This window comes from Rhinichthys klamathensis, unplaced genomic scaffold (assembly GCF_029890125.1).
Source record: "Rhinichthys klamathensis goyatoka isolate OS25496 unplaced genomic scaffold, OSU_Roscu_1.1 h1tg000087l_1, whole genome shotgun sequence".
In the NCBI taxonomy this organism is placed as follows: Eukaryota; Metazoa; Chordata; class Actinopteri; order Cypriniformes; family Leuciscidae; genus Rhinichthys; species Rhinichthys klamathensis.
This window is the reverse complement of record NW_026606627.1, coordinates 2,267,980-2,412,158: the sequence shown is the minus strand read 5'-3', so window position 1 is coordinate 2,412,158 and position 144,179 is coordinate 2,267,980. Positions and strand designations below refer to the sequence as shown.

The window sequence follows — 144,179 nt, the reverse complement described above, 5'->3', positions numbered from 1 at the left end:
TTGAACATGTTACCGTGCTCCCACTGAAGGGCTAACCTAGGGCTGTCAAAATTGCTCAAGAATGACGTTCGAATATTCCCTCTAAAGAAACCACATATATTCGAACTATCGATCTGGTTGCGCATTTTGTCAATGACGCGCATTACGTCAATAACAGGACAAATTAATACAAAGAGACTGTAACGGGGTTCGTTGTTATGGGAAGAAGGAGGCGGGAACCGGCGAACGTTCAATAATTTTAATAAATAAACAAATACAAAATGAAAGTAAAACCAGCAGCCCCTCACGGACGACTGCTGGCCACAGAAACAAAACACAACATAAAATAAGGCCTGTTCCTCTCTCTATCTTCACCGTCGTCGCTCCTCCTTTATGCCTCCGCTCCTCCGTGAGAGATGCGAGACCGGTGCGTCTCACAGGTGTCGCTCATTACCACTCACGCCACCGGCCTCGCGCCGCTCTCACGTCACTCGGCCTCGTCCTGCTCGCCACATACCCCCATCGCCCCTCGCAGGCCGGGGGGTACCCACGAGACTGCGCTCTACTCCTAAATATAGCAGGCTTCATTCAGTGATTGAAACAAATATTATTAACATTAATTGTAGTTTTACAGTATAACCGACATTGAACGCTCCGAGCGAGCTGTGGTAAACTGCTGCTATAATCAAGAGGTCCTCGCTGCAGCCTGTAGCACGATGACGTAGCTGGATGGTCCAATACGTATTGGATGGAGGTGTGTTTTGCTGACGTCATATACGCATGCGCACTAGTCAAGTCAAGTCAACTTCATTTATAGCGATTTTAACAATGTAGATTGTTTCAAAGCAGAGATAAACATATAATTTAAGGTAAATGAGATTGTTTTGGCTTTATAGCGGTTCTTAAATAATGTTTAAGAACCTGTGATAAACGCTGATGGCGTTCATATGCGCATTAAGAATTGATTCTATAGTTAGAGTAGGTGTAGAGAGAGTAGAGAGTTGGTGAACGATCGCACGTGCTTTGATCTTCCAAGAAGAATAAAGTAAGTTAAATATAAATGGTCACTTGAGTTTGGAAGCTCTTTTCCGGCACAGAATAAAACATTTAAAAATATATAATTGCGACTTTTTCCTCACAATTGCGAGTTTATTTAACGCAGTTCTGACAATTCTGAGAAATAAAGTCAGTTTGCAAGATGTAAAGTCTCAATTGCATGTTATAAAGTCAGAATTGCGTGAAATAAAGTCAGAATTGCGTGCTATAAAGTCAGATATCTGAATTTATAATAGGCCTACATAATTGGGAGTTTACGTCTCCCAATTCTGACATTTTTTCTCATAATTGTGACATAAACTCGCAATTGCGAATTATAAAGTCAAATTCTAAGGGAAAAAATGACTTATTTTTTTAACCTCAGAATAGTTTAATATCTCACAATTCTGACTTTAGGCTATAACACGCAATTGCGACTTATCATGCAATTCTGACTTTATATCTCCCAATTGGTATTATAAAGTCGAAATTCTGACTTTTTTCTCGCAATTCTGAATTTATAACACATAATTAAGATTTTATATCTATCAATTCTGACATATTTTCTTAGAATTGTGAGATATAAACTCGCAATTGCGAGTTATAAAGTCAAATTTTACCTCAGAATAGTTCTCTCACAATTCTGACTTTATAACACACAATTGCGACTTTATATCATGCAATTCTGACTTTAGCCTATATCTCCAATTTGCCCTCACCATTGGATGTGCAGTTGCCGCAGCACAGCCAATGAGTGAGCCAGACACTCACAGTGCTAGCTGTGCAACTGGAAAATGCGTTTTGCCACTCGCAAAGCAGACAGCCGCGCTTCTGATACCGCGGGCGTGTCCGGTCGGCGGATTGTGAATCGAAACTAGGAATCGAAATTTAAACTTTTGAACGATTCCGGGAAAATCGAAAAGCTAGTCCCGGTTCCAATCGATACTCGATACCCAAGCCTACCCCTAAGCCAGATGGATCTGGGATCTCAGAATCCGGGGCCGATGGACCCGGGACAGACGATGGGTCGGGATCGTCCTGACTGGAGTCCGGTGTCAGCTCGATACTAGAGAGACTGGATAATCCTGAGAAAGACATCAGCTCCAGATCTGGTGCCGACTCTGGGTCCAGGACAGATGAACCGGAGACCGATGATGGTTCTGGATCATCCGGATCGGCATTAACCGGCAGCTGGAGACTCGATATATCGGAGACCGACATCAGCTCTAAGAGCGATTCAACGGAGACAGACGATGTCGGTTCGGGATCATCCGGATCGCTCTCAGATGACAGATTGAGACTGGATACATCGCAGATCGACATCAGCTCTAAGAGGGATTCAAACGACAGCTCTGGATCATCCGGATCGGCATTAACCGGCAGCTCGACTCCAGATGGACACGGATCGACTGATGACGCCCAGTCAAACCCGGATAAATCCTGCTGGACATCCGTGGGATCGCAGGAGGGAAATGTGGACACTATATCGACCTCACTGCAGCCGAGGGTGGGAAGCTTTACAGCCTTCCCTATTCTCTGTAAGAAAGCACAGATGCCTTTCTTCTTCTTGCTTTTCTTTGGCTTTTCTAAAGAAAGGTAAAAACATTAACACAAGAAACCGTAAATACTGAGGCTTGACATCATGAAGAAAGAAGAACATGGGATGAAAAAGGTTTAGGTGAGAAAACAGTTAAAGATGTTCATCCCAATCATCCCAGCGCCAGATTACACACACACACACACACACACACACACACACACACACAGGCTTTCTTTTTCATTTCTCCCTTACAATCACAACAATTACAGCTATAAGTTACACAGTAGTATATTGATAACAGAATCTGTTGTAGTCAATGTTCACTTTTTCCAGTCAGATTTTTGTTTTTCTATGTATTTTTGCATAGTAAAATAAAACATGTAGCCTAGCTGTAGTATGCCCTTTTTTTACCAAGTAGTTTTGTCAGATAAATAACCTAAGCCAAATTTAGTTTTTTGATTTGAATATATATTTCTCATATTTTGAGGAAATAACCCCTCTGGACATCAGTTTTGGCCACTACTGTTCATGTAAAGACAAAAGCTAACGTTACTAACAATCACAGAACTAGCAGCAAAGAAAACGAACAAGCCGCATTTATGCAAGTTTTTTTTTCTAACTAAAAAGTTTTTTAGGATTATATTGTTTTAGATTAAATCCGTATATGAAAAAATTAACGTTACACTCTTTATTGTTATTACTACGGCTGTACTGTTACGGCTACCAATACAGTTTTCCTTTCTGCTTTTGACCGTTAGTTTGAGTCTCTCACCGGTCGGGATGTTCTCCTCTTGTTCGGAAGAAGCTGATGTTGGGTCGGTGGTGTTCCTTCCAGAGTCACTGAACATCAGATCAACATCTGTGTATTCAGAGTCACTGAACATCAGATCAACATCTGTGTATTCAGAGTCACTGAACATCAGATCAACATCTGCTGAATCTGGACTGCTGGTTCTGATCGCCACAGACTCCATCGCAGGAGAAGCGCGAGAACAAACTAACGTTACACCGCTGACAAACTCTCCGTGTGTTTGAGCGCGTGTAAATATACTAAATAGCTGTCAAACTTTCAGTATGTTTGTTCGTGTGAAGATATACTATATCGCTGTCAACCTTTCCGTGTGTTTGCGCTTTCAGAAGAAGAGTTTCTGCTCAGGTGATTCTCAGGTGAACTCTGTGTGAACTAAGTGACCGTTAGAGCGCGGATATTACTTTAGTCTCACATGTCTGTTGATATAATTTTAATATCATGCATTTAAGGCATGTTTGTTTGTTATTGGTGTGTTTGTGTTTTCTTCATTTTTATTTTTTTTCAAACATTTTTTAACATATTTTGGAACTATTTAGTAACTTTATATATATAGATAAACATGTTTAGCATGTTTATTTTTACATTCTCTCTTTTTGCATTTGTAATATTTTTTTGACCCCTTAACAGATCTTGTATCAATTAAGTAACTATAGATTTGATCAAAAGGAGCAGATTTTTTAAAATAACTATTTACATCAACTAAAACAAACTTGTTACTAACTAAAAATGTTAACATGTTCTTTATTTTTAATATTTTTTTGTATATATGTTGGAACTATTTAGTAACTTTATATATATAGATAAACATTTTAACATGTTTATTTTTACAGTCTCTCTTTTTGCATTTGTAATATTTTTTGACCCCTTAATAGATCTTGTATCAATTAAGTAACTATAGATTTGATAAAAAAGGGAAGGTATTTTAAAATAACTATTTACATCAACTAAAACAAACTTGTTACTAACTAGAAATGTTAACATGTTCTTCATTTTAAATTTTTTGTAACCATTTAGTAACTTTATATAAACATGTTTAACATGTTTATTTTTACGTTTTCTCTTTTTGCATTTGTAATATTGTTTTGACCCCTTAATAGATCTTGTATCAATTAAATAACTAGATTTGATAAAAAGGGCAGGTATTTTAAAATAACTATTTACATCAACTAAAACAAACTTGTGACAAACTAAAAATGTTAATTTTATCTGAAATTCAGTTTTTCTTAAGAATTATCCTCATGTCTGTTAATATAGTATAACTTTACAGATTTTTGGCCATTGTTCTTATTTACATTTTTATTTTTACAATCTTATGTAGGCCTATATTTAGGCCTAATTTTTTTTTTTTTTTTTTTTTTTTTACCACACAACAGATCTTGTATCAGTTTAGTAACTTTAGATTTGAGGAAAACAGGGCAGGTCTTGAAAAAGATCTACTCATATAACCATAATATTTACAGCATTAGCTTTCTACTCATTTTAGAGAATTCTGTTACAAACTCATCCATGTCCAGCTCATGTGTTATTGCTTTTTCATGAGCTAAAAGCACAAGTTTTTTTTTCCTCTCATGAAGCATTGTTCGGCGGAATGGTGTCAAAACTCTTGCCAGAGTAGAGAATGAGCTCTCACATGAAGCAGTTGAGACACCCAAGACCATAGCAGATACATACAATTTATGAAGACCTGCAAATGCATCTTTGTATTCCTGCAAGAGTTTGCAAACAGCAGAACATTCAGCATCAGATGGAAGTTTTTTGGACAGCATTGGTCTGGCAACAAGAATTTCATTCTGGAGTTCATTTTTTGCAACCCTGCAAGACTACAGAGAGGCTCAAGCAACTGGATTTCAAGAAATTTGTTAGATTTTGGCATTAAACCTGAGAGGGCTTGCATCAGCTGCAAATTCTTCGTGGAAAACCTGTTTTCTATCTCTGATACAGCTGTATCTAGTATGTTCAACATCAGTCGTCTTAGAGCTGCAGTGGCACATTCAGAACCTGACCCTTCTTGCCCTAAAGGTGAAAAAATGACAGAGTCACCATAGGAGGGATTCACAGTTCTTAGACGTTTTGGTGAGGGCTCAACAGTAGACATGTCAGCGCAGTACTGCTGAAATTCATTGTCATTTTCTCTGAGATTTTTCAGTGCACCAAGACATCCCTGCACAACTTCAGCTGCACTGCACAAATCAACATGGTGAGACTGTAGGATGCTATTTGCTGGTTTTAAAATGGTGAGAAGATGTATCAGAAATTTGCCAATTTAAAAAAAATGGCATCGCTTCAGCTGAGAGAGAAGCCCAGAGGCTTCTTTTGCAAGGTCAACTGATGCATTGTCATCATTGGAAACCTTAAAAAGAATGTTAAGAATTACTTCCTCATTATCCACAACACATTTTGTGACTTCATAATGACTTGTCCAGCGGATTTCGAACAGTCTCTTGAGATACGGGCAACTGTATCTCTGAAAGACAAAATGATGCCTGAAAAAAGAGTGCAGGGAGCCTGACAAGTCAAAGAATCTTTTGGCACAAGGTTCACTTTGAATCGCATGTATGACAGTGAGGTGAAGCTGGTGATTATAGCAGTGGATGTAGGGGATATGCCTGCCCAACCTTTGTTGTAATAAAGCCTGAACACCACCTCGCACCCCGCTCATCACTGATGCTCCATCATAACACTGGCTTATTATATTATCAGCACTGTATCCTGTTTCAGACAAGTGTTGTAATATTTCAGTAGTGATGTAATCTGCATCAAGCTGCTGGAGTTCTAACAAGCCAATGAGATGTTCCTCTGGCACACCATTGCACACAAAACGAATTATAACGGACAAATTTTCCGTGTTGCACCGATCCCTTGTGCCATCACTTTTTAAACAGAATGCAGCTGAATCAGCAGCGTCATATTTCTGTTTTATTTTTTTCAGAACCATGGATGCCAAAATTTCAATCACTTCATTCTGGATAGTTTTGGAAGTGTACTTTGCACTTTGTGGGATACCTGATGTAATGTCAGCGAGGTATTTATCTTTTTCCAACGTGTATTTAAACAACTTGGCAAAAAGCCCCGCAGCTATGCAATCTACTTCACTGTCACATGTTTCACAATCCCCGCGTAGTGGAAGCTCATTGACTGCTAAAAACTTCACAACACCTGCCATGCTTTTTATGTAATAGCGATTCTTTTCTATCTGTTGGGGGCCGAGCAAACATGCTACGGTCTCCCCCGACACTTGTCGGCGGCAAAACTCTGTCCATGAGGTCGAGGCTTGTGAATGAGTTTGACTGCACGCATGTTTTTGAAGACCGCGGTCACGTTCTAATACTGCTTTCCAGTTTCGAAAACCTGTCGAAACGAACGTGTCATTTTCAGAGAAAGCAACACCGAACACTCGACACGGAAAACAAAAGCATGCATCGCGATCTACAGAATATTCAAGCCACGGCCGTGACTGATACCAAGCGTCCGAAAAGCATCTCTCTCTCCCTCCAAAACGAGTTCGGGGGTACGATTTCAGAACCGGCTGGTAAGGATTTGCTCTGTTTAAATCATTTGGGACAGAATTGCTGCATCTTTGAGTGGGTATATTTGTGCTTTTGACACCAACAGAAGCTGCTGATGAACTCGACTCCATTTCTTCGACCTCATTGCCGCAAATGGATGAGGTGGATGTGTCCTGGAGACCTAAAGTGGTTTTCTTTTGTCCTTTCGGAACAAGAAATCTGTGCATGTTGTGTTTTATTAGGCTACTAGAGTGTGGTAATCAAGTTCACTAACGTTAATAGTTCTTCTAATAAAGTTCATTGGCTGTTATTGTCGTTATATTACTTCATAATTCAGCACGTCCGTTTACCTCAAAGGTTGCGAAGTGAATGAGCTAAGTCTGTCTCGGAGGGAAAAAAAGGAGGGGGTTGGGTAGAAAATAGAAAATAACGTATCTCGAGCTGAATTGAATATCGCACCAATTTTGTGATTGGCTGTTATGTGGTGTGGGGCCAGGGTGGGCCAAGCTTCTGATTGGGTGGGCCAGGCCCACCCTGGCCCCCCCGTGGAGCCGGGCCTGGCTCCAGCACTCATTATACAGCTACAGCACTCATTATACAGTTCTTAGACAGTATTTACATCTACACACATAAAAACATTACAAATGCATTCAAGCAGACAGAACTGTAGTAATTACATTTTTATTAGATTTCAAAATACATTTAAAAGATTTTATTTTAAAGTGTTATTATTTTAAAATAAACTTTCTAGAATGGTGTGCAAGGAAAAGGAAGACAAACTTGTTTATTGCGTTACTATTGAGACATTTGAAAGGAATCAGTGTTAATACAAGATACGTGGAATATTAGTGCAATGTGCCAATACAAATATTTTAGAACTAGAAAAATTCCATGTTTTGAAGGATGTATTTCATGTATTTCCATGTTTTGTCCATGCCTGAAGAAAACAATCACAACTTTAAAATTCCCTGATGTTTCCACGACAGTGAGGTAAACTAATCCACTAACAGTCTGACTACACAGCCATAATTAGCCATAATATATTTATTCCCTATTGAATAAGTGGGGTTACATGCAGCCTGTTCAAAAAGTTGCTAAATGTTGCAAAAAAATAGTTTTCTAGTCACTTTTTTGAAAAAGACAAAAATAATTAAAGAGTTCTGAAATACACAAAAGAAAAAAATTACTTTAATTTTGACTGACTGAGATTTCTGACTTTAGGACCCAGAGAAACAGCTCATCTGCTCCATATAGAGCTATAAGGCCTAGACAGTCATGAAATATCATGTTATATTATTTATTTTCCACAAGAGGTCGGCAAAGACTCCCAATGTAAGATATTTAGAGCTGAATTAAAGGGGCGGTATAATGCCCCCTTTAACAAGATGTAAAATAAGTCTCTGATGTCCCCAGAGTGTGTATGTGAAGTTTTAGCTCAAAATACCCCACAGATAATTTTTTACAGCATGTTAAAATTGTCCCTTGTTCAGGGTCAGTAAAAACATGTCGTTTCGTGAGTGTCCCTTTAAATGCAAATGAGCTGCTGCTCCCGGCACAGAGGGCGGAGCTTCAACAGCTCCTGTGTGTGTGTGTGTGTGTGTGTGTGTGTGTGTGTGTGTGTGTGTGTGTGTGTGTGTGTGTGTGTGTGTGTGTGTGTGTGTGTGTGTGTGTGTGTGTGAGTGTGTGAGTGTGTGAGTGAGAGTGTGAGAGTGTGAGAGTGTGTGTGTGTGAGAGAGAGAGAGAGAGAGAGAGAGAGAGAGAGAGAGAGAGAGAGAGAGAGAGAGAGAGAGAGAGAGAGAGAGAGAGAGAGAGAGAGAGAGAGACCTAACCCCAGCTGCTCCCGACGAGCTGGATGGCGCCTTGTATGCCTGACACCGCCGTATGAGTGAGTGAGTGAATGGGTGAATGTGAGGCAATATGTAAAGCGCTTTGGTGGCCATTAGGTCTGTGAAAGCGCTATATAAATGCAGTCCATTTACCATTTACCAAATTGCCTCCAAAACATTTCCAGAAAAAGTGTTCTTTAACGATGCTACCCCTGCAGATCTCTCAAAACCATGAGCAAACCATAAATCATTATTCCACTGTGATCTCCAGAATTTTGCATCATTAGCAGCAGAATGTGACTCTTGAAAAAGACGAAATCAGTTTTAAGTTGTTTCGCGAATAAGAATAAAGCTTTCCTAGCATTAAGTTAACCCCCTAGTATTAAGAGAAACAAGTGATAAAGACATAAAATTAGAACAAAACGAATAGTACAGAAAAACAAATTATCATCCAGTAACTTATATAATCAAGAACGTATATCGCTTGTCAGAGCGACATCACTTATAACAGTAACAAAAAAAAGCCTTTAAGTAAACAGCAACTTAAAGCATTACTGTAGTCTTTAGTCTAAAGGGAAAAGCCTTGAGAACCATCACGTGTTTGAGAAAAAAAAAAGAATATTAAAGACAAACGGATTGATGTCCTAATTTCTCCTTCACCGTGAATAAATGCACGAGCTCCCGTGAAAAAAGCTGTTTTCCCTGCATCCCGAGCCTGTTTCACCAATGGCCACAGCTTTGAGCGCCTCTGTTACGTCCCTTTTTTTTCGTTGACTAGGGAATAAGGAAATAACACTTATAAAAATGGTGTGTGTACCTCAAAGTGCAGGACAGAACAAGAAAAGAAAAGCGTACTCTCAGAACTCAGCTCAAAAGGATTTATTAATCCTCAGTGCCAAAGAAGAAACTAATATTTACCACATGTACAAACAATGAATAAGAACAATAACAGAATAACGACATTAAACACAAACAAAAACACAAGGTGGGAAGGCGAGCACGAGAGACGCCAAATCAAAGAAATCAATAAAACAAAACAAACTAGCTAAAGGTTAATTCAACTAAACTAACTACCAAACAAAAAAAATGTAGAAAAGAAAAATCTTCGGCGTCAAGACGCTCTAACTAAACTACACTAACTAAATAACAAAACTTACAAAGTGGGCACTCTCTTAAACTAGTGTGTCTAACATAATCCAAAACATCCTAAGTGCAAAGTGTATGTCGCGCGACCTACTAACCTGCTCTCTTCCCAGCTTTACACACTCCGTGTAAGCTGATCAGGCTGAACAGTATAATCTCAAAACACTATGCAACAATAAACAGAACTCGAATGTTAGACACAGAAAATCATTGACAACAAATCAAACAAGCGCAACAGACAAAAGTGAGCAAACAGCTGTCCGACATTGAAGTGATCACGGTATTTAACTGCAGTAGTGAGATGTGATTGGCGGAGGTGACCCGAAACGTCATCGTCCTTCATGAAGATTGACTGTAGATTGATCCAACGGACACCTGAAACACACACACCACAACAACAACAGACCCACATGTCCATATTGCAACACTTAACTACGTACGAGTACGTAACAGCCTCTCACGATCACCTTTTGAGAAGTCTTCCTTTTGAGAAGTCCATTAGCTTGGAGACAGGCAGAAGTCTTGGCCCGCTTCCAGATTTCATTTCTTATCACTCGCAATGTAAACTGAAGAATAATGGGTCGTGGACGGGAGTCAGCTGCGCTCTTCTTGCCCAGTCGATGTGCGATGTCAAACGTTTCCGAGAGCCGCCCTGAGTCTTCAGGTAAACCAGCTTTGCAGATCTTGATGGCCTGCAGACGCACATTTTCATCTTTATCTTCTCCAACACCATATATACCCTTAGATCCCATTGCCTGGAGTAAGATTCCATCTCATCCATTCGCTGTTCAAGCCTTTCGACTGGCTTTTCCAAGGCAAGCATGCGACCCTCCATCTTGCACATCTTATTCTCCATCTCTTTAATTTCAGCAAAAGCAGTGTCAACTTTCTTACTCAGCTCATCAATTCTCTCATTGTTGCCACTCACCAACTTTTCAATGCAATCAGACCTTTCATTGATAAGTTGGGAAAGTGTACCGATAACATCAGCATTGGAGGAAGCGGTCTTAACGGACTTCATTGTTTTCTTCTTCGCAGCAGGTGATTCGCTCGGGGTCGGAAACTCATCCATAACCATCTCCTCTAGGGGGACATTCCCTTCAGCACAGCTTTGACTGTAGTCGTGATCACAACACAACCAAGCTGCATGCTGTCGCTAGTGCTGTCTTTCGACGAATAATTTAAATGTCGGTTTCTTTTCTTCCCACCCATCCAAAGTGACGTTAAAACTCACTTAAGATGGTAAGCTAACAAAGCAAGCAATACTCTAAATCAAAAATTGTAGTCTCCAAAACTGAATTAGGCTAACATATTAGACTTTTGTGATGCAGAGCTCGACAAAAAGCGTCAGTTCAGGTGGCCATCTTGGTCCCGCCGTTCATTTGATCAGATGAGAGCAATGCTCCTCCCAACATCTCTTCTCATTGGTTAGTGGCGTGAACTCATAACGTCGATTCTAGCATGTTTTCATTTCCACTGTTCATCGCTGCACGGCGAGTACAGGCAAGCTACTCTTTTTTTGTTCTAATTTTATTTAAAAATTTTAATTCTGAAGTGGCATTTAGTGTGATGTTAAAATGAAGTGGTGTAAAAATAAGGTTGTGTAACTTTACTCACCATATCACACAAATAACTAGGGCAGCGTTTCCCAAAAGCATCATAGTCAAGTCAAGTCAAGTCACCTTTATTTATATAGCGCTTTTTACAATACAGATTGTATCAAAGCGCTTCACAGTGATAACATGAAAACAATATAACAAAGTTTGTTTCTAAAAGAAATTGCTTCAACGTCCACCTTAAGTAAGGCAGATCAATAATATTATTGAATATTAAATGTCCCCAACTAAGCAAGCCAAAAGCCAAGGCAACAGTGGCAAGGAACCAAAACTCCATCAGGTGACAGAATGGAGAAAAAAACCTTGGGAGAAACCAGACTCAGTCGGGGGGCCAGTTCTCCTCTGGCCAACGAAGGAACAGTGCATGATTCGGGCAGCATTACAAGTCAGATTGGATCGGAACATTTAGAGTATTTTTTGGAAGTCCAAGTATGCACGCCGGTCTTAAGACGAGTTGTTGAGGATCAGTGCCGTCCACCATAGAGAGTCCATATCGCCCGTGTTGAGTCGTCACTTCATAGGCTTTGTGATTGGAGCATCTGAAGTCTCCGTGAGAGGCTGGATACAAACTGGAGCTGACGAACGCCATTTTCTCGGGACTCGCGTCCCGAGATAACAGCAGAAAAGCAAAGGGAAAATAATTAGCGTAGCTGCTGTTCATAATGATGACTTCCATAACACAGGCGTAAATGACAAAACATGAAGACAGTGACTCTTGCGTCCCAAAATCACCCCCTCCGTCCCCCACTCAACTCAGCCCAGCTTACTGACCTCTACGTCCCTCCTGCTGCTGAGACCTAACCACAATCTCACAATCTCTCCGCAACCCAACCATACGCGCCAACCCGTTGACTAAGGCTGTCGAGCCCCACTGGTGCGTGAATAGGCAGTTTCAGTGGACAACTGTTCCGTATGGCATACTACCTACCGCAACACAATATCTGCCCAACCACCCGTCATTCACGCAATATACACAGGAACGTAATGACTGCAAATACTATGCAACCTATACAGATAACCTACAGTCTCTTCAAGTTTTATAGTATTAAATGCATTTGATCTGATTCAGCAGTATTATAAAAGGTAAGCATTATGTAAATGCTTGGCTAAAGAGATGCGTCTTTAATCTAGTTTTAAACTGGGACAGCGAGTCAGAGCCTCGAACAATATCAGGAAGGCTATTCCAGAGTTTAGGAGCTAAATGTGAGAACGCCCTCCCTCCTTTAGTGGACTTAGATATCCTAGTGTGGCAACCACAGGGACAAAGGACACTACATATATGTTGTATGTTTTAGTTTAGACTACGCCACCCTGGGAATTTCACCCAGAGAATATTATCCGCACACAGGTTCCTCACCAAAGACAGGAAACATGGAGACACAGGTATTTATACAAAATTACAAAAAGGAAGTTTATTATAAGTTATAACAAGACCCCATACACGAAAGACAAACCTCAAATACAACGTTCAAAAAAAGGAAGCTGCGGGCTTGGCAAGAGATGTGTATATTCCCCTCATACACACTACACACTCACTCTCACAGCACAAAGAGCCCCAGTGAAATGATCGGTCACGGCACACGTTGTAGACACCACCACCAAAGATAGGAGGGAAACAATCAATTTCCTAAGCCCAAAAGGCCACAGCTCCTAAAAACAAACACACTCTCTACACCACACACACACACACACACAACACACAAAAATAAGAGATTAATAAAAAAGGTCATACAAGCAAACAGGTGGATGACAAATACTCATCCACCTACAGGCCTTGACATTCAACCTTAATAGGCGGAATCCAAATGAAATAAACAATTATAGTAAACAAATTTTGAAAATAAACTTTACAAAAATCAATAAACAAGAAAACAAGTATTTTGTGTTATACATAAATCAACACTTCAAATGCATAAACAATATCAAAAAAATAAATCAATTCACAATATTATATTTACCAAGAAAGACAGTTTAAGGCATGAAAAATACAAAAGAAAGAAAACTCCCCCAAAAAAAGAGGGAAACCAAAATTACTCCAAAATAAGATATCAAATGGGAAAATATAACTTGAAATCCTACTGTGGGCAAAACATCCACTGAGGAAGTGTGTGGAAGCAGAAAATATGAAGATGTAACAGCACAGCAGTCTCAAAACATTGTATCAGCAGTATCAAATGGCCTAGGACAAAACAGCGGTGACACTGCACGAACTGTAGTTCTCCGTAGCTGCGAGGCCAGGCATAAAAGGACATACCCTCACTAGTTTAATGCAGTCGTCAATTACCCACCCAATCACGAACTGAAGTCCACAGACGCCCGCACAACAGCCATCTGAATGAAGCGCAAATGGGAAGTTGTCCGCCCAGAATGGTCACCGGCTCAGCCGCCTGCAGCAAAAAGCAACAGGCGAGAGTTTCCAAAAGACACGCTGGAAGTGGTCACAGCAGCGCGCAGCACGAAGCAAAAAGGCGAGCATTCACAGAAGACGCGCAAGGAGCCTAAATGCAAGCGCAGATTAATGACGTCACATACTTTAGAATGCGGACAAATGAGCTTTCAGCTCATTATGCCACAATCTACCCCACCCTTTTGCAACGTCGCCCCGACGTTGGACTCAACTCCAGGGTCTAAAGACAGAAACTGAACTAGAAACTGCTGCTGGTCGAATAGCTGACCCAGAACCTCCTACTGCCCTAGGAAGGTGATGAGGGTTAGAATGTTGTCCTGCAGTTGTTCGTCTTGGCCTCACCTGACCATTATCTGGTTCAGGGGGGTGTATAACCCCTGGTAAGATAGAGACCAAACTACCACCCCCTACTTCTACCGGTTCAGGATCAGACTCGCTTGGGACCACTAATGGCATTGCAGCAGTAGTGGATGACTCAACCAAAGCATGACCGTCTAAGGCTGGCCCATCTGCTTCTTGATGCTCCCTTGGGACCACATGCCAGCAATCCACCTCGTCTACCTCCTCATACACAGTCTCTAACAAGGTTGAAGACACCTCACTAGGACTCGACTCTACAGTTACTACCTGACTTCGTCCCTTTAACAGGGAGCGATGGACATGTTTGACCTGATCGGGTTCTTCCCGTGATGCAATAGAGTACACAGCACCGTTATCCTCGGGTGCTTTCACCACATAATAGACCACAGGACTCCATAAATCTTGGATTTTATGGCGTCCTCGTCTACCACACTCCTTCAAATACACCAGCTGGCCAACGGCCAATGGGACATCCCAAACATGCTGGTCATGGTTCACCTTTCGATGATCTGCCGCAAGCTTTAACCGTGCACGGGCCCCTTCAAAAGCAGCCTGTAGCCTTGCTTGATGCTCTACAATCCATTCATGCACGTCGCCAGGAACGACGTCCTGGACCCCTCCAAGCAGGAAATCCACCGGGAGCCGTGGCTCCTGCCCAAACATAAGAAAATATGGGGACTCACCGGTGGACTGGTGGGGAGTGGTATTGTAATAATACACCACTTGCGGGAGACAAGACGCCCAATCCCTCTTCCTTGAGGGAGGAAGGGTGCGCAACAGATTATGCAAAGTGCGATTAAATCGCTCGCATTGGCCATTACCTGCAGGATGGTAAGGCGTTGTGCGAGACTTCTTGATGTTGTACAATCTGCATAACTGCTGCACCAGGATAGACTCAAAGTTACGGCCCTGGTCGGAATGGATTCGACTGGGGACTCCCAACTTATAAAACCATTCCCCTACTAAGACCCTAGCAACGGTTTCAGCCCGCTGGTCTCGAGTTGGGACAGCCAATGTATATTTAGTGAACACATCGGTCATCACTAAAACATTCTCTATCCCTGTCTGAGATGCCTCCAAGACAGTGAAATCAATCGCTAGAATCTCATTAGGCCGAGATGCCAACAGATGGCCCATATGACTACGAGCAGCTGGTTGCGTGTCTTTGGCAACTTGACACCGCTCACAATCTCGACACCACTGGGCCACTTCTGCTGCCATACTCGGCCAATAGCAGCGCTGCCTCACCAGTTCGAGAGTGCGCTCTATCCCCTGATGTCCATGTTCCTGATGCAACAGGGTCAACACTTCACTGCGCAGAGAGGAAGGGAGAAGAATTTGAAGAATCTCCTCTCCTCCATCAGAACGAAAAACACGGCGGTACACTACACCTTCTCGATCTACCAACCTATTCCACTGGCGGAGTAAGACTCGTGCTGACTTGGAGAGCTCTCGGCGCTTCTCCCCATTGGGAAAGATCTTACCATCCCAAAACTCTAATACCTCACCAAGGACTCTGTCAGCATGCTGCTGGACTCTAATCTCTTTGGCAGAGTAACTCGGTAGAGCGGACATCACTGCCTGAAGAACGTGGGGACCTATTTCTCCCTGCCTCACAGAACCCAGCATCTCCTCTGGTACAATAGTCCCAGGAAGCGCATGATCCAACCCATGACAGCCAGGTGGACCCTGTCTTGAAAGAGCGTCAGCATTACGATTGCTTCGGCCGGACCTATACTTTATCTCAAAGTCAAATGAGGCAAGCTGTGCGGCCCACCTCTGCTCTGTAGCACCAAGCTTTGCAGAATTCAGGTGACTCAGGGGGTTGTTGTCAGTGTAAACTACACATTTCTGTCCCAACAAATATTCCCTGAATTTCTCTGTCATGGCCCACTTGAGCGCAACAAACTCCAGCTTCATGGAGCTATAATTTGACATGTTGCACTCAGTGGACCGTAGACTACGACTCGCATAAGCGATGGGTCGCACTCTGCCCCCCTGCTCCTGAGAGAGCACCGCTCCCAGTCCTTTATGGCTGGCATCTACTTCCAGAACAAAAGGTCGGGAGAAATCAGCATAAGCCAAGACCGGAGATGACGTAAGCCTATCTCTCAAGCCATCAAAGCTTTGTTGGCACTGCTCGGACCATGCCATGCCAAAGCGTTCAACCGTATGCTTCCTGGATTTGGACCCTGCAAATTCTGCCACTAACCGATGTAGAGGAGCAGCTAATTGAGCAAAGCCCTCCACAAAGCGACGATAATAACTTGCGAAACCCAAGAATGAACGCAATTCCTTAACCGTCTCTGGGCGGCGCCACTGGGCCACTGCCTCAACTTTACTGGGGTCGGTGGACACTCCCTCAGCCGAAATGACATGTCCTAGATATTTCACCTCTTTCTGGAAAAAGGAGCACTTCCCTAACCTAGCCTTTAACCCTTCAATCTCCAAACGATGTAAAACCACCTCTAGACGCATCAAATGTTGTGCCACTGATGATGAGAACACTACAATGTCATCAAGATATAGTAATAACGACTGGCACTACTGGTCTCCAAACAAGCGTTGCATTAATCGCTGGAAGGTACTGGGGGCATTGCAGAGCCCAAACGGCATACGATTGTACTCAAATAGGCCAAATGGGGTACAAAAGGCGGTCTTCGGCCGATCCCCCTCAGCTACCGGGACTTGGTTATATCCATTAGCCAAGTCCATGGTTGAGAACCAGCAGGCCCCTGACAAGGCATCTAAAGATTCCTCTATGCGAGGCAAGGGAAATGCATCTTTTCGGGTTTTGGCATTTAGTTGACGGTAATCTACGCACATGCGTAGAGTACCGTCCTTTTTCTTTACCAGGACTATCGGTGAAGCGTAGGGGCTACAGCTCTCTCGAATCACCCGTGCCTCAAGCAATTGGTTAATATGTGCTTTAACCACCTCGTACTCGGAGGGCGGGATCCGGCGATAACGCTGCCGAACTGGAACATCGTCCATGAGGGGAATATCGTGAGCCAACAAACCAGTACTTCCCAAATCCCCCTCATGGGCTGAAAATACCGACTGGTATCTATGAAGCAACGCCCTCACTTGACTTACCTCCTTCTCCGATAATCCTGGCAATTCTAGAACATTAATCTGTTCCTCCATAGTGAGAATCACCTGGGGATCAGGAGTCTGGACAGTGGCGACAACAGATCGAATCTCTGCCACATCTGGGGGCAGGCTGACCACAAGCACCTGATCCAAAGTTCCTAAAGGGCTACGGGGATAAAGCATGACATCGGAAATCCCAACGTTCACAACGGGCACATATGCAGTACCCCGGATTACCTGAATTAACGCAGGAGACGCCAATAATCCCGCAGGTAACCCCTGCTCGAGTGGCTCAAAGAGCACAGGAGAATCAGAATAGTGCTCAGAGCATGTGGCAGCGACAAATTTCACTGTGCCACCGGGTATACAGCAAGCCCGGTGGCCACGAACTCTGACCTTACCAGTCCGACCCTCTACAGGTTCAGTATTAACTTGACAGCAATACTGAAGTGCGTGAACCATCACGCTCGGAGCCTGGGTAACAAAAGGCACGCTAAACAATGCAGGGCCATGTTGACCAAAGAGCTCCTGGTAACATCGGCGCAAGACATTCATCCCCAATACACCGGGAACTTTGTCACCCATGCCGCCAGGAGGATCTCTGACCACCAGAACCCCACACTTAGGCACTAAGCACCCACAAAGCTCAATGTCTAACTCTACATAGCCAATATATGGAATCTCGAGCCCATTTGCTGCACGCAGCTGCAACCAATGACACATCTTAAGCGCTTCTTGTTCTCCTGGTGCAATATCTCTACGGAAACAGCTCTCTGTAATAGTGGACACCATTGAACCAGTGTCCACCAAACAGGGAACTGAAACCCCACCAAAGACGGCAACAAGATGGGGACAGGACGAAATTAGTAGAGGCATATTTTCAACGTGATTTAAGACCGAGCCCATTGACACCCCAACCGGACTGTGGCTCTGTAGCCCGGTGGGAACTAGTTTTCCGACTGTTGTGCTGGGCGGGGCTGTCTTCCCCCAGATACGGGTACTACCGCGGAGGGAGGCCAAGGGCGAGGAGGAACCCGGTCACCATCGCATTCTCGAGCGAAGTGACCAGCACGTTGACATCGTCTACATATTACAGGACCCCTGCGAGGGGAGGGCTTTTGCAAGGACGAACCCTGTAACTGGGCAAGCCCTTGAGTAAGCTGGCCCAACTGTTCCTGTTGAAGTTTTAACATCTCTTTTAACTCATCGAATTCCGATCTGGCCACCAAGCCACCACCCTCTAACCCAGAACGCCCCTGCATTCCATATTGGACACCATACGCTAACGGGAGGGACTGACTCCGAGCTCTCGCACCTCCCAACATCCCTTCCCTTTCCCACCTTATCGCTTCACTACGCACATGTAAAAAATTACAGGATGGCTCACGACGAACCAATTGTTTAAGCTCACGGCGCAATGCTGGGTCTAAAACGAATTCAACAAATTGGTCACGTAGCAAAACCCTTGCATTTGGCATCGCAGCCGGTGACTGTTGCTTCACCTTCTCCTGAAGGCCCATTAAGGCGAGGGAGAACTCCAACAAGGTCTCCCCCTCCTGTTGCCTACGGGAGAAGAAAGCTTCTTGTAGTGCTACATACGATAAGGAACAACCATACAGGTCCCGAAGTGCCACAATAATTTTATCAGGGTCTCCCTTTTCTACATCAGGACGATGCCTAATTTCCTCTCAAGCTTCCCCGTCTAAATGATCAAAGAGAAAAAAAGCTTTATCGGCCGTGGACAGACAACGGACCCGCATACAGGCCTGTGCTTCCTCAACCCACTCGTTAATACCTAATCCTGATTTACCACTAAACTTTGGGCACTTCCGGTCCCTGGGGACAAAAACAAACCTATCAACAGCTTCAGTGCCAGCACCGACCTCTGAAGGCCTAGTGGTTGCTGCATTACTACCCTGTGCATCGCTTATGGCACTTACTGAAGGTTGCTGTCCCTGTAGCCTTTCGTTCTCAGTCCTCAATTGGGCCACCAGGTCCCGCAGCTCCTGCAACTCAACATCCATATCTCACAATTTAAATAGAGAAAAGAATTGTGAATTAAATGGATAAACCTAAACGTAGGGATGTTAGAGAGAACAGTTTATGACACCGCTGTTTTGTCAAAAATGCATATGATCAAAAAAAACAAACAAAACAAATACCCATGTCTCCACAACCCCGTCAAAACAATAAGCAAGCCCTGCCGACTATACGCCAAATATGTGGCAACCACAGGGACAAAGGACACTACATATTTGTTGTATGTTTTAGTTTAGACTACGCCACCCTGGGAATTTCACCCAGAGAATATTATCCGCACACAGGTTCCTCACCAAAGACAGGAAACATGGAGACACAGGTATTTATACAAAATTACAAAAAGGAAGTTTATTATAAGTTATAACAAGACCCCATACACGAAAGACAAACCTCAAATACAACGTTCAAAAAAAAGGAAGCTGCGGCCTTGGCAAGAGATGTGTATATTCCCCTCATACACACTACACACTCACTCTCACAGCACAAAGAGCCCCAGTGAAATGATCGGTCACGGCACACGTTGTAGACACCACCACCAAAGATAGGAGGGAAACAATCAATTTCCTAAGCCCAAAAGGCCACAGCTCCTAAAAACAAACACACTCTCTACACCACACACACACACACACACAACACACAAAAATAAGAGATTAATAAAAAAGGTCATACAAGCAAACAGGTGGATGACAAATACTCATCCACCTACAGGCCTTGACATTCAACCTTAATAGGCGGAATCCAAATGAAATAAACAATTATAGTAAACAAATTTTGAAAATAAACTTTACAAAAATCAATAAACAAGAAAACAATTATTTTGTGTTATACATAAATCAACACTTCAAATGCATAAACAATATCAAAAAAATAAATCAATTCACAATATTATATTTACCAAGAAAGACAGTTTAAGGCATGAAAAATACAAAAGAAAGAAAACCCCCCCAAAAAAAGAGGGAAACCAAAATTACTCCAAAATAAGATATCAAATGGGAAAATATAACTTGAAATCCTACTGTGGGCAAAACATCCACTGAGGAAGTGTGTGGAAGCAGAAAATATGAAGATGTAACAGCACAGCAGTCTCAAAACATTGTATCAGCAGTATCAAATGGCCTAGGACAAAACAGCGGTGACACTGCACGAACTGTAGTTCTCCGTAGCTGCGAGGCCAGGCACAAAAGGACATACCCTCACTAGTTTAATGCAGTCGTCAATTACCCACCCAATCACGAACTGAAGTCCACAGACGACCGCACAACAGCCATCTGAATGAAGCGCAAATGGGAAGTTGTCCGCCCAGAATGGTCACCGGCTCAGCCGCGTGCAGCAAAAAGCAACAGGCGAGAGTTTCCAAAAGACACGCTGGAAGTGGTCACAGCAGCGCGCAGCACGAAGCAAAAAGGCGAGCATTCACAGAAGACGCGCAAGGAGCCTAAATGCAAGCGCAGATTAATGACGTCACATACTTTAGAATGCGGACAAATGAGCTTTCAGCTCATTATGCCACACTAGGAATGACTAGAAGCCTCGAATTTAGTGATCTTAAAGAACGCGATGGATTGTAGGGCGATAGAAGGTCCATTAAATACACAGGAGCTAAACCATTTAGGGCTTTATAGGTCAGTAATAGTACTTTGTAATTGATACGGAACTTGATAGGTAACCAGTGTAGAGATGATAAAATTGGTGTTATATGATCATATTTTCTTGACCTAGTAAGAACTCTAGCGGCTGCATTTTGCACTAACTGTAGCTTGTTTATTGAGGATGCAGGACAACCGGCTAATAAAACATTACAGTAATCTAGTCTCGAGGTCATGAATGCATGAACTAACTTTTCTGCATCGGAAACAGATAGCATGTTACGTAATTTAGCAATGTTTCTAAGATGGAAAAAGGCTGTTCTTGTAACATATGAAATATGATTTTCGAAAGACAAGTTGTGGTCTAGTATAACTCCCAGGTCTTTTACCGTAGAGGATAAAGTAACAGGACATCCTTCTATATTAAAGTTGTATTGTAAGTGGTTTTGTGGATAGTTTTTTGGACCAACAAGTAATACCTCCGTTTTATCTGGATTTAGTAGCAGGAAATTATGCGTCATCCAGCATTTTATATCTTTAAGACACTCTGTCAATTTTGATGAGTTAGTGTTTTCATCTGGCCGTGATGAAATATATAATTGAGTGTCATCAGCATAACAGTGGAAATTAATTCCATGTTTTCTTATAATATTACCAAGTGGCATATTGAGAATAGCAGAGGGCCTAACACCGATCCTTGCGGCACTCCATAGTCTACTGACGTTATCTTCGATTTTTCCCCATTTAAACAAACAAAATGGTAACGGTCTGATAAATACGATCTGAACCAGCTTAATGCCTGTCCCTGAACACCAGTGTAGATTTGTAGTCGATCCAAGAGTATTTAATGATCGATAGTGTCAAACGCAGCACTAAGATCGAGTAGAACTAATATTGAGATACAGCCTTGGTCAGAAGCTAAAAGTAAATCATTTGTAATTTTAACTAGCGCAGTTTCTGTGCTATGATGCGGTCTGAATCCTGACTGAAATTTTTCATATATCTCATTTTCTTGCATGAAAGAGCACAATTGAGTGGACACAGTCTTTTCTAGTATTTTAGACATAAATGGAAGATTTGAAATCGGTCTGTAGTTTGCTAAGTTATTTGGATCTAATTGCGGTTTCTTAATGAGAGGTTTTATTACTGCCAGCTTGAATATTTTTGGAACATGACCTAAAGATAAAGACGAGTTAATAATATTAAGAAGAGGCTCTTCCACTACAGGTAACACTTCTTTCAGAAATTTAGTTGGTATTGGATCTAATAAACATGTTGTTGATTTAGATGCAATGATAAGTTTATTTAGCTCTTCCTGTCCTATAGTTGTAAAGCGGTGTAGTTGTTCTTGAGGGGCGATAATTGAGGCTAAATCATAAGACACCATAGAGGATTGTACATTTACAATTGTGTTTCGGATGCTTTCTATTTTCTCATTGAAGTAGTTCATAAAATCATTACAGCTATACTGTAACGGAATAATTTGCTCGGGTGATGTCTGTTTATTTGTTAGTCTAGCCACGGTGTTAAATAAAAACCTTGGATTATTTTGGTTATTTTCTATTAGTTTGCGGAGATGCTCAGCCCTGGCTGCTTTTAGAGCTTTTTTATAACGTGACATACTGTCTTTCCACGCGATTCTAAAGACCTCTAAATTAGTTTGTTTCCATTTACGCTCTAGGTTACGAGTTTCTCTCTTGATAGCATGCGTAGCACTGTTGTACCATGGTGCTTTAGTTTTCTCTCTAACCTTTTTTGATCTAGTTGGTGCAACAATATCTAATGTACTAGAGAAAATGGTGCTCAAACTGCTAGTCATTTCCTCTAGTTCATCTGTTTGTTTGGGTTCTCTGAGCAGCTGAGATAGATCAGGTAAGCTATTTGAGAATCTATCTATAGTGGTCGGAAGGATTGTTCTGCCTGGTCTATAATGTGGCGCAACATGACAAATTTCAGCAGTGCGTATTATACAAGTTACCATGTGATGATCGGTGAGATCGTCACTTTGCGGTATAATATCTATATCGGTTAGATTGGTTCCATATGATATAATTAAATCTAGTGTATGATTTAGACGATGAGTGGGACCACTGACATTCTGCTTGACCCCAAAGGAGTTTAATAAATCTGTAAACGCAGTCCCTAACGCATCGTTTGTGTTATCTACGTGTATGTTAAAATCTCCAAAAATTATTGCTTTATCGGCATTGACCAATAGATCTGAGAGAAAGTCTGCAAACTCTTTTAGGAAATCAGCATATGGTCCTGGAGGTCTATATACAGTAGCCAAGGCTAGAGATAATAGGGATTTATTTCTTACATCTAAGAGCGTAACGTTTAGCACAAGTACTTCAAACGAGTTAAACCTGTGACCTGTTTTCTGAGTAACATTAATAATATCTCTATAGATTGTTGCAACACCGCCGCCACGACCGATCAGACGGGGCTCATGTTTATAACAGTATCCTGGCGGGGTAGACTCATTTAGACCGAAATACTCGTTTGGTTTAAGCCAGGTTTCAGTAAGGCAAAGTACATCGAAGCTATTATCTGTGACCATTTCATTTACAATAACCGCCTTAGGTGTGAGCGATCTAATGTTTAGAAGACCTAGTTTTAGAAATTGTTTTTGTTCACTGATATTTAGATTTTCAGGTTTAATTACAATAAGATTTTACCTAGATCCTACAGTGGATTTATTATTTGGCCTCACTAAACGAGGAATAGACACAGTTTCTATATAATGTTCTACACTACTTATATCAATTAAATTGGCACAGCAAAGACTGTGATTTGGAATTTGATTTTCTAGTCATACGGTGTGTAACGTCTTGGAGATGTTGTCCGACAGAACAGCCGCTCCGATTCTGCTGGGGTGCAGGCCATCAGCACGGTAGAGCCTAGGTCGCTCCCAGAACAGATTCCAATTATTTACAAAGAGCAGTTTTTGTTCATTACACAATGACATTAACCATTCATTTAGTGCAAATAATCTACTGAACCTTTCCTGTCCTTGTCGGTACGTGGGAAGCGGTCCAGACACGATGATCGTTGCCTCAGGCGCTGTGCTGCGTACCGTCTCGATCAGGCTCCTGTCTTTCTTCAGAACCTCCGTCTGCCGCAGCCTGATATCGTTTGTTCCAGCGTGAAGCACCACAGCTCCGACGCGCTCTTCACCGTTCAGGATCTCGGGAACCTGTGCGGCGACATCAAGAACACGAGCACCAGGAAGGCAGTGAGTGCGCACCTTACCCTTACCTGAGGTAGCACGGACATGACGGACCATGGAAGTGCCGATGATCACGGCGTCGTCGCGTTCCCACTCGCGAAGAGGGGAGAAGCGGTTCCGGGTGGAGATCTCGAAGACCGGGAGGGGCGGAGAGGTTCTTGCTCTGGTCCTGGCTCGTGTCTTCCGCTGTGGGATCACCCAGGGTCCATGGTGTTGGGTTGGTGCCGGAGTGAATGATGCCAGAGATGATCGCGTCCTCCTGGGCAGAGAAACGCACGGAGTAGACGAAGTCGGAGTCAAAAAGTTACTAACCACTGACTTGTGTGCATCGGCGCGTGACGTTTCAAGCGCTGATCGCCGATCCCGCAGCTCGGCTTGCCTCTCTAGCAGACCACGGATCTGTTTCTCCACCGATTCAAGCTCCAATCGTACCGAAATCAGTTCGAATGTGTCCTCACCTGCACTCAGAGGTAACGTTAGACACACATCTGATATGTTCGCCATAACAGATGAACAGTAGATTAGTAGTGATACTACCAATATCACTAGTAATTTAGGACTGAAATGCCGGATATAACCTGTATCCTTTCAGTGAAACGGGTGTAAAATCAGACGGTCAATAGGCGCGAGGCCACGCGTGAAATGCTAGCGGACTAAAGGCTAGTAGCCGAGATTCGCAAAGTTGGGTCTAAGTAGCGATATCAAAGCAATCCGATTGTTTTTTATATAGAATAGTATCGAGGATAAGTTCCCATGATATAAAAATAGAAAGTGCTTGTTTATAAATGAGTGGTAAAGAAGAAAATCAAGGATTAATGAATTGATTCGACGGAGCTTTCAAACACAAACACCGACTGCTCGCGCATGCGCAAAAAGATAGGCCTAAGTATATATGTGTGTGTGTGTGTGTGTGTGTGTCTATATATAGTGTGGGTGTGTGTGGTTTTGGTGGGATTAGGATATAGTATTAAAACAAGGCCCTTAAAATGAAATACAGTGGCAAAATTGAACCAGGAGAAGAAATATAGGATTTAAGAGTTAATAGTGACAACATACAAAGTTATATTGTAGCACATGTTTTTTCTATGAATAAGTTGATTAAAAGTAAACTATTTAGATATTATTGTTATTAATAAGTAGCCTATACATTTATTTAATTGAACATGAAATTACATTCAACAGTAATGTCATGATTCTGCCATCATGTCTTTGATTCCTCTTGTCTTGTGGCAGGATCATGACAGAATCATGTTTTGTGTACAAGCGCATGGCCAATTGTTTGGCCATGCGCTTGTGTTGTCTCGTTACGTTACCCCGCCCCCTTGTTATCCTCGTCCCGTCATTATTGTCTAGTCTGTTTCACCTGTCCTTGTCTAGTCAGCTTCACCTGTCTTTGTCATTAGTGTCTCCCTATTTAATCCCCTTGTGTTTCCTGTCCTGTGTCGGTACATTGTCTAACTTTGCGTGTTAATCCCTGTTAGTATATTGTCTGAAGACCTGTTTAATCAGTATTGTGAGTTCGTTTCTTGTCTAGTCAGAGTCTTTGTTTTTCATCGTGTCTTAGTCTTGTTATACTCTGCTCCAGTCCTGTTTTACCCCCTCGTGGGTTTTGTTTTCTGTTTTTGTCCTAATTAAATCATTTAAGTGTCATCTGCTGTCTGCGCCTGGGTTCTCCTTCCATCCTCATGACAGAATGTACCGACCAACAAGGAACCCAGCAGACAGTATGTCCTCACAGCTCAAGCGACAGTCGGAGATCCGAGAACAGTGCTGGTTGTCGGCTCCCACCAACAGTAAGAGGGGCGAGCTTCCTTTCCCTTCCCAGGGTGAGTGGTAGGGATGCAACGATACCGCTTTTTCAAAACCGATCCGATCCGATCCCAAAATTCTGAGTATCGGCCGATACCGATACCAATCCGATACCAGTGCAGTTTTTTTTTAAATCAAGTAAAATTTCTATAACTCTGTGTGTTGAACTGATAATCACTCTTTTGTGTGTTAAACACAATCTACTTAACACAGACAACTTAATTTTAAAGAAAAACAACAAATCCAAAAAATATATGATCATAATCTGTGACAAAAATGCTATAATAAACTAGATTAGTGGATAATTCAGCAGTGCAATTTAGTCTAGAAAAATCATGAGTGCAAAATAATTGTATCAAATCTGAACATTTAGTGAAGAAAATTTAGGGGAACAAATAAGAGACAATAAGTGTAACACTAAATCTGGTAAAAAATTACACATTGCTCTTTGTATTGTTGTAAAATACATTCATGAAAAACAAGATAACAAAAATCAAAAAGATAAATTATTATATATAGAGCCTAGCCTATATAGGCTAGGCTACTATAAAATTGAGACATGTTTTAAATGTATAGCACAGCTGTTTAATGAGGCAGCAACATATGATAGATAGGACAGAACAAGAAAGGCTATTAATAATCTTTCATTGCGCAAAAGTAGTATGATATGATTATGAAGACTCCAATACAGTGCGGCACACAGCGCATATGCGCATCTCGAGCGCAGAATGATGCGCTTGAAGCAACAGAGAGTCACAGCGCGCAGCGCGTCGAGTCCACATTGAAAAGTTCAAAGCACAAAGGAAAGACATATCGATGCGTAGTGTATTATACACAGTTATCTATGCAATCGTTTATTGAGCCTTTTCTTTTAACAGTTTTAAATTTCAGTTACTGTGCGCGTGAAGAACAATTATAGTGCTCTCTGACTCTAGGCTAGTGTTGCGATCTAACAGACGCCCGGTAGAAAGTAACATGATTTAGTTACAGCAATAAAGTCCAGCAATATAAAGTTGTTTTATGCTAAACCATAGACCTTTATCAAGTATAATAATAGTAACATTGAATCATCTTGATCTTGGAGAGTTTCATCGTGTTGCCTGTCGTAACAGAACGCGACGCGCTGTTAAATGCTGAATGGAGAATGACTGACAGCCGCAGCGGAGGGAAAAAGTTTACGTGATCTTGAATTTAATGACTTAATTTTTATCTCACATTATACTATATAATGGCTTCAGAACACTTATAACATAGTGCACGAAAACTTTATGGTACTTGATAATGTTTTTGTGCCTTTTGTGGGGCTTAACGATAACACAATAATACGCACAATATCGGATTTGGATCGGCCTCCTCTGACCGATACCCGATCCGGCAAAAATGGCAGTATCGGAGCCGATACCGATACTGAGTATCGGATCGATGCATCCCTAGTGAGTGGATCCTGAGGAACTACGCCCAACTCTGGGATAATTTCTCCCGAGAGGATCCGCTGGCTTCTTCTTCGGGGTCTCCACCATCTGCCTGTCTGCCAGTGCTCCCGGAGGGGCGTGTTTTAGCCGTTGTCACGCAGGGAAACCAGGAACACTCCACTTCAACTCCCGAGGCGTCATTCGCTCCGGTAGACCTTCGCGGGAAAAGAGGGAGACGGACCTCGTGGGAGTCTCCGTCGGAATCGTCCTTACCGGAGTCTACGCTGCCTGAGTCTGTCCTTCCTTCGCCGGTCACGGTCCCTGCTGCGCTTCCCCAACCGGCCACCGGTTTGGCCATAGCCTCTGCTCCACGGCCAAGGAGAAAGAGGAGGAAGAAAGCAGTCAGCGCAGTCGCCGAGCCCGCTGCAGTCAGCGCAGTCGCTGAGCCCGCTGCAGTCAGCGCAGTCGCCGAGCCCGCTGCAGTCAGCGCAGTCGCCGAGCCCGCTGCAGTCAGCGCAGTCGCCGAGCCCGCTGCAGTCAGCGCAGTCGCCGAGCCCGCTGCAGACAGCGCAGTCGCCGAGCCCGCTGCAGACAGCGCTTCCGAGTCTGATATGTGCGCATCTTCCGAGTCTGATATGAGCGCATCTTCCGAGTCTGTGGATAAGAGCGCTGATTCTGGTTCAGCTTCAGTGATCATTGATCCCTTTGTGGTGGCTCCGCAACCTTTCCCGTTGTTGTCCTTCTCCGTTCCTCAGTCGTCTACCTCTCTCCCTGTCATTTGTCCTGTGCCGCCTCCTGCCCTGTCCCAGTCAAGTTTCCCCAGCGCATCTCCTTGTGCCACCCTGTCCCAGTCTGCTTCCCCCAAGGCGTCTCCTCGTGTGCCTCCACCCAAGTCCGCCCGGAATCCTCGTCCCAAGCCCTCTCCCCGTGGACCTAAGACCCCCAGCACACCCATCCACCCTGGACCTCCCCCCATGAACTCTGTTTTTCCCCCGCCACCTCTACCTTGTTTGTTATTTTTTATTGTTTCATCCGAATCCTGTTATTGTGTTTTCGTGTTTGCCGTTACTGTTATTTGTCATGTTTTGTTGGTTTGTGTCGATGTCTCAGTCTGTCATGTCCCGTGTTTGATGTCCCCTTGAGGAGCGTCTGGTAGCCGCTCCTTAAGGTGGGGGTTCTGTCATGATTCTGCCATCATGTCTTTGATTCCTCTTGTCTTGTGGCAGGATCATGACAGAATCATGTTTTGTGTACAAGCGCATGGCCAATTGTTTGGCCATGCGCTTGTGTTGTCTCGTTACGTTACCCCGCCCCCTTGTTATCCTCGTCCCGTCATTATTGTCTAGTCTGTTTCACCTGTCCTTGTCTAGTCAGCTTCACCTGTCTTTGTCATTAGTGTCTCCCTATTTAATCCCCTTGTGTTTCCTGTCCTGTGTCGGTACATTGTCTAACTTTGCGTGTTAATCCCTGTTAGTATATTGTCTGAAGACCTGTTTAATCAGTATTGTGAGTTCGTTTCTTGTCTAGTCAGAGTCTTTGTTTTTCATCGTGTCTTAGTCTTGTTATACTCTGCTCCAGTCCTGTTTTACCCCCTCGTGGGTTTTGTTTTCTGTTTTTGTCCTAATTAAATCATTTAAGTGTCATCTGCTGTCTGCGCCTGGGTTCTCCTTCCATCCTCATGACAAGTAATACAAATTCAACAAAACTCTTGAAAGTAGGACTTGTTTTATATATTGCATACTGTTACTTATACTTCTGCTGCTATACAGTATATGCACTGTCCAATCCTGGTGCTGGAGGGCCACTGTCCTGTAGAGTTCAGCTCCAACCCCAGTTAAACACACCTGAACCAGCCAATCAAGGTCTTACTAGACATACTAGAAACTTCCAGGCAGACAAAGCCAATAACACTCAAGCATATCTTGAGTGAAAAATTAAATTTTCCTATAATATGTTTAAAATATATAATAAAGAAATTCCTTGTATGACTCTGTATTATGCTAATGTCTTTCTTCAAAATGATTCAATATTGTTTGTTCTGTATTTTATCTAAATTAGGTGTTGTGAACTGGAGTGCATTTTCCAGACAATAGGCAAGAGTTCCGGGTGCCGTACTCGTTGACTCTGTGCTTGCTCTGCAATATACTGCCCAGCTGGGTCTGTAGGTGATAGCAGAAGGAGTCCTGCGTGCATTTTATTCCGAGAAGAAGGTTGAGGGCTATTGCTCGGTTGATTGTTTTTTTCAATGATGGAGGGGTATGCGTGTGCGTGCATGTACGTACGTGTGTGTGTGTACGCAGTGGTTAAAGTGAGATTTGGCAGGTGGGGGAACCCTCAAATTTTGTGTAGGTCCAACAGGGAAAAAATGACTCACCGTGGGACAACATATTGAGTATCGTTTTTATAGCAATACTTTTTGGGACAAAAGTCTCATTGTGGCACCAAGTATCACAATACTTACTTGATATTTTAATGGTTTTATTTTGGTCCATCTACACTGATATGATGACGATTGATGGTTGATGTACGTGATTATCTGTATGTGTGCATCAGTGATGCGCGGGTCAATGTATAAACAACCCGCACCCGACCGACGTTTTCAACTAACCCGCCCACAACTCGGACCGCAAAAAAAGAGAAAGAAAATATTGTACCCGACCCGCTTCCTGACCCGCATTTTTTAAAAGTAGTAAATGCTCATTGCAGCATCATTGGGCCATTAGACGTGTAACACAAATGTGTAAATAGCATTGCAAGAAGTAGGCTAATTGTTTATTGATAAACATGAAGTTGACGTTGCTGACTCGCGATCTTTGCAGTAGTGAATGCACCAGAGAGAAATGGGCTGGGTTTCCCGAAACCTTCTTAACGCTACGTCGTTCTTAAGTTACACCTTAAGCTGTACCTTATCGTTAATACGTGTTTCCCGAAATGTTCTTAGTTAAGTATACCTTCTGTAAGTCATATGTTCGGAAGGTTGGTCTGGAGCACTCTTAGCTATACCTTATCACTGTTGGCAGTTCACTCCGCTAGTGGGCACCACTGCAAAAAGCTTCTTTACATCTTAGTCTATACTCATACTATATCGTATATATACTCATCACTTTCTCATCTCCTTTGTCTGATCGTTGTTTGTGGTCTCCCGGTGTGTGTGTTCCAGTCATCGTCTCGAGTCTTGTGCCTTCCTTGTTCCTGTTTTGTTCCTGTGGATCACGTTGGATTATTCTCTTCACTGGAAACTTCACCACACTGCTGCACTCTCTCCACTAGACCCATCTGACCATCGGGGTCCCTGCGCCACTAACCTGTCTTCTCTGGACTCTTTACCTGATACTTCATATTAATAAATAGTTTCACTTGCATCTTGCTTCCTGTTCTCTTTACCTGACAGAACGATCTGACCTACCATGGAAGCAGCGAGTGGATCTTCAAGTTCACTGGATGAATTCGTGAACAGCAGTCTTCAGAGAATGGACACGCAGGAGAAAAACCTCAACGATACAGCTCGCGCCGTTCAGGCTTTAGTGGCCAACAGCTTCGGATTCCCACTGCGCCACCCGCACCGCCGATTCCCCGACCACCACCAGCGGAACCCTCCCAGTCAGAGCCTCGTCTGCCGGTTCCCGAGCCTTATTCAGGTGAATCTAACTACTGTCGAGCTTTCTTAACCCGATGTGAAATGCACTTCTCTCTTCAACCCAGGACATTCCAGGAAGAGCGAACCAAGGTCGCGTTTGTCCTGACATTGCTGTCTGGGAGGGCGGCGCTTTGGGGAACGGCGGTGTGGGAGAATCAAGACGAATGCTGCTCCTCGTTCCAGAGGCTCTCCGACGAGATGCGGCGGGTTTTTGATCGATCTGCTGCGGGAAGAGAAGCTGCTAGGGTGCTGGCAGATCTTCGGCAAGAAGAGAGATCCGTATCTGACTTTTCGATTGAATTTCGCACCCTAGCAGCAGAGAGCCAATGGAACGAGGAGGCGCAGTGGGACATGTTCCTACATGGGCTGGCTGACCGCGTCCAAAAGGAGATTTACGCCATGGACCTTCCCACCAAGCTCAATGACCTCATTGCTCTGGCCCTGAGAGTAGACGCACGTCTCTCACGTATAGATCAACCTATCCGTCTGTCTGCAGGGTTCGAGGGACAGCGTTTTGGAGGCGGGGGCGCGGTCAGCCCCATTTACGATCCTGAGCCCATGCAGGTGGATCGAGCCCGGCTTTCCTGGGAGGAGAAGGAGAGGCAGAGATCCCTGGGCCTTTGCATGTACTGTGGAGGAGCTGGACATTTTGCTTACAGTTGTCCGTTAAAAGGCCCAGCCCGACAGTAAGTATGAGGCTACTGTCGGGTGGGATCTCAGCCGAGAAGACCTCATCCACATCTACTCTCCTTCCGGTAAGGCTCCGATGGTCAACTCACCTCCACGACTGTCGGGCACTTCTGGACTCAGGGGTGGAAGGTAATTTCATGGACCACAACTTTGCACGCACATTTCAAGTTCCCCTCAGACACCTTTCGCACCCTATTGCAGTACACGCCCTCAGTGGTCAAAGACTCCCCACCATCTCACTGGCAACCGAAGACATCACCCTTATCACATCAGGCAATCATACCGAGACCATCTTTTTTTCATTCTGGACACTCCTCTTGCACCCATCGTCCTTGGTCACCCCTGGCTCACTCGTCACAACCCCAAAGTGGACTGGCAGCTCAAGTCTGTGTCGGCGTGGAGCAGTTATTGTCATAAGTCTTGTCTTGTCTCTGCTTGTCCGTCTGTTTCTGTCCCTGTGTTTCAGGAGGAAGCAGTGGATTTATCTAACGTGCCCACGGAGTACTTGGACTTGAAGGAGGTGTTCAGTAAGTCTCGGGCTGCTTCTCTTCCCCCGCATCATCCCTATGACTGTGCTATAGAGTTACTGCCAGGTACGTCTCCGCCTAAGGGCAAATTATATTCACTCTCTGTACCCGAGAGAGAGGTCATGGAGAAATACATTTCTGATTCTCTAGCAACGGGATTCATCCGCCCTTCCTCTTCTCCAGCGGGGGCGGGATTCTTTTTTGTGGGGAAGAAGGATGGTTCTCTGCGACCTTGTATTGATTACCGGGGGTTGAACAACATCACGGTTAAGAATACTTATCCTTTGCCGTTGATGTCTTCAGCTTTCGAGAGGTTGCAGGGAGCGTCTATCTTCACAAAATTGGATTTACGTAATGCATATCATTTGGTTCGCATCAGGAAGGGGGATGAGTGGAAGACCGTGTTTAACACCCCCAGGGGGCACTTTGAATATTTGGTTATGCCGTTCGGGCTTTCCAACTCCCCAGCGGACTTCCAGGCACTCGTCAATGATGTGTTGAGAGACATGGTAGATCAGTTCATATATGTTTACCTGGATGACATATTGATTTTTTCTTCGTCTCTCCAGGAGCACGTTCAACACGTCAGACGAGTGCTTCAGAGGTTGCTAGAGAATGGGCTTTTTGTCAAGGCGGAGAAATGCGCTTTTCATGCACAGTCTGTTCCTTTCCTAGGGTACATAATTTCGTCTGAGGGAGTACGCATGGATCCTGAGAAGGTTAAGGCTGTGGTGGAGTGGCCAAGTCCAGATTCCCGTAAGGCCCTACAGAGGTTTCTGGGGTTCGCCAACTTCTACCGGTGTTTCATTCGCAATTTCAGCCAACTAGCCGCGCCGCTGACTGCCTTGACCTCCCCCCGAACTGCGTTCAGGTGGTCAGACACAGCTGAGGCTGTATTTGCCAAACTGAAAGGCTGCTTTGTTTCAGCTCCCATCTTGATAGCCCCTGATTCTTCACGTCAGTTTGTGGTGGAGGTCGACGCATCAGAGGTGGGGGTAGGAGCAGTTCTCTCACGGACGACAAGATGCATCCCTGCGCGTTTTTGTCTCGTCGTTTATCGCCTGCCGAATGCAACTATGACATTGGTAACGGAGAGTTGTTGGCAGTGAAGTTAGCGTTGGAAGAATGGCGTCATTGGTTAGAAGGGTCGGGGGTACCTTTTATCGTCTGGACCGATCACAAGAACCTGGAATATATAAGAACCGCCAAAAGACTGAACTCCAGGCAGGCTCGGTGGGCACTTTTTTTCGGATGTTTTGATTTTTCTTCTCGTACCGCCCGGGTTCCAAAAACATCAAACCCGATTCTTTATCGCGTATTTTTGACCATTCCGAACGCCCGTCTACTCCCGAGTGCATTTTACCCGAGACCCTATTTGTCTCCACACTCACATGGGAGGTCGAATCGAAGGTCAAGACGGCCTTAGAAGGGGTAACGGCTCCGCCCGGTTGTCCACCAAATCGTTTATTTGTGCCGGAGGGATTACGGTCAGACGTCATTCAGTGGGGGCATTGTTCCAACGTAGCTTGCCATCCAGGAGTTAATCGCACCAGTTTTATGGTCAAGCAACGATTCTGGTGGCCACTTAAGGCACGCGACATTCACAGTTTTGTTTTGGCTTGCTTTGTATGTGCCACTGGCAAGACTTCCAATCGACCCCCAGATGGGTTACTCCAACCGCTGCCTGTCCCTTCGAGACCCTGGTCCCACATTGCGCTAGATTTTATCACCGCCCTCCCACCCTCTCAAGGGTACACGGTAGTTTTGACCGTGGTGGACCGATTCTCGAAGGCGGCTCATTTTATTCCCTTGCCCAAATTACCCTCAGCCAAGGAGACAGCGGTGATCGTTGTAGATCACGTCTTTCGCTTACATGGCCTCCCGATTGACGTGGTTTCCGACAGAGGACCCCAATTTGTGTCCAAATTTTGGCGAGAGTTTTGCAAATCACTGGGAGCGACCGTTAGTCTGTCCTCAGGGTTTCACCCCCAGAGCAATGGCCAGACCGAGAGAGCCAACCAGGATTTGGAGAGAGTGTTGCGTTGTTTGGCCGCCAGGAATCCTTCCTCTTGGAGCCAACATATCTCTATGGTGGAGTACGCCCACAATGCATTACCAGTGTCATCCACGGGCCTATCTCCGTTTGAATCTAGTTTAGGTTACCAGCCACCAATTTTTCCCAGTCTGGAATCCGAAGTCGCGGTCCCCTCCGCTCACGCGTTCGTCCAGAGGTGTCACCGCACATGGACCAGAGCCCGTGAGACTCTGCTCCAAGTAGGGGCGCGCACCAAGGCTAAGGCCGATCGCCACCGGTCAAGGCCACCCGTATACGTCGCTGGTCAAAAGGTGTGGCTTTCTACTAAGAACATTCCTCTCCGTTCCATCTCTAATAAGTTAGCCCCTAAATTCATTGGCCCGTTCACTATCACCAAGATTATTAGTCCGGTGACAGTCCGCCTCAACCCACCTCTAGCGTACAAGAGAATTCATCCCGCATTTCATGTCTCCAAAATTAAACCCGTTTTTTCGATCGCATCTTAATCCGCCTGCTCCGGTTCCCCCCCGCCACGACTCGTAGATGGGAAGCCTACTTATTCGGTTAACCGTATCCTGGACTCGAGACGGAGGGGACGCGGATTCCAGTACTTGGTGGACTGGGAAGGTTACGGTCCGGAGGAGAGAAGTTGGGTTCCTGCCAGGGACATTCTGGATCACTCCCTTATCGATGATTACAATCGACAGGTAAGGGTGTCTGGGAACGCCAGGCGGCGTTCCTAGGAGGGGGGGTACTGTCACGGTTCATGGATTCATTGACTCTCTCTCGCTATGTGTGTGCGTGTTGAGTGAATGGGCCCGGCTCATCAGCTGGCTCGTTTCCACTGATGAGCCGATCAGCGCCAGCTGTTCTGAATGAGGATGTCCTATATATTGTTTGCTCACTCGTCTTGTCTCTGTCAGATGGTTGTGGAGGTTCTCCTGGGTCTGAGCCTTGTCTCCTGTTCCAGTCCTGCTTCTTCGACGCTTTCCCGAGGATCTTCTTCTCCACGCAGATCTGCATTCCGCCCACTGAGTCCCTGCGTTACCGAGTCTGCCCGAGTGTGTTCCGAGTCTGCCTGAGGATTATCTGCCACTTCCACTCTGAGTTTGTCTGAGAACTGTCAACTATTCATTTCACTGTGCGATCCTTGTGGATGCCGCCTGTCAAATTGAGTCTCTTGTCTTCTCTTTTGACTAATAAATACTTTTTCACTCGCATCTGAATCCCTTGACTATTTTCCAGCGCACCATGACAAGCCCAGTCCGTTTTCTTTCGTTTTGAATTGTTCTGTTTACAAGTAGACATTTCAATATAGATATATTTCTCAGGTCTGTGAAGTAGGCTACCTTATACGCTGAGTTTCGGTTCATTTATGAGACGCGCTCCAGTTCACGCGCCGGCACCTCCGTGTCGTGATTATCTTGTCTGCTATATTTACTTCTTATTTATTAAATCCAGGCAATTGGTTGATGAAACATTGATTAAAAATAAGATTCAATTAGTACAAATCGAAATTCACTTTAAAGAAAGGCTTTGTGTCTTCTGTTTGAGGTCTCTGTTAAAGTTTTAAATCAGTATTTTAGTGCCGCTTCAGAGCGCTCAGGTCCTTACATTGTTTTTTCCTCATAAATGCGAACACGAAAAATAAAATAAAATGAATATTTTATGTTCTGTGGAGAGCCAACCCTTCTTTATCCGGTGGGTAGTATTACTTTTGATTTGCACAGTGTAATTCACAGAATTACAAATAAAATATTTTGCCTCCTAAAAGTTAAATATTTGTTTTGTCACGCATGAATGCGTGTGTAGCCTATTTCCCTCATATAAATATAAAACGCATGTGTAGACTGATATGTTTCTAATGTCTGGACTCCTTTAAGGGGGTATGGATAAACAGACTTTTCAATATCCTATTGGTAGCCTATTAAATGCATTTTCTGAGAATTTATAGGCCTGTTTCAAGTTTTGACTGCAAATGTCACGTCCATAATGCTGGAATTCCCCAATTTTAAATAATCTATCCTCAACTAGTTTTGTTGTGTTGGTCCACGTATTTTATAATGTTAACTTCAAAATTCTAATAATACTTTAAAGATGTGGTAGCATTGGATCTGGACGGGAAGGATAACTCTTGGAGTTGGAAGGGGTGTGTCGCGATTCTTTGGGTTCGTGGATCTGAGTGTCGTGATTTTGGTTTCATATCACATATCGTTACAGCTACATATCTTTCCTCTCTCCGCCTCCATCTCTACCTGCAGACTGAGCTCGTGCGTCATCTTCGTGCCAGTTATTTAGCCAATAAAGTGTAGGCCTATGTATTTCATAGAAAATTGTGTCTAGTAGCTGTTGCATGTCCGATGAATTACACAGCAACTGCCATTTGTGAATGCAATGCTTTTTATTAACAGCTCTACTTGACAACACGATCCCGTGTATACAACTGCCCACGTCTGTGTGTGTGTTCCGTACATGCGCATCACGGGGGGTGGGGGGGGGGGTTTGGGGGGGCAGACGTTTTTAAAGAGCCCAGCACATTTAAAGTAACATGTTAATAATACACAAATTATATTGTACTTCTGTACAGATCATTTATCACAATGATCTACATCCCTTTCCTTTAGCTGAAACTACCAATCGTAGAAAGAGAATAAACATACTTAACAACGATCAATACTGTAGTATGAAATTAACTTAATCAAACATCCAAGAACATGAATGACCCTTGTAACAATGTGTCCTTTGCAGTGAACAACTGTACAAATGCAAATCAACAGATGCAGATCGAAACTCTGCTACAGGAAGGATGTGGCGTTGGTTCCTCCTGTATGTTCTCCCATTGCATTGGATGGTGTATGAGCGAGGCTCCTTGTTCACCTCTTTTACCGTGCCAAGGTGCTCATATCCTTTTGGCGTTTGCATTCTGACAATTTGTCCCTCTGCCAATGGCTGCAGAGGATGACTTGATGTATCGAAGTATCGCTTTTGGGTCATCCTCTTTGCAAGAAGTTGTGCAGTGACTTGCTTGGTACATTTTGGAGCTGGCTCTAACAGTCTAGAGTTAACAGGAATGGCTGACCGTGTCTGTCGTGACAACAGGCGTTGTGCAGGAGAACCCAATGTTGGGTCACGAGGAATGTTTCTCAGATTCAGGAGGTTAAGAAACACGTCCGTGCCATCTCTGTGGGATTTCTTCATCAGCTCTTTCTGCCAGACCATTCGACTGTGGGTACTCTGGACTACTGGTGACATGAATGAAGTCCCACTGTTTGGCAAAGTCTCTGAATTGCTGACACGTGTACTGACTAGCATTATCAGAAATGAGTGTATGAGGTGTGCCGTGCACTGAGAAATGCCTCTTTAGTTTCATGATTACAGCTGATGACGTTATGTTGCGGAGAAAGTCAATCTCATACCAACCCAAGTATGAGTCCACAAGCACCAGATAATTTTGTCCATGCCACTCGAACATATCTGTTGCCACCGTGGACCAAGGCAGGTCTGGAACTGGGTATGGTCTTAATGGTTCTTTTTGTTGGTGCGGCTTTGTGCTGTTGCAGACTGAGCATGAGAGGAGTTCTGCCGTGATGTCAGCCGTCATCGTTGGCCAGAAAATAATACCTCTTGCTCTGTGTTTGGTAGCGTCCAGCCCTGGGTGGCCTCTGTGGACTATTTCGATATATTCTCTCTGCAATGAGCGAGGAATGACTGTTTTGTGGCCTTTCATCACTATTCCGTTTTCCACAGCTAGCTCATCTCTGTAGGGAAAGTACGGACGCACAGTGGGCCACACGCCATGTTCTTTAATTGGCCAACCTTGTTGAATCACAGTGCTTAGATCCTGTAACACATCATCCTCCGCTGTATGCTTTCTGAGTTCCACCAGTCTAGCAGTGGAAATGTAGTTGATAGACATGACCCCGAATGTGTCATTTTCACTGTCTGGTTGGACTTGAGTGTCTGGAGCTCTAGATAGGGTGTCTGCAAGGTACATGAGCTTACTCTTCTTGTACACCAGGGTGATGTCATAGCACTGTAACCTGAGCATCATCCTCTGTAATCGTGCAGGAGCTGTGTGGATTGGTTTTTTCAGAATAGTTACCAGGGGCTGGTGGTCCGTCTCAACGAGTGTAGGTTTCCCATATACATAGTCCCTGAACTTTGTACAGGCAAATACGACGGCTAGCAGCTCCTTCTCTATCTGCGCATACCGTGTCTCTGTGTCTGTGAGTGTGCGAGACGCATACGCAACTGGTTTTCCCTCCTGCATGCATGCAGCACCCAGCCCGAAGCTGGAAGCATCACAGGTTAACGTAACTGGCTTCTTCACGTCGTTATATGATAACACGGGTGGAGTGGACAAACATGACTTGAGGGTGTCAAATGCTTGTTGGTGTTGCTGGTACCAGCACCATACTGTCTCTTTGTGTGTCAGCTTTCTGAGGGGCGCAGCAATGTCGCTGAAGTTTGGGATAAATTTCCCCAGATAATTTACTATTCCGAGGAAGCGCTGTAATGCAAGGACATCCTTCGGGGCTGGCATCTCAGGAATTGCTTTTGTTTTGGAAGGATCTGCTTTTAGGCCTTCTCTTGTAAAGATATGGCCCACATAGCTGACTTGGTCCAGCCGAAATTTGCATTTGACAGGGTTTAGCTTGAGTTTGAACTCACGTGCTCTGTTCAAAACCCTTTTCAGGTTGATGTCATGTTCAGCAGGGTTGCGACCTCCGATGATGATGTCATCAACAATAATCGCACAGGGGTACCCTGAAAAGAGCTGCTCAATTGAGCGCTGGAACACCTCGCTTGCGGAGTTAATGCCAAAGGGCATACGGAGAAATCTATAGCACCCAAATGGAGTGCTAAATGTTGTCATCATGGAGGACTTGTGGTGGAGGCGTACCTGCCAGAAAGAGCTCTTTGCGTCTAGCACGGAAAATACGGTTGCTCCCGACATCCGAGATGCTACTTCCTCTGCGCTGCGCATGGGGTGATGGGGTCTTTTTAAAGCCATGTTAAGATCTTTGGGGTTAATACAAAACCTGATTTCTTGCCTGTCCTTTTTGTGTGTAACCACCATGGACGAAAGCCAATCCGTCGGCTCTGAGACTGCCGTTATGACGCCAAGGCTCTGCATGCGGTCCAGTTCTGCTTTGACACGGCTTTGCATTGCCAGAGGAATGCGATGAGCAGGGCGAACTACTGGCTGCACGCTGGGGTCTACTGTCATAGAATACGTAATTGGAAGTTCTCCGAGCTGGTCAGTAAATAAGTCCTTGTACTCTGTAAGAATATCTCCGGTGCTGCCCTCCATACTGACATGATGCACATCTGGGCTGATTGTAACGATCGCCATGTCAAGGCATGCACGGAATCCCAACAGCGGTTGAACATCTTGATCCACCAAAAAGAATGACAGTGGATAATTTTGCCCATTTAGGCTACATTGCAATGAGACCAAGCCTTTTGTTTCAATTTTAGCTCCACCATAAGCTAGAAGGTTAGGTGTCTCTGAATGTTTCGCTGGCCGTTCGTTGTTGGCAATTTGTTCGAAAGTCTTTTGTGAAATTACGTCACATTTTGCCCCAGTGTCAACTTTCATCTCGATTGGAGTTTTGTTTATGTGTACAGTGACAAATCCCTTCTCCAGCACTGGCATGTAAGGGTTAACAACGTTGACACACTTGTCAAATTTAATGCCATCAACATAAAAGGTGTCATCATGGTCAGGGGGTTTGTATACCTCAAGTTCATGTACCGCTTTCCTGTGATTAAATTTCTTCTGACCAAATTGACTGCATGCTTTGCAACATTTCTTGTAGTGATTCATTTTCTTGCAGTTATGACATTGTTGTCCGATAGCAGGGCATTTTTCTTTCTTTGCTGCATGATTACCTCCGCAATTTCTGCAATTGGTTATAGTTGAATCATGTTGTTCTGTTCTTTGTTTATGTTTTGTGTTTTGGCGCCACCTGCTGGAAAATGGCTGTATTGCATCAACGTTAGTTGCAGTCTGAGGTAGGCTAGCCAACGTCTTATTATTTTCTTCTGTCATTTCATGTATGCGACAAATTGAGATTGCTTTGATCAGAGTTAATTCGCTGTCTCTTAGCAGTACTTTCCTTAAGCTTTCATTGTTGATGCCACACACAATCCGATCACAGATCAGCTCATCTGTCAATTCTCCAAAATGACAACTTTTAGCTTTAATCCTGAGATCACTGATGAAAGCCTCAATAGCCTCACCTTGTTTCTGATTCCTTGAGTGAACAGACGTTCTTAAAGAGCCCAGCACATTTAAAGTAACATGTTAATAATACACAAATTATATTGTACTTCTGTACAGATCATTTATCACAATGATCTACAGTAGCTACTATATAAATTACAAAGATTTAATTGACATCTTTATTTCAAACGACCTGACCGACCGCGACCCGAATATCATTAAAAATATTTTTGGATGACTCGTAACCGCAGGCACCCGCTCATTTTGGATCAACCCGCGCATCACTGGTGTGCATATCTGTTTTACACAATTATTTTTGTTTTGAAATAAAAGTTATCACTGGTATGAGTTTGTTTTTTTGAGTTGGTATGCATAATATGGGATACAGAGATTGACAATGTAGCCTACTGTATGCAGTTGGTTTAACTTCAAACTACTTTATTGGCATAAATGTTTTATCATATATAATGCACAAAAATAAAAAAGAACTATTACAGAGGAATGATTAAAATAAGAAATATATAAGGTGCCATTAATGTTAACAGTAATTTTGTTATTTACACAGTAAAGTGCAACAGAATTAGCCTGGTTAAAACCAGACCATTCTCAGTTGTAACTGAGTTATGGTCTGGCAAAGCTTCATAGACAAATCATTTCCAAAGGGGCGTCACCAACGGACATAGCTCAAATGCCTCTGGGTGCAATTGGATAGACCTAAAAGCAATCAGAGCTGAAGGAGATGACGTATGCAGAGCGACGTTCGTCTGTTATAGAACAACTTAGTTTGAATAAACAAGCAGACACTGATTAGCTACTCGCTCTACGTTTATTTAAAATTAACAACAAGACAACTAGAAGTGAATGTGCTTTCCATTAAATAAATCACACACAGTAAACAAAACATTAACAAAAAAAATGTTTGCAATGAACTTTGCAATTTAGACCCGCAAACTGGGTGCCGGTGCGGTGAGACGTACATGATTCGGTTTGAAGTCGTTCATCCTCGGACGCGCCGCCGCGCGCGCTGTTACAAAAAAAGCCGTGCACACAGCCAAGCGAAATGGGGTCTTGCCAGTCTTGCGCACCGAACGCGTCATTTTTGCCGCGCGCACCTTCGTGCTTGTGGGGACGCGTCAAGTATAAACAAGGCTTTACTCCGTGTCAGCGCGCGCTCTGATCGGTAAAGGGGCACAGACCTCTCCCGAATCATCTCCAGCAGTAGCAGCCTCCGAAGCACCACTAACTCCGCCTCCGTTTCCCTCGTAAGCTGATATTAGTATTTAAACATTCTCTATGATAAAAAATGTTTGTGAAAAAAATATTTTAATAACATGGTTTTGCCGGTTATAGAGTTCTAATGACGGTGTTCAACTATAACCGTCACACCCCTAGTTCAGTCGCTGCTGATTGGTGCCGCGATTTCCACGGATTAGAAATGGGCTTGAATGAGCTCTTTGCCAGACTAACTTGCAGAGTAAATCTAAATTTGCCTGGGTTTTCCCAGGCTACAACAGAATGTGAAAAACTTTCAAAATACTACAGATATTACACAATATATACTCTGTAATTCAAGTTTACCTTAGATCAGGCATAGTTAAAACTATGGATATGCGCTCTACTCCTTTATGCTGCTTTCATTATTACTTTAGAGTTTTTTTAATACTCTTTATTAAAGTATTACCTGTTATCAGCGCGATATGGCCCATGCGTTTTAAACATCGCATTTCCTTTTTACCGTGGCGTCGACGTCATTACTGTGCCACTAACCAATGAGAAGCGTTATGGGTGCCCCAGGTGCACCCCCGCCCCGATCTGCAGGCTGCAGCCAGGTGTACTTGTCACAAATAGTGAAAGTATGTTCTCCTGTCGCCATTTTAAGCAGGAAAAATACGAAATACGATACGGAAAAAACAACAGAGCATCAAAGTGTTTATCAACGTTTAAGAAGGAATTTACGTGTAGTTTTATGATGTTAAAGCTGGAGGATTTCAGATCGTGTATCTTATAAAAGTTTGATCAAGGTGAGTGTTCATGTGTGACTTCTCATATTAATATGAATCTCTGGAGGACATTTTACGTGATTGTTTGATATGAAACCTTTAATAAAGGGGTTCTTTCACTTCAATGTTTCCTTTGTGTTTCTTCAGAAGTTTAGTTTATGTGTAAACATTCATTGGCCAATTCACACAAGCGCCAACAAACTCGTTTTTATTTTATTTTATTTAATCGGATCAGAGTCTGTCGATGTGTGTCGGGGTTTGTTTTCTTTTTCACCCGAACATGTTCAATCAGCGTTTCTCGGTGTCCTTTATTTTTCAAAAAATTCTAAATCCAGGTCGACTTGTTTGTGTGTGTGTGTGTGTGTGTGTGTGTGTGTGAAAAGGCCCAATTAGCTTGAGTTAACGCAGTCACGTGATCCTTTTTCTTCCAAACACTCCAGATGTGTTCAGCTAAATTATGAATGTTATTACAAATATTATTATCATTTAATTTGGTGTGTGAATGTTTCTTCATCAGAGTCAGTGGAGGAGATCAAACTCATCAGATTCTCCTGCATCTTCCCCCCCCCCCATATCATAAAGATCAATGAACACAGTAATCTAAAGTATTAAACTGAATCTGTTCTCTGTTCCAGTTCAGTCCAGCAGAAGAGCTCAAACCCAGAGTCCAGCTGTGTGTCTGTGAAGAGTAACAACTCTATGGATCCGCCAGTAAAGTTTAAGAATGGAGACAAACGGCCTGATCTCAGGTATCATTTCTATAAAAGATGTGCTTATAGTATGACACTTTTGAATTTATTAAATCAATTTATTAAATTAATTAATCAAAGTCAGTTGGTCTAATACTAACAATGACATCAAGTAAATGTAAGCTGAGATTTCTTCTACCTTTATATAATGATTTTTCTAACTGCTGGTTCAGATTTGTTGAGAGCTTCACAGTGTCTGGTTTCACAGCAAGAGTACTGTTACTCATGGTGTTTCCCAAGACAGAAGATTACTGTAAAAGTGCACAACATTTATAAGTCTGGATGCTTTTTATTTTACTTAGTTTTAAAACCAGTTCAGTCCAGCAGAAGAGCTCAAAACCAGAGTCCAGCTGTGTGTCTATGAAGAGTGACCACTCTATGGATCCGCCAGAAAAGTTTAAGAGTGGAGACAAACGGCCTGATCTCAGGTATATCATTTCTAAAAGTTATGTTTATAGTATTTGATTTTTATGAAATTGCTAATATACAAAAGAGAGTCATACGAATTATATTTAAAACAGATTATAGAGAGCATACAAATGCCTTATTTTTTTGCTCTAAATTGTTCAAATTTAAAGAATTGGTCGAATTACGAACACTTATTGTTATGTTTAAAGCAAAAGACAGAGTATTGCCCACAAACCTTCAACACTTGTTTATCCTTAAAATGAAGGAAGAGGAAAGGGACATTTTAGGTATCAAACTGCAAGGACAACAGCAAAACTAATGTGTACTTCAGTGGTTGGAGTGAAAGTTTGGAAATCTTTGCAAAATGAACTAAAGCAATGTAAAAATATATTTCAGTTTAAAAAAAAGATTTAAAGAGAAAACAATGGATTTGTATGAACACTTATAGAAGTTGATGATGATGATTATGATGATGTTTGTGATCATGGTTTGCTTTTGTTTTGGATGAATATTTATAGAAATTGATGATGATGGTTCTGATCATGGTTTGCTTTGGAAATCTGTTTCAGGTTGATGTTTTGGTTTCTAGTCTGTTTCATTAGTTATCATCGTGTATTGACGGGGACTTGATATGGAGTCTTTTGATATGTTGAATTTTTTTTTTTGTTTGTTTTTTTTTTTGTGGAGGGGGGCAGGAAATATAAGATATTCTTCATCCTGCCTCCTTTTCATCATGGTATTATAAATTACATAAATGTAATTTAGTAAGTCAATGGAAAATATCCATGAATGAAATAAACATAAACACACAATATACAGCAGTGTAATGAGTTATAATCCTGTAAGATTCATTCTATTAATGATTATCATTGTGCTCTTGTGTAAAGCTCCATGTATTGTATTGTTAATACATTCACACACTGTAAACGCTGTTGGTCTGTTACTCAGTTAATGACACAATTACATCAATATCAGTGTGTCTGATTCTTTACCCTCTTCATTCTGATTTAAGGTCAAATCTTCCATCCAGACCAGTTAAAAACAAAACTGTGTTCATGCCTGTGATTCAACCACAAGACTTTAATGAAAGCATGTATCCTGGTTTCAGGTAAAATGCAGGACTTTTTGCTGTTGTTGTTTAATTTTAGGTGCTGCAATTCACATCACTCATCACTCAAACACACGATTAATTATTAAAAAATTTCAGAAACCTAATGATGAACTCGAGCTGCGTGAAAACGCTGTGGGAACGCCCTGCGTTAGTGCGTCATGAAGCACGTATGGAATCAGTCCAATGGCGAGACGGAACGTCATAGGCGGGTGACGTCACCGACCAGGAAACTATAAAGCACCCCAAAAACACAAGCGCGTCAGCTTCTGTTACTTCAGCAAGCGCTCTGTGTGTGAATCATTGTCCAGTGTTTTTTGTCTGTCTTTAGTGATTGCTAGGCAGGAGTTTTCACATATAAAAAAAACATATATACACTCACCTAAAGGATTATTAGGAACACCATACTAATACTGTGTTTGACCCCCTTTCGCTTTCAGAACTGCCTTAATTATACGTGGCATTGATTCAACAAGGTGCTGAAAGCATTTTTTAGAAATGTTGGCCCATATTGATAGGATAGCATCTTGCAGTTGATGGAGATTTGTGGGATGCACATCCAGGGCACGAAGCTCCCGTTCCACCACATCCCAAAGATGCTCTATTGGGTTGAGATCTGGTGACTGTGGGGGCCATTTTAGTACATTGAACTCATTGTCATGTTCAAGAAACCAATTTGAAATGATTCGAGCTTTGTGACATGGTGCATTATCCTGCTGGAAGTAGCCTTCAGAGGATGGGTACATGGTGGCCATAAAGGGATGGACATGGTCAGAAACAATGCTCAGGTAGGCCGTGGCATTTAAACGATGCCCAGTTGGCACTAAGGAACCGAAAGTGTGCCAAGAAAACATCCCCCACACCATTGCACCACCACCACCAGCCTGCACAGTGGTAACAAGGCATGATGGATCCATGTTCTCATTCTGTTTACGGCAAATTCTGACTCTACCATCTGAATGTCTCAACAGAAATCGAGACTCATCAGACCAGGCAACATTTTTCCAGTCTTCAACTGTCCAATTTTGGTGAGCTCTTGCAAATTGTAGCCTCTTTTTCCTATTTGTAGTGGAGATGAGTGGTACCCGGTGGGGTCTTCTGCTGTTGTAGCCCATCCGCCTCAAGGTTGTGCGTGTTGTGGCTTCACAAATGCTTTGCTGCATACCTCGGTTGTAACGAGTGGTAATTTCAGTCAAAGTTGCTCTTCTATCAGCTTGAATCAGTCAGCCCATTCTCCTCTGACCTCTAGCATCAACAAGGCATTTTTGCCCACAGGACTGCCGCATACTGGATGTTTTTCCCTTTTCACACCATTCTTTGTAAACCCTAGAAATGGTTGTGCGTGAAAATCCCAGTAACTGAGCAGATTGTGAAATACTCAGACCGGCCCGTCTGGCACCAACAACCATGCCACGCTCAAAATTGCTTAAATCACCTTTCTTTCCCATTCTGACATTCAGTTTGGAGTTCAGGAGATTGTCTTGACCAGGACCACACCCCTAAATGCACTGAAGCAACTGCCATGTGATTGGTTGATTAGATAATTGCATTAATGAGAAATTGAACAGGTGTTCCTAATAATCCTTTAGGTGAGTGTATACAGTATATATATATATATTCACATATATCATGGCGAGCGAACAGCAATATAGAAAGTGTGTTCCCCCCTGTACTCGTAATCTCATGGGTGGGGATACACACGATCTATGTTTTGTTTGTTTGGGAGTGCAGCATGCCCAGTCAGCTCTCGAGGGGGCTGATTGCGAGCATCGCGAGGGTTTTCCCCTAAGAACACTCCGCTCCCGCCGATCACTCTTCGAGGAGAGTGGTTCGGTTCTCGCTCCCCGCGGTTCGGGTCCCGCTTTTACCGAGGCAGAGCGGCGGCGTCATTCGTGGGGATCGCAAATGGATCTAACAGCGGGGTCTGAGACGGGCTCTGCCTTATCTCAGCCTTTACCTGTTTGTTAGATCCAGTGCCTCAGATCTGGTTTCGGAAGCACGCGCTGCGGTTTCTTCCGACCAGGCTGAGGCACCAATACTTCCGAGGAGCTGGATGTTGAAAGTATTGATACAGTGGAGACTGGGGACTCGTCAATTCAGTCTCCAGCTTGTGAGGAGCTTATGGAGGTGCTCACTCGAGCGGTTGAGAAATTAAGCATCGAGTGGCCAGCTGACAGGCAGGAGTCCAGATCTAAAAGTAAATTAGATGAAAGATTTTTGCCTTCCCGTACTACCTACTCCACGCCGGTCTCTGCCGTTCTTTCCAGACCTCCATACTGAGGTGTCGAGGTCTTGGAAAAGACCTGTATTTTCCCGTATATTTAGTCAGCAAACTTCCACATATTCCAATATAGCTGGGGCTAAACTATATGGGTATGGGGCGATGCCTAAGGCTGAGGAGACACTCGCTAACCATCTCTCTCCTGAATCGGCATCGTCCTTTAAGACACCGGCGTTGCCCACCAAGCCCTTAAAGGTTGTATCAGCGATTTCAGGCCCAAAAATAAATGATCACCTTCATCTAATCTTTCCTAACGATACGCTAGCTACCCGCCCCATAAGCAGGCCGTCAAAAAAAAACACGTCTCTGTAGGCAGCCTAGGCTCTGAGATCTGCACACAAAAACATTGGTTTCACCAACCACTCAAAACCAAAATAAATAGTATTCCAACCAATCACCGACAAGGGGTCTCACAACACCCGCCCCCCTGTCGGTGAAGAGGATCTATGACATCTGGAAGCATCTCTTTCAGTAGCTTAGTCGGAATAGGGTCTAACATACAAGTTGTCAATTAAGATGAATTAAAGAGTTTGCTAAATTCTTCCTCTCCTATAGCAACAAATGAATCAAATTTTTCCTCAGGGAGACTACAATGCACTCCCTGATGCGATACTGTAGGAGACGGTTGCATAGTTATAATTTTGTCCCTGATTTTATCAATCTTATAAGTGAAGAAGTTCATAAAGTCATTACTTCCGTGTTGCTTTTAAACTTTTGGGCTTGAAGCTTTCATTTTCGTTAGTTTAGCCACTGTTTCACATAAATACCTAGGATTATGTTTATTTTCTTCTAATAGGGTTGAAAAATAAGAATATCTAGCAGCTTTTAAGGAGATCACTTGCTTCAGTCTATCAGAAGCTGACACGCTTGTGTTTTTGGGGTGCTTTATAGTTTCCTGGTCGGTGACGTCACCCGCCTATGAGGTTCTGTCTCGCCATTGGACTGATTCCATACGTGATTCATGACGCACTAACGCAGGGCGTTCCCACAGCATTTTTACGCAGCATCTTGTTCCCATCAGGGAACTAGGGTTACATACGTAACCAGAGACGTTCTGTGTCCCTTAATGCAGCAAACATAAAATGTTTTAATTTATGGCTATTTACTTCTCTAACTTAATAACTGTAATAATGTGGTATTTTAATCTTACAGCCATGACTCTAAACCTGCTGAAGTCCTCAACACATTGAGATCAAATCTGAGAAGGAAGTTTGAGTGTTTGTATGAGGGAATATCAAAGCAGGGAAACCCAACACTCCTGAATGAGATCTACACAGAGCTCTACATCACAGAGAGTGGAAGTGGAGAGATCAATAATGAGCATGAGGTGAGACAGATTGAGACACAGTCCAGGGGAGCAGAAACAGAGGACACACCGATCAAATGCAGTGACATCTTTACACCTTTACCTGGACAAGACAAACCCATCAGAACTGTGCTGACAAAGGGAGTCGCTGGCATTGGAAAAACAGTCTCTGTGCAGAAGCTCATCCTGGACTGGGCTGAAGGGAAAGAGAATCAGGACGTCCAGCTCATATTCCCACTCGCTTTCAGAGAGCTCAACTTGATGAAGGACAAAACACTCAGTCTTTCAGATCTTCTTCATCGCTTCTTCCCTGAAACCAGAGAAATGGCCATATCCAGTGATGAGTATAAAGTGCTGTTCATCTTTGATGGTCTGGATGAGTGTCGTCTGTCTCTGGATTTTCAGAGCGATGTGAGGTTGTGTGATGTGACTGAATCAGCCTCAGTGGACGAGCTGCTGACGAACCTCATTGTGGGGAATCTGCTTCCCTCGTCTCTCATCTGGATCACCTCCAGACCAGCAGCAGCGGATCTCGTCCCCTCTAAGTGTGTCCATCGAGTGACAGAGGTACGAGGCTTCAGTGACACACAGAAGCAGGAATACTTCAGGAAGAGAATCAGTGATCAGAGTCTGGCCGACAGGATCATCTCACACCTGGAGTCCTCAAGGAGCCTCTTTATTATGTGCCACATCCCAGTGTTCTGCTGGATCTCAGCCACTGTTCTAGAGGAGATGTGCAGTGAAGCAGAGAGAGGAGAGATTCCCAAGACTCTCACTCAAATGTACACACACTTCCTGATCATTCAGACCAACATCAAACATGAGAAGGACTATAAGAAAGTGAAAGACGAAGACATGATTGTCAAACTGGGGGAACTGGCGTATCGGCAGCTTGTGAAAGGCCACCTGATCTTCTATGAGGAAGACCTGAGCGAGTGTGGCATTGATGTGACAGAAGCATCAGTTTACTCAGGATTGTGCACTCAGATCTTCAGAGAGGAGTTGGGCTTGTGTCAGGGGAGAGTCTTCTGCTTTGTTCATCTGAGCATTCAGGAACATCTAGCAGCTCTATATGTGCATCTCTCCTTTATCAACAGTAACATCAATGTGTTTGACCAGATTACCAAACCAACTAATGGAGGCAAAGTGTCACTATCTGATCTCCATCAGAGAGCTGTGGATGAGGCTTTACACAGTAGAAATGGGCATCTGGACCTTTTCCTTCGTTTCCTTCTGGGTCTGTCAGTGGAGTCTAATCAGAGTCTCTTACAAGAACTAAAGACACAGACAGCAAACAGCTCTCACAGCAATGAGGAAACAGTTGACTATATTAAAAAGAAGATCAGTGAGAATCCCGCTCCAGATAAATACATCAATCTGTTTCACTGTCTGAATGAACTGGGTGATCTTTCTCTAGTGAGCGAAGCTAAACCTCATACGACTGGAGGATTACGTGATGTGAAACTCTCCTCGTCTCTGTGGTCAGCTTTAGTGTTTGTGTTGTTGTCCTCAGAGGAGACACTGCATGAGTTTAACCTGTACAACTTAATTGGAGCCAGAAATGATCGGTAAGTAACACTGAGTACAATCATTACAGTCTAAAACATTATGAACAAAGAGAAACTATGAGATCAGAGGTGTTTAAATCACGGGCACGGATTCATTTCTGGGAAATTGTACATAATTTGCGGGTGTTTCTCAAACCGTGACTGTGTCCTAGTAAGGCTGCATATCTCGACTGCCACGTCATCAGGCGAAGGCCTTCTCAGTTTGAAGGATGTTTTGAAGACGGACTTCATTTTGTGTCTTTAGTTCAGCTCATTTTGAAGGATGCATCAAGTGTATCCTTCGTGTTCTTCAATCTCCCACAATTCTTTGCACACATTCCAATTCACGTAAAAGAACTGATGGAAAACGAGTGGACACTGAGTTCATCTGAGTTCATAATGAAATGTTATGACACAAATAATATATTTGGAGATGAAGGCATACATGTTATCTTTTCTTTCGGTGTAAATTAATCACTGAACACTAAACTGACAATAATGTAAGACACTGGGAGACACAGATGGCTGTCATTCACTACTGCATTAATAAAACCAGTTAATATAAAGATATTTAATAGAAAGTATTTTTCCAAAGTTTGTTTTTGTGCCGTGACCGTGGGGCGGGAACATGTGTGACGTAGCCATGCAAACTTACTAGAGCGTCTCATTCTAGTGTTTAATGCTGAGGACTCAAGTCTACAAGCCTCAGAAGGACACGTGTAACTTCATTTTCCAGTTGAGTGCGCGAGCCTTTCAAAATGAACTCATTTGACCGCTGTGTGCACCGTCTGCACCATCACTAAAATTGGGCTGCAAGCGGATCCTCCTGATGATGACAATTACGTCACGTGGACGGCCAAAGTAAACTTGATAAAACAGTTAATCGCCTTGATGCCGTTCCTGGTGGCCGATTGGCTCTTCACAGTGGCGTAGCGGACGGGCACGCAGGGCATATTACATTATTGTATATATTATTATTTGGCTACTTTTATCATTAATATTGCAATTCATTTGCCACGCAATAATTTCATAGTCCATCACCGCATAACTGACGCACTGTGAGGATAAAAGATTAGATTAGCTTACTTCTCATTTCAAAGGCAACTTGTTGAACACAAAACACTTCTTGATTCATGAAAATACGCATTTTTTCACTAGGGGCCACAAGAGAAGTATTAAGAAAATAAATTAGATTAATGTCTCATCATCATTTTTCTTTATCACCGGTTACTTGCAAAATGATGGACAATGATTCACATTTTCTGTCAATTATTAAATAAACAAGTAGGTAAATAAACAAGTAACAAGCAAACAAACCTGTGTGGTTAATTTCTACAAATAATTTGCTGATGCTATACAAAAGGACATTTTATAAGCTTTTTATGATTTTATATAACCATAGGAACGGACAGGACAAAAAAATCTGATTTGTCAAAATAGTGTTGAAGTGTAAATGCAGACTAATAGACCTGCCACAGCAACATTGACAAGAAAAAGAAAAAAACAAATCTGTGTTGCTGAATACGATTAGTAGCTTCTACAGTTATAGATACTAAAACAACTTTCTCACATGTCCTTTATAAAGCAGTGTTTAATTAAATAAATATTTGAGGTTATTAAGGAAGGTATAATGTATTATTTACTTATGATATGAATTATTATTATTATTGTTAGCATGAATAATGAACTTATTTATATTTTATTTTCAATTAGTGTCACACAAAACTCAGCAGATAAAGTTCTTCAGAAGCTGCTGCCAGTGGTTACAGCAACTAGATCAGCTCGGTAAGTAACACTGAGAACAAGCATCACTGTTAAAACATTATAACAGTTCTTACTTAAACATTATAAATGAATGATTTAACAAAAAATATCTTCTGCTTTTAAATCCTCCACCTATCTGACCTGATTTGTGATCTACTTAATTGTTTATGATATTTGTGAGAAATTTATTTTCAAATAAACATTTATATTTAATGTATGTAATGTATTCAATGAATTCCATTTTATCAGTTTTATATAATCTTTCTCCCTCACATAGAGATATAATCTCTTAGAATAACAGTTAAACGTACTGATATATTGAATTAATTGTTTAAAAAAGAGATTTTGCACTAATTATAAGATTATAATAATTTATTATTAATTATAATATAACAATATATATCCCCTAATCCTAACTGATGTATTTTCACAATGTGAACTAATGAGTATTTGTATATATTTAATATTGACAGCATTATGTTATTTATTTTTTAAGTGTCATGTTTATCTCTGGATATAGGCTTAATGTGTGTCATTGTTCTCTACAGGTTGAGGGATTGTGGTGTGACAGATGAAGGTTGTGCTGCTCTGGCTTCAGCTCTGAGATCAAACCCCTCACACCTGAGAGAACTGTCTCTGTCTGGGAATAAACTCGGAGACTCAGGAGTGAAGCTGTTCTCTGCTGGACTGGAGAATCCTCACTGTAAACTGGAGATACTGTGGTAAGATCATACGTGACTCTCACACGAAACTGTCACTGTGAATTCATAAAGTATAATCAAAATGGAATAAAATGCAGGGAAATAACTATTATTTCAAGCAAAGCTATTAAAACAACATAATCAAATGCATCAAATTATGATTACGTCTGTTCATATGATGTAAGAGAATTAATATTTGTAAAGCGTTTGCTGTATTTCTCCTGCCGCTGTGAGTTCATGTGTTTGATCTGTAAATGCTTGAACGCTTGAGCTGCTCCTCATTAAGGTGATTCTGCAGGACTGATAGTCACACTGAAAAACACACTTTGACATTGTGAAATACATTTTACACCCTTAACTTTAAACACACTCAATCTCAGCACAGTCAGGATTAACACAGTCCATTCATTTTAATTTTAGGGGGAAACTGGATACTGTAAAGATTTTTCTCCAGGTTTAAAGAGCATATTGCAGGTAAAAAAAAAAAATCTAAATTAATATATAACCTTGTATGAAAATACCATATGAAAAGTTAATGCAGGATTTCAAACGTTTTAAAACGATATAAGGGCACTAATTTAGAAGATAAAGTGAGCGTTTCTTGGACTGCTCGTAAAAACCGCTTTTTTTCAACATCGTGTCATTTTACGTCACGACAGGGAGCCTCGGCCTCAGCTCAGTGCAGAGTAGGCTGGTATTCAGTGAGAGCGGTCTTGAGTCAGTGTGTTTTCGGTAGTTTTTGTATTTTAATTTATCATCGTCAAGGTAAATTATTGTGTTTGTGGAGGTTGCAAAAACTCCGGCCTGTCAGGACATCGAGTCCACAGGTTTCCATAACAAGAAAAAGGATGGTGCTGTATATCTTTTGTGCCTGGTGCAGTTTGTGCTGGTGAAGAGACGGGATTTCTCTTCCGCATCGGCTTCAAAAAACGCGGTCGTGTGTAGTGTTCACTTCAGATCGAAAGATTATCATCCCGGCGATATGATGGAGTTTAACATGGGATGCCGAAGCAAGAATATTGATCGTCGTATACTGTACCAATGGCATCAAATAGTGTGATATAGGTAGTCATGCCCTAAATAGAGGCAGCTTGTAATTGAAAAACAAAATTACTAGGTTGTTTAAATATTCAAATCTTTAATTTTCTGTTTATGTTATAACCCAGGTGAAAAATGTGTATTAAAAATGTACTTGAGTATGTTTTTAGTACAATAGAAATATACTCAAGTATAGTTTTTATACATTTAATAGTATAAATCTACCCTAAACATACTAATGTCTGCTGGCCTGATATACGATGGTAATAATCTGTACAATATTGTGAGCACAGTGTATATCGTTAGCGAACGTGTATAATGTTATATCTATAAGCACGTCTCTCACCAAGACACCTGTCCTGTTCTACACTGGTTCTCCTCACACCACAACTCATGGTGTCTCTGACCGTTCTGTCTAACATTAATCCTGGTGTATCCTGCTCTCTTGGCAGCATAGCAGGCTCATAACTGTATGGCTGTGGTCCGTCATACGAGTAAGTGTGAACAATTTCCTCAGCGTCCGAAATGTCATTGCGATCCATTGTTTTCCTGTTGTTTGAATCGACCGCTCTCCCGCCCGTTACGTCACGCCCGCCACGCCCATTTTCAGACGCGGAAGTAAAATTTTCTCACAAAAACGACTCCAGAAGCTTCTGTAGCGTATTTATAAGTAGTATATTGTAAAGAAAATCTAGTTCCTACATTATTTTTCTATACATTGACTCGTTGGGTCCTCTAACCTGCAATATGCCCTTTAAAGTCTACATCATGTCAATGTCACTGATTATGATAGAGAAACACTATAGTCCATCGATGACACGCGTTTTTATCCTATGAGAAGACATTTCTCTTATTCATGACAGCACATGGTGTTTTTCTATGACAGGCGCTTCAACCTGTAAAATCCCGCAGTAGTTTAGAGAGGCGTTCATGGGTCGCAAGTGTGTGTGTCTATAGTGCAAGAGTTGAGGGTGTTGCAGGCTTCCCCCGTGATGCTGTCAGGCCGAGACTCGCTGAGGGCATTTGGTTGGCCAGAAACTACCGACACAATCAAACTGTGTGTGTGTAACAAGCGTTTCTCTGAGGAAATCTTCTCTGTCACTATACATCTTTATTGTCAGTGTCCTGAAGGTATGGCGATTTGTGTTCTACGCAACCGTTTTTTATGAAAGTTGTATGAGAAAATTATTGACATATTTATATTGACATATTGAAAATAGACATTGTGTTCAATGATTTGGTAGGAATTGAACTGTCGGCTCTAAAATCCTCCAGTTTCCCCCTGATATGTAGTGAGAGCCAGCATGAGCAGATCACAGTTGCTCGTTATCATTACGCCTGCTGCACTCATGGTACGGCAGTAAAGTTTCTTGATTATTAAGCAGGAATGAGAGTATAGTTCCTAGCCATATCAGCCTAGAAAATCGCAACTTTACATTTTCCGTCGGTTTTAGTGCACGATGTAACTACAGAAGAGTCAAGTTTTAAATAGGAAAAATATCGAAACTCTTTGGTAATTTTTTTTTTGAGAAATGCTAATGGTCTTGTCCACTTCAATGATGTATGCTAAGCTATGCTAAAAGTGGTACCGCCAGAACCGGAGATCGGCTGAATGGATTCAAAAACGGTAAAACTCAACAGTTTAACTCTGGGGGACTTGTAAAATGAGCCTATTTCCAAAAAAAGTGGAGTATCCCTTTAAAAGTAATACTTGGCGATTCTGCGCATATATCTTTAAGAGCTGGGTCACTCTGCAAGATGTGCCAGTGTTTCTTAATGACATGTTTTATTTCTCCGCCAATATGAGAGAAATCTGTGGAGAAGCAGAGTCTCTGCACTGAGTCGCGTTTAGTTTTAACTAGAAGATGTGCTCGTTGCGTCCATCTGGCTCGTTCATAGGCTGCAGAGATATCACTTAAAGCATAGCCCCTGTTACGAAAGCGCTCTGTCATTTCTATTGCCCCGCGCTCAAACTCGGCATCACTACTACAGTTCCTTCTAAGCCGTAAAAATTGGCCAATGGGAATATTTTTAATAAGTTGTTTGGGGTGATGGCTATCAGCTCTGAGGAGGGTATTTCTACTGAGAGGTTTACGATAGATCGATGTCTCTAAACCTCCTTGGGAATTTTTATAAATAGTCAGATCCAAGAAGTTAATATTGTCTATGGAGTGGTCTACTGTAAATCTTAAAAAAATATGTGGTAGAGTTAATATAGGACATGAATTTATCTAATTCAACCGAAGTCCCCCTCCAAATAAAGAAAACATCATCAATATATCTCTTCCAGTGGCCCGTCTTGCAAAGAAATGTAGTAACGCCTCAGTCCCTGCTTCGTGTGGAATGCATGTATATAAACTTTGCACGTCAACAGCATGAAATCATAGTCACATTGAAACGAATCTAAGAGTCTCAATATGTCGAATGTGTCACCTAAATAAGATGGTAATTCACAAACATATTTTTTCAAGAAGTCGAGATATTGTGACAAAGGTTCAGTTAGACAACCAATACTAGACACTATGGGCCTGAGTGGTGGATCAATCAGGGATTTATGTATTTTAGGAAGTCCATAAAATACGGGACATACAGGATGTTTAACAGTCAGAAAGTCTTTTTCTTTTTCAGTAATCCAGTCCATTTGTAGTGCCTTCACTAATAACTGATCAATCTCCGATTTATGGTGTTCTAGGGGATTACGGGTTAATGGAGTGTAACATTCTTTGTCATTAAGTTGGGACATGATACTCAAGTTGTATTTATCAGTATTCATTACAACAATCGAACCCCCTTTATCAGCAGGGCGAATAAGAATATCTGATCTCTTTTCTAATTCATTCAAACTCTTTATTTCGGATTGTGACAAATTAATTCTTTTTGGGGTGCTTTTTTGCATATCTTAGTAAATTCATTTTCCACTAGATTTTTGTATGTAATAATGGAAGGGTTCAGATTCGAGTAGGGAACAAAAGTAGATTTCTTTCTGAAAGATGTATTCTCTCTGATAAGTGACTGTGTTATCAACAGTAGAAATTGACCGCACAGAGTTACCGATAATAGGCCTCAATAGACTAGATTTAGGGGAGAATTTTTTTTTTTGTTGGAGTGATCGGAAGAATTTAAAAGTATCTACCTTGAGTTTGAATGGATTCACAGCGTTAGTGGGGCAAAAAGATAAACCTTTGCTTAACACTTCCGTCTCTCCCTCAGTTAGATTCAATCCCGAGATATTAATCACAGTCTGTTCAGGTTGCGTGGGTTGCGTGGGGAGCGGCGCGTTGGTTCTGCTGGATAGATTCTGCGACCTCTGCTTCCTCCTCGAACCTCTCGAGCCCCTCCTTGTCCGTTTAAACGAGGAGGCTTGGCGTTGGGAAAAAAATTCATAGTACTTTCCGTGTCGCTGGTTTGAGGAGAGTCCCATTCACTGGCGGAAGTGGAGAGCCGGTTTCTGGTGTTACGTTGACGCGCAGGGCGGGGTTTACGAAGTCGTCTTTGTTCGTCTGCCCAATGATAACCGATCCTTCTACATAATCCTTAGTGTCTCGCTCGTACTTCTTCATTTTGTAGCTTTGTAAATCCTTTTGAAAGGAAATAAGAGAGATAGCGATCTTTGTTGGTGATTGTGTCGAAGGTCTCTATATCGACTTGCGTCTTAATGCACGAGCACATCTTCTAGTTAAAACTAAACGCGACTCAGTGCTGAGACTCTGCTTCTCCACAGATTTCTCTCATATTGGCGGAGAAATAAAACATGTCATTAAGAAACACTGGCACATCTTGCATCTTGGGTTTTTACAGATGTGGGCACTGTACCCATTGCTCTAACTCAAATGATACAAAGCAATTTTTCCATCCCCAGTCAGGTAAAAAATACAAGATCAATTCATTTATTAATTGTAACACCACCCACGTGATTTACATGTTGGAATGTCCATGTGGATTGGTATACGTAGGTCAGACTAAACGCCCCCTCAAACTACTGTTACGATCTCTTCTGAGTCGCAACAAAATAAGGGAGTCACCACACACACCACGGCCAATTAATAAGTGTATTTATTTATCAGGACAAGACAAACAACATTAATGATCAGTATAAATGATAATCAGTGTGTCAGCAGATGTGTGCAAAGGTGTAGCACATGAAAAACATGTCCAACCATTCTCTGTCCATGAAACCTCCAGAAACAACAACCATTCCACAGGAGATGGATCAAAAGGCGGCGGTGATCTCCCATATTTCTCCCATATCATGAGTTCTTCAAGATCGTGATAAGCAACCAAAGGTGTTGTGCAAACGAAACCAGCCCAATCTCTGCACAAACTTAACCCCCCCACCCTCTCTCATCTCTGTCCCAGTCTTTGTATTGAGCATCATGATTACATTCAGGTGCACGACCACTCCCTTCAGCCAATCACCTGCAACTCAGAAATAACGAGTTACTCACTGAAACCGTCACACACACCCCTTTAAAAAAAAAAAGATCCGTCACAAAGCGGATCAAAAAAAAAACAGCACCATAAATTTAGAAATCATATTTCTAGACACATTGTTATACCACCTCTGATCACAGTACAACCATGATTTTCACAATTCTTTCCATTCTCCCACACTACCCCTCCTTGCCACCAGCAATCTGGATCCTGAAAGCAAATTAAGGCGGCAAGAGAGCACAGAAAAACAGAAACAATCGTACAACCATTGCACTTAATTGATCAGATCAGGAACACGGGACAATGCATCTGCCACTACATTATCCGATCCTTTAATGTGTCTAACAATTAAATTGCAGGGCTGTAAAAAGAGAATCCAACGTTTTTCTCTTACTGACTGGAGCCCTATAAAAACGTTGATGAATAGGTTGCGCTTCTCCCACATCAACATCTTGTTGTATTAGATGAGTACGAGTGGGTATATCTGAAAACAAGCCCGAAAACTTCCATAACAACTGGGTTAGGTCTTTATTTTGAGCCTCTGTCAAATGCGAAAGCAGAGCATCTAAATTCTGAAGAGTCTCTGAATTCTTTAATCGAGGTAGCAAATCACAATCTTCAGGAACAACTATATACTCCTTAACCAGATCTTCTCCTCCCTCAACAAAAGGTTGATAAGACTCAAAAGAAGCAGTGACAACAGGAGCAACTGATTCGGTTGGTTGAACTTCAGACTTTCGAGAACAATAAGCTTTAAAGGGACACTTCACCCATTTGCATTAAGCTTTCCATTGTTAGAAACCGAGTCATACTATTGAATGGTCGTGCAACACTCTCTCATTTTCCCCTGAGACGAGAGAAATCCGCTATTTACCTTTTTCACTTCCTCCTACAATGACGCAAAAATCGTCATTTTACGTCATTGTAGGAGGAAGTGTAAGAGGGAGGGATTTCTGTAAAGACTACAAGCACTAGATCCCACCCTTTCAAACCCGCCCATAGGGGGTTGGACCTGGGACTTCACTTGTAGATACTGAAATTAATATCAGCCATCTTGTTTATAAGCTAAGCTAAAAAGCGCTGTGGAGATAGGAAGTTATGACAATGACGGAAGAAACTAAACATGATATGGAAGAAAATAAACATGATATGGAAGAAGAGGATTTTGAAATTCTGCTGCTCGAATCCGATGTTCGTGGCTTACATACAAATGCGCCCTAAAGTTATTTTCTGTCTTTTCTCGGTCAAGAGGGCACCAAATTCAAAATTTCTTTTACATTTCGACTACATATATGACCCACTTTCAATAAAGATTAATGTTGAAATGGGTAGAATGACCCTTTAAGCAAATTTACATGGAAACAGTGCTTAGATTTTCGCCTATCTGGAGTTGCAACTTGATAATTTTCATCAGACAGTTTCCGAAGAACAGCATATGGCCCAGTAAATTTAGCACAAAAAGGAGACCCAGAAGACGGTAACAAAATTAACACCTGATCACCTGGTGTAAAAACACGACCTTCAGCATGCTTATCGAAGTGATTCTTCATCTTCTCTTGTGCAACAACAAGATTTTTCTGTGCACTCAATCCAGCCAAAAACAAACGTCTACTACGAGAACCATTTACATAGTCTACCAAATTTTGCGGAGGCTCCTCTTCCCCTAGTCCCTCACGCAAAACAGAAAGAGGTCCACGTACACGATGACCAAAAACTAAATCATTCGGGCTAAATCCCAAACTCTCCTGCTGTACTTCTCTAGCAGCAAGTAATAGCCAGGGTAAACCCTCCTCCCAATCACGGCTTAGCTCCACACAGTAAGCACGCAAAAGTGACTTCAAAGTCTGGTGAAACCGTTCAATCGCACCCTGACTTTGAGGATGATATACGCTTGACTGATTGTGCTTCACTTTAAGTATTCTTAAAACCTCAGCAAACATACGAGACGTGAAATTAGTACCATTGTCACTTTGGATGATTTTAGATATCCCGAAAATTGAAATGAATTGAGTTAAAGCTTTAACCACTGCTTTAGTGGTAATTTTTCGGATAGCATAAGCTGCTGGATAGCGAGTTGCCTGACACATCACGGTCAACAGATAAGCATTCCCTGATTTAGATGGCGGCAATGGTCCCACGCAATCAATTATTAAGTGCTCAAACGGTTTGCTTGTAACAGCTGTGGGATTCAAAGGCACTGGTTTCAACAGCTGATTCGGCTTCCCAGTTACCTGGTAAGTATGACACGTTCTGATGAAAGACGCAATATCCTTTTTCACACGGGGCCAATAAAATTGTCGCAAAATTCGGTCATACGTCTTTTTTACTCCTAAATGTCCAGCAACTTCACCATGTGCATGTTGTAATACTACGTCTCGAAATGGTTTCGGCACCACCACTTGAATTATACACTCCTCCAGTAAAACCTTTTTGCAGGAAACGTACTTCCTTAGAAGCACCTCATTTTGGACAAAACATCCACTAACAGCACTTCTTACCTCCTCAGGCGAAATAACCAGCATCAAACAACTTCTGGTCTTTCTGCTGCGCATCTACCAACTCCCTATGAGAAATAGTTGAAAGGGTGGATAAACCAGGCACAACATATTTTGACACCTCTGGTTTCTCAACTGACATCTCACGACTCTTTGCAGGAGTCACTACACAAGCTGTAAATACTTCAGGAAAATTTTGATGCAAAATGTCGGTGGTCTCAGTGACTGGAATAGGCACTACCTCAGGAGGTGGCATCACCTCTCGCCAGACCCTACCTCCAGCCAAATTGTTACCCAAGATGACAGTAACCCCATCCACTGGCAAAGACGGACGAACTCCCAATGATACCTCTCCACAAATCAGGTCAGAAGTCAAGTGTACTCTATGCAGAGGAACAGAAAGAGTGTTTAATCAAATTCCTCTAATCAGAACACTCCTCCTTTCACTTGATACCTCAGAAAAGGGCAGAACAGATTTAAGAATAAAAGATTCTGATGAGCCTGTATCTCTCAAAATGTTAACTGGTATTTTACTCTCAGAGTTTGGCAAAGACACACAACCTTCCGTAATAAATGGTACAAAGTTCTTCATGGCTACGATTTTGGAGTCACATACTTCCTCTGCCACCTCGATGGAAGTATCATGATCAAAGTCATTGGTAGTTTCAATAACATCAATCGCTAACACAGGATTAATATAATTCATTTGGGATTTTTTTTTTCAGACTTCCACTTAGCAGCTAAAACTGGACACTTATTTTTCCAATGTCCCGGATTAAAACAGTAATGACACACTAAGTCTTTGTCAGATCTCATCCGACCACTGTTCTCTGATTTTGAAGGATACGTTCTCTCAATTTTGTTTAGTCCAACTCTGTTTTCATTGAAGCCACCCCTCTGTTGAACTGATCTGTCCTCTCTGTATACCTTCCTATGTGTTAATACATAATCATCTGCCAAAACTGCCGCCTCCATTGCGTCTTTTGGCTTCTTTTCATTTATGTATGTAGCAATGTCATCAGGCACAATATTTTTTAATTGTTCTAAAATGACTAAATCACGCAACTTTTCAAAGTCATCAACAGCGGACGCAACACACCAGCGATCAAAATAAGAAACCAGATCCCTTACCACTTCAGAATGAGTTTGACGATCACCTTTCCTCCAGCTTCAAAATCGCTGGTGATAGGCTTCAGGAACCAATTCGTAGGCCCTCAAAATAGCTACTTTTACCTTGTCATAATCCTTTCTGTCCTCCATCGTAAGCGCTGCATATGCCTCCTGTGCCTTGCCGGTGATCACTGTTTGAAGCATGACAATTCGGATAGACCTCGGCCAATTCCTTTCCTCGGACATGGTTTCGAACAAAGAAAAAAAAACATCAGGGTCATGTTCATTAAATTTTGGAAGCAGCCTTAGTTTACTGGCCAAGTCAAACCCTCCAGATAAACCCAAACCTCTCTCTCCAACATCTGACATTCTCCCTTCCTTTACCAATCTCAATCGCTCCACCTGCAGCTCATGATCTCGTGTGAACTTCTCAGCCTCTATCTTTATTTTTTCGAAATCAATCTCGCGTTGTCTAAGCACATTCTCGTTTCTTATTCTTTCAATCTCCAATTCATAACGTTTAGTTTCTTTAATCAGCTCTTTATCGTGAAGCTGCTGCATTTGTAAAATCTCTTTTCTTTCCTCGAAAGATAAGCCAGAGAAAATATCTAAAGAACCTTTTGCATCAATGCCACATTTTCTCTGTGGAGAAGCTACCATAAGGCTATTTTCACATAACCAATTCTTCACAACAGAACGTAGTTCCTTTTTCCGTGTTTTCTTGTCTACCTCACTGATTTTAAAATGCTCTACAAGTTCCCATAATTGTTGTTTTACAAAAGAATTTAATATCTCCTCTGAATGATCTTTAATAAAATCTTCTATAGACGACATTCTCAGAATTTTTTTTATACTTCTAACCAAAAAGCAAGTGCATTTATTTCCCTTTCGGAACAAAACAGGTGAGACAATTATTCACTTTCCCCCTCTAAACTACCTACCAAACCACTAAACTCACTTATGTCTAGTCTTCATGCAGCTTTCAAGAGTCAAGCGACTTTTAAACACCAAAATACTGATGGATTAAAAATTGAACAAACAGCTCAATCAGAAACCACGGCGGTATACTTAACCCAAAAGCCTGCACAAAAATAAAAAAGGCAAAATAACAAATCAACGCTAAGCGTTGCTAATTCCTACCCGGGAGAAAATGAACAATATCCCCTGTAAAAAAGAAAAATGCACTTACCTTTTAATGATGATTACTCTCAAACTCACGAGTCAATTTAAACACAACATCCATTTACGTGCGAAAGCTCAATATTTACGACATCATCCAAATATGAATCAAATTTCATATGGTGTAATTTCCCTTTAGGACGAGCCCCCATTTGTTACGATCTCTTCTGAGTCGCAACAAAATAAGGGAGTCACCACACACACACCACGGCCAATTAATAAGTGTATTTATTTATCAGGACAAGACAAACAACATTAATGATCAGTATAAATGATAATCAGTGTGTCAGCAGATGTGTGCAAAGGTGTAGCACATGAAAAACATGTCCAACCATTCTCTCTCCATGAAACCTCCAGAAACAACAACCATCCCACAGGAGATGGATCAAAGGGCGGCGGTGATCTCCCATATTTCTCCCATATCACGAGTTCTTCAAGACCGTGATAAGCAACCAAAGGTGTGGTGCAAACGAAACCAGCCCAATCTCTGCACAAGCTTAACCCCCCCACCCTCTCATCATCATCATCATCATCATCATCACCATCACCATCATTACCACTTCTTCATCTTCTTCTTTCTTTTAATGGCGGTTGGCAAACAACTTTTAAGTGTGCATTACCGCCACCTTCTGATATGGAGTGTGGATCACAATAGCCTTTCCTCACTACCCTTAAATAAATATATAAATAAATACATACATCCACAATAAAACCAATAAACAACTTCATAAATATTTAATAACATTACTTATATTCATACATTATCATTATTATTAAATACAACTTTCTAATACAACTCAACTCATATTCTTCTACTAAGCCCTGTTTTACTCAAAAACACAAATATCACTCTATACCCTACATATCCTGAATTCATTTGTAATAGTTCCTTCATTTCAAATCTAATTTTTTCTTTTCTAAACCAGTTCTCCAGCCTCATCCTTTCCTCCTTATACTTATGACAATTTATAATAACATGTTCTACTGTTTCATTAATATTACAGACCTCACACATCCCGTTTTCATGTTTCCCTATTAATTTAAGCGTACTATTCAATCCAGTATGCCCAAATCTCATTCTTGAAATAATGTCCTCTTCCCTTTTATTCCTATTATTTTCTCTCATACCTCCTACCCTCTTTTGGATACTGTAATACATTCTTGCTTTTGTTTCTTTATTCCACTCCTCTTGCCACTTCTTTCTCATTTCTTCTTTGATTATGCTTTTAACTTCCGCCATACTATAACAAGTTTCAAGTTCTATCTCTGTTCTTTTGGTTGCATTTTTGGCATATTTGTCCCCCACCCTCTCTCATCTCTGTCCCAGTCTCAGTCTTTGACCACTCCCTTCAGCCAATCACCTGCAACTCATAACGAGTTACTCACTGAAACCGTCACACTACGCATTGCAGAACACAAAGCAGCAATTCGGAACCGTAATATGGACTATGCAATTGCGAGGCATTATGTACAAGCTAATCATGGTTCCAATGCGTCCCTAAAATTTTGGGGTATTGAAAAAATTCTACCCTCCCAACGAGGAGGAGATTTAGTGAAGTCTCTACTATAACGAGAGGCTTTCTGGATTTTCACTCTGAACACAGTAGAACCAAATGGCCTTAATGAGGAACTGGGCCTTGCATGATTTTTATAGTTAAAATTCGGAGGTAATTTTTTATACATGTTGTTTGTTGTTTGACTCTGAAGAAGACGTATGGGCGTCGAAACGTTAGTCATTTTGTTATAAAGATAATTTAAAACGTTCTGTGCTCCGGTCCCGTTCCTTGGTCCTAGCTAGACCTTGGGTCTTTCTCCTAAGATTAATAAATGTTGTAGAAGAATCTTTCATGATTCACTCATGTTAACTAATGTAGTTAGTTCACACAAAGTGAACACGACAGTAATCCATAAACCCCAGCTGATGAATCAATGCTTCTGAAGTCAAACAATAGGTGTAAGAAATACAAATTTTTAAAACTTTTTACAATATAAACCTTTCCTTCCGGCCAACACACACGCATTCATGAGTTCATGTTTGACTTAAACGTCAGCACGTTTTGAAGCGTGATATAAGCGAACTGTGAAACTCAGAGGAATGCCGCTCATCTGTGCTTCCGCATCACTTCTCGTGTGAGCTTCAGAATGCACTTGTAACTGGCCATAAGAAATACTTAATATCTTAATATACAAGATTTTAAGCACTTACCACTGTCATGTGACTCGGATTACATAATTTTCAAACTGTTATGTAAAGTCATTAAAAAAATTAGCGTGTACACAAGAAGCAAGATGGGTTTTATTATGTAATTTTGTGTGTATTTGACCATTCAAACGGCACAAAACGGGACACACTGTCAGGCGGCACAAGAAGACATTGTCCGAGTGCCGATTTGAGTTCTAATGTGTTTTTAAATCATCAAGCCCTTTCTTATTGTTCTTTTATCCATGCTTCTTAATCACTCTAAAGTTTCAATAACTTTAAACGCTCAATATGTTTACAAAATAAATGTAAGCTCACATACACACACACACACACACACACAAATACACTAGGGCTGGGACGATGCACCTATCTCCTGATTCAATCGTGAACCAAAAAATTGCGATAGTTTGGTGAGTCGATTTTTTTTCTCCCAGTCCTATCACACACACGTTCCTTAAAATGTTTACAAATACATTAATTACACACACACACACACTCAATCACACACACATGTTGGGTTTCCATGTTTTATGGTGATTTTCCATAGAAATAATGATTTTTATACTGTACAAACTGTATATTGAATCCCCTAATCCTAACTGATGTAATTTAACAACTTGAACTAATGAATATTTGTTTACATTTAATATTGACAGCATTATGTTATTTATTTTTTAAGTGTCATGTTTATCTCTGGATATAGGCTTAATGTGTATCATTGTTCTCTACAGGTTAAGGAGGTGTGGTGTGACAGATGAAGGTTGTGCTGCTCTGGCTTCAGCTCTGAGGTTAAACCCCTCACACCTGAGAGAATTGAATCTGTCTGGGAATAAACTAGGAGACTCAGGAGTGAAGCTGTTTTCTGCTGGACTGGAGAATCCTTACTGTAAACTGGAGATACTGTGGTAAGATCATACGTGACTCTCACATGAAACTGTCACTGTGAATTCATAAAGTATAATCAAAATGGAATAAAATGCGAGGAAATAACTATTATTTCAAGCAAAGCTATTAAAAAAACATGATCAAATGCATCAAATTATGTTTACGTCTGTTCATATGATGTAAGAGAATTAATATTTGTAAAGTGTTTGCTCTATTTCTCCTGCCGCTGTGAGTTCATGTGTTTGATCTGTAAATGATTGAACACTTGAGCTTCTCCTCACTAACCCTCTGGGGTCTAAGGTGTTTTTGGGGTCCTTGAGATGTTTGGACATGCCCTGATATTTGTGCTTTTGGGCGTGGGCGTGATTCACACCTGAGAAGACAATGACCTGCATAATGAGCTGCATAATGAGCCTTTCTCACAGGTGTGTCACTGAGCCACAAGAAAGAATGCAAGGACAAAAAATAATATATGTATATATATATATATATATATGTATGTATGTGTATATATATATTAGGGCTGGGCAAGTTAACGCGTTATTATCGCGTTAACGCATTTATTAATTAATGCCAACAATTTTTTTATCTCACGTTAACGCAGTTTTTTTTTTCTTTTTTTTTGAAAGTCCGTTGCACACTGGCTCTGAATAGGACATAGGCCTACAGTCAAACCATGGATCACAGGAGGGGTGGGATGTTGGTCAGCCAGCAAATAACCCACCCAAACCAGCAGTGAAGAGAGGCTTTGGCAGGTTCTCTCAGGCCCCATCCACACTACTGCGTTTTAGTTTAGAAACGGATAATTAAAACAAATACGATCTCCGTCCACACCAGCGTTTTAGCTGCGTATTAGAATTGATCTCAGTCCACATTAAAACGACTGAAAACGCAGATCACGTGACCTTTCACCAACACTGGGCATGCGCGCACCGGTGTAAACACAACTTCATTGATAAAATGATCCCACCATGCTCGGGGTTAACCCCAAACCGACGCTCCATGTACGGTCAACACCGCCGCTGCACACAGGAATTGTCACAGATCGCTCGAATAATAGCTTGACTGGCGCATGTAGGCAGTTATAGCGTTGTAAAATGCAGAATTTACTTGTACAACAGCTGCTAGCAAAGATATACGCCATGACGGATGACACCCAATCATAGAGCCGAGCGTGAGCCTCAGGTAAACATAAAAGGATATAGTTTAGTGTAGTTTAGCGGGGATGCTCTGCAATGTGAATTCCCTTCTGTTGATGTCCTGATAACTATTTAAATATTGGAAACTCAAACAGCGAGCCGAGGATCAGTCTCTCTTCCAATGATTTGTAGGCTACTGCGCGTCGTGTACAAAAAGTTATAGACAATCAAAGTCCTTTTAGACAATTCAACTTCGGCAACGGGCGGGCGCGTGCGTGAGGCGAGCGCGTGAGGCGAGCATGACCGCAATAGTTTCACAGAACGCACCCGCTTGTCGCTGCACCTTGTGCTCGACCAATTCACCTCACTCTAAAAGGCTGATTTATACTTCTGTGTCGGACTTACGCTATACACTACGCGTTGGTTGGTTTTACTTCTGCGTCGTTGTCCGCGTTGACGCGCAATTACACATGCAGAGGGAGCATGTGAAACCCGTGGAGCGGTCCGTTCTAGCAATCACAGCGCTTGCGGTGCGCGTAGAATTGACGCTTCGTTACATTTTTGGAGAGGTGCACGTCAGGGCACGACGTAAGTCCAAGTATAAATTGGGCTTTACCTCTGTTTAATGCAATCTTAGTGTATGTGGGAAACCATGGCATGACCAAACCTAAGCTACTATCAGAGAAGTAACGTTGGTCGACTTATATCTCATGACCTCTGACTACATAGACTGTTTCAGCTGCTAAAAGACACCTGTTGATACCTGTTAAGAAAAAAAACAAGAAAACTGGACTCGTTTTAACAAGCTAGATAAAAGGTAATGCCCTGGCAGTGGCAAATAGCTTTGTTTTAATATTTGATTTGATTACATTAATGTTTAAGTTGAGATTTACAATAAATATTTTATTGCTGTGTAAAGGGAATACTGCTGGTAAAAGCACCTTATTTGTTTAAAGTTTTTGCAAACCACATGTTATTACACTTTTGTGTATATAGCAGTACATTTAAATCAAAAGTGAGTAATACACTACTTTAGAATTCATTATTAAAGTTTGCGCGTAACAATGCGATTAATCGCGATTATTTGCAAGAAAATCATGCAATTAATCTCGATTTAAAATTTTAATCGTTGCCCAGCACTAATATATATATATATATATATATACACTCACCTAAAGGATTATTAGGAACACCATACTAATACTGTGTTTGACCCCCTTTCGCCTTCAGAACTGCCTTAATTCTACAGTACGTGGCAATTGATTCAACAAGGTGCTGAAAGCATTCTTTAGAAATGTTGGCCCATATTGATAGGATAGCATCTTGCAGTTGATGGAGATTTGTGGGATGCACATCCAGGGCACGAAGCTCCCGTTCCACCACATCCCAAAGATGCTCTATTGGGTTGAGATCTGGTCACTGTGGGGACCATTTTAGTACAGTGAACTCATTGTCATGTTCAAGAAACCAATTTGAAATGATTCGAGCTTTGTGGCATGGTGCAATGTCCTGCTGGAAGTAGCCATCAGAGGATGGGTACATGGTGCCCATAAAGGGATGGACATGGTCAGAAACAATGCTCAGGTAGGCCGTGGCATTTAAACGATGCCCATTTGGCACTAAGGGACCTAAAGTGTGCCAAGAAAACATCCCCCACACCATTACACCACCACCACCAGCCTGCACAGTGGTAACAAGGCATGATGGATCCATGTTCTCATTCTGTTTACGCCAAATTCTGACTCTACCATCTGAATGTCTCAACAGAAATCGAGACTCATCAGACCAGGCAACATTTTTCCAGTCTTCAACTGTCCAATTTTGGTGAGCTCTTGCAAATTGTAGCCTCTTTTTCCTATTTGTAGTGGAGATGAGTGGTACCCGGTGGGGTCTTCTGCTGTTGTAGCCCATCCGCCTCAAGGTTGTGCGTGTTGTGGCTTCACAAATGCTTTGCTGCATACCTCGGTTGTAATGAGTGGTTATTTCAGTAAAAGTTGCTCTCCTATCAGCTTGAATCAGCCGGCCCATTCTCCTCTGACCCCTAGCATCAACAAGGCATTTTCGCCCACAGGACTGCTGCATACTGGATGTTTTTCCCTTTTCACACCATTCTTTGTAAACCCTAGAAATGGTTGTGCGTGAAAATCCCAGTAACTGAGCAGATTGTGAAATACTCAGACTGGCCCGTCTGGCACCAACAACCATGCCACGCTCAAAATTGCTTAAATCACCTTGCTTTCCCATTCTGACATTCAGTTTGGAGTTCAGGAGATTGTCTTGACCAGGACCACACCCCTAAATGCATTGAAGCAACTGCCATGTGATTGGTTGATTAGATAATTGCATTAATGAGAAATTGAACAGGTGTTCCTAATAATCCTTTAGGTGAGTGTATATATACTACAAAATTGGTTCACAGTTGGAAACATCTAGAAAACAATCTGTATTTTTCCACTTGTATTTTTGCTTGCAAATTGTATAATATCCAAGGTAAACATTTCTAGTAATTGTGTAGTTAATTCACATACTGTATTTTCAGAAAGTTTTGGATATGTATCCTCTCCCCAAATTTGTCACTAATAAAACACAATAAAAATAATTTAAAGAGAAGGCTTATAAGATTTTGTTTACATCTACCTTGTAAATATATTCTTTGCTATTTTATTAAAAAGTTTACAATTACAACAATTAAAATTGTAACAATATTTCAAGTGTAATCTTTCTTTGTAAAAACTAAAGTATACATTTTATCATACGTATTTCAAGGATTCATTAATTTGAATAAGGTCTACATTGGAACAAACACTATAAAAACTATAAAAACAAAAGCTTATTTGATGTGGCAGTAGTCTATTTTACAGTAAAAAGTTTATAACAAAAACTATTCAACGAAATGTTGTCTTTCATATTTCGTCTGTAACATAGGCATATCGTTCCGATCTCATGAAAGTGCGTATCTATAGCACAAATTTAATTTCTCGTACCAAAAATAGTTTTTGCGTGCATACGCAGTTTACGCGTACATATGATACGCACTTTATGGGTGTAATACACACGCACTCCACACCCCTAATCCTACCCAAGGGGTTTACAGTGTGTATCATTTGCACGCAAAAACTATATTTGGCGTAGGATGGTACGAGAAATTTAATTTGTGCTATAGATAGGCTACTCACTTTCATGAGATTGTGTTGTTTTTATGATATATTAGGGCATATAAATGTTCATTTGCAGTTTAAGTTGCTATATAAAGACATTTTATTTCAACATATTTAAGTTGATTTTTACTCATCTCAGTATCGCAATATAGTTTGGTAAAAGCTGTTCATTCATTCACACACAGAAAGCGATTAATATTTAAACAGTCTTTTTGCGGTTTACATAGGCTATTCCATATCGCGATTACAACAAAGCACTTAATAATAAAAAACTTACTACATCAGCTTGATCCGTTGCTCCTCAAAATGAACTTAAACCAGCACTTCTGATGTATCCCAGGATTATTCCTCACAGCCTCGCAAGACAACGTAAAGTACTGTAATCTGATTAAACTTGTGTTTTATCGAGTTGATGTGGGGCGTTCACACGTTTGCATGTATCGCCTCAGATCATTTGCGTTTGAATAGCGCGCTCTCCGTGGGCGTGATCAAATTAAAAGATAAAGAGCTGATATGAGAACGACTGACATCTCTCTCTTTTCATATAGATTACATTTACATTTTACATTTAGTCATTTAGCAGACGCTTTTATCCAAAGCGACTTACATCTGAGGACTAAAGCAAGCGAGTCATCGTGAAGAGGGAAGAACGACGCAAGAAGTGCTCAAAATACAAAGTTCAGGCATTTCTCAGAGTAGCAAAAGCCAGACAAGGGAAGATTTAAAAGGGAAGGAAAGATTTAAAAGAGAATTTTTTTTTTTATTATTATTATTATTTTTTTATGTTAAGTACTCACGGAAGAGATGAGTACTTCAGTTGTCTTTTGAATGCTGTCAGGGATTCTGCATTACGGACGAGGGTGGGGAGTTCATTCCACCAGCATGGAACCGTGAATGAGAATGTTCTGGAGAGTGATTTAGTGCCTCGCTGTGATGGCACCACGAGCCGTCGCTCCTTGGCCGATCGTAGGCTTCTGGTAGGGACGTAGACTTGTAGTAGGGAGTGAAAGTAGGACGGAGCTGAGTCTGTGGTAGATCTGTAAGCAAGCGTCAAAGCTTTGAATTTGATGCGAGCAGCGAGTGGTAGCCAATGCAGGGAGATGAACAGCGGAGTGACGTGGGCCCTTTTGGGCTCGTTGAAGACCAGGCGGGCTGCAGCATTCTGGATCATTTGTAGAGGTTTAGTAACACATGATGGAAGTCCAGCCAGAAGAGCATTGCAGTAATCAAGCCTAGAAATGACCAGGGCCTGGACAAGAAGTTGTGTTCCATGCTCAGTTAGGAAAGGCCTGATCTTCCTGATGTTATACATTGCAAACCTGCATGATCGAGCTGTCTTTGTAATGTGGTCTGTGAAGGTCAGCTGGTCATCAAATATTACTCCAAGATTTCTGACTGACCTTGATGGGGTGATTGAGGATGACTCTAACTGGATAGTGAAGTCGTGCTGTAGAGACGGATTGGCAGGGAGGACGAGAAGCTCAGTCTTTGCCAGGTTGAGCTGCAGGTGATGTACCTTCATCCATGCCGAGATGTCCGCCAGACAGTTTGAGATCCGTGCAACTACTGTGGGATCATCTGGTTGAAATGAGAGGTAGAGCTGTGTGTCATCAGCATAGCAATGGTAAGAGAAACCATGTGCCTGTATGATGGATCCCAATGATGTGCTGTAGATGGAGAAGAGGAGTGGTCCAAGAACTGAACCCTGAGGAACCCCTGTGTTCAGTTGATGTGCTTTGGATACCTCGCCTCTCCATGTAACCCTGAAGGACCTACCTGTGAGATAGGACTCAAACCAGTGGAGGGAAGTTCCTTTGATGCCCAGTGATGAGAGGGTGGACAGAAGGATCTGATGATTCACAGTGTCGAAGGCAGCAGAAAGATCCAGCAGAATTTATTACATAAACAGAGAATATTTGTTTGTTTTTTTATGAATTAGACCATTTAAAAGCACACACTTAATTATTATAAAGATATATTGCTCATGCCTGGGAGAATAGTATTCGCTGAGTTTTGTTTAACTTTAGAGACGTGCTCCAAAAAAAAAGTTCACGGAGACGGAGAGGCAGAACGCACACCCTGTTTATTTAAGTGGGCACATAAAAAAGAAGATATTCAACAGTTTATTTTTTCATATTTCTTAAGTCTGTATGACCAAAAATCAAGCGTGTTTGCCGACCCCAGAGGGTTGAAGTGATTCTGCAGTACTGATAGTCACACTGAAAAACACACTTTGACATCGTGATATACATTTAACACCCTTAACTTTAAACACACTCAATCTCAGCACAGTCAGGATTAACACAGTCCATTCATTTTAATTTTAGGAGAAAACTGGATACTGTAGAGATTTTTCTCCAGGTTTAAAGTCTACATCATGTCAATGTCACAGATTATGATGGAGAAACGCTATAGTCCATCGATGACACGTCAGTGTCTGTATTATTAATGAGACTGCGTGTTCTTATCCTATGAGAAGACATTTCTCTTATTCATGACAGCACATGGTGTTTTTCTATGACAGACGCTTCAACCTGTAAAATACCTGCAGTAGTTTAGAGAGGCGTTAATGGGTCGCAAGTGTGTGTGTCTACAGTGCAAGAGTTGAGGGTGTTGCAGGCTTCCACCGTGATGCTGTCAGGCCGACACAATCAAATTGTGTGTGTGTGTGTAACAAGCGTTTCTCTGAGGAAATCTTCTAATTCTACAAGATATGGTGTAAAAGCGTCTGAGTGCTGCCCTCTTCAGGTTGAACGGTGGCTACTGCAGTGGAATTTTCCTATTGGAAGTTGTGGTGTTGTGTGACGTAAGCAGGCACCAGCCATTGGCTCAGCCCCTGGTATAAAAGCATCTTGCTTGATAAACTTAAACAAAACTCTGCGAATACTAGTCACACAGGCATAAGCAATATATCTTTATAAACATTTAAGTCTTTGCTATTAAATGATCTAATTCAAAACAAATATACTCTGTTTATGTAATCTGTATGAAAAGATAGAGATGTCAGTCTTTCTCATGGCAACTCATTATCTGCTAATGTGAACACGCCTACAGAGAGCGCGCGCTATTGAAACGTGAAACCCCCCCCCCCCCCCCCCCCCCCCCCCCCCCAGCCCGTGCTCAGCCCCGGTTCGTCCCCTCTATCTCCGCTGGGCTCTGCCCACTTCTCCAGTATTTTTCAGATATTGCCAGTGGGTGGAGTCAGGCTCTGACCAGGGGTTGAGTTACCCTTTAATAACTGAATCATTCCTATTTTATTTCTATTTGAGCTGTTCATAAACAATATAGTCTACTTAAAAATTTGGTTCTCGCACATTTATGAGCTCGGTCGCTGTCAATACGCACCAGAGAGAGGTTAACACACCGTTGAATATTATTGGCTTCAGGACACGCTATAACTGAGAAAAAAACAGCACTGCCCCCTACTGGTAATGTACGTCATGTGCCAGAGAACTTCACTACGGGCCGTTTCATAACAAATGAAACCTTATTGTGGTGTTGACTAATAATCCATCATGACATCATGACTTTGCGTAAACATACACGCTACTTTCAAGTCAAGTGGCGTGTTATCTATACGCATTTTGAGCTATCCGCGTGTATGTCCACGCCGAAATCTTTTGCGTGTATGTCTACGCCATTAAATGTCCGAGTGATTCCGCGTGTATGTGTACGCCGTTAAATGTCCGAGCGAAACGAAGCAAAATCTATATCTACATCTGTGGAGCGATATTTCTTTTCCTAGGATGGTAGGAGAAGACTCATAAATGGTATTAACCCCAGTGACGGGTAGGTTTAGGGACGGGGTTGGGGTAGGTCATATATTTATATATACATAATACAGTAATATAACGTTAAGTCAAAGGCGTTGATAAACACGCTGAAAAGCGATTATGCGTGTTGATAGCACGCCAAAAATGGAAATACGAATTGGCGTGTCATACATACGCCATTTCATGAGATCAGTCTGAATAATCCATCTCTGTGAGTCCATGTAATGCAAGTGGATTCAAAAACCACACAAAGTGAACACGACGGTAATCCATAAACCCCAGCTGATGAATCAATGCTTCTGAAGTGAAACAATAGGTGTAAGAAATACAAATATTTAAAACTTTTTACAATATAAACCTTTGCTTCCGGCCAACACACACGCATTCAATAGTTCATGTTTGACTTAAACGTCAGCACGTTTTGAAGCGTGATATAAGCGAACTGTGAAACTCAGAGGAATGCCGCTCATCTGTGCTTCCGCATCACTTCTTGTGTGAGCTTCAGAATGCACTTGTAACTGGCCATAAGAAAAACTTAATATCTTAATATACAAGATTTTAAGCACTTACCATTGTCATGTGACTCGGATTACATAATTTTCAAACTGTTATGTAAAGTCATTAAAAAAATTAGCGCGCACAAGAAGCAAGATGGGTGTTTTTTACGTAATTTTGTGTGTATTTGACCATTCAAACGGCACAAACTGTCAGGCAGCACAAGAAGACATTGTGCGAGTGCCGATTTGAGTTCTAATGTGTTTTTAAACCATCAAGCCCTTCCTTATTGTTCTTTTATCCATGCTTCTTAAAGGTCCCCTGACATGGGGTTATTTTATTATTTTATAATGTTTCCTGGGTTGCCCTTATAATGTTAGTATGTTTTTTAGATAAAAATAGTCATAATTTAGAATTAAAAGGCAATTTTCCTAGCCTGATTTTAGCCTCTGATTTGAACGCTCTGTTTGAAGGGGCGAGTCTGCTGTGGGATTCAGTGTAACCGCCCACTGCTGTGATGGGCTGCTGTGGGATTCAGTGTAGCCAGCCACTGCTGTGATTGGCTGACATGCTTGCATATGAAATAGCTATGTATTACATGCGAAACTTTCTCGAATACTTTTACTACAGCTATTATACGTTTTTACTATTACAGCTATCAAGATTAACGAATCGTGAGAAGTTTTTTAAGTATTTAGATCTATTCCCATCACATAAAATGTTGCCGTGATGAGCATTGAGCAAGCAGATGACAGTCTGTTGATCGCGAGATAGAGATCTTAGCATTGCAACTCAGTTTCTGCTCTCTCTAATGCTTTCACCAATGCGAACACGATGATGTAAATACCTAATACAGTAAGAGCTTCGTTGTTCAGTGTAACGTGCGTCCTTGATTTCATAACGAGTTGTCCAAATAAACTCGCGCTGTGTGGAAAGATTGTTCTTTGATCGCTTTCTGTATAATTTGTTCAGAATTTAAATAAGATTATTTTCATCCTACTAAAAGAAACGATGTGAAGTTGATATTTTAGTCACTGGCTTGACTTACTGATGCATAAACAGTATTGAACGATTTTGGGAGAAAGACTAACTTCCCTGTCTGAACTTGAACAATTAGGCTACACATCAGAAATTGTTGCTTGGTAGCTCGATCGATTTATTTTCAGACGTTCATCGAGTTGAGAAAACAGTCGTCGGTGAAATGTTTGGACCATACACAACTTGTCGGTGCATTTCCAGAGAAAATAAAATTAACCCATTGTTTCTTCAGAGGCTCGGATGAAGGAACTAAAAAATACTTTTGTGTTAATTTGTACATCCGAACACTGATCAACTGCCATGCTTCGCACGTTTGCAAGCCATGATATCTCTCGAGGAAAAACTCAAATCTCAAAGCTATTTCTCTAGGAAAAACTAAAATCGCGCCGGCGCGTTCGTACTTCCTGTTCCTAGCTCGTTTTCTCATGGGCGAGCCAAATTCTCCGGGTGGGCAAAGCAAAGAAAGGGGAGGTAACCTTTCCCCCGTATGACGTCATACGGGGGAGATTCAAGATCAGCGCGTCTGAGCTGCAGAGAAGAGAAAAATCGCCAAAGCTTGGTTTACACCGATTGAAAATTCTAGACACGAGGGGACCAAATACAGGCTAGGAGAACTCATATTAATGTTAAATAAACCTCAGAAAGTGAAAATTTCATGTCAGGGGACCTTTAATCACTCTAAAGTTTCAATAACTTGAAGAAATTCGCTCAAAATGTTTACAAATACATTAAGCTCACACATGTACAGAGACGCACACACACAAATACACTAGGACTGGGACGATGCACCTATCTCCTGATTCGATATTACTTGGGTGCTGATTCAATATGTTTTGCGATTTGCGATTGTTTCTATCAAAAACTGATTTACTCTTTTTCGATCGCTACCGTAGACATCTGTGTTTATATTTGCAATTTAAACTTTTATCCCAGTACTTCTATTTAAGCTGTTTCATGACGACTCTCTCCGGGTCAGTGGCAGCGCCAACACAGATTTAAAATGTTGCGATATGATTTTGTCAAAGGTTTAATCGTGCAGCTCTACTGTCTTATCTCTCTCTCTCAGTATATGAGTAGCACGAGGGCTTTTCAGTGCATTCAGTCTCACGTCTCTTCCACGCGTCCACTTGAAATGGATATTACGACAGTCATAGATAACGACACACTTCATCCTCTGTTGGAACAAAAGTGGCTAACTTCTGTCAACCTCGTCTATAAGCAAGGACAAAACTAAAGCAATTTAATTTGAATCAATATTGATTCTGGAATAAAAACATCTATTTTTTATCTATTTTAAAATCGTGAGTCAAAATATTGCGATACTTTGGTGAGTCGATTTTTTTATTCCCAGTCCTAACACACACAAGTTACTTAAAATGTTTACAAATACATTTTACACACACACACACACACACACACACACACACACACACACACACACACACACACACACACACACACACACACACACACACACACTCTCAATCACACACACATGTTGGGTTTCCATGTTTTATGGTGATTTCCCATAGAAATAATGATTTTTATACTGTACAAACTGTATGTTGAATCCCCTAATCCTAACTGATGTAATTTAACAACTTGAACTAATGAGTATTTGTATATATTTAATATTGACAGCATTATGTTATTTATTGTTTATCTCTGGATATAGGCTTAATGTGTGTCATTGTTCTCTACAGGTTGTATAATTGTGGTGTGACAGATGAAGGTTGTGCTGCTCTGGCTTCAGCTCTGAGGTCAAACCCCTCACACCTGAGAAAACTGAATCTGTCTGGGAATAAACTAGGAGACTCAGGAGTGAAGCTGTTCTCTGCTGGACTGGAGAATCCTCACTCTAAACTGGAGAAACTGTGGTAAGATCATACGTGACTCACATGAAACTCACTGTGAATACATCAAGTATAATCAAAATGGAATAAAATGCAGAGAAATAACTATTTCATTAATTACAAGCAAAGCTATTAAAACAACATGATCAAATGCATCAAATTATTTTTATGTCTGTTCATATGATGTAAGAGAATTAATATTTGTAAAGCGTTTGCTCTATTTCTCCTGCCGCTGTGAGTTCATGTGTTTGATCTGTAAATGCTTGAACGCTTGAGCTGCTCCTCATTAAGGTGATTCTGCAGGACTGATAGTCACACTGAAAAACACACTTTGACATCGTGAAATACATTTTACACCCTTAACTTTAAACAAACTCAATCTCAGCACAGTCAGGATTAACACAGTCCATTCATTTTAATTTTAGGGGGAAACTAGATACTGTAGAGATTTTTCTCCAGGTTTAAAAAAATCTACATCATGTCAACGTCACAGATTATGATGGAGAAACACTATAGTACATTGATGACGCGTCAGTGTCTGTATTATTACTAAAACTGTGTGTTCTTATCCTATGAGAAGACATTTCTCTTATTCATGACAGCACATGGTGTTTTTCTATGACAGACGCTTCAACCTGTAAAATCCCGCAGTAGTTTAGAGAGGCGTTCATGGGTCGCAAGTGTGTGTGTCTATAGTGCAAGAGTTGAGGGTGTTGCAAGCTTCCCCCGTGATGCTGTCAGGCCGAGACTCGCTGCGGGCGTTTGGTTGGCCAGAAACTACAGACACAATCAAACTGTGTGTGTGTGTGTAGCAAGCGTTTGGTTGGCCAGAAACTACCGACACAATCAAACTGTGTGTGTGTAACAAGCGTTTCTCTGAGGAGAGCTACGAGAATTTCTACCTTCTCTGTCACTATCCATCTTTATTGTCAGTGTCCTGAAGGTACGTCGATTTGTGATCTACGCAACCGGTTTTTATGACAGTTGTATGAGAAAATGATTGACATATTTATAGATTTATAGTGAATGTATATAAACATTTTATGGGCCCTATCTTGCACCCAGCGCAATTGACCGACGCATGTATCATTCGTATTTTGCACCCGTGCAAAGCGGACTTTTCCCTCCACAGACGCACGTCGGCAAACTAGGGAATGAACTTGCGCTCCCTGGGCGGTTCAGCGCAAATAAAGAGGCGTGTTCCGGGCGCAAACATTCCCTAGTGCTATTTTGCAACTCCAGAAAACAACTGCGCCACTGACCAGAAAAAAACTAGTCTAAAGTCAGTGGCGCGTTGCGCGTACATTCAGATACTATTTTAGGCGCGCATGCTTGGCCATAATACAGAGTGTGAACAACGCGCATACAACTGTAGATGATTCTCTCATCTACACAGACGCATTTTACTTTTTGCAAATGATACATTATTATAAGGAAAAATATCAAAACACGAGGGAAATCATTGTTGTGTCCATGACGATGGGAAAATAGGCATAAAGCTTACACAAATTACCCAAATTATTATATGCATGTTTAACCGAAGCTAATTTGGGTGGGTTTGTCCCATCCCCAATGTCACTTCTCTTTCTTTTACGGCCCTGACGAGAACATCGATCTCCTCGGCTGTGAACTGATTCTGAAGCGCCTGGTAAATGCGCCGTTATAATAGTATTGCACCATGGAACAAGCGCACCTCGTTCATCATGCTCTTAAAGGGAATGTGATATGACGCTCTTATTGGTTTGTTTCCCGTTACGCCCAAACCACACCTATGAATAATGAAGCTACTTTAGACCAACCCCTTTTAGATTTGCGTCGAGCGCAAGAGTCATTTATCCCGCCGGTTAAATAGCAACAGCGCCGAGATCCGCCCACAAAGTTACTTGCGCTTTGCGCTTGACACTTGCGTTTTAGATCGTTAAAATAGGGCCCATACAGTTAAACGGAAAATACAGATAGTGTTCAATGATTTGGTAGGAATTGAACTGTCGGCTCTAAAATCCTCCAGTTTCCCCCTGATATGTAGTGAGAGCCGGCATGGGCAGATCACAGTTGCTTGTCCCTCTCTCTCTCTCCTCTGTCTCGCTCTGCAACACACACTCCCTTTCTTCTTCTCACAGCTGCACACACACATTTAAGAGGATTTTTCAGAATGATTGTGAGGTAGACTTGAGCTGAAAGAGGGGGTTTTCATGACTTTTTTTGTTCATTCCATTTAACCTCTTTTTTACAATTTTTCTATATTTTTATGTGATAAGTTTTAATTTGCTATATCAGCATTTATATAATCACTGAAAAAAAATGTCTCATCTCTTGAATTGCTAACTTGATATCGCAGCCTGTTCATTATTAAAATAAAATACAGTCAACCAAACATATAAAATGTTACAGCGCTCAATTTGAATAGTCTGTAATATAATCTGTGACGTTTAGCGTGACGGCCTCACTGTGTTGTTATATGGGAAAGATGATATTTTACGTCAATAATGCCAAGTACAAAGCTTAGTGTACATATTAGGCCTAATGCTACGTTCACACCAAACACGAATAGAGCGTCTGGCGTGAGTGATTTCCATGTTAAGTCATTGTAAAGACACGTTTACGCCGTACTAAAGGCACTCGTTACTAAAGATTTTAAGAACTATGTAAAAACTCCATAGTAACCATCTGTGACAACTACCAACCACCTAGTAACACCATAGTAACCACCAAAAATACCTTCGCAACCGCCCTGAACACCCTAGCAACTGTATAGAAACGCTCTAGTAACCACCCAAAATACCCTAGCAACCACCCGGAACACCTTAGCAACTGCCTAGCAACACCCTAGCAACCACCCAGAATACCTTAGCAATGCCCTAGCAATCACCCAGAATACCTTAGCAACCGCCTAGCAACACCATAGCAACCACCCAGAACACCCTAGCAACGCCCGAGCAACCATCTGTGACAACTACCAACCACGTAGCAACACCCTAGCAACCACCCAGCAACACCCTAGCAACCACCCAGAATATCCTAGCAAACGCCCAGCAACCACCCAGAACACCCTAGTAACGCCCTAGCAATCACCTGAACAACATGAATAAGCCATATCTCAGCACCAGAACATTATACAGACATGTTTGTTGGCTCGTATGGAATCATTTACCACACTCTAGCAACCGAGTGGTGAGTTTTGCCACTGCAAGCACCACTCACATTTTCTTCAGGAAATGTACAATCTAATCTAGATTATATGAAACATTATTATTAGTCTAATGTAAAGACAACGAACAGACTTTAGTCCATAAGAACATAGTTCGTGTCTGGACGCGCGAATGGGTTCAAAATGTTCAAGCGTCCAACGTGATAGAAGCGAATTTGACGCTCTACTCGCGTTTGGTGTGAACGCAGCATTATAGTTTAGCTTGATTCGCAAATAATAAAACATTTGGATTCGTTGCGAATGAGAAATGTAGGCTTTTTCACTTTAAATTAATTAGTTTGGCATCTTATTTAGTTTTATTTAAATAAAAAAACCTGTTTCTCGCCTTGAATATATATCCATAGAAGCTGACATGGCATTAAAAAAAGAAAAGATAGATATTATTAGTAGTAGTAGTATTATAGCCCAAATATTATTATTATAAACTATTTCCATAGAAATAATGATTTTTATACTGTACAAACTGTATATTGAATCCCCTAATCCTAACTGATGTAATTTAACAACTTGAACTAATGAGTACAGAGCCGATCCTGACCTCCCTGGGGCCCTAAGCAAAAATCTGTTAAGGGGCCCTCTTACCTGACCCTTGAGCCATGTAAACCATTTGCCATTGCCACACAGTCACACCTGACACCCCAGTTCTCCCACTATAATCCTCCCTCGTTTAGTTAGTACTAATGAAAATGTAAGTCCTGACATCAGAAATAGACATGTTTTAAATGAATATCAATAATTCACATTTAAAATAGTACAAATTTAATTATTGATATCAAAAATGCATCCTGCGAATTAATAAAAGCTAAAGTGGCTTGCCATTGCATGTCACTGTGTTTAAATGATAAAAGCAATAATTGATACTTGATGGTTATTATTTACTGAGGGATGTGCATCCATATTGACCAGTATGTCCAGCCAATCAACATTTTAAAAGCAATATCAATGTCAATAAATTGCTTTCCATCTTGCTTCATTGCAGAGTTGTAACTAAATTGACTGGGAGACTAGATAATCATTGTTTTGTTTTAAAAGTATGAGCGCCTAATGAGGAGTGCCATCACGCCCATATTGTACTGGTAACTGGTCCCCATAGATGTTTTACTGGAAAGTGCACGTTTCATTTCGTGCACGCGTATATGGACTCATGTTAACGCGCGACGCGGTTATCTATTCCGAGCTGCAGTTTAGAAACAAACACCGTTGCCCTTTGTATTATCAAACGTAATCTCATGAAAGTGCGTATCTATACCACAAATTTAATTTCTCGTGCTATTTATATGCCAAAAATGTTTTTTGCGTGCATATGCTATGCGCTGTAAATCTCTTGGGTAGGATTAGGGGTGTGGAGTGCGTGCATATTACACGCCAAAAAGTGGGTATCATATGCACGCGAAAACTGCGTAGGCCTATCATATGCAGGCAAAAACTATTTTTGGCGTATAAATGGCACGAGAAATTAAATTCGTGGTATAGATACGCACTTTCAATTCACTCACATGGTGTTTTTTTTTCTCAGTCTCTCTTTACGGACCAGAAGGATAGTTCCGCTTAATTATCTCATCGATGTTGTAAACTTTGATTGACGCGCTTTGAGACGAGGGGGAGGCGGGGCCTTGAGTTATTTGCGGGGCCCTACGCAACTTGCGTAGTGTGCGTATAGGGAGGATCGGCTCTGAATTAGTATTTGTATATATTTAATATTGACAGCATTATGTTATTTATTTTTTAAGTGTCATGTTTATCTCTGGATATAGGCTTAATGTGGGTCATTGTTCTCTACAGGTTGAGGAGATGTGGTGTGACAGGTGAAGGTTGTGCTGCTCTGGCTTCAGCTCTGAGATCAAACCCCTCACACCTGAGAAAACTGTATCTGTCTGGGAATAAACTAGGAGACTCAGGAGTGAAGCTTTTCTCTGCTGGACTGGTGAATCCTCACTGTAAACTGGAGTTTCTGGGGTAAGATCATCTCTACCATACAGACTCAGAGTGAATAAGGATTAAAGGGTTAGTTCACCCAAAAATACACCTACCTCATGTCGTTCCAAGCCCGTAATGTCTGGGATTAGATTGTTTTCTGACACCATTTACGACTCTGCGATCCTCTCCAGGAACATCGGAGACTCCTCTCCAATCACTTGGGCCAAGCATCAAAGGAATTCCAAGCCCCCCCCCGTTGTGTGCTTCACACACGCAAATTCACCCTAGAGACTACGAAGCCATCTCACACACACATACACAGACTTTTTCATTAACTTCCTCATATAAAGACATTACTAAGATATATTTTATATCTTTTTATGTTGGCCTGCTTGGCCATGTCATATTGGGGTATCTATTTTATCGTAGTATTAAATGAACTATAAGTGCTCGTAATAATGCATTAACATGTATCTTTGTAATTCCTATTCGTTTTATATGTCTGCTTGGTACCGTTTTGATCCTCTCGGCCGAACTGAGTAAGTCGCATACAGGAGATTACAGTAAAATGTATGATTCTATGTGCAACAGCTTTCTTGAGTCGAAAGGACAACTTTTAATGCCGCCATAAACTATGCAGATGAGCCCCCTTGACAGGACAAAGAGAGTCTTTTCCCTCTTGAATATCTCTAAGGTGATTGGTCATTCACCCTAAAGGAGGTGTGAACTTCATTGTCCTTAAGAGGATGGAACGCCAGTTTCCTCCCTCTCTTCAACGCTCTTCAACTTCCTCTTGTAACGAATCACACAATAATAATATACATAAAATGTATTTAAGGGGGGCCGGAAGGCCAATTTAGCTCAAAAGGAATGATTCATCGATTTGCAATGAATCTTGACCGAATCACTATGGAACCGAGCAAATGACTCGTTTAGAGTTCATTTGAACGGGTCGTAATTATAACCTTGGCAACAGATATGAATATCCAATCTATAGTGAAACACTATGTATTAGCAAGGTAACTTTAGATCGACAGTACAAGACATTAAATGTGCAAGCACAACACAAGGCAAATATCTTTTCAAATATATTGACGACTTTATTAACTATTCTAAACACATAAAACTAAGGTCTAAACACAATCACACACACGCATTCATACAAGGCGCAGAGGAAGAGAGAGAGAGAGAGAGAGTTTTCAGAGTGAGATGCACTTTGTAAGACATGACCTGAACGAACCACCAAGCATTAATTTAAACCTTCGTTTCTTAGACAGGTTATTCAATTTACATTTAAAGCACCAGTTCAGTTAAGAGTCTGGAGTAGCTGCTACTTGCTTGTCTTTGCGTTGCTTAGGGAATTCCCTTTTTGCGGTGCTTCGTCAAAGGGGTTTCCCGACCGGGTCCGTGTGGCTGGTTGTCTTTGAAGTGCCTGGATGGAAGTTTCTGAACAGCCGGTCACGTGTAATTGGCAGGCGAATAAGAGTCTTTACAGTTCGAAGCGCGTTGCAGGAGAGACGTTTAAACGAACTTCGCAGCAACTTAACGTTGAACCGAGACTTTTATGAAAAAAGAAAATAAAGGAAGAAATGAAAGTAAGACGAGTTAGATGGCTTGAATGAGCTGTTTCAACCCCGATCTTGATGGGTTATTTGTCTGCTGGTCTAATTTGGTCTGGTCGATGTAGAAGCGTGCGAACACGCTCTTTGTTGTTTTCAGAGAGAAGCACGAACAGGAACACTCTCTTGCTGTTGCTAGAGAGAGGCGCAAAACTTAATTCAACACCGAACCGAACTCAAAACCGAACGGCAACCCCGAACTGCTCTCTGAACCGAATTTCTTTTTCGACAACTCTAAACTCCTTTGTTCGGGTCTTTAACTTAAACGTTAGTCCAACCTCTTTTAGAGAATTCTGACCAATGAGACAATGGCATCATTTTAGGAGGTGGATCGTTCCTACTTATCGTTATCTGGGATCTGCTTGGGTTCCAGCACTTAGCAGAGAACAAGAGACCCCAGTTTAAACATTATAGATTATTATAATCATACAAAACATTTTACACAGATTTCAAACAAGCCACCTTTTGAATTAAGTGCATACGATTCTTTTGATTGGAAGCACGATACCCTTTCATCCATACACACAGTTATATCACAATTACATGATTTATATGTGATCTACGCATAATACAAACATGAATTGTAGGAACAACAAGAATTATGATGTTTGATTAAGTCCACGGAGCATTGTTCTGCGTGAGTTTTAATGGGTTTGATATGTAAAGTCTGTGTAAGTCTCTCACGTTCCATGGAAGCGTGGTCTGTCTTACATCGCTGTCCTGCTCAGCAGTGGTGATGCTGAGGGAGGTCAAAGGTGGTCAGGCCCCTTGGTGGTCAGGCCTCGTCTCACCATTTCTGAGCAGCTTTGTCTTGCTTAAGGATGAAACAGTGACAACGTTCTTCCTGTTTAGGCTTATCTCTGATGCCTGCGGGGCCATAAAAGACTTCTCTGGGGGGTTTTCTAGACAATTTGGAGCCAGTCTTGTGACTTTGGAATGTGGTATTCAGATCCGAAATGCTGAATCACATTTGAATGAATCCCATGAGAGATTAGAAAGATTAATTCGTGTTTGGTTCATCCTTAAAGTCTCTACATATTCCCCCCTTCGATCGATGATGGGTTGAGAAGAAGACATCATTGAACGCTGGAGAAACAGAAGAAGCAAACACACACAGCAAACAACACGGCAACCACCTCCAAGACTGGTCACTTTACTGGTGCAGGGCATTAGATTATCTAGGCCTAAAACAGGTTCACTCTCTCAATGTAGTCAATCATGTGGAAAAAGTTTAGTTCAATTTTAGGACCGTTATTCTAGTTTGTTTTAAAACGGTGATTGATCAACTTTGTGACTAAATTTGGTTTGTTTGTTTTATTCTCTTCTAAATTGTTCTAGGTTTAGACCAATTTACCTTTCACATTTTAATTCGAATGATGCAGGGAGTTCTCTAGGCTAACATTCGTCAGGCGTGGTGCGTCAATCCTTATATGGTAACCTTGACCCTTATGGGGTAACAGGGATTTTACCTAATAAAGGAAGAAGAAAAGGAAGAGGTAAAACAAAACCAAGCAGTTGAGTGACTCCTGTATGGCTACTGTTGTGCAGTGTCAGGTGTCACAATGTAATGAGAGGGTTATACTTGTTGGGTGTATTGCTACATGTTTCCTATGGAAAGGATAGCTAAGTCAGTGTTGCGATTTCCGTGTCTACCTGTGGGAAGAACATGTTTGTTGAATGTTTTTCACGGTAGCTGTGTTTAACTTGTGTATGTTAGTGGTACAGTGTAGTGTAGTGCATGTACTGCATGTATGTCAGATCTGTCTCAGTCTGTTTTGCTCCCCCCTTTGCTTGATGGCTTAGCTTTGATGGGCTTGTTGCGTCTTTGCCTTGGAAAGGGATCTTCGGTGATCTGCTGGGGGTCAGTCCAGTAAGGCAGGAAGTTCTCTGGCAGACATTGGGAGGTGGTTTGGCATGGATGCGTGAAGCTGTAGTGCAAAACGTGGTCTCCTTTGTTGCCTTCCTCTTGTGATGCCTTCTGGTCGTGACAGATTTCTGACCTTCTGTGCTTACTGTCGTTGCTGTAGCACACACATGGTTCTTGAGTTTGGAGCTTGTGGTGTGATCGGTAACCAGGATGCTGTTTTCTGGTACCTCTGGGTGTTTGTCAGTGGTTGACTGTGAGAGACCACTTTGTTCTGGGTTGTTGTAGAACAGGTGGTCGTCTCGGGAAGGTGTACAAGGTGATCACTGGTCTTCTGTGTTCAGCTTGTCTTTGATTAACACTTGCAGTTGCCTCAGTAGTTGCTCCATGTCTTCTGAGGGGAGACTGTCGTGTTCTTGGGCACACTCAGTGTGGTGTTTGGCTGAGTGGTGCGGAGGTGGGTTTCGTTGTCGCTTACCCTCATAGAATGCTTTTGGATGCACTCGTTGATTCCAGTTGTTTCCTTCTGGTGGGTCCCATGACTTTTCCATGTGGTTGGAGTGGTAGCTGTCATCGGCATGGGAGTAACGTCCTCTGTGCTCCTTATGAAGGACTGTGGAGTTGTCATGCCACTGGGTGTCTTCCAGTGCAAGGCTTGTGTCTTGGCTGATGGAGTTTAACACTGTGGATGTTTTCAAACCTTTCTTTGAGGCCATCTTTTGTTTGATGTAGGCCTTGTGTGTCAGGTCACGTAGCTGTTGAATTGTCATTGTGCCTGGGCAGGCCATGATGCCAAGATGATGACTCAATCCAGGGTGCAGGTTTCTCAGGAAGAGGGTTTTGAAGTTCACATCCTCTTCAAGTTCAGGTTTGCTATGTGCACCTAAGTAAGCTTGTCGAAAGCGGTGGTAGTAGGCTTGGGGAGTCTCTTGTCGACATTGTTTGGTTTCCAAGGCGATTAACACACCGTGTTCTGACTCTGGACCTGTAAATTCTTTAATCAGTGTCTCACGTAGTAGCTGGTAGTTTGACATGACATTAGCAGGTTGTCTGTCTAGGAAGCTTCGTACCTCTGGACTGGATGTGGATCTGAGGAGGTATAACCTGTCTCTGTCAGTCATATGGGGTCTCACCTCTAGGTGGAAGTCGATATCTCGGAGGTAGGCCTGGATGTCGGGACCCTCTGTGGAGTTCGGGTTGAACTGAGTGATATTCTTAACCAGATGGTTGAGATCTTTAAAGGTCATCCCATGTGCAGCTTTGGAGTCTGCCTGGATGGGCTCTCTTCGTTTGTTAGCAGGGAAGAGTTCTGTGGTGAAGGCCGGTGACGTTTTGGGTTGTGGCCATTCACTTATTTCACTGTATGCCAGTTCTTGGATGGAGGACTCTGTTCTGCTCAGCAGGGGTGATGCTGAGGGAGGTCTCTCCCTTCTTGGCTCTGGTTTCTGTTGGAAAATGTGCTGGAGTTCATCTCTGACCGCGTAGAGCTCATCGTTGGCGTCGTCTCGCTGTTGGGTCAGATGGTCCATTTCAGCGCTGCACCTTTCCAGGTGGTCTTTCAGAGCAGTGATTTTAGAGTTCTTACTTTCAATGTCAGCTTTGGCTTTCTCTAACTGATGTTCAGCAGACTGGAGTTGGTTTACCAGGTGTTTCTGGACAGTCTTTAACTCTTGTTTGTCACGTTCAGTGACTGCAAGGGCTTCTTGGAGCTTGTCAACTTGTGTCTTTGTTTCTTGCTCCGCTTCGTCGGACACTTTGAGTTTGTCTTGAGCTTCACCTTTGAGCTGGTCTTTGCAGTGTTGAGTGTGCATCAGCTCTCTCAGGAACTCGGTGGTCTTGGAGTCATCCTGGACTTTCACTTCAAGCTTGTCTATGCGGCTTTGGGCACGTGTCAGCTCCTCCTGAAGGTAGGTGACATGCTGGTGGCTTAGGTTTAGCTGGGCTGTGAAGGCATTGCTTAGGGAACAGGTTATTTTGGTTAGTTCCACATGGTTTTGGTTTTGGCTTGAATCGTGTGTCAGGAATCTTCTCAGAATTATGATTATTATTAAAAATAATAACAGTTCAATTGTCTTTGGTGTGAGGCAGTCTGTAATGCCTCTGAGCCAGGCGTCCACGTCTTCCCGTTGGGCAGTGGGGTTTGTCGTCCACGACATGTTGGTACGCTTGGTGAAGAGACTGACACAGATCTGTGTGTATAAGCCTATATGTGGTTGAACGGCTAAGTGTCGTTTCAGTAATTGTACATCAATAGTGAAGTGTCGTGATGACTAAGTGTTGGTCTAAGTGTACACAGTGAGGCTAGTGATGCGAAGATCTCGTCACTCAACTGGGTAAAGTAAAGAAAAAGAAAAAGGTTAAAACAAATCTCAAATGGAAAAAGCTTTTTTTTTATAGGGGGAAAATATTATTTTTGTAAATATTTCCTATCACTGAAAAGCTGGTTTCAACTCGTGATGTGAGGACTTCGTCGCTCAACTGAGTAAGGGAAAAAGAGAGAAAAGTTAACCAATTTCAATGAGGGAAAAACAAAAAGAAAATTATTAACTAGGGGAAGTATTAATTTCTAATAAATGTTTCTTATCAATGAAAAAAAAAATCTGTTTCCAGAAAGGTAAACAATATTATTGCTTATGTTTGCAATGAAAAATACAACAATAATAATGCGGATTAGGGATCGACCGATATGGATTTTTTAGTGCCGATACCGATACCGATTTTTTCCCCATCAGCCTTAGCCGATGACCGATACGGGCTGCCGATTTTCTTGAGCCGATATTTGGAGCCGATACATTTTGCTCCCTCAATTTACATCATAAAAATGACATGATGTTAACAAATGTTACAGGTCTCAATTTAATAAAAGTAACATTTATTTAACGTAAAAAAATCTATATTTAACAAATAGTAAAAACATGTGAGGTAGAACAAGAACAAGTAGATAAACAATATTTAACAAATATTAAAAACATGAGGTAGAACAAAAAAAGGTTCACTGCTGAAAATAAATATTTAAGCATAAATAAAATAATTACACTATTGCACACAGTAGCAACCAGCATAATAAAGTGCACAGTGCACACTGTACTTCATTTTAAAAGTAACGAACTATTTACTGCCATGGTTTAAATTTTTCTACATAAAATAAAATGAGCATGTCTAGTCTCTAATATCACTGCGATAGCGAGGGAGACACACACCACACGCGTCCAAACCTCAGCCAGGTGGTCGCTGAATAAATCTCCCACAAAAAGCACGGAACAACGTTGGTATTACTTAATCCTATGACCAGTGTTCGTAACAGCTACCGTACGCATACTAGGGCTGTCAAAATTGCTCAAATGGCGTTTGTATATTCCCTCTAAAAAAACATATTTGAGCATATCGTCGTGCATTCGTCGTGCATTTGGTCAATGACGCGCATTACGTCAATAACAGGACAAATTAATACAAAGAGACATAACTACTAGTATTAAGTAGCTTATTTGAGTTTAAACATATTTGACAACGTATTACTACAAAAAAAAACCCGAGTAAATCAACTAATGGCCAAGACCGCAGAGCTCACTCTGGCTCGCCCGGACTCGCAGGCGCACTCTCTCTCTCTCTCTCTCGCACTCACCCTCACGCTCTCCGCGCATACCGGTTTAAATGAACAACAACAAACAAATGTTGAGTGCTGATCAAGAGTTTTGTGCAAGCAATTTAAGGTATATAGCAGGCTTCATTCAGTGATTGAAACAAATACATTAATTGAAGTTTCACAGTACATAGAACCGACACTGAGCGCTCCGAGCGAGCTGTGCTGTGGTAACGTTAGTCTGCTACCGCGGGCGTGTTTTTCCACATTCGAATATTAATTTTCACCTTCAAAATTCAGTTTTTTTTAAACTATTCGAATATATATTCGTATTTAGAATATTCATTGACAGCCCTAATGCATACTGAACGGATAGCCTACAGCTATTTGCAGCTCCCTAAATACAATGGCAAGCAAGCAGTTTTATAGACGAGTCATTCGCGTTTTCCATTTGGACCCACAAACTTGCTTAGCTATATAGTTGCAACCACATAACAGTTATAAAGCAACGTGTTTCCATTTTCAAAGTGTTTTACAATATTTCAGCAGTCAAACAGTTAAAAAATGCTTTGAAAGTTTAAAAGTTACCGTTATCTTGAAGCGCAGGTTGCACTCTGCTAGTGGGGGAGGGACAGTGCAGGCTCTGCACGTGAACTGCAGCGTCTCCAGCAGCACAGAGCTGCCTGTGGACGCCTGTCTATAAATAATGCCGGGGAAAAACTATCGGCGAACGCAGCAGCCGCGTATCGGCCGATTCCGATACACGTAAAAACCGCAAATATCGGCCCGATATATCGGCCGGCCGATATATCGGTCGATCACTAATGCGGATACCTCTTTTCTGAGTTTGACAGGATTGACACACACCTTCAGTTGGACCGCTTACAGCAGAGTGTACAGCAGGGATGCTTTGAAGGCGGAGTTTGCTCAGCACTTGTCTCTGTTACTTGATCTTGGATAAGATATCAAAGTTTAAATTGCGTTTACAAATGCAGGGAGAGTATGAAGACACAAGAGGGTTTGATTAAAAATCAAATACCTAATAATCTGTTTGTTGGGAAAGATTATCTTTGTCTCTTTTTCTAAAGTCGATTGATGGTTCTTCCAGGTTTGTTCCCTACAAATGTGAAGAATAAGGTGGAATAAAGCAGGACAGAACAGGAAAGACGTGATGAGGAAGAAATGAAGCAAGGAGGTTGGATCCCGCTACCTTTAGGTCTACCACGAGTATAGAATTGATAGTTGAGGAACAACTAAACACACAAATAAACTTTTGTAAAAGACGATTGTCTCTGGTTTATTTGAAACTCGTATGGAGATGGTAATGTCCCCTATTGAAGCGTCCCGAACATGAATTAATCAAATATAGTGGTTAAGTTTATAACCAACCGGACGAAAGGATAAAACGCAATGACAATAATGAGCAAGTCTGAGTCTAACACTATTTTTGTAATAGTAATAACAACTTTCAAACTTTACTTTCAGAGTTCTTGAGTTTCAAAGACTTATTCACCTAAAGTGACTAGATCTCAACGAGAAATGTAAAAATTATGAAAATTATGTAATTAGAATTATTACAAAAATAAATCTAGAAATCATTAGAAATGATCTGTCTAGAAAAGGTAGAATTTCAATTTTGTTTAATATTTCCTTGTTCTTTAAAACAAATTCGAAATTTGTCAATTAATAATCATAAACCAGTATTTTCCTTTTAGGGGAAGTAAAGGTACTTAAAGTGTGAGAAAGGTAAAATAAGAAAAACAAGAAAGGACCAACAGGTGTGAACGTCGAGGTGTCTACATGGTTAAATCACTTTAACGTTTTTCAAACAGACACTGTAGTTAACCGCTGGGGTTAGTATTGATAACAGTAACTGATGCTAAAGCTTTAGCACAGGCCTCAATGCAAGCAACTGCCTCTCTTAGCTTAGCGTAGCGTTTGTTTACAACGAGGGTTGGGTCAGAGTTCACCCGGAAGCGTTGGCTAAGACTTCCGTGTCACGATCGTAACTATAGCGACCAAACGAACGCTAGTGGGCGAACCGGGAATTGCAGACAGTTGGAAAACAGTTTGTTAGAGTTCCATGCAATATGGGAGCATTTCAACAATGTCCACAGAACATGCATGTACAGTAACAATCGATCATTTTACGGGCAATGTCGGCGCATTTCACACTGTTCAAATAAGATACACCACTCGTAGCTGGGTTTACGACGTGGGGCTTCACTCAATTTGTTTGGAGTGATATTAACTTTAAGCAAGCGACAGCTTTGCGTTATAATAGATGGAACGATGGGAAAGTAGCGATCTCGGGCGGATCGTCTCTGTGCAAGTTTATCTGGGCACACAAACAACAGGGTTCTTAACTGTTGGCTCAGTTTCAATGTCAAGATTCACTTGAACTAACTTGAAATAACTCCTATTCAATTACACTCGGACACGCGCAGTGTTTGCACGGTAAATAATTGAACAGACAACAGGATATTAATCCCATACCATACAAGCAAACATAGACAAACAGCTGTTTATTACTGGGATTGCAATGGAACACGCATTGACAATCAGATAAATATAACTGCTTCTATGTTTTTCACGGATCGCAGTGGAACACGCACTGTGAATCGGATAAAAATATATAACGTTAGATGAACACGCTCGTCGCTCTGTGAGGAGAATATTCGTTCTTATATGGTTATTTTAATTACTGCAGTATAACTTCGTTAAGCTCTCTGGCTGATACACACACACACGTATAGCTTTGAAAGACGCTGGAACACGCAGACGTCAGCAAGCTATAATCAAGGTATTTCAGAAATTGAGGAACACGCCCAATTCTCACCTTATTGTTGTGTGATATTTTATATCTTGGGTTATTTTACTGCAGTTGAAAAATAACATATGGAGGCAGACAGACTAGATTAGCAGCTTTCTCAGGGGTGCGTCTCTCAAGCAGCAGATTCATTCAAACAGGGCGCGCGCTGCGCGCTCTCCATACGTCACACACAGACTTTCGGAGGTTCGGATCTCGCATCCGAAACAAAATGAAAAGATAAATCTTGATATATGCTTACAATTTAGGTTGAACTGCCCGCATTCTCTCCACCAATTATGTAACGAATCACACAATAATAATATACATAAAATGTATTTAAGGGGGGCCGGAAGGCCAATTTAGCTCAAAAGGAATGATTCATCGATTTGCAATGAATCTTGACCGAATCACTATGGAACCGAGCAAATGACTCGTTTAGAGTTCATTTGAACGGGCCGTAATTATAACCTTGGCAACAGATATGAATATCCAATCTATAGTGAAACACTATGTATTAGCAAGGTAACTTTAGATCGACAGTACAAGACATTAAATGTGCAAGCACAACACAAGGCAAATATCTTTTCAAATATATTGACGACTTTATTAACTATTCTAAACACATAAAACTAAGGTCTAAACACAATCACACACACGCATTCATACAAGGCGCAGAGGAAGAGAGAGAGAGAGAGAGAGTTTTCAGAGTGAGATGCACTTTGTAAGACATGACCTGAACGAACCACCAAGCATTAATTTAAACCTTCGTTTCTTAGACAGGTTATTCAATTTACATTTAAAGCACCAGTTCAGTTAAGAGTCTGGAGTAGCTGCTACTTGCTTGTCTTTGCGTTGCTTAGGGAATTCCCTTTTTGCGGTGCTTCGTCAAAGGGGTTTCCCGACCGGGTCCGTGTGGCTGGTTGTCTTTGAAGTGCCTGGATGGAAGTTTCTGAACAGCCGGTCACGTGTAATTGGCAGGCGAATAAGAGTCTTTACAGTTCGAAGCGCGTTGCAGGAGAGACGTTTAAACGAACTTCGCAGCAACTTAACGTTGAACCGAGACTTTTATGAAAAGAGAAAATAAAGGAAGAAATGAAAGTAAGACGAGTTAGATGGCTTGAATGAGCTGTTTCAACCCCGATCTTGATGGGTTATTTGTCTGCTGGTCTAATTTGGTCTGGTCGATGTAGAAGCGTGCGAACACGCTCTTTGTTGTTTTCAGAGAGAAGCACGAACAGGAACACTCTCTTGCTGTTGCTAGAGAGAGGCGCAAAACTTAATTCAACACCGAACCGAACTCAAAACCGAACGGCAACCCCGAACTGCTCTCTGAACCGAATTTCTTTTTCGACAACTCTAACTCCTTTGTTCGGGTCTTTAACTTAAACGTTAGTCCAACCTCTTTTAGAGAATTCTGACCAATGAGACAATGGCATCATTTTAGGAGGTGGATCGTTCCTACTTATCGTTATCTGGGATCTGCTTGGGTTCCAGCACTTAGCAGAGAACAAGAGACCCCAGTTTAAACATTATAGATTATTATAATTATACAAAACATTTTACACAGATTTCAAACAAGCCACCTTTTGAATTAAGTGCATACGATTCTTTTGATTGGAAGCACGATACCCTTTCATCCATACACACAGTTATATCACAATTACATGATTTATATGTGATCTACGCATAATACAAACATGAATTGTAGGAACAACAAGAATTATGATGTTTGATTAAGTCCACGGAGCATTGTTCTGCGTGAGTTTTAATGGGTTTGATATGTAAAGTCTGTGTAAGTCTCTCACGTTCCATGGAAGCGTGGTCTGTCTTACATCGCTGTCCTGCTCAGCAGTGGTGATGCTGAGGGAGGTCAAAGGTGGTCAGGCCCCTTGGTGGTCAGGCCTCGTCTCGCCATTTCTGAGCAGCTTTGTCTTGCTTAAGGATGAAACAGTGACAACGTTCTTCCTGTTTAGGCTTATCTCTGATGCCTGCGGGGCCATAAAAGACTTCTCTGGGGGGTTTTCTAGACAATTTGGAGCCAGTCTTGTGACTTTGGAATGTGGTATTCAGATCCGAAATGCTGAATCACATTTGAATGAATCCCATGAGAGATTAGAAAGATTAATTCGTGTTTGGTTCATCCTTAAAGTCTCTACACTCTTCAACATCTCTCTTCTCTTCGAGATCTTCTCTTCAGTCCGTTTAGTTTAGTTTTGCTTTTGGTTTTTTTTTGTTTGTCTTTTTTTCCCGTTTCGTATTCTACTTTGTCCTATTCCACAGACGAGTGAAATGAACTTAGCCTGAATTATTTTCTTTGAGTAACTTCTCCTTCAAGGGACCTTTAAATTTGCCGCGACTCCGTTCGCCCCGGAAGAACCACAGAGAACGCATGACGCTCCGAAGGAACGACACACACGCACCTTCTTTATTCAGCAACACAAGAGAACCATATGTGCAATTATTCGTTTTAGTTGTAGTAGTAGTACTTTATTGTTCAGCCTTGGCTGCCTTGGCAGCCTTTAACTAGTATTTTTATAAAACAGGAAAGTTATTTTTCATGGCCAGAAAGATAGCCTTTCTTGCGAGTCTATAAGGATAATTTCTCTTGAGGGTTGATGAAAGATCGTACGATCAGTTTGCTGGACGAACAGATTATTCGATAACAAATTAATTCCATAAGGGTTATCCTTGGAATCGATCTATCCTAGACAATTGACATATTAATATTTAATTATAATTCGTTGTGATTGATTATTGATATATACAATTGATCTATTTTTGCCTACCTGTATGGATAATTGATTATAATTCGTTGTATTTAAGTGTCCATACAGATACATTGGCAACGTATCCCCTTTATGGGTAATTTTAATCTGTGTATGCGATCCCTGGTCATATTCATGATCAGTTATTAAAATTATATTCCCTTTATTTGAGCTAGAATCGCTACAGGAAATATGGTGGAGAATGCGGGCACATTTCAAACTTTGTTTTGTGAGCAATTCAGTTTCAATCTATGTGTATATTGTTATTTAATTTGTGCACGCGCGTTTCGAATCGTGAGACAAGTCGGGCAACGCGAGCTCACTGATTAAACTGACTGTAAGGCACAAAGCCGATTTCAGTTCAGCACATTAACAGCTGCTAAAATATGTCTAACATTTTTGCCACTGTTGATTACTAAAGTAAACTGCAGTTCATAATATTAAAATTGTTTCTGTAAAGACGAAGAAAGCTTGCAGTGCTACATTTTAAAGGGTTAGTTCACCCAAAAATGAAAATTCTGTCAGTAATTACTCACCCTCATGTTGTTCCAACCCCGTAAGACCTTCGTTCATCTTCGGAACACGAATAAAGATATTTTTGATGAAATCTGAGAGCTGGATCACTCCTCCATACTAGTCCATAGACTTCTTCAGAGATTGAACTTGCCGGCCTCGAAAAGTTATTAAAGACATCGTTAAAATAGTCCAAGTGACTACAGTGGCTCAATCTTAAGTTTATCAAGCGACGAGAATACTTTTTGTGCGCAAAAACAAACAAAAATAACGACTTTATTTCAACTATTCATTTCCTTCTCTTTGGGCCTCTAGTCAGTTAACGTAGTGTGATTCCGTAGAGCTACGTCACACGTAGGCTCACTATTGGCCGACGCTGGTCATGTGCGTGATGCGTGTGACGTACAACAACAGAAGCTTACGCTATTACACTAGTGAACTGACAGAGAAGGAAATGAATAGTTGAAATAAAGTCATTATTTTTGTTTTTTTTTGCGCACAAAAAGTATTCTCGTCGCTTGATAAACTTAAGATTGAGCCACTGTAGTCACTTGGACTATTTTAACGATGTCTTTAATAACTTTTCGAGGCCGGCAAGTTCAATCTCTGAAGAAGTCTATGGACTAGTATGGAGGAGTGATCCAGCTCTCAGATTTCATCAAAAATATCTTTATTCGTGTTCCGAAGATGAACGAAGGTCTTACGGGGTTGGAACAACATGAGGGTGAGTAATTACTGACCGAATTTTCATTTTTGGGTGAACTAACCCTTTAATATTATCAAAACTGCCTGTTAGGACAAAGAAAACTCCTCTCAGAGCATGAACGAAACTGGATGGACGAAGTTCTCCATTTACAGTTAGAAAAGGCCTTGTATTCTATCGTTAGATAACGATAACTCCTGGTAAAAAAATTGGCTCAGCTAACCAATTGTAAACCTAATACATCACTATGAATCATAGTGCCTCATTTGTGAAAAAACTAAAAAACATTTTCACTGAAATAAGGTCATGAAACCCATACTAATTATTTCTTCACAAGACTTTTGAAAATTGTATCACATAGCCTAGACTATTTGCTTCAAAACTATGTGAAAATCATCCTGACTACTCATTCAGATAAGACATCTCAAGGTCACTCGCTCGCTTTCCCTCTCTGCCGTCCGCACGCGCTACGCGGTTTGGACCACAATCTCTGTCTCGCGTGCGCACTTGCTCTAGATTCCGGGAGATTTTAACTAATTTGCGGCATAACTAGTCGATCACGAGTGGCTCAACAGGTAGATATATAGATAAACTCATCTTCCAGGCAGGGGCGGATCTACCGGGGTGGCATAGGGTGGCAAATGCCACCCTAAAAGAAAGCCTTGCCACCCCTGCTGCCACCCCAGTTGGCAGCAATGAATTAAAAGTTATGGCCAATTTGACAATTTACGAGCGCGAATCTCTAATGTCCGACTGCAGTGAATTCGCCCCGTGCACAAATGGCAACCGTTACCGTTCGAACTTGAGTGCGTGGGCCAATACTTCCGGTGAAAACTTCCGGTGATCTGACAGCGAGAGCGGGAGACAGCGAGAGCAAGAGACAACAGCGACTGAGTTCCATTACCAGACTTCCAGGCATTTGACCGACCAGGAGTGTGTTTCCCGAAAGCATCGTTATCCAAATATGATCGCAATTTCCATTGAACTTTTCAAAGCCACAGCACGTGCAGAGAACATTTACTGAAGCGATCGAGCCGCTCCAAACTATGAAACATTATTCTTACCATATTATACATATCTACGTGTGAGCAGATATCCACAAACACAGTATTTAACAGTAAACACAGGTCTAAACATTATAATATTCACCATGAATAAACACTCATACGAGCCTATACTGTTATATCGTGCTGTGTTTAATTATCGAACATAAAAACATTCTCGTGTTGTACATGTAGGCCTATATACACTCACCGGCCACTTTATTAGGTACCCCATGCTAGTAACGGGTTGGACCCCCTTTTGCCTTCAGAACTGCCTCAATTCTTCGTGGCATAGATTCAACAAGGTGCTGGAAGCATTCCTCAGGGAGTTTGGTCCATATTGACATGATGGCATCACACAGTTGCCGCAGATTTGTCGGCTGCACATCCATGATGCGAATCTCCCGTTCCACCACATCCCAAAGATGCTCTATTGGGTTGAGATCTGGTGACTGTGGAGGCCATTTTAGTACAGTGAACTCATTGTCATGTTCAAGAAACCAATTTGAAATGATTAGAGCTTTGTGACATGGTGGAAGTAGCCATCAGAGGATGGGTACATGGTGGCCATAAAGGGATGGACATGGTCAGAAACAATGCTCAGGTAGGCCGTGGCATTTAAACGATGCCCAATTGGCACTAAGGGGCCTAAAGTGTGCCAGGAAAACATCCCCCACACCATTACACCACCACCACCAGCCTGCACAGTGGTAACAAGGCATGATGGTTCCATGTTCTCATTCTGTTTACGCCAAATTCTGACTCTAACATCTGAATGTCTCAACAGAAATCGAGACTCATCAGACCAGGCAACATTTTTCCAGTCTTCAACTGTTCAATTTTGGTGAGCTCTTGCAAATTGTAGCCTCTTTTTCCTATTTGTAGTGGAGATGAGTGGTACCCGGTGGAGTCTTCTGCTGTTGTAGCCCATCCGCCTCAAGGTTGTGCGTGTTGTGGCTTCACAAATGCTTTGCTGCATACCTCGGTTGTAACGAGTGGTTATTTCAGTCACTGTTGCCCTTCTATCAGCTCGAACCAGTCTGGCCATTCTCCTCTGACCTCTGGCATCAACAAGGCATTTCCGCCCACAGAACTGCCGCTCACTGGATGTTTTTTCTTTTTCGGACCATTCTCTGTAAACCCTAGAGATGGTTGTGCGTGAAAATCCCAGTAGATTAGCAGTTTCTGAAATACTCAGACCAGCCCTTCTGGCACCAACAATCATGCCACGTTCAAAGTCACTCAAATCAACTTTCTTCCCCATACTGATGCTCGGTTTGAACTGCAGGAGATTGTCTTGACCATGTCTACATGCCTAAATGCACTGAGTTGCCGCCATGTGATTGGCTGCTTAGAAATTAAGTGTTAACGAGCAGTTGGACAGGTGTACCTAATAAAGTGGCCGGTGAGTGTACATTTAGCATTAGGCTTCATGTTTTTACTCCAATCACATTTCATAACGTACATTTTAGTCTGGCACCAGTTTAACTAGCTACAATGTAAAGTGTATGCTACAATAACATGCTACTATTAGTGTCTTACCTTAAAAATCGTTCTCATAATCAAATCGTGTTCTTGTAATTCTTCTGAGGTAAATCCAAGGTAAACAGCACAGCCCAAACACAGTCTAAACTCGATGAAAAGCAGAGCAGTACTGAAGTCGCTGATTCTTTGTTTTGAGGTGATGAGGGCGCTAACAGCTCTGCGTTCCTCCGCGTGGATCATTTGCATGTGAACAGCTCTTGCGCGTGTGGGTGTGGTCACATTAGCGCTAATCAGCTTGGGCTGGAGAAACTGTACATGTCGTTGCTTTCATACGAATTACTTAAACAGAGAATATTTGTTTTTGATATGATATTATTTAAAAATGGAGACTTCAAGCTTAAAGCTTCGTTTCATGTCACAGTGACAAGCATTCGCTGAGTTATAGGTCATTTTCTGTCGCGTTTCAGAATGAACTTCACATTGAGAGAGATGGGAGAACGCGCATCATGTTTATTTTCTTTATTTTATGAAAAACACAACATTTTGTTTTTATTATGAGTGTACACAAATAAAATAAGATATTTAACAGTTTTGAATGATGTGTAACACTTATATGTAAGATCAAAATCAACAGAGTATATTGAGTTTGTTTTGCACTGATAAGAAAAAAAGCGAGCAGATCACGCCGGCGTGATTGCCGACCCCAGAGGGTTAAGCACACTCTCTCTCACACACAGTGTTGTGCTAGTTACTTAGAAATAGTAACTAGTTACAGTTACTAGTTACTTCATTCAAAAAGTAACTCAATTACTTTGTTGATTACTTACACCAAAAAGTAATGCATTACTGTTAAAAGTAACTTTTTAGTTACTTTTAAAAAAACATTCTTTAAAGTTCCCATTAATGCCCTTTTATGCGTTATGGTCTATACAAACACAAAACTGACTTAAACAGAAATTAATTTTTAAACACTATTTTATTTAAGTCAGACCAGCACAAACTGAATATATCACAAGGATTTCTGAGGTGACTCGCTATGACTCGCGATCTTCGCAGTAGACGCACCAGAGAGAAATGCACATTTCTTACGGATTACATAAGCAGAGAGCAGTTTGTAGTCTGTTTTCTTTCGTTTTGAATTGTTCTGTTTAAAAGTAGACGTGAGGCAAGTAGGTTACCTTATGTGCTGAGTTTCGGTTCATTTATGAGACAAGCTCCAGTTCACGCGCTGGCGCCTCCGTTTGGTGATTATCTATCGTCTGCTATATTTGCTTCTTATTTATTAAATCCAGGCAATTGGTTGATGAAACATTGATTAAAATTAAGATATAATTAATACAAAACTAAATTCACTTTAAAGAAAGGTTTTGTGCTTTCTGTTTGATGTCTCTGTGAAAGTATTAAAGTATCTTTGAGTGCCGCTTTCAGAGCGCTCACGTCCGTAACGGAGAACTGTCACGTCCGTAACATTATTTTTTCCTCATAAATGTGAACTCTAAAAATAAAATAAAATGAATATTTTGTTCTGTGGAGACTGAGAGCCAACCCTTCTTCATTCAGTGGGTAGTAGTTTGCGCAGTGTAATTCACATAATTACTAAACAATATTTTAGGCCTATAAAATTCAGCCCGTATAAGTGTGCATTTTTCTAAGCTTAGAAAATGGACAAAATTAATTTGATTCTAATCATAATGTAACATTATTGTGAAATTGATTTCTTTATAGGCTATTTGCTTTTAGTATAGTAAATCCTATGTTTTTATCCAACTAGGCTATGTGTGGGTAAAATACGGGACAAATCGAATCCCTTATTGATTTGATACGGACGCATAATTTTACTTGTAAATACGGGACAATTCCGTATTTTAAGGGACGGGTGGTAACCAATCCTACAATGCGTCGCTGCTGTAAACAGGTTAGGCTGTAGGTTACACTTCAGCCAAAATGAATTAATTTAAAAAAGTAACGGACAACGCACCATATGGTAACGGTAACGGAGTTAATTTATTTAAAAAAGTAATGTGTTACAGTATGAGTAACTGTCAAAAGTAACTGCGTTACTAGTAACGCGTTACTGCCCAACACTGCTCACACACACACACAGACACACACAATGTTCCTTAAAATGCTTACAAATACATTAAGCACACTCTCTCTCACACACACACACACACACACACACACACACACACACACACACACACACATTCCTTAAAATGTTTACAAATACATTAAGAATACTCACACACACACACATTCCTTAAAATGTTTACAAATACATTAAGCATACTCACACACACACTCCTTAAAATCAGTGGCGCAAAAAGTGGGTATGCGCTATATGCGGCGCATAGGGGCGCCAAAGCGATGGTAAAAAAAAAATTAATTAAAAAAAATATATATTGTATTTTCTATATGTAGCTGCTGTTGTGCGTTTCTAAATCATTTCTGCATTTCTTCAATGTTATATAAAATTTTTGAGGACTAACAGGCTAGAGTAGGCGCCCTCATGGAGAAGGGGGGCGGGGTAATATCGCGAGCGGGCGGGGGCGCCGTGAGCGCTGAGCGAGCAGGTACGAGAGTTGTCGTCGAAAAAGATGGATAAAACAAAATGCTGGGGGGCTAAAAATTGACAAAGAAAGAGGGAAAAGGAGATGGCATGTCAATTGATGCGAAAGCAGCTAAATAAGTGCATGCTGTAAGCCAACAGGTAGGATTTGAAGTGTGACATCCAGGCATGTAGGCTATCTATATCTCTGTGGCCATCGGGACTACCGGGAGATTCCCGGTGGGCCGACGTGCTTTCTCGGCCGATACATCTCTTTTTTTTTTTTTTTTTTTGCTTAATTGGCGGCGCTGGGTTAGTGCCGGTGTAATGCATTGGTCAAAAAAAGTCAGCGTTAGTTTTTTTTTCGGACACACCGGCCCATGGAACATGTCATCAAGTGCTTATATCTTTCAAGTATAGAAATTAGTACAAAACTAATTATGAAAGTTTCCTTTATTTCAGTGCATTTGTTTTACAATATATGGCTATTACTATCATGGGATTAATATTATAACTATTATTATGTAGTAGTGTAATGTAGACAGACACTAACTAAAAGGTTTGAATTTTTCTTTGTTTAATTTGCACCCTGAATATGGGTTGCAGCTTTTAATTTTGAACTCTCAAAGTGCACCAGGCTGCTGAATTTAACATTAAAGAACACAAAAATTGTTGCTGCATATCCCTCTAACACTGGGTAGTTGCGCCCCTGCTTAAAATGTTTACAAATACATTAAACACACACACACACACACACACACACACACACACACTGTTCCTTAAAATGCCTACAAATACATTAAGCACACACACACAATGTCCCTTAAAATGTTTACAAATACATTAAGCACACACACACACACGCTCCTTAAAATGGCTACAAATACATTAAGCACACACACACACAATGTCCCTTAAAATGTTTACAAATACATTAAGCACACACACACACACACACGCTCCTTAAAATGTTTACAAATACATTAGGCACACACTCTCTCTCTATCTCTCTCACACACACACACACACACACAGACACACACAAGGTTCCTAAAAATGCTTACAAATACATTAGGCACACTCTCTCTCTCTCTCTCTCTCACACACACACACACAGACACACACGTTCCTTAAAATATCTACAAATACATTAAGCACACTCACGCACACACACACACGTTTCTTAAATTGTTTACAAATACATTAAGTATTAAAGCACATTCTCACACACACACACGTTCCTTAAATTGTTTACAAATACATTAAGCATTAAAGCACATTCACACTCACACTCACGCACACGTTGGGTTTCCATGTTTTATGGGGATTTTCCATAGAATTAATGATTTTTACACTGTACAAACTCTATAATCAATCCCCTAATCCTAACTGATGTATTTTCACAATATGAACTAATGAGTATTTGTATATATTTAATATTGACAGCATTATGTTGTGGTTTTATTTGTTTTAAGTGTCATGTTTATCTCTGGATATAGGCTTAATGTGTGTCATTGTTCTCTACAGGTTGAGTAGGTGTGGTGTTACAGATGAAGGTTGTGTTGCTCTGGCTTCAGCTCTGAGATCAAACCCCTCACACCTGAGAACAATGCATCTGTTTGGGAATAAACTAGGAGACTCAGGAGTGAAGCTGCTGAAGGATCTGAGGGATGATCCACATTATAAACTGGAGACACTATGGTAAGAATAGTTTTTAACGATGTTCATCATCATATTTTCATAAGATTAGATCATCAGATAATGAGTCTTAAATTCAGCTTCAGTTTCTGTAGATCTCTGAACTTTAAACTGTGTTTAATATGAGTTTAATTCTGCTCATACTGTTGTGACTGATTGTGAAAATAATATTAATGTTATTTTCAGCTTTTCCCCTTTATCTGTCTCTATAGGCATCTTTACACAGCCGAGTTAAGGCTGCTCTAAAGCGGCTCTGTGTCTGCTCAAAGTTCTGTGTAAAGACACAATGCCGCATAAAAGCAGACTTATAATATGATGGTCTGAATATTGTTTTGATTCAGTGTAAATGAACGCAAACTTGTGCCGCTCTAAAACTACGTCATTGTCATGAGAACCAAACGCACGGCGCGAGAATCAAGAAGCAGAAGACAAAACATATCGGCTTATCTCCATATTGTTTTAGCCAAATTAAAAATGTCAGCCAACAAGGGACAATAAAGTAAAAGTGTCCTGTACTCGCATCGTGAAGCAAACCACCAAAATAACAGAGTCGTCGACGTGTGTAATCAATTAGCTTTCGCCGTTTATAATCTTCCTTTGAAGACACTGGCAGATCAACGCGCCGCTACATTTCTCTCAGATAGGGTAAATGCTTATTCGGCGTCACTGTGTTATATTATATTCCAAAAATCATCTTCTTGAGGTATTTCACCCACACACGACCTGCCTAAAACGCTAACGATAGCATAATTGTTCTTTCTGGCTCTTTGAAAAAAAATCCTTTCGACCTCTTTTAATCCTGCGGTGTAATAATTTGTAATTTCTTTGAAGCATTTGTTCCATCTGGAATTTTTTTATTTAGAAATAGAAAATAGCTATCAGTACCACAGAATTATCACAAACATCAAAGCGTGAGATAGCAATATCACGCAGAGGAAATTTACAATTCCGTATTTTTATTTATCTAGAGTTTTATTTCTTTGTTTACTATTTCAATTCATTTTATAACACTTAAAGGGTAACTCAACCCCTGGTTAGAGCCTGACTCCACCCACTGGCAATATTTGAAAAATGCTGATATTAATTTTGTAGTGAGTGTAATGATGATTTCGGCTGGTTCTGTATCAGCTGTCCGTTGTGTGAAAGTGACCTTTCATGTACTTTTGATTTTGTAAAGTGACTTTGATTTTTGTAAAGTGACTTTGTGACTTTTGAGGGTTAGGCATGATATATGATCATGTTTGAGAATAAATTAATATAGATTATCTAGTTAGTTTTCTTATGAAAAGATGTAATATCTCATTCTGCATATGTGACTGTGTGTTTTATTTTAGGTATAGATGACAGTCTGATCTTCTCCTGATCATCTGGTGAATAAGGATCCACTACAGAGACTCACAGTCAACAGAATCAACAGAGACTGAAGATACAGTGACTTCACTGTTATTAATTAAGACTTCATTTAGATTTCCACGATCCTCTGACAGACCTGATGAGGCGGCAGTGAAACACCTTTTATTTCACAGCAGCAAAATACAGTTTCTCATTCATAGAATAACCATTTTATTTGTATAAACGCAGAGTATAAACTCAAAAAGGTTGGAGTTTTGTTGGAGAAAATATAGAGCCTAAATGTGTTGTTTGTGTTGTATCAGCAGAGGGAGACGAAGACTAATGAAAGATTAATTTTTCATAATTATGAGAAAAAAAAGTTCTCATAAGCTCACTTTTGGAAAACAAACAATGGAAGCTTGAGTGTATATATGTTTTTAATAATAGTTGTATTACATTTGTATTAATGTATTAAAGGTTTTCATGTTTTCCTTTTTCTTTAGTGTGTTATGTTGCTGTTTGTGCATGTATAAGATCTGCAAACTTACAAAGTCTCCTACAAAAAGATTTATTCTATCTAATGCCCGGTAGGGCCGTTCCAGACTAAAGATGAGCATTGTGAAACAATCGTGGTGATTTCTGTGGCCGTGGCTCCTAAACGTCGTACAGTGAGAGCGGTTCACAGACGCCATTGTCACGGTCTTACGATCAAAGATAGCCTGTGATAATTTACTGACAGTGTCATGGTCATCTCACAGTGTGTTGCTGCTAAAACCTACATCTACTGACTAGCCAATAAAAATGCAACATGTCGTATTGATCAATGCAACATGGCGCTAAAACTTAAAGTGCCCCTATTATGGATTTTTTTTAAATGACCTTTCATGTAGTGTGTAACATAGCTTTAAGTGAATGAAAACATCCTGCAAAGTTTTAAATCTGAAAGTGCACCTTATATAAAGTTATTGTCTTTCAAAAGTAAGAGTCGACTGAGTCAATGAAATTAATCGTTTTTTAAAAACGAGTCATAAGCCGTTTTCTTGTGACGTCAAGATGAAACATTAGCATATTGCCCGCACACTTATTGCGCACGCAGACACAGGGAAAACTTGAACCCCCTAATACACTGCAGCTGATTCCTGTGGACACTGGACAGCGTCATGTCCAGAAGACGCTTTTCTACAATGTGAAGTTAAAGACAGTTCAGTGGCAACGGTTCCGTATGGCATACTACCTACCACAAAACACAATATCTGCCCAAACACCAACCCTTATTCACACAATATACACAGGAATGTAATAACTGTAATTACTATGCAAACCATACAAATAAACCAACAGACTCTTCAAGTTTTTCAAGAATTCTACAAAACCGTAGCATGGCGGCCTGTACACAGCCAGCTAGAATATATCCGTCTCAACCACAGCCAGTTGCTGCTCCTTTCTGCTGCTTCAGACAAGTTCTTTACTGTGCGACGCAACTCTTGGCCACTGAATCCGACGTCTCTGAGGAACCGGGTTGTAGAGTGTGCCACAAATCCTCGACAACCCACTTCCACTGGATAAACCTGGACTCTCCATCCTCGCTGTTCTGCTTCAGTGGCCAGATGAGCATACCGCAGTTTCTTCCTCTCATATGCCTCATCGACCGCATCCTCCCATGGCACTGTTAACTCTATCAGTTGAACAATGCGTGCTGATCCAGACCACAAAACAATATCTGGTCGTAGGTTAGTGGTGGCAATCTCAGGTGGAAAAATAAGCCGTTGATCAAGATCAGCCAGCATCTTCCAGTCCCTAGCAGCGTCCAGTTGTCCTGGGCGAGAATTGGTTTTAACACCTTTTCTTGGTGGTTGCTCGTCTGGGCGGAGGAATATTGTCTTCTGTGTGTAATGTTTTGCTAGAACAGGCGGCAACTTATTGGTCATGTTACGCTTGCCTTCTAATGCTAAAGCCAAACATCGCAGTACTTGGTCATGGCGCCAACTAAACCGACCCTGGCTAAGAGCCACCTTACATCCTGTCAAAATGTGCCTTAATGTGGCAGGTGATGAACACAAAGGACAAGAGGGATCCTCTCCTACCCAGAGGTTTAGGTTCTGTGGTGATGGGAGAACATCATATGTTGACCTGATAAGGAAACTGATCCTACTCTCTTCCATTGACCAAAGGTCTTGCCAGCCGATTTTGCATTGTTCCACACTCTCCCATCTCATCCACTCTCCCTGCTTGGCCTGTGAAATGGCCTTTATACACCTCATCCTCTCCTCCTGCTTTCGCACCTTGTTGACTACCAGCTTCCTCCTTTGAGCTGGGCCTGCCTTGTGCCATTTAGGAGGAGCTAAACTGAGCCCAAAACCCCCTCTTTCATGCTCTACCTGTCCCTGTCCCCTATCCCCAATTTGAAGGGCAGCCTTTGCCTCTACCACAGATTTCTTTGCTGACCACTTTCTACCAGTTTTTAACACAGGGACTGCCTCCCTGACACATTTGTCGCGTGACTCTACTAAGGTCATTTCCAGTCTGACCTTGGCGCACTTAAACTCCTCGGTTAAAGCAGAGACTGGCAGCTGCAATATTCCTTTACAGTAGAGGTCCTTTACTGTATTGGTGGCAGTCGCATCCCAGAAGCCAAGCGCTCTCCTCCTACTACCCATCTTGATGCCCTAATGATTACTTCCATTGCCATGGTAAAAGCCAGTGGAGAAATGGTGCATCGTGCCATTATTCCAACCTCTAAGCATTGCCATGTAATATTCTCTGTTGTCATTTATATATATATATTTTTTGTGTGTATATATATATATATGTATATATATATATATAGCTGTGAGCAGCGATGGAGGGCCCAAGCCGGTGGCACCGCCACCCCGGTGCCTTTAGTGTAACTTTAGCGTAACTAAAGGCCACCGGCTTGGGCCCGCAATCGCTGCTCGCAGCTATATATATAAACATATATATATACACACACAATATATATATATATATATATTTTTTTTTTAAGTGACGACAGAGAATATTACATGGCAATATTCTTCTCCAAAGTGAATCGCTTTTTTGAGGGCCTAAACATGCTTGAAAACTCATGAAACTTTGCACATGCTTCAGAAGTGGTGAAAATTTACGTGTGATATGGGTTTCAGAATTGGGTGGGGCAAAATGGGTTAATTGCCTACTCTACATTATTGCCCCGGCTCTACATTTCACGTAAAGGTATGGAAATTGGTAAATACATGTAATGACCCAATACCTACCAAAAAAGTATCTTGGAGCGTAGCCCTAAACACAACAGGAAGTGAGCTATTTTGAACTTCCTCTCCGATTTTGTGCAGTTTTTGAAATTTCCAGACGTTGTACTTTAACAAACTTCTCCTAGAGATTTAATCAGATCCACATAATTTTTTGTCAGTCTATTCCTAAAGCCTTTTCGACGTTAAATTGCGAAGATCTAGAGTTTTCGTCGAAGGATGTGACCTCGCCTCGGCAGCCTGACAAATGTAGATGTGCAAAACCCAATTTCAGCCTAGGGTGAAATATGCATCGTCAGATCATTTCTGTGTAAATGTTGCTTGGAGTTGCGGTGTTGCTAGGCAACCACAGACAGCCTGCAGTAACTCAGCCATACAATGTCCGATCTGCCCCAAACTTCACATGTTTGATAAGAGTCCTGTCCTGAACACATGACCATGCTCATATTCGGTTATAGTAATAGCGCCACCTGCTGGTAGTAAGAAGTGAGGCAAATACAAATTACTTTAACATAGTCCTCTTATTTTTACGCACTGCCCACCGTGCTCTGTTTTATTTAAGCCGCCGGGTGGCGGTGGCACGGGTGCGAGGGCCCCTTTCATCGCTGCTTGCAGCTTTAATTACTATTTTTTATTCCATTTTATCCGATTAGGTCACAATTTTTCCACCACATTTTTCTACATTTTTTAAACACCAAATAGGAGGGTTTTTTCTCAATTGATGTGGCTGAGCCTTATATTTCATATCAAAGTTATCAACAAATTAAGAAATTGCTGTTACTATGAGATTTTTTTTTTGTTGAGTAAAGCAAGTCAAAAACAGAAGAGTTTCTCAAAAGTACCCAGGTCTGATTATACCGTTTCTGCCACAGTGAACTCCTATATGAGCTACAGCACTCATTATACATGATACAGTTCTTAGACAGTATTTACATCTACACACATAAAAACATTACAAATGCATTCAAGCAGACAGAATGTAACAGTAGTAATTACATTTTTATTAAATTTCAAAATACATTTAAAAGATTTTATTTTAAAGTGTTAATAAACTACTAAAATAAACTTTCTAGAATGGTCTTGAGCAAGGAAAAGGAAGACAAACTGAGGATTGTTTATTGCACCAAAAGACATTTGAAAGGAATCAGTGTAAATAAAAGAAACGTGGAATATTAGTGAAATGTGCCAATACAAATATTTTAGAACTAGAAAAATTCCATGTTTTGAAGGATGTATTTAATGTATTTCCATGTTTTGTCCATGCCTGAAGAAAACAATCACAACTTTAAAATTCCCTGATGTTTCCACAACAGTGAGGTAAACTAATCCACTAACAGTCTGACTACACAGCCATAATTAGCCATAATATATTTATTCCCTATTGAATAAGTGGGGTTACATGCAGCCTGTTCAAAAAGTTGCTAAATGTTGCAAAAAAATTGTTCTCTAGTCACTTTTTTGAAAAAGACAAAAATAATTAAAGAGTTCTGAAATACACAAAAGAAAAAAAATGACTGGAGGAGTTTTGACTGACTGAGATTTCTGACTTTAGGACCCAGAGAAACAGCTCATCTGCTCCATATAGAGCTATAATGCTGCGTTCACACCGAACGCGAATAGCGCGTCAAATTCGCGTCTACCGCGTCTAGTTTGACGCTTGACCACTTTGTGTTAATTCGCGTGTCAAGAGTGAAACTGACGCGCATAAAAACAAAAGTTCGAAGCGAAATTTACGCGTCAGATTCGAAATCTGTTGGCGGCCATCTTTTTTATGTTGATCGAGCATTTATCGAGAGAGTCACCGCTCTGTATTTGCTCTGAAAAGCAGAACAGCGGTGTACGGATCATCGTCGCTGTATTTGGGTCCACCAGACCATTCGGAGGCAAACTCAGTTTGGCGAGTTCCGCCATTTCCTCGCTCCAGGAGCAGCGCCTGGATGACGGCCGCTCTCAGCGGTACTTCCGCCTGTCCCGCGCCCAGTTTGATGACCTGTTGTCCCGCATCGGAGCGAGGATCACCCTCGCCCTCACCAACCTAATCTGTCAAATATAACAGACCGGACACCGTCGGGTCTAGAATAATTATGTACTATGTTGGTTGTCTTTACATTAGAATAATAATATTTCATATAATCTAGAAATGGAATAAAAAGCATTCAATACAAAATGAATATGTCTCATATATTTAAATCAAGTATACAAAATAATGTATTGAGGCATCCAGATACTTCACCACGTGACAGCAAGCAGGCTCCTGATTGGTTAACGCGTCGCGAATTGACGCAGAAGTTCAGATTTTTCAACTTGGGCGGCAGACGCTTCATTCGCGTCAAATGCTTGAATGCACAAATAGCACTAACTAAATCATTCGTGCTTAACGCGCCAGACGCTTCATTCGCGCGAACTTGACGCGCGAATGAGGCGTATTCGCGTCTACCGCGCCGCGCTCTACGCCTCATTCGCGCCGCAGGAATTTTTTACGCGCGTAACGCGTCTTTGCAGTGACTTAACATTGAAATCATTCGCGCCTGACGCGCTATTCGCGTCCGGTGTGAACGCACCATAAGGCCTAGAGTCATGAAATATCATGTTATATTATTTATTTTCCACAAGAGGTTGGCAAAGACTCCCAATGTAAGATATTTAGAGCTGAATTAAAGGGGTGGTATAATGCCCCTTTTAACAAGATGTAAAATAAGTCTCTGTTATCTCCAGAGTGTGTTTGTAAAGTTTTAGCTCAAAATATCCCACAGATCATTTTTTACAGCAAGTTAAAATTGTTCCTTTTTGAGGGTGAGCAAAAACGTGCGGAGCTTCAACAGCTCTTGTGTGTGTGTGTGTGTGAGTGTGTGTGTAAGCGAGCAGCTCCAATGACCTCACACAGACATGCACTGAAATGTCAGAAACTGTTCTGCCTTTTATGTTTAAAACTGAGTCAGACAAAGATGGAGAGACTCAAGAAGAAGTGACACGTAGAGCAACAGGATGTTTCTGAAAGGTTAGTTGATGAATGTATGTTGCCGATGTGGAGATAACTGTCTATCTTCAAGTCTTTGATTAACACATTCTGTCATGATAATCTATAAAATTGCTCGTGTGGGAACTGTTGTAAGATGCACACAGAGTGACTTTCTATTGCATGTGAACAGACGGATGACAGCTTGAGCTGGAATTCACAAATGTGCTCTTCTAAAACAACTCTTCCTCTTCTCAACATGGACTGTGTGTTCCGGGGGCGGGGCTTATGTACATGTTAGGGTTTGTGATGTCACTAACCCGTGAGGAAGCTCGTGTAGTTCTACCAGCCGTTTGTTGTAGTCCTTTAAAAACGATTTCTGTAAATGCAAATATATTCCTTTGCTTTGAGCGTCGTAACTTTGCAGATGTTGTTTATGCTCAAACAGCAACATTACACACTAACTAAAGTTAGAAAAGTGGAATCATAATCAACCACCGCTGTAAAAGGGTTATGCCTGAAACTGAGTTTTCAATTTTAGTTAAAAGAATGAGAGGAATGTGCTTAAATAACTATTTATGCATTATTTATTGATCAAACAACTTTACAACCAGCACCAAGAACCACCATGAATTCATTGGCATAATAAAAATAAAATGTATGAAATAAAATGAAACAAAGCCAGCAAGGACATAATATATTTTAATTTCAAAAACCAAATGTGAGGGACTATTGCAAAAAGAAAAGAAAAAGAAGGCAATAAGATGATTGACTTTGCTTTGGTCCACAATGCAAAACAGTAATAATAAAAGTTCATGTCAGATTCGGGTTGTGACTGTCGCTCTGCCAGAGAACAACGGACTCCTCCGAACTCGACAATCACTGGAGTTTAAAACTGCAATAAATAATAACAAAACTAAAAAAACTACAGTATTACTGTACTTTAACATAGCAATCAACTCGTTCATTATAATATTCCCAATCATGTAATACCCAGTGTAAGTGGAGAGCTGTCTAAATGACCCAGACGTGTGTGTGGATCCAAGCGCCTGAGAGGAAGATTTCAGAGGCACCAAACGCAGAAACAAGAGCCGGTTCAGAGAAGCTCTTCTTCATGGCCGCTTCGACCCTCCGCTCTGAAACTCACGGATCGCCGGGATCCTCCAGGAGTCCATGCTTGCCCTCGAGGACTTTCACTGTAGCCGAGAGAGCGCTGACAGACGACAGGAGAATAAGGTGATGTTTTTAAATCTCTACATAATAAATCACTGTCTTATCTTTCAGATGCAATTTCATCCATAAACCAAACAGGTCCTTGAGATCCTGTAATCCTGTGTGCTTTTGATCGCTAGAACGAGCCTTCGCTGTCGTTGGTCCTAGTCTTTGGAATAACTTGCTTCCTCTCTACCACATTTAAATCTGCTTAAAAAACATCTTTTATCTATAGCTTTCAACCAGGTATAATGTTTATAGTGTGTTGAGTTGTGTTCTTTTGTATTTGTATTGTATTAGATTTTAGTTGTATTGTACACAGGGGTTAAAGTGAAAAAAAATCCTGAGCCTGAACTTTTTTTGGGGGGGGGGGCTAATTTAAAGCCTAATAAAGCCTAATTTCCCCCAAATTAGGCTTTATTAGGCTTATAAAATATAAAACTTTTAATTTAGGTGAACTTACAACAATCCTCACTTAAACCCATAATAAATATCATATTTACCTGTACCATACAGAAATTGAATAAGGTTATAAAACAGTCCGCACTGCATAAATTATAAATGAAATATAGATTAATCCTTATCAAAGCTACAAGTGTTCTTTAGTCAAGAGCAGTGAGTAATTTTCTCTGTTCCCTCTGTTCTTTCGGTTAACTTTACTGACAGACAGAATTAATGGCTCCTGTCACTTTAAGATCTGCCTCTGCTGACAGGATCTCACGCATCTCATTCTCTCACAACTATTTACTTCCATTTAAGATTTTATTTAACTCATTTAAGACTGTTCTTGTGAGGATACTCGACAAAACGGACATTTTGGCATTAATGTGTGTGTTCTTCGTTCAGGCGCGAAAGAGAATGGTTTAAGCATTTGCGTGAATAAGAGCGTGATCATAATCCTAGCTAAAGGATGAGAGAAAGAACGGATGGTTAATTGCATTAAATATTTTAACACGTTAAAGCCGGACAAAAATGAATCGCATGCGTTAACGTTGACAGCACTTGTCATACATTGCTGACAGAAAATATTGGCGGTTTGAAGTGGACTCGTTCTCATGGTAGGCCTAACGTTATACACCGAATGTTTTTTTAGTCAGCTACACAGAATGTTCTACATTAAATATTTATCTAACAGTCTGAAGTTATCCATTATCCTGACCTGAGATAATTTCCTGAATCAACCAACTCACATCTCCTTTCTTTCTTTTCATCCATGATGACATTAGATTTAGTCACCTGTTGTTGTTTCTGGCGTTTCATCACTTGCTGTGTCTCAATCTATTTTTTGTACAGTCTATGGTCGCAACCGCTATACCTGTGCATTAGAACTTTCAGTGAGCTATTTTACACAGGCTCGGTCCTGCTCCTCCGTGGCAATGACGGCGTGCGATTAAAAATCATAAACGAATTTGAAAGTGGGCGGGGCATGTCCCCCTTGTCCGCATAGGAAATCACGCCTGTGGGTAGGACCAGAGAATGTCCATAGACGGGCTCTGGTAGGGCATCATCCCCAGGCTTCATGAACTTGCGCTCCATGCTTTTACCGACGACGCTAACGTGACGTATATGGATCTCAATCACACTGTGTTGCCAGGACCCGCTCTGCTTCTGATAGGCTTGTAACGTTAGTTAGAGCTGCGTTACTCTCATATGATTGGTAGGTAAAATCAATTGACTCTTATAAATATTAAACCGCATGCAAGTTCCCATTTTTTTTTTTTTTTTTTCTCACGGCTTGCTAGCTCGATCTGAGGCCAGCTCTGTATTGGCCCAAGTTGAGGAAACAGTCGTCGGTGAAATGTTTGGAAATTTCCAGAGAAAATGAAATTAACCCATTGTTTCTTCAGAGGCTCGGATGAAGGAACTAAAAAATACTTTTGTCTTCATTTGTGCATCCAAACACTGAGCAACTGCCATGCTTCGCCTGGCATTGAACATGGGCTGGCATATGCAAATTTTTGGAGTCGTACATATTAATGATCCCGACTGTTGCGTCACAGTCGGTGTTATGTGGCGATTCGCCTATTTTTCAGGGGTGTTTTTCAAAAACGAGATTTAAATAAGAAGGAGAAAACAATGGTGTTTGAGACTCACTGTATGTCATGTCCATGTACTGAACTCTTGTTATTTAACTATGCCAAAATAAATTCAATTTCACATTCTAGGGCACCTTTAATATATCAATATTTGACATTCTTGATTAAGCTGTTTGTTGTTAGGATGACAAAACAATAAAAAATGATTGAGACAGCCAATCAGATCAAAGGAGGTGGGGCTTAATAATCACAGAAGACGCTTTAGTTTTAACAGTGAAAGAGTGTGTGGTGAGATGAGAGTAACATTTAGTCCCCCTGTGTTGAAAATCCAGCGTTTAATGTTGTTTATGTGTCTATGTGGTGTTTTTAATACGCTTTAAGACAAACCATGTGTAAATTCATAAGTCGACAGCATTGCTGAGTATTTTCTCCTTAAATATAAATAAATCCTGTAAAACATGTTGCAATGCCGTTTTGGTAAGTATCCTCGTAAACAGTCGCTTATGTCTTAGGTGAACATAAACAGTTGAGATAGAAAACGTGTGTGTATCAGTATATTGGATCCGTGCAGCTCTTAAAGCAGGGTTCACCAATCTCGGTCCTGGAGGGCCGCTGTCCTGCAGAGTTTAGCTCCAACCCCAATTAAACACACCTGAACCAGCTAATCAAGGTCTCATTAGGCATACTAGAAACTTTCAAACAGGTGTGTTGGAGCTGGTTGGAGCTAAACTCTGCAGGACAGCGGCCCTCCAGGACCGAGATTGGTGAACCCTGTCTTAAAGTGACAGCAGCCTAATAATCCTGCTTAAACAACAAGACAGAGATAAAATCACTCACTGCTGTCAATTCGCCTTTGGCTAAGCCCCGCCCCCCTTAGTTACTGTTGCTACGTCCGACAAACAAACTTCATCTGGGCTCTGGTATCAACATGGCTTATGCTGTGACAGCTCTTCCTGCTGAAATTTTATCAAACTTTTATACAGCAGCAAATAAAGTGCCGATAGAAGTAGGCAAAAGCGGCTGCAATATACGTTCGAAGGCTATATTCACGACATACAGGTGAAACACAAGGAACAACAAGGCATCCAAACAGAGGCAAAAGCATACCGATCACAGTAAAAAAATGACCAACCGCATATCCTACTAATGGAGACGGAGGCTGGGACTAACAATATCTGTTCATGCAAAGCTGGGTAGGTCTCTATTCACTTCTACAATCGTTATTACGAAGCAAACGGACCACGCGAGTATAACGTTGTATTATTAGCAGCGTGTGCTAGACGACACTTGTCAGGGTTTGACTTCGGTTTGGGAAGGGAAAAAAACGGACACCCCCCTCCAACCTCTCTGGGAAACGCGTATCTGTGTTACAAATGCCCCAGGCACAACGTTTAACCATATTTTAGATAAAACTACGACGGTAATAGCCGGCCGAGACCAAAAATATGAGACGCCTGTGTTAAAGTCAATGGAGCGCTGTGAAAAAGTGTCGGACCACTGTGGGAGCTCGTTCTTGGCTGCGCTGTGATTGGTCAATCTACATTCTAGGCTGTGGCTTAGCCAAAGGCGAATTTGCGATATTTCAATAATGTTAATATACTGTGCAGCCCTAATACTAAACCTGCATCCGAAACCGCATACTGTATAGTAGGCACTACATTTGGTTTGAAACACTTCAAAACCTTTAAAAAGTGTGTTTTATATTGTATGAATGGCATTTAGATGAACTACATCCACTCCTGTGGCCTCATGGGATGCGGTTCTGAACCGCACCGGAAGCAGAAGCTCGTCCGCAGACTTGCACAAGAGTTTTTCATCTTACTCTGTTCTTGCCTCCTATATAGTAGAGAAGCGTTCGATTGCGGACGCAACTCGAGTTTCTAATGAACGAGTTAATAAGAGTCACTCACCATCCCGGTCTGATGATCCGGTATCGGCCACACACGGACAGATCCACGACCGTCGAACCCAAGCGGTTCTGATGTCCAATCGGGCCTCCGTCCACCACCACCGCCAGACTGGGCCACAGATCCTCAAATTCCTGCAGAACACCACACACACACACACACACACACACACACACACACACACACACACACACACACACACACACACACAAGTCAAACCCAGACCAAAGCCCACTGAGAAAGCACTGGGAGTTAGGGCTGCACGATTAATCGACATTTACATGTAATCGCACTTAAATCGAGTTGGCTATTCGTGATGTTGAAGTGGCAAAGGCTGTGATTATTAGTCATGTGCAGCGTGTCAGTGAAGCACGGCTCAGTAAACGCGGCTCACTCTGAAAGCACTGCGAGTTTCAGTCGCTTATAACGTGCATTTGAAAAAGCAACACACGTCAAACATCTTTCCAGACACGAGACGCATTTATGAACCTCTTGTCCAACAAAAGATAACATTTATAACACGCTTTTACTCCAAACTCCCTTCATAAGCACAGCTGAGCTCGTCCTCCTGTGAGGTGATGCGCTTCTCACACAGAATAAGGCAGTCGTGTGTTTATTAGTCGTGTTTAATCAATCAAAGCGTTTCCCTCTTCTGTTTATTCAGATACAGAGATACTATGAAGCCCACAGGGGTTTCCTGGAGTGATGTGCGTTAGCGTACTTCTGCGGGGGATATTTGCCGTGTGTGTGTGTGAGACGCCCTCTGGTGTTCAGAAGGATATGTGGTGTGTGTGTGTGTGTGACGCCCTCTGGTGTTCAGAGGGATATGTGGTGTGTGTGTGTGTGAGACGCCCTCTGGTGTTCAAAAGGATATGTGGTGTGTGTGTGACGCCCTCTGGTGTTCAGAGGGATATGTGGTGTGTGTGTGTGAGACTGTTCAGATGGAGAAGCATTTACTAGGATCAGCCGTGATTCACTGACAAACTGCATTAAATAATCGCAGCCTTTGCCAGATCGCGTGCGGTTTCACTGTGATTAATCGTGCAGCCCTGAATGGGAGTTGTGGAGTCCTGTGCTTACGCTAGCAGCAACCGTACTGGTGTGAGTGCTGATGTTAGCGCTGGTGAGCGCGAGGGGTTCGCCACACATCTGACAGAGCCGTCTCATGAACGGGTGATCTGGGATACGGACCCCTATGAGCTGCAGCAAACACAACATTAATGACACACGTGACACGTCTTAAACACACACAACAGGGAAAACATTAAGATGTGCTCACTCAGTACAATTAAGCGCACTTCTTTTTCACAAGCGGCCTTTAGTTAAAGTCCCCCTGTGGTGAAAGTCCAGCGTTTAATGTTGTTTATGTGTCTATGTGGTGTTATTAATACGCTTTAAGACAAACCATGTGTAAATTCATAAGTCGACAGCATTGCTGAGTATTTCCTCCTTAAAACTGCAGTGAACCAAAGACGGTCTCAAAAACACGGTTTGAAATCGCTGGTGTTTCTGACGTCACAAACGACCTTGTAACCAATCAGATCAACGTGTGATCATCAAATAACTGGATTTTCTTACTGTGTTTTTAAAATGAACGGTATGTGATTTTATTACTGTTTTTTTTTTTTGGTCTGGGGGGGGTGGCGCTCGAAGGGGGTCTCGCCCAGGGTGTAATTCAATGTAGAACCGCCACTAATAGAAGTAATTATGGAATTACATATTAAGATGTTTTTAAGTGGATCAAAAAACACAACAAAATTCAACTAACTAATTTAATATACATTTAAACTATAATAGATTTGATTTAATTGCAAGTAACATACAGTTAAGTATATGGAAACATTACATTCAGACTTAAAGGATAATTCAGGTATTTAACACTGAGTCTATTTTCTAGTTTGTTTTGGATGAATGAGAGTGGTGGACACAGAAATGTTGACGATGGGTCCTGTCTCGACTTTTTGACTCTTTTAGGATCGCCTCTGAGCGCTTCAGAGTGGCTGTCTATGGGCATGCTCAAACATGTCCTTAAAACAACCCTTAACGCTCGTTTTCAAAACTGTGCAACTCACCGAGTGGTTAGTGGTGTTGTAGTTGATGTTCCAAAACAAGTAGCGTAGCGAAATACAGTTTCTGTCGTGTTTTATTTGCCATTTTGTAAAATCGCCTGATGTCTGCTGGAGGACTCAGTGCTCGTTGATATTACAGCGCTACCGGAAACGGAAAGGGGTCTGTTTACATTTGGTTGTAGTCTTTTCGCTCGGTTCTCCGTCTCTCAGAAGGCTAGCGTGAGCTGAGCAACTGCGGCAAAGTGGTTGTCTCCATCAAGTGGTCGGGAGTGTGCTAACGCTTCAGACTCAAATATCGAGCGGTAGTTTATACGCGGTTGTGAGGTATCTGAAAAAATAGTTCCACTATAGCAAATAACACGGGATGAAAGCATACATTGCGCCGATATATTTGTTTTTAATCATCAACAAACATCACTGACCACTCGGTGAGTTGCACAGTTTTGAAAACGAGCGTTAAGGGTTGTTTTAAGGATAGTTTGAGCATGCCGGTAGACAGCCACTCTGAAGCGGTCAGAGGCGATTCTAAAATAGTCAAAAAGTCGGGACAGGACCCATCGTCAACATTTCTGTGTCCACCACTCTAGTTCATCCAAAACAAACTAGAAAATAGACTCAAAGTGTTAAATACCGGAATTATCCTTTAAGTATATTCTATTAAAGGTGCAGTGTGTAAGTTTTAGTGGCATCTAGTGGTGAGGTTGTGAATTATTACACAATGCACCTTTAAAGTACATTTTAGGTCGAGGGGTGTTTCTCCGCACACAGATCCTAACCTTAGTGAAGGGATTGAGATCGGCGTTCAGTGTGTGTGATCTCTCCAGAACGAGTGTGACGGGTCCCGGCAGCAGATCCGACAGCAGATCCTCCGTCACAGACACACGGCAGAACCTGCACACACCAGAACCAGCCGCACACCACAGGAGACCTTCAGCATGCATGCAGTGACTCAACATCAATATCACTGCATTACATCACACATGAAGGATAATACCATGATGCAACGTCAATAAACACATGCAACAACAAAACCATGTCTCTTCTGCTCACAGAGGCTGCATTTATTTGATCAAAAATACAATAAATATTGTGAAATATTATTGTAATGTAAATCAGCTGTTTTCTATGTGAATATATAGTAAAGTGTAATTTATTCCTGTGATCAAAAGCTGAATTTTCAGCATCATTACTCCAGTCTTCAGTGTCACATGATCCTTCAGAAATCACTCTAATATGAGGATCTGATGCTCAAGAAACGTTTATGATTATCATCAATATATTTGTGGGAACTGTGATACATTATTTGAAATAGAAATGACTCGTAACATAAAAAAAATGAGCTTTCAGTGAGTTTTTTTTTTTTTTTTGGCTGCAGTACCAAACGCTTCCACTAGAAGAAATTTGTGAAATTCATTTTTGACCACGAAACAGAACAAGTGTGACTATTTTTTTTTTCAGGACCGTTTAACCTTTTCGAATCATGTCCAATGTTTTTTTTTTTGCATTCGCACAGCAAATGCCAAAACCTATGGAAGCTTGTTTCCGCCACAGAATAAAACATTATTAAAAGATAATTGTGACTATTTCTCAGAATTGCGAGATATAAAGTCAGAATTGCAAGAGAAAAAACTAACAATTCTCACTTTCTTTCTCACAATTGCGACTTAACATGCAAATCTGAATTTATAACACCCAATTGCGTATTATAAAGTTTTTGCGATTGCGAGATATAAACATGCAATTCTGAGAGAAAAACTCAGAATTTCAAGTATATTTCTCAGAACTTCATGTTTATATCACACAATTGTGACTTTATTTCACGCAATTGTAAGAAATAAAGTCAGAATTGCGAGATAAAAAGTCGCAATTACCTTTTTTATTTTTCATTCTGTGGCGGAAACAAGCTTCCCTTTACCAAGTACTAATTCCAATGAAGTAAAAAAAAAAAAAGGAAAAAAAGCTTAAATGTCCGGAAGAGCACGCGAGAGTTGAAGGCGCTGCTGGAGACCTGCACCTGTATATGTCCTGCACTTCCCCGACACAGATGGCGAGAGGCTTGTCCCCGTTCCGGCCCTTGATGTCGTAAACCCTTCGTACGGCGGAGGAGTTCTGGGCCACACAGGCCAGGCCGTAGATGGTGTCGGTGGGCAGAGCCACGACCTGCCCATTCCCCAGAGCCTCTGACGTGGACCTCAGCGCCTCCAGAACACACTCTGACACACACAACCGGGAGAAACACAGATCAGAACACACTCTGACACACACAACCGAGAGGAACACAGATCAGAACACTCTGACACACACAACCGGGAGAAACACAGATCAGAACACTCTGACACACACAACCGGGAGGAACACAGATCAGAACACACTCTGACACACACAACCGGGAGAAACACAGATCAGAACACTCTGACACACACAACCGGGAGAAACACAGATCAGAACACTCTGACACACACAACCGAGAGGAACACAGATCAGAACACACTCTGACACACACAACCGGGAGAAACACAGATCAGAACACTCTGACACACACAACCGGGAGGAACACAGATCAGAACACTCTGACACACACAACCGGGAGAAACACAGATCAGAACACACTCTGACACACACAACCGGGAGGAACACAGATCAGAACACACTGACACACACAACCGGGAGGAACACAGATCAGAACACTCTGACACACACAACCGGGAGGAACACAGATCAGAACACACTGACACACACAACCGGGAGGAACAGAGAGAATAGGAAACCATGGCAAACAAATGCATCTTAAAGCTACAGGCACATCCACGGGCTCCAACATTCACATTTTATTATTATTGGTAAATGAGACTCACATTGAAAGTCTTGGAAACATTTGCTTTGTCTATTTTAATTTCTGCAAACACCTCGTATTGTCAGATCCATCAATCCTACTATAGCTCAGGGCTTCTCAATCTTTACAATCCCAAAATATGATCATTTGCACGTGAGTGACCCTCATCCTAAAATTGAAAAGATAGCTAGCCTATAGGCTGTGTTTGTTTATGTATAACGACCCATTTAATGCTGTTAAAAAAATCATATTATAAATGTGTAAAGTATTTAGTTTTTTTATTAGTCTTACTACGTTACATTACAGCGTTATTTTACTCACTGTAAGTTTGCAGATGTAAGATATGTATTTTGTTCATGCATTTATTCTATGCATATATATTATCTATTTAAATTGTACTTCATTTATGTTATGCAGTTTTTTATTTTAATCTATTTATTCATTTCCTAACTTTAATCTTTTTTTATTTATTTTACCATTGATTTTCTTTTTTAGTTATTTTTATTATTTATTTTAATCAAAGTTGTATTTATATATAGTTATTGTTTTGTTTAGATGAAATTTAAGTTATTTAATTTAATCAGATGTATTAACTTTTATTGGTTTAAATCAAATATATATACAAATCAATATCTTTTACTTATTTTAATTGATTTATTATTTTGTTTAAAACAAGTTTTATTTGTTTTTATTTATTTATTTTAATCTAATTTAATCATTATCTATTTAATTATCTGTTGGATCACCAACCATTTCGCCCAAAGTAAAGTAAAAAGTATATGTAGCGTTTCATACTTCACATAAAGAACATGCTTGATATTAAAACTGCACAATAATATTGTTAATAAGTGGTCACCTTTAAACAAGCAAATTATGCAAAAACAAAAGGTAAAATTTAATTATATGTCATTTAATACAGAAATTGCCAGCTATAAATTGCCAGCTACATCATGACTAATGTAGTTTAACAAAATATGACAAAATATGACCCCCCAAAAAAAGTATTTAAAATGTAATTTAGACCACAGCATGTTTCTGCAGGCTCATGAACTCCCTTTAAGTTTAATAGAAATGACACTGAAGTAAAAACATTAAAGTCACCGTTGGACATTTTGGAGGACAATTTACACACAGAAACCACAAGTTAACGTTACTGTATGAAAATTATCTTTCAAATTTTAGGAGCGCGTTTATTTTCTATTAGTCCACAGGGCCAAAAGTAACTCCTGTAAAAGATCAATGAAAGTCTGGGTTATGAAACATGAGCAGAAACCATAGACAGCAAAATAACACCCAGAAGTCTTTGTTTATCGACGGATATCATAAGCGAGATTTCTAACTTAGTTGAGCGAGTCTTACCGCGCTGCTGTGACGTCAGATCCTCTGAGTCGAGAGGTGGAATCCGCAGGACTCTCGTCTTCAGCTCTTTACACATGATGACACTCTTAAATAAGTTTCGTGTATGAGATGAAGTATTTAAAAGTGTGCAGGTCGTACGAATAAACCTGAAGAAGACCATAAACAGCTGCGCTCAATGACGAGCATGCTTTCACACAACCGGAAGCCGCGGCTGACAGCACTTCAAAATAAAAGTCCCGCTGAGGCAACGCTGCGGTTGTGTTACACAAATAACTTAAAGTCCCCCTGTCGTCAATAATGTTATCCCTTAAAACTCATCTTTGATCACCAAAATTACATATTTAAACGTTTTTCCTGTGGAAAAAAAATCATGCCTTAAAATAGCTTGAATGTAAGTCTGTTTGTACAAGAATAAAGTTCAACATAGGCCTCTATCAATGAAGTGGGGTCGACGTTTTTTTTAATCAGTTTTATTTTGATGATCATAGATATAGACACAATATAACATCGCGACTACATGAAAAAAGCTTTTACTGTTATAAAAAACTGAATGACTGAAGGTGTGAAAATCAGACTGTAAAAATAAACCGAAACACATGTGATCGTTGTCATGTGTGTTCGGCCAATCGCGGAACAGCTGTGTCGTCATCAGAACTCGTGCTGTGTGTTATATTGGAAGGATGTGGTCCGCTTTGTTGATTGTGATAAATCTAAAAAAGGTAATTTTTACGTAATTAATACGGATCTTATTACTAGCAAAATTCCATATTCATAAATCTAAATATCTAAATGCCAAACCTCTCTTTCTTATATTTGTTAAAGAACTTGAAAAATATCTATTTTCAATTAAGTTGTCTGAGAACAAAAAAGCCTTAAAAACATTATCTGTTTGTAATTCTTTTCCTTTTTTCAGTGTCATGTAATTCTTATAATGTATCAATATGTTTAATTTATGTTATCCCCCCATTGTTATTTATTAATTTTTTGGGTGTTGTTTTTGTATTCTGTTATCTGTTATTATTTGTGTATTGTATTAAGCATTAATTAAAAAATAAAATTAAAAAAGGCTTGTTTGAGATGAGCAAAATCTGCGCAGAACCGATCACCGGTGATCAGCGCGAGATGCATGCCGGTTAGAAATGTGTCCGAGTCAAGCGGCACCTGTCTCTGGCCCTGTCCCAAATGGCGCACTTCATGCGGACTTTCGGTCTCGTGGACTTAAATTGCGCGTGCTTGCCGAGTCTACGAGTCCGTTGGCCGTCCCATTTAGCATGTTAACGCTCTGAAGTGTGCTCAGCAGCGCCCCCTGTGTACCCTTGAAGCGGTCTTCCGCGAAGCCCACATAGATGCAGGCTCCACGCACTTTAACTACCCAGGAGTCCTTGCGAAAGGCCAATCAGACAACGGATGGGAGGAGATTTCGCTCACGGACAATTGTTAACATGGCTGAGAAGAAAATATTTAAGTGTAATTATCATTATGTTCATCGACCAGTGGTTGATGTCTCAAACATAGGCTAATAATAGCGAGCTAAATAATACGATCGCATTATGATTCATTAAATAAATAGAACAGAATGTCCGGGCTTTACTGAGTCATATGTAAACACAACAACAATAGGCAGCATATTTCCCCGAACCTGCAGCTCCTGTCCATAACAACAACCAGACCGTCTTCCGGCGTGACGATCGAGGGGACACATTTTGAGTTCCCTAGTTAGGCAATGCACACAACTTTGCTAATATTACGGAAACTGCAAAACTAAAAACAAGTCTAAAATTTGGATATTGTACGTACAAAGGTTTGAGAGGGCTGTACTTTTACCTGTCTAGAAGTAAACTTGAACCTTTGGAATATTTGTTTTGCTCATTTAACAAAAGGAATCAGCAGATGCGAATTTTGAATGTTTTCACGAGACTTTCAAACAATAAATAGCCTCAAACCAAATGGAATTTGTTCATTTGAAAACTAAGTAACATATTGGTTTGTAAAGGAACTAATGTTTTTTTGAGCATCCCTCAATTTTTTTGTTATGCCTTACAAAAAGCGCGTTTGGAATCAATCTAAGTGATATTAACAGGCAATTTTCTTTTTTTTTAGCAAGTCACTTTACACATGGACATCAGCTAATTATCTAGCATTCAGGTATCCATTTTTCAGAGAAGAAACACTTAACCATTAAAAGAAAACTAATAAAAAAAACAAAAACAAGTAAAACAAATGCAAAGAGAATATAAGCACAGCATTTAATCGCAAATCTAAAACGTGTCATGTTGAACTTATAAATGGTCATCGTCCTACGTAAAGAGTAGTGCTCCCGTAATGACTTGCCCTGCGGGCAGCCGGTGCCTTTCCCCCAGCACCACCCCAAGCGGCGCCTTCCCAGTCATCTTTGTAAGACTCGTAAGTCTCCTGTGCCTCACCGTGACCGTAGTCATAATACTCTGTGTCTGGCTGTGGTGCAGGTTGACTGTAGTAGCTCTCATATCCTTCATAGGCAGCCTCTGGATATGGTTCTTCATAGGCATATTCCCCGTAAGCTTCAGGTTTGGCCGAGTGCTGTTGGTGAGAGAGAGCAGATGCTGGTGTCATCCTCTGAGTCGGGGCTGGTGGTCTTGATCGAGAGGCACCTCCTCCTCTGGTTGGTGTGGAGGGTGGAGGACCACCCCGTTCCACAGGGGCTCCTCGTGATGCAGCTCCGCGCCCTGGACCTCCTCTTGGAGCTCCTCCACGTGGCGCTCCACGAGGGGGCATACCGCGACCCCTAGGGGGTGGTGGGCCACCACGACCTCTACCAGGAGGACCGAGACCTCTGCCGTGGCCAGACATATCCTGGGAGCCATTCAAAAACCCTGGATCCATGAAAGCATCCGGATGCATCTCATCATGACCATCCACAGGCATTAGGAACTTCTTGACCTCATCCATGGCATGTGCCATACGCAGGTAACAATCGGGAATGGGAGCAAAAACCTCGATGTGCACGTGCAGCTCCATGGCCAAGTGTGCATACTTCGGATCACCACCCTTCCTCAGCTCCTCTTCCTTGTTCTTATCCCTCATGGATCCTTTGCCGAGCACTGAGATCCTTGCCCCGGTGTCTTCCTGCAGACGTTTAATGGTGCTGCCCTGCGGCCGCAGAATCTTCCCCACGAAATTAAACCGAGGGTACTGCTTGACGGGAATGAGCACTCGCTCTTTCACCCTCACGTTCTTGGCAGTGAACAGATCCAGGTATGTCTCAGACTCTTTTTTAGGCTCACCCTTCTGAACCCCCTCAATCTCTGGACTCAGGAGTTTCATCGCGTGCGTGAACAAGAAGTACAGGCTGTCTTTCTCCGCCAGTAACTCCGGCAGATATTTACTGTCCCCGCTGCTGCTCTTCCTCTTGTTATTAGCATCCATGTTGCGCGTGCTGAAGCTTATCTACTCTCTGAACAAAGGAAGCGGCAGCTAATGGCGCGGGTGGAAGTGACCGGGTTTTTACCATAGACAGTAAAAGAAATGGACAGAGCCATCTCATTGGAACTCAGTTGAGACAGTTGAAGCCCATTTTTAGCGATTTTTGAGCACTTTCGTTCCTGACGCGCAGACTCAAACCGACTCAAACTAAGCTTGATGACGTGAGCAACCTGTCTGACAGACGTTAATCTTCTAGTAGCTGTGCCAAGAGGAATCTGAATCATTCCCTTCCGAAACTTGCAGAGCCGGAGATCGTGAGTATTAGCTGTCCATGAGCTCGAAGCAGGAGCAGCTTTACAACTCTCTATGGGCTTCTCCTTTGACTTTATGCCTCGACGTCCCCCCGATTGCGCGCGAGTTTCTACTTCTGTCTGTACGGTAATTTCTGTACAGCGCGACAGAGAGTCGAGTGGTTATGACGCAATCGTTAGCCTATTTTTACTAAATCTGTTTCTACGGGGCCATAACGTAACATAGAAGGTAATGGAGCCTTTTATGCATTGTCGTGTTTCTTTAGAAACAAATAATGGACAAATGGAGTCTTTAAACGCCTCAGATGTAAAGTTATTCGCTGTCAAAGTGACGCCAAAATTAATGGGAGTCAATGGAAATGCTAACGCAAGTGAAGTTCTGCTACAAGATGGCGGCACCCGGCCGACTTCAACTTCCGGTCGATGGATTACCCCCTTGGTTTTTACTGTCTATGAGTGCAGTCCGCCTTGCTCTGATGTCATGCTGACGTATGTCAAAAAACTCTCGCGAGCGCAAGCGCACGTGTCGGATTCTGCAGTCGCGCACAGTTGCTCTCCACCGACTGCGCTGATCAAAAGCACGATGGGAAACGACTTGCTGACGACACAGCTTAATGCTCATTGGTTTAAACAACTGTGATGTATTGTTCCTTTTTGAAATGTTTGATTTTAAAACTCTGATATCATGTTTTATGTGTATAAGTATTTTATGTGTGAATAAACTTTCTGACAATGCGATATAGGTTATGTAATGTCATTTTTATTAAAAAATATATATAAAAACACATGTCTGTATTAAAGAAAAAATGATTGATAAACACGCATTTGGAAATACTTTGGGTGTCTTGTTCATTATATTTATTTTCATATAAAAGCAACAGAACTTAAATTACATCCAGTTTATTAGCAATACCGTGCACGGGCGTGAATCCCGTAAATCCCGCGATATCAGTATTTGATCTCGCCGATGTCAGATCCACTGCGAGAAGAAAGATCTGTCCGGCTTGCCTGCGCTTTCTTCACTCCTCCCCTCACTGCAGCCGCCTACTCTCGACTACATGTCAGGCGAGGCAAGGCGCATCTCAAAAGGTGCTGAACCAGCCGCTGCTCTCGCGGTACTTTGATGGCATACGTCACAGTCACGTGGCGTCGGCGCTGCTGAAGTCGAACAAGCCAAATTTATTATTACTAGTGCAATGCCCGTGCAAAATATGTTTTAGTAATTGTTGGTTTGGTATGTTTGAGTTGCTGAATAGTCTATGCTACTATTACACAGGAGCCTAAACTCTGAGAAAACGATAACGTTAAGCGCATCAGAATAAATTATAATATTCAGAATTAAACAGTGTAGCTGACTTACAGATTCAGTTAACATCCACAAATGAATAAGCGCGACGATTCAGGGGAGGTTCAGACCTGGGCTGGAGCAACACAGTGAACTCAGAGAAAACGCTACGCTTGAGCAAACAGTTTGTGAATAGGCTACTACAAATGATGGCCGTGAATAAAATATAATATTCAGATATTTTTAAACCACAACCCTCTAATGTCATAATGTTTATTTTCCGGATTGGCCACTCAGTGTGCAGTGTGAGAGGGGGAGTGGCCTCAGGGGGAGTGGCCACTCAGTGTGCAGTGTGAGAGGGGGAGTGGCCTCAGTGTGCAGTGTGAGAGGGGGAGTGGCCAGTCAGTGTGCAGTGTGAGAGGGGGAGTGGCCACTCAGTGTGCAGTGTGAGGGGAGTGGCCACTCAGTGTGCAGTGTGAGAGGGGGAGTGGCCTCAGGGGGAGTGGCCACTCAGTGTGCAGTGTGAGAGGGGGAGTGGCCTAAGTGTGCAGTGTGAGGGGGAGTGGCCACTCAGTGTGCAGTGTGAGAGGGGGAGTGGCCTCAGGGGGAGTGGCAACTCAGTGTGCAGTGTGAGAGGGGGATTGGCCTCAGTGTGCAGTGTGAGAGGGGGAATGGCCTCGGGGAGTGGCCACTCAGTGTGCAGTGTGAGAGGGGGAGTGGCCACTCAGTGTGCAGTTTGAGAGGGGGAGTGGCTTCTCAGTGTACAGTGTGAGGGGGAGTGGCCACACTCAGTGTGCAGTGTGAGAGGGGGAGTGGCCACTCAGTGTGCAGTGTGAGGGGGAGTGGCCTCAGGGGGAGTGGCCACTCAGTGTACAGTGTGAGGGGGAGTGGCCACTCAGTGTGCAGTGTGAGAGGGGGAGTGGCCTCAGGGGGAGTGGCAACTCAGTGTGCAGTGAGAGGGGGAGTGGCCTCAGGGGGAGTGGCCACTCAGTGTGCAGTGTGAGAGGGGGAGTGGCCACTCAGTGTGAGAGGGGGAGTGGCCACTCAATGTGCAGTGTGAGAGGGGGAGTGGCCACTCAGTGTGCAGTGTGGAGGGGGAGTGGCCACTCAGTGTGCAGTGTGAGAGGGGGAGTGGCCACTCAGCGTGCAGCGTGGAGGGGGAGTGGCCACTCAGTGTGCAGTGTGGAGGGGGAGTGGCCACTCAGTGTGCAGTGTGAGAGGGGGAGTGGCCACTCAGTGTGCAGTGTGAGAGGGGGAGTGGCCACTCAGTGTGCAGCCTGGAGGGGGAGTGGCCACTCAGTGTGCAGTGTGAGAGGGGGAGTGGCCACTCAGTGTGCAATGTTGAGGGGGAGTGTTCATGAGAGGGGGAGTGGCCACTCAGTGTGCAGTGTGAGAGGGGGAGTGGCCTCAGTGTGCAGTGCAAGAGGGGGAGTGGCCTCAGGGGGAGTGGCCACTCAGTGTGCAGTGTGAGAGGGGGAGTGGCCACTCAGTGCACAGTGTGAGAGGGGGAGTGGCCTCAGTGTGCAGTGTGAGAGGGGGAGTGGCCACTAGGGCTGTCAACGAATATTCTAAATTCGAATATATATTCGAATAGTTTTAAAAAACAGAACTTCGAAGGTGAAAATTAATATTCGAATGTGGAAAAACACGCCCGCGGTAGCAGAGGCGCGGCTGTCTGCTTTGCGATTGGCAAAATTCTGAAGCTTAAAATGTAAAACGCATTTTCCAGCTCACTGTCTGGCTCACTCATTGGCTGTGCTGCGGCAACTGCACATCCAAAGGCGCGGGCGCCTCCAACGTGTGCGCCAATGAGCTAGCATTACATCATACACGTCAGAGCCCGCCCCCGAAATAGCCATTATAGCAGCAGTTTACCACAGCACAGCTCGCTCGGAGCGTTCAATGTCGGTTCTTTATACTGTAAAACTTCAATTAATGTTAATAATATTTGTTTCAATCACTGAATGAAGCCTGCTATATTTAGGACAAGAGTCGCAACCTTAAATTGCTTGCACAAAACTCTTGATCAGCACTTAACATTTGTTTATTGTTGTTCATTTAAACCGTTATGCCCAGATCCTGGATCAACATTCCTGTCCCAAAATGTAGTCCTTACCCAATCCCTACCCCTAAACCTAACCCTACCCATAACTTTTCCCTAAAATCAGAGGGTAATGATAGGTGAATAGCACTGATGTTTAAGTACTTCACGCTGGTTCTAAGCCTAAACTTGACATAAACTGTAAACTTGTCCCTCAAATCTGATTGGTTGATTGGAAAGTTGATCCAGGATCAACAAAGATGTTGATCCAGGAACATGTGGTACTTGGTGAAATCACGTTCACCCGTGCCAACACTGGCACGCGGAGGGTTAATCGCTGACACGCAAGCAAGCGCGAGAGATTTCATTCAGATAAAGTAGCATACCTCCCACCACCTGCATACAGATCAACATTTTGATGTAATAATTCCTCGTAGTAACAGCTTGTTTTATTAAGTTAGGAGTTATTTATACTATTAAAGTGTGAGAATTAAACTGCACAAGTCAATGAAAGCGTGCAGCTCTAACAAACCAAACCACTGCGCCTCAGCGCAAATAAGTTATCCAACTGACAGCTTACAGCTCGTTCCGCTGTAAATAGTTAATGCTATACATTTCAACCAAGTGTATAGAGTCCTTATTAAACATTCTATACATATTAAAATGACTGTGATGCATGTGGAAACTCCGTTCATGCGTACCTGGTCACTTCATGTGTTTTCTCTGATCGGAAAGCTATCCAATCGTGAGACAAATGCCCTCCGACAGAGAGGACACTTTTTCATATTCGAGATGAAACTGAACAAAATACATCTGATTGTTAAAGTCACAAATGTAAATTTTACTCTTCCTAAATGGTAAAAAATAATAATAATAATAATAACATGCGAGAGCGCGTCATAACGGCTCCCAGTTTCCAGATATGATAGGGCTGCTGCAACACGCATCGCCTCAGATATGGCTGAGCATCTCTTCAGCAAGCCGAATGAAAATGAAACTGAAAGTTCAGCTTACATTCTGAAGCTTAACACACAGTTGTCTTCATTAAAGTAGTCACAGTAAATTATCTTACCAGTGTTGATGCCACTCTTGAAATATATGGGATATGGGTTGTGGCACAGTGATGAACTCGGAAACTTAAAAATGGCACTTTATGACAAAAAGGTTGCTGACCCCCGCTCTATTGGGTTGAGATCTGGTGACTATGGGGGGCATTTTAGTACAGTGAACTCATTGTCATGTTCAAGAAACCAATTTGAAATGATTAGAGCTTTGTGACATGGTGCATTATCCTGCTGGAAGTAGCCATCAGAGGATGGGTACATGGTGGCCATAAAGGGATGGACATGGTCAGAAACAATGCTCAGGTAGGCCGTGGCATTTAAACGATGCCCAATTGGCACTAAGGGGCCTAAAGTGTGCCAAGAAAACATCCCCCACACCATTACACCACCACCACCAGCCTGCACAGTGGTAACAAGGCATGATGGCTCCATGTTCTTATTCTGTTTACGCCAAATTCCGACTCTACCATCTGAATGTCTCAACAGAAATCGAGACTCAGGCAACATTTTTCCAGTCTTCAACTGTCCAATTTTGGTGAGCTCTTGCAAACTGTAGCCTCTTTTTCCTATTTGTAGTGGAGATGAGTGGTACCCGGTGGGGTCTTCTGCTGTTGTAGCCCATCCGCCTCAAGGTTGTGCGTGTTGTGGCTTCACAAATGCTTTGCTGCATACCTCGGTTGTAACGAGTGGTTATTTCAGTCAAAGTTGCTCTTCTATCAGCTTGAATCAGTCGGCCCATTCTCTTCTGACCTCTAGCATCAACAAGGCATTTGCGCCCACAGGACTGACGCATACTGGATGTTTTTCCCTTTTCACACCATTCTTTGTAAACCCTAGAAATGGTTGTGCGTGAAAATCCCAGTAACTGAGCAGATTGTGAAATACTCAGACCGGCCCGTCTGGCACCAACAACCATGCCACGCTCAAAATTGCTTAAATCACCTTTCTTTCCCATTCTGACATTCAGTTTGGAGTTCAGGAGATTGTCTTGACCAGGACCACACCCCTAAATGCATTGAAGCAACTGCCATATGATTGGTTGATTAGATAATTGCATTAATGAGAAATTGAACAGGTGTTCCTAATAATCCTTTAGGTGAGTGTACTTGTCTTTCAGTGTTGGGAAGGACACTTTCAAAACGTATTTCTTTACAGAATACATGCCCAAAAATGTAATTTGTAACGTATTCCGTTACATTACTCAATCTAAGTAACGTAGCCTATTCTGAATACTTGGATTACTTCCACATTGAATTGCCATTAAGTGTAAGAATGCGGCCATCAAATCCGGCTTACAAAACAGGCCTTTTCTGGTGGGTGCGGTGATGCGGTGGTGACGCGTTCATGTAACATAAGGGTGGTGCTGCCAATAAAGCACCTGAAAGCTGTCACAAAGAACCGGCAAAAGTAATGATTATAAATATGTAAAATACAGCAAGGAGATATTTTAATTGTTTATTAATAAACAAGTGTTTTCTTTGTCAGTGTCGACTGCAAAGATGTGGGTGGTGATGGCGCAGTGGATAAGACACATGCCTTTGGTGTGAGAGACCCGGGTTCGAATCCACTGTGAGACACCAATGTGTCCCTGAGTTGACTTAACACTTAACCCCTAGTTGCTCCAGAGGCGTGCAACCTCTGACATATATAGCAATTGTAAGTCGCTTTGGATAAAAGCGTCAGCTAAATGAATAAATGTAAATGTAAAAGATGAAGTTGACGATGCTGACTCGCGATCTTTGCAGTAGTGAACGCGCCAGAGAGAAATGCACTTCATTTCATAGGGATTACATAAGCAGAGAGCAGTCTGTTTTCTTTCGTTTTGAATTGTTCTGTTTTAGACATGTCTGTGACTGTGAGGCAAGTAGGCTACCTTATACGCTGAGTTTCGGTTCATTTATGAGACGAGCTCCAGTTCACGCGCCAGCGCCTCCGTTTCGTGATTATCTATCGTCTGCTATATTTACTTCTTATTTATTAAATCCAGGCAATTGACCGTTCGCAAAGACCCACCCCCCTTAGTTACTGTCGCCATGTCCGACAAGCTACGCTGCTCTCACACACACACACCATGATCTCACGCAGTGAAAAATACATCGCGGACTGACAACACGCTGACAGACAGGACAGACCAGGTTACTTTTCGGTTACTTTTGATATTAAACATATTAAACAAAGTCTCACCTTTCAAATTTGGTCATTTTTAAAAAATAAACTTAAACAATAAATACCGTTTTGTGGCTCTTTAATGTGTCGTGACAGATCGCTGGAGAGCATCAGTTAAAGCTGCCCGTGATCCGATCATCTCTTCCTTCTAGTTCATTTATAGCATCAAATAAACATGAATGAACATAAGAAGGAATGTTGTTTTAACCGCAGAAAGGCATGTTAATCTACTAACTCTCCTGACTGCTTTGTCGGACAAAATGGCGGATGGCGAAGTATGATTGGTCAGATCACCTGTCAATCAAGCTCCCTGCGAAGGGTCAATTGGTTGATGAAACATTGATTAAAATGAAGATACAATTAATACAAAACGAAATTCAATTTAAAGAAAGGGGTTGTGCTTTCTGTTTGATGTCTCTGCTTTCAGAGCGGTCACGTCCGTAATGGAGAACTGTCACGTCCGAAACATTGTTTTTCCTCGTAAATGCGAACACTAAAAATCATAAATGCGAACACGAATATAGGCCCTTTATTATGGATATATATGGGTAGAACTACATGAGCTTCCTCCCGGGTTACATCACCAACCTTAATATTTACATGTACATAAGCCCCGCCCCTGGGGACACAGTCCATGTTGAGAAGAGGAAGAGTTGTAGAAGAGCACATTTGTGAGTTCAAGCTCAAGCATCCATCTTTTCACTTGCAATACAGAACTTTATGTTGCTGATGTGGAGTTAACTATCTTCATCAACTAACCATTCAGAGACGTCCTGTTGCTTCTACGTGTTGCTGTTGTCACTTCTTCTTGAGTCTCTCCATCTTTGTCTGAGTCTGGTTTAAACATAAAAGGCAGAACAGTTTCTGACATTTCAGTGCATGTCTGTTAGCCTGGGAAAACCCAGACAACTTCCGGCAAATTTAGATTTGCTCTGAAAGTTAGTCTGGCAAAGAGCTCATTCAAGCCCATTTCCAATCCGTCGAAATCGAGGCACCAATCAGAAGCGTTGGGGCGGGCTTTACACGATGACGACAGCGCTGGGATTTTGAAGCAGATTTTGTAGCCTACATTACAAAGATGGATGCCGCCGTCGAACATCACTCGTTCGAATCAGCTATCGCGTCTGTTTTAAGCGATTTGAAGGTTTCCTTTTAGTTGAAAACCGAGCAAAGAACAACACTCGGAGATGTTTCTCCGCCGCTCTGCATACGTCATCTCCTTCATCGCTCTGATTGGTTTTAGGTCTATCCGCGACGTCCGTTGGTGACGCCCCTCTGGAAATGATTTGTCTATGACGCTTTGCCAGACCATAACTCAGTTACAACCGAGAATGGTCTGGTTTTAACCAGGCTGCATGTCTGTGTGAGCTAATCGGAATCACACACACACACAAGCTGTTGAAGCTCCGCTCTCTGTGCCGGGAGCAGCAGCTCATTTGCATTTAAAGGGAGACACATGAAACTGTGTGTTTTTACTGACCCTGAAAAAGTGACAATTTTAACATGCTATATAAAAAATTATCTGTGGGGTATTTTGAGCTGAAACTTTACATATACACTCTGGGGACAACAGAGACTTATTTTACATCTTGTTAAAAGGGGCATTATACCTAGGGTTGCCAACCGTTCCGTATAATACGGAATCGTCCCGTATTTGACACATAAAAGTCTTGTTCCGTATTGAACTGATACGCAACGCACTTTGTTCCGTATTTTTGAGAATCAATTCAGTGCAAATCCATGACAGACACATAGCTTCTAATATGTCAGACAGACTATGAATGAACGAAGACCTGCTATAATGGCAAATTCGGGGACTATTATAGACTGAGGCCACGCCCCTTGACGGGCTCTGACGTGTAATGATGTAGAGTTGGCTCGTTGGTCGCACGTCAGAGGTCGCCCGCGCCATTGGATGTGCAGTTGCCGCAGCACAGCCTATGAATGGACTGCATTTATATAGCGCTTTCACAGACCCAATGGCCACCAAAGGCACCATCCAGCTCGTCGGGAGCAGCTGGGGTTAGGTGTCTTGCTCATGGACACCTCGACACTTGGTCAGGTGGAACCGGGGATTAAACCACCAACCTTCTAGTTTGTAGACAACCTACATGAACCACTGAGCCACTGTCGCCCAACGCTCAGTGTGCTAGCTGTGCAGCTGCAAATGCGTTTTACATATAGGCTTCAGTAAATCGGGGAAAAGGAGTTTATAGGCTATGATAAGAAAAACTACTAAATTAAAAATATTATTTTTTTGCACTGGAAAGAACATTCTAGAAGTCTAATTCTATTGAATAAGTTTGCACAAGGCTACAGAAAACTGTTGTGTTTATTTTTCTTCATATGCAGTCTAAGCCGATGAGTTTTGAATGTTATATGTTGTATTTGTTTAAGTTAAAAATAAAACGTATTATAAACTATGTAGCGACAACGAGAATGAACCAAACACAAGTGAAGCTTTTAGGTGATTGTTCATACATAATCACACAAAAGAGGCTTCACATTCCAGATTACCCCAGGCTCCAGAAAGTCTGCCACCAAAAAGACTTTTTATTGTTTAACTAAAGGAAGAACGTTGTCAATGTTTTATAATTTGGCAAGACAGATCTGTTCAGAAATGGTGAAACAAGAGGCCCTAACAAGAGGTCACCTGACCCCTGCGACTAACAGACTACGTCTTTCTTAACCCTCTAGGGACCAAGGGGTTTTGGGACCCTTGGGATGTTTTGACATGCACTGACATTTGTGCTTTTTTCAGTTATTTATAAACATGTTAATGGCAAAGGTGTAAATTCACTCTATATAGCACTAATGGGGCTACCATAATACGTGAGCAACATGTAAGTACATGTTTGTATTTTTGAGAGAATATTATTTATGCATGGTTATTGAAAAGCTTAAAAATAAAAGTTTCTGAAATAAGGCCACAAAACACATATTGATTATTTCTTCACAAGACTTTTGAAAATTGTATCACAAAGTCTAGAATATTTGCTCCAAAACTATGTGAGAATCATCCTGACTACTCATTCAGATAAGTCAATAAAGTCTTTTAGAATGTGTATGACGTGTTTTGTTTGAGAAAGCTTTATGCGAAGAGGCGTGATCTCTCATTAATATGTATGGCATTTCACACCTGAGAAAGACAAAGACCCTCCCATAATGGCCCTATTAGGTCCTATCAGGCCATATCATTATGAGGAGCCTTGCACAAAGAATGAGGAGATTAAAAAAATAATGGCTTTTAGATTGTTTGGATTTATTTACAACACAACATAATCCAAAGATACACAACAAAGGACAAAAAAGCACATTAGTAAACACACTGATCTAAAGACAGAGGCTTGCACAGTCACACAGCATTGTCCCATTCCTGAAACATAGTACATACCTGTAATTTCCAAGGTGTTTAATTTTTCATTTTACCATGTTCATGTACAGTCTCCTGTGAATGTTGAAGTCAGCAGGACTCATCAGTGGCATCTTGTCCCTGTAAAAAAATAAAAATAAACACCTGTGAACATGCTGATATCAAGAGAAACTATATGGCTGCACGACTTTGGGCATGCATTGTAGATTTTTCTGGTTAAAATTGCTTTTTAATTATATACACACACACACACTGCTTAGTGCTTAGAATAAGTGAACACACCCATGCTAAAGTTGACTAAAAAGAGGAATAAAAAATCTTAATGCCTTAATTTAAAAAATGAGGAAAACTCCAACCTTTAGGGACATGAATAATGTCCCTGAATTCTTTGTGAATGAATAATGTATCGCAAATAATTAAATGTTCTTCTTTAAAATACAGGGTGCATATGTCTGGACACTTCTATCACACACCCTTCACCATATAGACATGGTTTTATTTCAGTTCAAAGTTAGAGTTGGAAAGAAACTCTAAAAAAGAAAATTGTCTTTTTCCATAAATGTCTTAGTTGATCATACATATTTCAAAGTTGAGGATTCATTATTTTGATATAGCTTGCATTGGAACAAACATCTTAGTTGATTAGTTTATTGATAAAACATACTATATATTTAACATATTAGCAGAAACTCCTAACAAAAGCTTATTTGATGTCTTTATTTTGAAGCTTATTTAAAGCTTATTTGATGCTTATTTGATTTGAAAAACTTTATCCAAAACTAGTCAACGAAATGTTGTCTTTTATTTCGTCTGTAACAGTGCATATCTGTGCGTTCATTCATTCATTCATTCATTCATTCATTCACACACACACACACACACACACACACACAGAAACATGATTCACGTTTATCTATTTTGCATATGGCCTCTACACATTATCTTATGAATAGCGCGCTCTGCGAGTGGGTGTGAACAAATTAACGATAATGAGCTGAGACAGGAGAAACTGTACTTCTCTTTAGTTTCAGACAGATTACATTGCAGGAGAATATTTGTTTTAAATGTTAATTGTTTTATTTAAAAATTAGAAATTTAAAGCGTTCTTTAGACGTTTGTTTCATGTTTGTGTGATAAGTATTAGCTGAGTTTCAGTTCATTTTCCAGACATGTTTCAGAAAGATTTTTGCGGAGACAGAGTGAGCTGAAAGCGCACCCTGTTTATTTTATTTATTTAAAAAAAAAACACAAGGTTTTGATGTTAATGTGAGTGTACACAAAAAAGAAGACCCTCTATGTTTTATAATCATGTATTGATTTTATTTATATGACCATAAATGACGGAGAATTTTAAGTCTATGTTGCTGCTATGTGAAAAAAAAACAGCAAAACGCGCCGGCGCGTTTGCCGTCCCCAGAGGGTTAAGATCCAAGGTCCCATGAGAGGGGGACAAAACAGACTTCAGCAAGAACTATCCATGGCCTCAGACCGGAATGGCTTAAACCCCACAAACTTTACACGCTAAAACATTTTACATATCAAAATCCATAAAACTCATCCCAGAACAATTCTCGATGGACTTATAATCAAACATCATGCAACTACATAATTCTATGTTGTTTCTACAATATATGTGTGTGTCTCATATGCTTAGATTTTTTTTTGTTTATTTGTTTATTATTAAGATCCCCATTAGCTACTCCATTAAGCAGCAGCTATTCTTCCTGGGGTCTTAACAATTTTTAACAAAATATTAACATCAAGGCTGTACAACAATGAAGACAAATACAGAAGTGCACACAACATCATCTAAGATATCTAATTCACCCACACACAACACAGCACAACACATACACTAAACATAACATAACAATATAAGCTCTTCTATATACTAAATATTACCACTGTCCGGGTAAAACACAAAAATATGAAAAATCACAGTTCAATAACCATAGCTCATTATACAGTCATTATTGATTACATAATTGTATGAGATGCCATACAATTCATAATTGTTATAAATATTAGGTGTGTGAATGAAAGTGTGCCGTGTTTCCTGTCAGCAGGATTGTATTTTTTATTCAAAAAGATGGTTTGACTTGAAATCTGTGTAAAATGTTTTGTATTCTTATAATAGTAATAATGTCTAAACTGTGGCCTATTGTTCTCTCTGCTGGTGCTGGAGAACAAGGAGATCACAGATAACCCATGATTTACGATAAGAAGAAAATAGGGCCACCTCCTAAATTAAGCCAGTGTCCAATTGGCTAGAACGTATCCTAGAGGTGGGACAAACTTTGAGTTTAAAATCTTAGACTCGAACACAGAATCTCGCTCTGGTTCTCTGGTGCTCTTGTGCTCTCTCGCTTTCTCCCTCGGAAAAGGTCTCGGCAGAACAACAAGCTGGGTGGAGCCGGCGATGGTTATGGTACGCGCTTCCAACTTCAAAGACTTTCATCCATCCGCCAACACACCACGTGACTGGCTGCCCAAGATCTAGCTGGCACGAGGAGACCGCCACCCAAGCAACGGACCCGGGAAACCCCTTTACACCGACAAAAGGGAATCCCCAAAGCAAACCGAAGACAAGCAAGTAGCCTTCAGACTCTTAACTGAACTGGTGCATTAATATAAAATTGAATAACCCGCCTAAGAAACGATATAAGGGTTAAATCGATGATTGATGGTTCGTTCATGTCTTTTAAGTGCATATAGAAACATTGGGATCTCACCATCTGACTCCTAAAACTCATTCTTCCTCACTCTCTTTCTTTTTGCAACTCGTATGAATGTGTGTGTGTGTGTGTTAGATATTAGTTTTATGTGTTAGTCATTGGCTTATAATCAATCAAGTATTGTTTGTATTTGAAAAGATTACTTGTGTTATGTGATTACGAATTTATTATCTTGAACTGCGATCTATACTTAGGCTTTTACCCTTGAATTATTTCTTAATTTAGCTGTTAGCTGGGAATTAGTCTTTCTTGGCCAGGAAGATATTATATTTCCTAGAATTAATAATTGTTTATGCTTTCCATTCATAGGATGAACTGATAAAATGATCATACTATTGATTCTGCTACAGTAAATTCTGAAAATAATTAAATGATTAATTATTGATCCGTTATGAATAATAATTAGTTATATTTATACGGGCGTATAAACGCTACAACTATAGGCCTAATAAGTTGCATTATAATATGCTATAATGTATGATAGCATACAATATTCACCAGAAGTCATCATTACAGGGGTTATTTTTCAAAATGTTCTTCCGTGGGGGCATGTCACCCCCACCCGTTCCTTATTTCCATTTCAGAAAGTTGGCAACCCTAATTATACCACCCCTTTAATTCTGCTCTAAATATCTTACATTGGGAGTCTTTGCCGACCTCTTGTGGAAAATAAATAATATAACATGATATTTCATGACTGTAGATGGCCTTATAGCTCTATATGGAGCAGATGAGCTGTTCCTCTGGGTCCTAATGTCAGAAAACTCAGTCAGTCAAAACTCCTCCAGTCATTTTTTTCTTTTGTGTATTTCAGAACTCTTTAATTATTTTTGTCTTTTTCAAAAAAGTGACTAGAATTTTTTTTTTGCAACATTTAGCAACTTTTTGAACAGGCTGCATGTAACCCCACTTATTCAATAGGGAATAAACATATTATGGCTAATGATGACGAATGCATTTCTATACCAGCACTGGTACATTCTTGCTCTGGTGAAGCTGCTCCTACGCCGTTTGGAGTTGGAGACGATTTGGAGTCCAAGACAAATGCCATATCGAGCAAAACTACGCAAATCTTTTACACTACAGAACCCAGATTCTGTAATAAGCCATAGTTGATTAGGGTTTTTTACATCTAAATCTGTGAAGTTGTGTAGTCAGACTGTTGGATTAGTTTACCTGCACTGTTGTGGAAACATCAGGGAATTTTAAAGTTGTGATTGTTTTCTTCAGGCATGGACAAAACATGGAAATACATGAAATACATCCTTCAAAACATGGAATTTTTCAAATATTTGTATTGGCACATTGCACTAATATTCCACATTTTTTGTATTAACACTGATTCCTTTCAAATGTCTTTTGGTGCAATAAACAATCCTCAGTTTGTCTTCCTTTTCCTTGCAGACCATTCTAGAAAGTTTATTTTAAAATAATAACACTTTAAAATAAAATCTTTTAAATGTATTTTGAAATCTATTAAAAATGTAATTACTACAGTTACACTCTGTCTGCTTGAATGCATTTGTAATGTTTCTATGCGTGTAGATGTAAATACTGTCTAAGAACTGTATGTATAATGAGTGCTGTACGTAGCTCATATAGGAGTTCACTGTGGCAGAAACGGTATAATCAGACCTGGGTACTTGTGAGAAACTCTTCTGTTTTGACTTGTTTTACTCTAAAAAAAATCTCATAGTAACAACAATTTCTTAATTTGTCGATAACTTTGATATGAAATATAAGGCTCAGCCACATCAATTGAGAAAAAAACCCTCCTATTTGGTGTTTAATTTTTTTTTTGAAAAATGTGGTGGAAAAATTGTGACCTAATTCTGATAAAAAAAAAAAATAAAAAAAAAAAAAATAAAAACAATATACTGTAAATGTACGTCCTGATGGACGCGACAAATTTAAAAGTCGCTCTTCAATAAAAAACCCCGCAGCGAGTGTGACGTCACACTAGAGATCACGTCACAGGGCGCGCTCTAACGGTCACTTAGTTCACCTGAGAATCACCTGAGCAGAAACTCTTCTTCTGAAAGCCGGCAAACACACGGAAAGGTTGACAGCGATATAGTATATCTATCTACACACGAACAAACATACTGAAAGTTTGACAGCTATTTAGTATATTTACACGCGCTCAAACACACGGAGAGTTTGTCAGCGGTGTAACGTTAGTTTGTTCTCGCGCTTCTCCTGCGATGGAGTCTGTGGCGATCAGAACCAGCAGTCCAGATTCAGCAGATGTTGTGCTGATGTTCAGTGACTCTGAATACACAGATGTTGATCTGATGTTCAGTGACTCTGGAAGGAACACCACCGACCCAACATCAGCTCTCAACATCCCGACCGGTGAGAGACTCAAACTAACGGTCAAAAGCAGAAAGGAAAACTGTACATCTAGCATCTAGTTGTTAGCCGTAACAGTACAGCCGTAGTAATAACAATAAAGAGTGTAACGTTAATTTTTTTTTCATATACGGATTTAATCTAAAACAATATAATCCTAAAAAACTTTTTAGTTAGAAAAAACTTGCATAAATGCGGCTTGTTCGTTTTCTTTGCTGCTAGTTCTGTGATTGTTAGTAACGTTAGCTTTTGTCTTTACATGAACAGTAGTGGCCAAAACTGATGTCCAGAGGGGTTATTTCCTCAAAATATGAGAAATATATATTCAAATCAAAAAACTAAATTTGGCTTAGGTTATTTATCTGACAAAACTAATTACTTGGTAAAAAAAGGGCATACTACAGCTAGGCTACATGTTTTATTTTACTATGCAAAAATACATAGAAAAACAAAAATCTGACAGGAAAAAGTGAACATTGACTACAACAGATTCTGTTATCAATATACTACTGTGTAACTTATAGCTGTAATTGTTGTGATTGTAAGGGAGAAATGAAAAAGAAGGCCTGTGTGTGTGTGTGTGTGTGTGTGTAATCGGGCGCTGGGATGATTGGGATGAACATCTTTAACTGTTTTCTCACCTAAACCTTTTTCATCCCATGTTCTTCTTTCTTCATGATGTCAAGCCTCAGTATTTACGGTTTCTTGTGTTAATGTTTTTACCTTTCTTTAGAAAAGCCAAAGAAAAGCAAGAAGAAGAAAGGCATCTGTGCTTTCTTACAGAGAATAGGGAAGGCTGTAAAGCTTCCCACCCTCGGCTGCAGTGAGGTCGATATAGTGTCCACATTTCCCTCCTGCGATCCCACGGATGTCCAGCAGGATTTATCCGGGTTTGACTGGGCTTCATCAGTGGATCCGTGTCCATCTGGAGTCGAGCTGCCGGTTAATGCCGATCCGGATGATCCAGAGCCGTCGTCTGTCTCCGTTGAATCCCTCCTGGAGTTAATGTCTGTCTCAGATGTCTCCAGTCTCGATCTGTCATCTGAGAGCGATCCGGATGATCCCGAACCGACATCGTCTGTCTCCGTTGAATCGCTCTTAGAGCTGATGTCGGTCTCCGATATATCGAGTCTCCAGCTGCCGGTTAATGCCGATCCGGATGATCCAGAACCATCATCGGTCTCCGGTTCATCTGTCCTGGGCCCAGAGTCGGCACCAGATCTAGAGCTGATGTCTTTCTCAGGATTATCCAGTCTCTCGAGTATCGAGCTGACACCGCACTCCAGTCAGGATGATCCCGACCCATCGTCTGTCCCGGGTCCATCGGCACCGGATTCTGAGATCCCAGATCCATCTGGCTCAGGGACGGCATTTGGTGAGTCTATGGTCATTATTATTACTGTCGTCAGTACTTTCATTATACCGAGTTGTGTTGTTTTCATCTTGTGTGCCTAATTATTATTAAGTCCCCCGCTGGTCAATCATTTCATCCCTTAAAACTCATCTTTGATCACCAAAAAATTACATATTTAAACGTTTTTTTCCTTGAGAAACAATCCGCCACGCCTTAAAATATCTTGAATGTAACTCGACACCCTCGCCTCATTTAGTATGCTCGGTTCTATGAATATGCAAATGAGCCCCGCCTCCACTCACTCACTCAGCTCAGAGATCCACTGGTTGACGATCACACGTTGATCTGATTGGTTACAAGGTCGTTTGTGACGTCAGAAACACCAGCGATTTCAAACCGTGTTTTTGAGACTGTCTTTGGTTCACTGCAGTTTTTTTATTTTTTTTTATTACTTATTTTTTATTTTGAATATTCTTCAGATCTCCTTTAACAGCAATTACTTCCCCTCAGAAACAGTATCCTGTACAAGGGGTCATAATTCACACGCTCTTACGTGTATGGTCAAGTTTCCAGGAAAATATGTCCAGAAGTACAAGTAAAAGAAGAAATAAAAAATAATTAACAACATTTAAAATAAACAATTTGAACAAAACAAACAACAACTTAAAACAAAACATGGGTTGTATACAAGTTCCCCTGGCAGTTATAATCTGAGTTAGTTCTAACGGTCCTCCATCACCGTCATTAGTGGTGCCCATCTTTCAATAAAAAGTTCCCTTTGTAATCTCAATGAATATGTAATTTTTTCCATAGTGTAAATATTTCTTAAAATTGTTAGCCATTCAGCTTGATTTGGCGACTCCTTTTTAAGCCATTTTATTGTAATTGTTTTCTTTGCTGCTACCAGTAATATCTGTAATAAATACATCTTTTTCCTACTGTGTATCACAACTGGTTTCATCCCTAGAATTGCTATCAGGGGGTCTCTTATCAGTTCAACATTAAATACTTTATTAATATATGTAAAAATGGATTTCCAAAAGTTATCTAACAATGGGCATTGCCAAAAAATATGTGAGTGAGTAGCCATTGTCTCTCCGCACCCCCTCCAACATTGACTTGATTGATTCGGATTCATTTTAGCCACAACTTGTGGTGTTCTGAAAAATCTGTTATTTATCTTCCATCGAAATTCCTTCCACAAATTGGCGTTCGTGACTTTGTGAGCCTGAGTACATATCTCCAACCAAGCTTCTTCACTTATTTCAAGCTGTAGCTCCCTAATCCATTTGTCTTTCACATAAAATGAATTATCTTTTGTCATTGAAGCAATGATTTTATAAACATTGGTTATTGGTTTCTTCATATGTTCTCCACCCTGAATTTTTAATAAATACTGTTCTAAAAGGGAGGGCTCTATTAATCTGTTCCAGTTTGGGTGCTTGAGTATAAAGCTCCTTAATTGTAGATATCTGAAAAAATCTGTTCTTGGTAATTTAAAATCTGTTCTCAGTTGTTCGAATGATTTGAAGTTGTTATTACTAAATAATTGGTGTACATAATGAAGGTTCAAAAGTTTCCAATTTTTGAATCCTGTATCTAGTCTCAAGGGAAGAAAATCTCTAATGTAAGTAATTGAACTCAAAACGGAGAGATCGCTTGTCAACTTAAACATTTGTCGTATTTCCTTCCAAGCTACACATGTTGTGTTCGACCATTCTCCCAAAAGATCTCTGGTGGATTTAATCCTATTAAAGGGGATCACTGACAAAGGCATATCGGGACTGTAACTTTTTTCCATACTGAGCCATCTTGTATTTGTGTCATCTAATAACCACACTATCATTGCACGTAATTGTGCCGCTAACCAGTACGCCTAGACCCCCTTTAGTTTTTGTCAGTTGTAAGACTTTATATCTGACTCTGGGTTTCCTACCTTGCCATATAAATCTTGAGATGAGACGATCCAAAAGACTAAAAGTAGATTTAGGTGGAGAGATTGGTAGAGTTTGAAAAAGGAAGAGGAGCCTTGGGAGAACATTCATTCTAACAGCTTCCACCCTGCCTATTAAAGTAAGGGGAAGTGTAGTCCATCGGTTCAAATCTTGTTTAATTTTATCTATTAATTTAATATAGTTACTTTGATATAAACTAAGGTCAGGGGGTATATTTATTCCCAAATACCTAATTCCCTCCCTGGGCCATCTAAATGGGAAAG

The 144,179-nt window shown here is 41.4% G+C and overlaps 5 protein-coding genes and 1 long non-coding RNA gene across 16 annotated transcripts; 1 reads left to right on the top strand and 5 right to left on the bottom strand.

Annotated features, from left to right (window-relative positions):
• Positions 1-37,438: 37,438 nt before the first annotated feature.
• On the bottom strand, positions 37,439-39,637 carry LOC130085709 (uncharacterized protein K02A2.6-like). Its single transcript, XM_056251622.1, has one exon. The coding sequence runs from the start codon at positions 39,635-39,637 to the stop codon at positions 37,439-37,441; it is 2,199 nt and encodes a 732-aa protein (XP_056107597.1).
• A 3,492-nt stretch (positions 39,638-43,129) lies between these two features.
• LOC130085719 (NACHT, LRR and PYD domains-containing protein 12-like) lies at positions 43,130-104,628 on the top strand. 11 transcript variants are annotated; one of them, XM_056251635.1, is made up of 11 exons: positions 43,130-43,259; positions 43,574-43,687; positions 44,680-44,775; positions 48,209-49,930; positions 51,623-51,694; positions 52,222-52,395; positions 65,562-65,735; positions 77,022-77,195; positions 82,162-82,335; positions 102,756-102,929; positions 104,261-104,628. In XM_056251635.1, exons 1-11 carry the CDS (start codon positions 43,210-43,212, stop codon positions 104,268-104,270), a joined length of 2,934 nt encoding a protein of 977 aa, XP_056107610.1. In that variant the 5' UTR covers positions 43,130-43,209; the 3' UTR covers positions 104,271-104,628. The 11 variants fall into 11 exon arrangements, with proteins under 11 accessions (XP_056107610.1, XP_056107609.1, XP_056107608.1 ...); XM_056251634.1 differs by having other exon boundaries at positions 43,562-43,687; positions 104,267-104,628; XM_056251633.1 differs by having other exon boundaries at positions 43,562-43,687.
• Positions 78,013-79,356, bottom strand: LOC130085733 (uncharacterized). The gene is made up of 2 exons (XR_008807163.1): positions 79,116-79,356; positions 78,013-78,225 (listed from the first exon to the last, which is right to left on the bottom strand). It is a non-coding gene; the product is annotated as an uncharacterized LOC130085733 (long non-coding RNA).
• A 711-nt stretch (positions 104,629-105,339) lies between the features above and the next one.
• LOC130085708 (uncharacterized) lies at positions 105,340-111,578 on the bottom strand. The gene is made up of 5 exons (XM_056251621.1): positions 111,486-111,578; positions 109,348-109,541; positions 106,246-106,649; positions 105,697-106,200; positions 105,340-105,437 (listed from the first exon to the last, which is right to left on the bottom strand). Exons 1-5 carry the CDS (start codon positions 111,576-111,578, stop codon positions 105,340-105,342), a joined length of 1,293 nt encoding a protein of 430 aa, XP_056107596.1.
• yrdc (yrdC N(6)-threonylcarbamoyltransferase domain containing) lies at positions 111,550-122,107 on the bottom strand. The gene is made up of 6 exons (XM_056251657.1): positions 121,879-122,107; positions 119,701-119,899; positions 118,463-118,577; positions 116,698-116,817; positions 115,621-115,751; positions 111,550-111,675 (listed from the first exon to the last, which is right to left on the bottom strand). The coding sequence occupies exons 1-6, from the start codon at positions 122,036-122,038 to the stop codon at positions 111,606-111,608; spliced, it is 795 nt and encodes a 264-aa protein (XP_056107632.1). The 5' UTR covers positions 122,039-122,107; the 3' UTR covers positions 111,550-111,605.
• A 2,060-nt stretch (positions 122,108-124,167) lies between these two features.
• On the bottom strand, positions 124,168-125,283 carry LOC130085706 (KH domain-containing, RNA-binding, signal transduction-associated protein 1-like). The gene has a single exon (XM_056251620.1). It carries the CDS (start codon positions 125,281-125,283, stop codon positions 124,168-124,170), a length of 1,116 nt encoding a protein of 371 aa, XP_056107595.1.
• Between the last annotated feature and the right edge of the window lie 18,896 nt (positions 125,284-144,179).

Bases quoted from the DNA above. Each gene is read 5' to 3' on its own strand.
- LOC130085709 (XM_056251622.1), bottom strand. From the start codon at position 39,637: ATGGCGATCGTTACAATCAGCCCAGATGTGCATCATGTCAGTATGGAG.
- LOC130085706 (XM_056251620.1), bottom strand. From the start codon at position 125,283: ATGGATGCTAATAACAAGAGGAAGAGCAGCAGCGGGGACAGTAAATAT.
- LOC130085708 (XM_056251621.1), bottom strand. From the start codon at position 111,578: ATGAAGAAGAGCTTCTCTGAACCGGCTCTTGTTTCTGCGTTTGGTGCC. The intron at 109,542-111,485 runs GTCATTTAGACA...TTGACAGATTAG, and splicing joins GGATCCACACACACGTCTGG to GTTGGTGAGGGCGAGGGTGA. The intron at 106,201-106,245 runs GTTGGCGCCATG...CTTTAGCATTAG, and splicing joins TCTTAGCCAGGGTCGGTTTA to AAGGCAAGCGTAACATGACC.
- yrdc (XM_056251657.1), bottom strand. From the start codon at position 122,038: ATGGTCTTCTTCAGGTTTATTCGTACGACCTGCACACTTTTAAATACT. The intron at 118,578-119,700 runs GTGCAGGTCTCC...TGGTGTGTGCAG, and splicing joins GAAGTGCAGGACATATACAG to GTTCTGCCGTGTGTCTGTGA. The intron at 111,676-115,620 runs GTGAGTGACTCT...GTCGTCTGTCAG, and splicing joins CGGATCATCAGACCGGGATG to CGCTCTCTCGGCTACAGTGA.
- LOC130085719 (XM_056251633.1), top strand. From the start codon at position 43,210: ATGGATCCGCCAGTAAAGTTTAAGAATGGAGACAAACGGCCTGATCTC. The intron at 44,776-48,208 runs GTAAAATGCAGG...TTAATCTTACAG, and splicing joins AGCATGTATCCTGGTTTCAG to CCATGACTCTAAACCTGCTG. The intron at 52,396-65,561 runs GTAAGATCATAC...TGTTCTCTACAG, and splicing joins TGTAAACTGGAGATACTGTG to GTTAAGGAGGTGTGGTGTGA.